At 32.5% G+C, this 101,833-nt stretch overlaps 9 protein-coding genes and 1 long non-coding RNA gene across 34 annotated transcripts; 4 read left to right on the forward strand and 6 right to left on the reverse strand.

Moving 5' to 3' along the window:
* Positions 1–34,392: 34,392 nt before the first annotated feature.
* Positions 34,393–36,187, forward strand: LOC146942273 (uncharacterized). Its single transcript, XR_015032644.1, has 2 exons — positions 34,393–34,608; positions 34,647–36,187. It is a non-coding gene; the product is annotated as an uncharacterized LOC146942273 (long non-coding RNA).
* Positions 36,188–40,977: 4,790 nt separating this feature from the next.
* On the reverse strand, positions 40,978–45,037 carry LOC146942274 (U-box domain-containing protein 52-like). The gene is made up of 8 exons (XM_085756213.1): positions 44,627–45,037; positions 44,185–44,267; positions 43,977–44,098; positions 43,688–43,882; positions 43,306–43,579; positions 43,045–43,146; positions 42,240–42,668; positions 40,978–41,882 (listed from the first exon to the last, which is right to left on the reverse strand). Exons 1-8 carry the CDS (start codon positions 44,784–44,786, stop codon positions 41,130–41,132), a joined length of 2,118 nt encoding a protein of 705 aa, XP_085612339.1. The 5' UTR covers positions 44,787–45,037; the 3' UTR covers positions 40,978–41,129.
* Positions 45,038–48,446: 3,409 nt separating this feature from the next.
* LOC146942275 (uncharacterized) lies at positions 48,447–52,183 on the reverse strand. Its single transcript, XM_085756214.1, has 6 exons — positions 52,004–52,183; positions 51,580–51,698; positions 51,213–51,495; positions 50,855–50,916; positions 50,258–50,339; positions 48,447–48,952 (listed from the first exon to the last, which is right to left on the reverse strand). Exons 1-6 carry the CDS (start codon positions 52,050–52,052, stop codon positions 48,858–48,860), a joined length of 690 nt encoding a protein of 229 aa, XP_085612340.1. The 5' UTR covers positions 52,053–52,183; the 3' UTR covers positions 48,447–48,857.
* A 2,116-nt stretch (positions 52,184–54,299) lies between these two features.
* Positions 54,300–62,275, forward strand: LOC146942276 (AGC (cAMP-dependent, cGMP-dependent and protein kinase C) kinase family protein). Its single transcript, XM_085756219.1, has 12 exons — positions 54,300–54,648; positions 56,173–56,347; positions 56,515–56,598; positions 56,837–57,078; positions 57,207–57,450; positions 58,210–58,289; positions 58,551–58,635; positions 58,851–58,982; positions 59,306–59,419; positions 60,085–60,132; positions 61,284–61,371; positions 61,766–62,275. Exons 1-12 carry the CDS (start codon positions 54,497–54,499, stop codon positions 61,855–61,857), a joined length of 1,536 nt encoding a protein of 511 aa, XP_085612345.1. The 5' UTR covers positions 54,300–54,496; the 3' UTR covers positions 61,858–62,275.
* A 1,589-nt stretch (positions 62,276–63,864) lies between these two features.
* LOC146942277 (protein phosphatase 2C 50-like) lies at positions 63,865–68,047 on the forward strand. Of its 3 annotated transcripts, none has more exons than XM_085756218.1 (5): positions 63,865–64,266; positions 64,510–65,722; positions 66,328–66,645; positions 66,736–66,841; positions 67,323–68,047. In XM_085756218.1, the coding sequence occupies exons 2-5, from the start codon at positions 64,850–64,852 to the stop codon at positions 67,655–67,657; spliced, it is 1,632 nt and encodes a 543-aa protein (XP_085612344.1). In that variant the 5' UTR covers positions 63,865–64,266; positions 64,510–64,849; the 3' UTR covers positions 67,658–68,047. The 3 variants fall into 3 exon arrangements, with proteins under 3 accessions (XP_085612344.1, XP_085612343.1, XP_085612342.1); XM_085756217.1 differs by having other exon boundaries at positions 63,865–64,173; XM_085756216.1 differs by having other exon boundaries at positions 63,865–63,964.
* Positions 68,048–69,746: 1,699 nt separating this feature from the next.
* On the reverse strand, positions 69,747–76,535 carry APM1 (aminopeptidase M1). Its single transcript, XM_085756215.1, has 19 exons — positions 76,271–76,535; positions 76,019–76,164; positions 75,203–75,305; positions 74,827–75,013; positions 74,638–74,731; positions 73,804–73,957; positions 73,567–73,671; positions 73,286–73,402; positions 72,846–72,959; positions 72,260–72,442; positions 71,862–72,153; positions 71,653–71,774; positions 71,474–71,571; positions 71,211–71,388; positions 71,014–71,128; positions 70,872–70,939; positions 70,682–70,756; positions 70,244–70,321; positions 69,747–70,104 (listed from the first exon to the last, which is right to left on the reverse strand). Exons 1-19 carry the CDS (start codon positions 76,484–76,486, stop codon positions 69,919–69,921), a joined length of 2,631 nt encoding a protein of 876 aa, XP_085612341.1. The 5' UTR covers positions 76,487–76,535; the 3' UTR covers positions 69,747–69,918.
* A 2,726-nt stretch (positions 76,536–79,261) lies between these two features.
* On the forward strand, positions 79,262–79,626 carry LOC146942279 (protein phosphatase). The gene is made up of 2 exons (XM_085756221.1): positions 79,262–79,443; positions 79,527–79,626. The coding sequence occupies exons 1-2, from the start codon at positions 79,355–79,357 to the stop codon at positions 79,624–79,626; spliced, it is 189 nt and encodes a 62-aa protein (XP_085612347.1). The 5' UTR covers positions 79,262–79,354.
* LOC146942280 (S-adenosyl-L-methionine-dependent methyltransferases superfamily protein) lies at positions 79,607–82,178 on the reverse strand. The gene is made up of 8 exons (XM_085756220.1): positions 81,920–82,178; positions 81,723–81,831; positions 80,859–81,083; positions 80,592–80,691; positions 80,405–80,515; positions 80,177–80,260; positions 79,976–80,034; positions 79,607–79,857 (listed from the first exon to the last, which is right to left on the reverse strand). Exons 1-8 carry the CDS (start codon positions 82,113–82,115, stop codon positions 79,665–79,667), a joined length of 1,077 nt encoding a protein of 358 aa, XP_085612346.1. The 5' UTR covers positions 82,116–82,178; the 3' UTR covers positions 79,607–79,664.
* A 3,711-nt stretch (positions 82,179–85,889) lies between these two features.
* On the reverse strand, positions 85,890–93,863 carry LOC146942281 (uncharacterized). Of its 23 annotated transcripts, none has more exons than XM_085756225.1 (14): positions 93,608–93,863; positions 92,803–92,950; positions 92,370–92,438; positions 91,697–91,740; positions 91,371–91,513; positions 91,050–91,181; positions 90,821–90,947; positions 90,120–90,188; positions 90,027–90,042; positions 89,319–89,477; positions 88,667–88,720; positions 88,085–88,588; positions 87,811–87,919; positions 85,890–86,413 (listed from the first exon to the last, which is right to left on the reverse strand). In XM_085756225.1, the coding sequence occupies exons 10-12, from the start codon at positions 89,327–89,329 to the stop codon at positions 88,306–88,308; spliced, it is 348 nt and encodes a 115-aa protein (XP_085612351.1). In that variant the 5' UTR covers positions 89,330–89,477; positions 90,027–90,042; positions 90,120–90,188; positions 90,821–90,947; positions 91,050–91,181; positions 91,371–91,513; positions 91,697–91,740; positions 92,370–92,438; positions 92,803–92,950; positions 93,608–93,863; the 3' UTR covers positions 85,890–86,413; positions 87,811–87,919; positions 88,085–88,305. The 23 variants fall into 23 exon arrangements, with proteins under 23 accessions (XP_085612351.1, XP_085612354.1, XP_085612359.1 ...); XM_085756228.1 differs by having other exon boundaries at positions 90,120–90,203; XM_085756233.1 differs by adding an exon at positions 93,038–93,101 and having other exon boundaries at positions 90,027–90,188; positions 91,050–91,107.
* Positions 93,864–98,141: 4,278 nt separating this feature from the next.
* LOC146942282 (putative WRKY transcription factor 51) lies at positions 98,142–99,364 on the reverse strand. The gene is made up of 3 exons (XM_085756246.1): positions 99,079–99,364; positions 98,553–98,697; positions 98,142–98,403 (listed from the first exon to the last, which is right to left on the reverse strand). Exons 1-3 carry the CDS (start codon positions 99,341–99,343, stop codon positions 98,280–98,282), a joined length of 534 nt encoding a protein of 177 aa, XP_085612372.1. The 5' UTR covers positions 99,344–99,364; the 3' UTR covers positions 98,142–98,279.
* Positions 99,365–101,833: the final 2,469 nt, after the last annotated feature.

Below are 101,833 nucleotides of genomic sequence, written 5' to 3' on the forward strand. Positions count from 1 at the left end.
TGTAAACAATTCATCCCAAAATCGCTATCACATCTTCATATATAATATTGAAATATTGTTCCTAATGTCGGATCGAAATATCTCTAAGCTTCTGATCGTCGAAGTTCAAGTTCATGGTTCATTCTTAGTTTAATTAGGTCATATCCAATGGTCAGAATAATTTTCTTTGATCATGTTTGTCATTTGGGTCAGTTTTGGTCGACAGACAAACGTACTTCCATGTTAACTAGGTTTCTGAAGGAATAGTTTGTCGGATCGAATTATCTTTAAGATTTCGATCGGTGAAATCCGAGTTCCTAGTTCTTCTTAGTTCAATTAAGTCATATCCAACAGTTGAAATGATTTTATTTGATAACGTTTGTCGTTTAGGTGAGTTTTTACATCTAAAAAGCATAGGACTATTTCTCACTGATACATATTTTTACATCTAAATTTATTCAATTATATCTAATTGAATGATCACAAATAATATAACTATGGGAGAGTTACAAAATCTTTCTCATTTATAAATTATACACGGGGTTAGTATTTATTATGAGAAATACAACTACTTTACGTAAAAACATAAAATTACACATCTTCAAGATTACTTCTTTTGTATAAATGATTTTCATACGTTTTTTGGTTTATCTTAATGTCATATTATAAAATTATTATTTTCAATCGTTATTCATTATTAATCATTATATCCTTTCAAAGAATGACTATAAAAAAATACAAGGTAACGTTACTCTCTAATTAATTAAACACCAACTAATATTGGTGTACAAATCATATATGGGACAACAATCGGTCGCATATTAATTAGTTAAATCGTCGTCATTTCTTTGCAAGATAATGCATTGCAACATTGGGTCTGAGGGAGAAAAATACTTCTATTTTATTAAAAAAAATCATCCATCGCTAGGATGGGGCGGGGATACCCTAACCTGTCGGAGACGGGGATGAGATTCAATTTCTTATCCCCGTTGGGTATGAGTAGGGTAGCGGGTTTGTATATGGTAGTAGGGTATGGGGACGAGGAAGGTAAAACTTGTCCCCACCCGCCCCATTGTCATGTCTAATTGTATCTTCTAAATAATATTGGGAGTAATTATAATTTGATATAAGAATCTTGCACGATATACATATTTATTGTTTATAAATTCACATAAAAATAAAAAAATGCTAACAAAAATTACAAATATTTTTCAATGATAGGGGCTTATTAACGTCCCCGTTATTATTATTGTGATTTAATTATTTGTAATATTTTCACATAATTTAAGTCTATCACTTTATAATATTTTTATTATTATCTTCATCTTTATCATTAATTTTTTTTCTTATTTTTCAATGTAAATAATATTGTAAACGCGTTTTGACGCATAAATAGCGATGTAAGGATCAGCCCGTGCGGAGCACGGGCCCGTGCTTAGCACGGGTCTGTTGCTAGTTAATATTATGAATGACACAACAAATGATTTTTTTTCCTTTTTTACTTTTGGTCCCTCCTTTAAAGTAAACTCATATGTAGGCATATACAATTTTTCAGAAAAGTTTATAATATTATAAGAATCTCTCCCCAAAAAATTAGAATTTTTAACAAAACATGACTTAAATATGAATTTTTACATGTATATGGTTGTTAAAAAATCATATTTAATTCATATATTTTTAAAAAGTTCTATTTTTTTAGAGAGATGTTTATTCTACACATTTACACACAATTTTATTAAAAAATACAAAGGTTAAATATGATTTTGCAAAAAAAAGGTTAATGAGTTGACTTAAATGTAGGAACCAAAAGTGGCAATTAAAATTTTATACGGACGAAAATTCAAAGGAAATTTTAGAGGAACTAAAACGAAAAGTTGATATATTTATAGGAATAAAAATTATATTTAACTCATCATTAAATTAGCTTGTAATTTAAATACAAATGAGAAAATACAACTATTTTCCTTGTAAAAACAACATGCAACTATTTTTTAAACACATTAAAATGAAAATAACATAATACAACTTTAATTAATACAACATAAAATTAAAAATACAAAAACTAAGGTACATAAAAACTCGGATTGAAAACAAAGATAAATTATGAACTCAAAAAGGTTGTTTAAATATGAAGGAAATGGGTATTCTACACTTCTTTCGGGAGAAAGAGCCAACGAAAAAAGGATAGCTACTAAATACGAAAAGCCGAAATTGACCTTTGCATTGAATATGTAAATATAATTGGTATAATACGTTACCCCACTAGAGCAGGTAATGCATTGGGTTAAAAAAAAACAAGTAATAGTATGTCTCCCACCATGCGAGACCTATTTGTGTTGCGCACCGTAACCGGCGCCATATACAAGGGTCAAAGAAGTCGAATTCATGACCACATGTTCAAAATATGAATTGTTCACCCTCTTACCACTTCAATTTGATATTTATATACTTATACTATTGAATTAGGCCAACATCTTTTTACTGTAAATATTTTAAAAATTGGGTTTCGCCAATATCATATCAGTGTCTATCTCTTTTTGTGAGAGATAAATACAAATGTGATATTGTTAAGATCCAATTTTTAAAAAGTGGTCACGTTTCTGAAAAAAATAGTTAAATTCAGGGAAAATACTTTTTTGTTAGGGGGAAAATACTTATATTTTCACATCATTTAAGCATATTATTCGGGCATACTCGCACAAAAATATAAATCACTTAATTATTTTAAAAACACATATCATTTAATTATTTTATTTTTCTACATTTTTTGAAATATGTGTGTGCCTAATTAGTTTGCTTAAATAGTTAGGACAGTTTTATCTATATTAGCATATTGAGACCACCTAATTAAGTAATTCCAAGGGCTAGATCGATGAAGATACTTGTTCAATGTTTTGCTTCAAAAAAAAAATATATATATCCTTGTTCGATGTTAATCACATATATTAATTGTAACCAAAAAAAATCACATATATTAATGGGGTTTTTTAATTAAGAAAAAGATATTGTAATGGTGGACTTTATTATTGGATGCAATTATATATAGCCAATCACATGCATGCTTATTAGGGGATTTTTGTCTAGGGGACTGCTGTGGTGAAGTTACTTTTGTGACTTTTTTGGAAAAGTCGCTTATGTGGCTTAACAGAAGAGCGCCACGTGGATGTCTTTTTAAATCGGTTAATTGGAAAAGCGATTTTAAAAAGCATTTGTTTTTGGAAAAAAGATATTTCTAATTTCTTTTTTATTTTTATTTTCATTTTTATCCCTTAGGATTGTGTTCCTGGCTCTGACACCAGATTTGATGTGGGGTTTTTTTCGGATTTTTCTCGAGCTTCTTTTAGAAGTTTCTCGATGTTATCTAAACCTTGAAAAGGTTGTAGAAGTATTTTTGCTCTTTTTCTTTGAATTTCTATTTTTTGGATAGAGTTGTTGACGGAATTTTCTTCAATTTCATTTTCTAGATCTTCAATTAGATCTATATGCGTTTTCATTAAAGATTGAGCTTTATATATTATTTGTTTGAATGTTATTAGATCATAATACCATTCTATATGTCACTTACTAGATGTTGCAACCTAGTTTTAAATAACCTTAGTTCTTCTTTTAATGTTAAACCAGGCATATTTATTGGTGAATTCGCCAACGGAGGTTTTCTTGTTCTAACATTTGTTCTGTTTTTATTTGTTTTAACATTTTTTCTATTTTTGTTAAACCTTGAAAGGGTTCTAAAAGCATTTTTGCTTTTTCTTGCTGAATACTTGTAAGAGTATTCAAATTTTCTATTTCTTCTAATAACTTAGAGATAGAATCTATATGGTAGAGTATTAGATCCTGTGCAGCAAAAAGAATTTGTTTTAACATAATTCTTTTATTTTGAAAATTTATTTCAGAAACTATTTCTTCTAGTTTTTTCTTATAGAGTTGTAACTCCGTTTTTAGATTTAATCCAGGCATTTTGACTTTTATATAGTCTTTGATTAATTTTATTAACCTGTATCGATAAAGTTTTTATAGAATCATGTAGATCTTTGAGCTCTTTCTCTCTGTTTATTTCGAAATCCTTCCTAGGAGGTTCGAATGAAGTATTATTTAAGGATGAGGCATCATCTTCAAATATATTTTGAGAACTTAATGATTTATTAAAATCTTTTAGATTAGGTGATGTTATTCGAAGGCTTTGGCTTTTAAGCAATGGTTTTTCTGTTTCTTCAAACAGATTCTTTTCTGCTTTTATTAAGGAAAAGCTATTTCTTGCGAAATTTTTATAGATTGGTGATTCTAGAGAAACTAATGGTTTAAACAACTCATCGATATGAATTGTATCTTTTCCTAAGAATTCTATGCTATGGTGTGAATTACTCATAGCATAATTAATTCTATAATAAATTGTAAAAGGATGATTACCTTCTTTCATGAATTTTGAATTTTCCATCTTATAATGAAAAACTATGGATCTATCTAGATCTATATCTTTTAGGGATAATCCTATTTGTAAATTTATATCAAATTTTATTTTTCCATCTTTAAGATTACATTTTCCTTTTGCAATCATTGCATGGTTCTTGTCTAAAATCCTAGAGTCTTCTAGGGCTATTTCTAAAGGTGAATTAATACCTTTCATGAAGGTACTTTTGATTAAGAATTGAATGGTTGATATATGAATATAACCAATTTTTCTTCTTTCGTTTTCGGAAAACGTTTCAAGTCTCTTTATGATTTGTTCTTTGTTTATAGTAGATATAGCTATTTTTCCATTAGTTGTTTCAATAGGAATTGCTTCTTCCCCTGTTACTATTCCAAATTTCTGAATATTTTTTCTTGAAAGAAATTCTCTCAATTTACTAAATTTTCTTTTAAAATTTTCTTCAGCAGTTAAAGACAAATCTGCTTCTTCTATTTTATTATCTATTATGCTATCAGCATAATAACTAGATGTTCCTTCAAAATATGAAATTTCAGTCATGTTTTATAATAATATGCAATAAATTCATACCTGATTATTTCTCCAGAAATATGGTTGATTTTTGCTTCAGCAATTTGATTTCTTCAGCAGTTTTTTCTGCTTGTGTTTGAGTTTTTCCCAACTCAGGGCGAATTCCTCCAGAGTATTACCTCAAGAATTCTCAGCTATAGTGCTTTACCACTATAGGACCACTAGTTCTTAAAACTAAGAGGCAAGCTCATATCAAACTGATATAACTTATATTGCTTCAATTCATGGTGGTTACAAATGAGCTTCGAGGCCCTTATTTATAGGATGAGAGACTCACAAGTTGGCCTTCATAGTTGGCACAACGTCTCTTTCCTTTACAGCACACGAAAAGAAATGACAAGACAGAAAGAAAAAGAAGACGTAGAAAAATATGTTACATAATTGCCTTAGAGATAAGGCTTATCTCTAAATGGGTCCCATGCCCACTAATTATCTACATTTTCTTCGTTGTTTGGTGATACGTCACTATCATACAACGATTCTTTGTCGGCCACGTTATTCATGTCTTTTGCACACCACTTGCATTGGTGTCCTTTGTATTTTTGAAAGTGTCGGCATCACTCCTGTTGAATTGGGTCGGGTAGATGGCCCAAGTCTGCTTCAAGCCCACTAAAGTTTTCTTCGAACTTTAGTATTTGCTGAAGGTGTTCTTCTCTAGCTTGTTTTCTTGAGTCGCTATAGACTAGAAAACTTTCTTTTGCTGTGATTACCCTGAAGTTAGGTAATTTTGATCCAAATCTGATGAGAGTATCATAGAATTTTTCCATTTGATGCAGAAAACATTCTGGTCTTGGATCTACATCTCTATCATCATTTGTTGGATATGAATGATTTGAAATGCCAATCTTGATTAAATGTCTGGCTTTAATAACTTTATCATCTTCAAACCATGGATAGGTTGAAGTAAAAGATAAAAAGAACTCTTTACCTTTTGCAAAGTTATTGTTGAATTTATAAGCGATATCGCATATATCTTTTGGAAGAAGTTCTAATTCATGGATCTTCTTTCCTGTATCTTCTTGAAGATACATTGTTTTAATCATTCCCCAATCATAGAATGATCTTACCAATTCCTTGCCTATGCCTGGAACTGTTACAGCTTTAACTTCTATCCCATTATTGCTAGGATAAAAACATTCTGCTTTTAATTCTTCTGAATAGTTGGTTAACCATCTCCAGTTTTTGTAGTAGTCTCCAATGGTGACTTCTTTAACGAACTGTCTTTCTCCATAGATAATTCTATCTACAGATATCTTCTTTTTAGTCTCCATTTTTGATGGTTGGACTATGTTATTGGCTGTTGCAACTTCTTTGTAAACAGCGTTGTAGGCTGTTTTTGCTTCTTCAAGAGTCATATAACCCTTGTATCTGACATTTTTACCATTTACATGTAACTTTGTGGTTTCCCAATTATGGTAGATACCTTTCATGGGTCCATCAAAAATTACATATGCTTGCTTTTTGCCAAGTTGACTATCAATTTTCTGGCTTGTTTGTTGATCAATGGATTCTTTTTCTTTTCCATTTTTTCTTTCATCTTCTTCAACTTTGTCAGCCCAAGATGTTTTAGGTAATTCTGCAAGGACAGTTGTTGGGTTTGTTGAAGATTCTTTTGTTGAATTCCATCCATTTGATGCTATTGACTCAATTGGAGTTTCTGATTCTTTTGGGATTGTGTATTTTACATAGTAATTGTACTTCCCAGAATCTTGTCCTAGTAGATCCCAGTTTTCAGTATTTTTGGATTCTGAAACTGTTGATGTTTCTTTTTTACATAGTTTTTCAAGGTTTTGAATTGTTAATATCATCTCCCCCTCTTCAGAAAGAAGAGTTTCTAGACGACTTTTTGCAGAGGTAATTTGCTCCTGCTTTTGCCTGAGAGAATTCTGTAATGTCTTTATAGCGGCTTCCATTCTCTTGTTAATGCATCTGCAAAGCAATTCTTTTCAGATTTTATATATTCAATATATGGGTGAAACGGCTGGAGTTTCATCTGCCATCTTACAAGTCTTCCATATTTATAATTGACGCGAAGGTCATATTTCCAAAATCCGGTTACATATTTGGAATCTGTTCTTAATAAAAATCTGGTTGGAATTAATTCCATTTGCCATTTTGTTAAAACTTTAACACAACTTAATGTTTCTAATTCATGAATTGGATACCTCGTTTCAGTATCTGTAAATGACCCTGAAACATATTTACAAAGTAAAAGATCTTCATCTTTTATCTTATTTTTAATATTTTCATAAGAATAATCAATCTTAGTATCTTTTGATACTAATTTTTCTGATAAATCAGATAGTTTGTCCAATTTCTCTTTCGAGCTACTAGACTTAGCGTACTGGGTTGCTCCAGTATCTTTCTTTCCTTGTTGATGGGTTACATCACCAACATAGTTTCCCGAATCATCAAGATTCAGTATTGCTTTACCATTAGGTAGAGCTCTCATACAACCTGCCCAGGTTGTTTTATCAGCATCAATCTCAACAATTAAAAAATCATTTTCTGTTGGATTGTATAAGCTGGGTAAAACTTTAATTTTTCTTTTAATAGTTTTTACAGTTAGAGTATCTTGATCAGTCCATGACCATGGAACTTTTTCAGATATCTTTTTCTGTAAAACCTTTCTTTCAGTTGCCAAATTTTTGAAAAATCCTTCATTGGCAATATAATTCAAACATCCTAAAAATCTTTGAATTTGTTTTCGGTCTTTCAATTCATCAGGGAAAGCTTGAATCTTTTCCTGAACATGTGGAGATAAATCGAGAGTGCCATTTTCTTTTAAAATAAGGCCTAAATACTCGATTTCTTTTTTGGCTAATTGTGATTTCTTTTTTGAAATAACAATTCCTTTTTCTGAAATTCTGTTTAAAACAGTTTCTACATCTTTAAGATGTTGTTCTTTAGTTCCTTTTGTAAAAACTAAAATGTCATCAATATATGCCAAACATATATGTTCTAATCCTCTACGAGCATTATCCATAAATCTTTGGTATATAGACGGTGCTTGTTTTAGTCCGAATGGAAGGACATTCCATTGATAGTGACCTTGTGGACATGAAAAAGCTATTAAAGGCTTAGTCTCTTCTGAAAGTCTAATTTGATAATATCCTGATTTTGCATCAAAAGATGAAAACCAATCACATCCTTTTATTTTCTGCAAAATATAATCTTTTCGTGGTAATTTATAAGAATCCCCGATTGTAGCATCATTGAGTTTCTTATAATTTATCACCATTCTAGCTTTTCCTCTTTTTATTTCATTGTGATTTGTCACATAAAAAGCGGGTGCTGAATGTGGACTTGCAGATGGAGTAATTAACTTCTTTTCTTGAAGTTCTTTTATATCTTTTTGAAATTCTAATTTATCTTGTACTGAATAAGGCATTTTATATTTTACATTAATCTCCTTATCGGGATCTCGTAATTTAATGGTAACAAGTTCATGATTTGTATTTTTCAGTTTATCCAAAGGATCTTCTGAACACAGTATCAAGTTTTTGTTCTATTTCTTCAAGATTTAAAAAGAATTTTCCTTCCTCCCAAATACTTTTTAGGTTTATAAGATTTTCAGAAATTAATTGAATAATTTCATTTCTAGTTATAATTTTTGTTGTTATAACTTTTGTCTTTTCTTTGGGGTTTGCTAAATTTTTCCAAAGCAAAGAAATAGTTTTGACATTTTGCACAAATGGTGCATATAACTTTAAAAAGTTATTTCCAATGATTAAGTCTAATCCTGAATCATGAAGATAAATTGTTGGTATGAAGAATTCATGACCTTCTATAGTAATTGAAATGTTTCTCAAAACAAACCATATTTGATGTTTTGACTTATCTGCAACAATTATTTCTTTGGGTTTTTCTAATTTTTCCCAATTTCTTGATATGTTTCGTTTTCCAAAACATAATGTTGCGCCTGTATCTAAATAGGCTAAAATTTCCTTCTTGCGAAGTTTTACTTTGATAAAGGTAGCACTAGGGTTTCCTTTACTCAAAATCTTGGTTTTTCTCATCTTCGGAATCCGTACAAAGTTCATAGAAACTTTGTTGCTCCCAATCAGAATCTGAATCTGATTCTACTGGTTCATAACCTATTCTATAGATCATGTTTAAAACTTGTTTCTTTTCTTTAGAAACTTTCTTTGGACATTCATTAGCATAGTGTCCTGTTTCATGGCATAGCCAACATGTACATGATTTTTTACCTTTAGGACAGGTTTTATTTTTTCTAGGGTACTCCCTTTTTCTTCTATAAAATATTTTATTCCTATGTTTCTTTTTATCATAGGAAAATCTTTTAAATTTCTTTCTTCTAGGATATTTTCTTTTTCTCCTATTTTTGTCACAACCATATGCTTCAATTTTTCCTTGGATTCTATCACAACACATTCCTATTTGTGCATCTCGTTTTGATTGTTTCTTTAGGCATTGTTCTTGCATCCAATTCCTAAGAATAGAAATTCTAGCTCCTAAAGTATTTTTAACCTTTCCTGAGGAAACTGCATTATTAAATTCGGTTTGAATTATTTGGGACATTGCCATGGGTAATTTTTGGTAAAATAATTCAACAACCTTTTCACTATCTCTGGTTTCTTTATTTAAGTCATAATATAATTGTGAAAATTCACAAATATAATTTTCTATGTAACAAGGATTGCATATGGATAAATTCATTATTCTCCATAATTTTTCAGTATTAAAGGCGATATTTGAATCTACCGTATCTTGCCATCCTTTGAATTCATTTAAAAGCCATTCAAAGACTTTATTGATCATTCCCATACTGTTTTCTGCAGTTTGTTCTTCTTCAGGTTTTTCAGCCAGAAATTTATATGCATTACCTTCTGTTCTACACAAAAGATAATTAAAAATCTGTTTTGGGTTTAGACCTTTTAAATCACTATCTAACTGTATTTGGATAGTATTTTTATTATACCAGTTTCTTATGGCTTGAACAAGATTGTCAACACAATCAATATTTAGAATTCCACTTCCATCATTTACACTATGTTTGGGAATATAATTCATAGGAATTCTTTGGTATTTAGCTTGGGAAAATTCTCTATGGAATTTTGTATTCCAATTATAAAAGGGTCCTCTTTTTGTTCCTGAGCTTTCACCCATTTCTAATTGTTCTATTTTAACGAAATTTCCATCGTCTTTTGAATCATCATCAGAACTAAAGTCGTAGACAAAATCTTCTAGATCTTTAGGTTCAGGTTCTTCCTTAATAGAATCTTTTTCACTTATGTCTAAAGTAGTCATAAGTTGGTCTAATTTTTCGAGTTGACACTCTATGTTTTCTTCTATACTCATTTTTTATAGTTAGTAAATAAAGTTTTTTCGATTTTTTCCTTATTCTCCCCCCCCCCCCTTTTTGAAGAGAAAGATGTTGTTTACAACAATTTTTTATCAGATAATTAATCATGCCAGTGATATTGTTTAACTGATGATTAAAAGAATGATATATATGAGGATATTTATGGTTCTCATTTTTGTTGTAACACGGAAAATCTCTTTCCATATTTATCCAAGTTTCACGGGGTCTTTCTAATCCTTGCTCATAATCTTTTGTGAATAAACTATTTTGTTTAAAGATTTGAGGTAAGATTTCAAGAAAAGAAATTTGTCTTTCAAATCTCTCATTTAGTTTCTTGGTTTCGTCAAGCAAGGCTTTGACTCTAGTTGTGAGTGTATTGTTTTCTTCACTCATTTTATACAGTTATCTAGCTAATTTTTTTAAGTTTATCCTTTAAATCTTTAGCTAATTCTTTATATTCATTATATAAAAAATGATCTTCAGTGTCTTGGCTTTCATAAAAATATTTTTGAAAAAAATAATCTGACTTTTGTTCACACCATCTAATTTGTGCTTTTACTAGTGTAATATCTTGATAATTTGGACATAAAATAAAGGGTTGTAAAATAAGCTTCACTGTTGGTCCTTTAATAAATTCCATTATTTTCTTTTAGACTTTTTAAGCCGGTTTTTGTACAAACTAATTAAAAATGTTTGACTTTTTTGAAAAAGTCATTTAGGTGACTGCACCGTAGAATTTCCTTTTTGTCTAATCAACCTATAAAAAGACAAAGTTTCTGCCAAATGAATGTTGAGTGTTGACTGTGTATTTGTTTATAAACTCATTTGATTAAAAAAGGACAATGTTGGTATTTGTCTTTTTCTCACGAACTTAACTAATTTTTATTCTGTTATAACATTTTTTTTAGGGTTAAATATGTTTTTGGTCCCTATAAATATACCAACTTTTCGTTTTAGTCCCTCTAAAATTTTTCTTCAACTTTTAGTCCTCCCAAAATTTTCTATCTTCACTTTTAGTCCCTCTTTTAAAGTAAACTCATAGGTAGAATTCATATTTTTGAATAAAATTTTGCAGAAAAATTTATAATATTATAAGAATCTCTCCCAAAAAAATTTAGAATTTTTTAACAAAACATGAATTTAATATGAATTTTTATATTTTTTATGTTTAAAAATTCATATTAAATTCATGTTTTGTTAAAAAATTCTAATTTTTTTTGGGAAATATTTTTACAATATTCTACACATTTCTGCACAATTTCATTAAAAAATACCAAAATTAACTTAAAAATAGGGACCAAAAGTAGTGATTGAAAATTTTATAGGGACTAAAAGTTGAAGGAAATTTTTTGAGGGACTAAAACGAAAAGTTGGTATATTTATAGGGACCAAAAACATATTTAACTCTTTTTTTTAAAACTACTTCAAGTTCTTTTCACTTAAAGCTTATCACCTCTCAAAAAGGAAAAAACTTAAAACTTATCATTTTTATTTGGGTTAAATATGTTTTTGGTCCCTATAAATATGTCAACTTTTCGTTTTAGTCCCTCTAAAATTTTCCTTCAACTTTTAGTCCCTATAAAATTTTCAATCTTCACTTTTGGTCCCTCTTTTAAAGTAAACTCATATGTAGAATTCATATTATTTAATAAAATTTTCCAGAAAAATTCAAAATATTATAAGAATCACTCCAAAAAAAATTCAGAATTTTTTAACAAAACATGAATTTAATATGAATTTTTATATGTTTTGAGGTTAAAAATTCAAATTTAATTTTTGTTTTGTTAAAAAATTCTAATTTTTTTTAGAATTTTTTTTTAGAATATTTTACACATTTCTGCACAATTTCATTAAAAAAATACAAAAATTAAATTAAAAAAGGGGACCAAAAGTAGTGATTGAAAATTTTATAGGGACTAAAAGTTGAAGAAAATTTTTAGAGGGACTAAAACGAAAAGTTGACATATTTATAGGGACCAAAAACATATTTAACCCTTTTTATTTCAATTTTAATTGAAAAAAATTAAATATTAATTAAATATATATTTTTGTCATTTTATAATGATGAACAAGTTCAACCACAAATTTTATCAAACCTTGCTAAATCAATTAATTAGTTTATCTACTTTTTTCATTTGAAAATACATGTCGCATTTTTTCAATGTGCACTATTCATATACTCCCTCCGTTTCAAAATGAGTGTCACTTTAGCAAAAAAAAATTGTTTCAAAATGAATGTCGCTTTACATTTCCAATACAACTTTAATTTTTTTTCTTCCAACTATACCCTCTCAAACTTTTCTCTCACACAATTTTCAATGCAACTTTAAGTATGTCTTTTTCTAATAAAGTAAGGACAGTTTAGTAAAAACACTGTATCCAATGATTATTTCATTCCATTTCTTAATCTGTGTGCCAAAGCCTAAAGCGACACTCATTTTGAAACGGAGGGAGTAATTTGTTTTTGCCATACTTTTTAACTAATATATATAAATACAAATGTCAGTGTGTAAGATGATGTTTGATTTGTCTCGATAAATATTTTTAAAATATTAATTTTTTATAACTTTTTTATTTTACATAATTAAATTTATTAACAGTCAAAATTGTACATTGACATGTATTAAGTAGTTGACTGCGACATATATTTAAAAAGGAGCGAGTATCAGTTATAAATAAGTTATCTGTTATAAACTAACACTTGCTTTGTTAATTCTTTCACGAGCTGAATAATAACTTGCTTAAGCCGAACACTTGTATAAGTCGCATGCCAGTCCAGATTGTGACTTACATCAAGTTCCTTGCAAAAGCCAGTAAGGAAAAATCTACCTTTGCTGAAATGCTGATGGCTCTCAATAGGATGTATAATTTTAGTAAATCCATATGCATTAATATGAATTTCGTCTCAAAAATTAAGTTCACCCGCGATCTTATTCTTATAATCTTATTATGCACTGCTTCCCTGTTCTTTCATTGTCATAAATTGTTGGTTGTCTTCTTAAAAAGTAATGATGATGATGATATATGATAATAATGTAATTATGAAATAGATTATTCCAAAGGTACAGATTCACAAGTCTAAGAAATACGACGATATACAGCATATATATGTACAGACAAGTTCGCTCATGACAAAATTAAAATCCAGAACAAACACAAGAACACAATTTAATTGCCAATACTTAACTAACTTGATGACATGCTTAGACAAAAGTCTTGATGAAATCAAGTTAATCGAATATGATCCTTTGATTATTCATGCACAATTCCTCTATAGAACACAACTCAGAATATTTGTTGAGAGAATTGAAAACTTTAAATAAGGTTTTCAAATATTAAATCAGGAAACCACTTGCGTGTACTTGTCCTTAATCCATCCGAAGCTCTTTCTCAAGGAGCTTTTGACCATGGAATACATATTTCTTGAAACCCTCTTCTTCCTTAAAGTTGGTTCGGAATCAACAAATCTTCGATACTTTGAAGAATAAGACACATTTTGCCAACTAGCATAAGTTTTTGTACTCTGAACGTCGTCCTCGACATTTATAGAAACCATCTTATCCCTTGAAGCTGGTTCAAGATCACTAAATGTCCAAGACCTTGAGGAAGACACATTTTGCCGACCTACATAAGCCTTTTTACTCTAAAAGTCATCCTCCATATTTCTGGAAACCCTCCTTTCCCTTGAAGCTGATTCAGGATCAACAAATCTCCAAGACTTTGAAGAGGACATATCTTGCCAACTTGAATAAACCTTTGTACTCCAAAAGTCGTTCTCCATATTTATGGAAACCCTCTTCACCTTCAAAGTCGGTTCAGGATGAGCAAACATATGAAGCATTGAGGAAGACCCATTTTGACCACCTGCATATGCCTTTGTACTATGAAAGTCGTCCTCCATATTTCCGGAAACCCTCTTCACCCTCAGAGCTGAATTAGGATCAACAAATCTCTGAGGCTTTGAGAAAGACACATTTTGCCAACCTGCATGAGCCATTGTGCTCTGAAAGTCATCCTTCATATTTCTAGAAACCCTCTTCACCCTCAAAGCTAGTTCAGGATCAGCAAACATATGAAGCATTGAGGAAGACACATTTTGTCCACCTGCATATGCCTTTGTACTCTGAAAGTCGTCCCCCATATTTTTTTAAACGCTCATTTCCCTCAAAGTTGGTTGAGGATCAACAAATCTCCGAGACTTTGAGGAAGATACATTTTCCCAACCTGCATAAGCCTTTGTACTATGAAAGTCTTTCTCAATATTTATGGAAACCCTTTTCACCCTCGAAGCCGGTTCAGGATCAGCAAACATACGAAACATTAAGGAAGACACGTTTTGTCCACCTGCATAGGCCTTTGTACTTTGAAAATCGTCCTCTATATTTTTAGAAACCCTCTTCATCCTCGAAGCTGAATTAGGATCAACAAATCTCTGAGGCTTTGACGAAGACACATTTTGCCAACCAGCATAAGTCTTTGTACTTTGAAAGTCATCCTCCATATTTCTGTAAACCCTCTTCTCTCTCGGAGTTGGGTTGGGATCAACAAGACTTCGAGACTTTGAGGAATAAGACACATTTTGCCAGCTTGCACAAGCTTTCATACTCTAAATGTCGTCCTCCATGAAAAATTAGGTAGGAAGAGATCGAAAAAGTTTTTGTCTTCCTCTAAACTTCAAGGCTTACACTTTTTTCGTATATGAAGGCTTGCACTTTTTTGATATAATTCGTGTACTAAAAATATGAAAATTTGAAGGATAGTGGTAAAGTTGGGTTAGTGGCGGGTGAGGGTGAACGCTTCCACCCGCTGGACTTGTGAATTTTGTTTCATATTTTTTTGTGCTGATCACCTGAAATTTAAGGGTTGAACCCACTGCACCAAACACCGCTGCTCACACAGAGAAAAGCTACAAGTTGCATCTGCAGCACACATTCTCTTTATTATACACACGGACGGTTATTTTTTATTTATTTTTGGTGAAAGTTCTTGGTTTTTTACGCGAAAGTGCGAGGCATTTGATATTGATAATCAATTTCAAAGTCTTCTATCTATTCTCTAGTCTATTCTCTAATTATAAAACTTAATGTCTACCAAAAATACAATCTTACCCCTTTTTAATTTTTTGACACATCATCAAAATTATATCATTTTGTGTCTTTTACTTTAACTTCCCCCCTATTTTTTTCTCTCTTAAAAACAAATTAAACAAACTCAATCGATAAAACACACTAATTAAATCTTCAATCGATAAAACACACTAATTAAATCTTTTTTAAAGAAAAAACAAACTTAATCTTAATTCCAATCAAAACAAATTTTCCTATAATTTAACTTTTAAATATCTAAAGAGTTAAAAAAAATTACAATCTTCTATTCTCTATTCTCTAATCATGAAACTTAATGTCTACCAAAAATACAATCTTACTCATTCTTAATCTTTTGACACATCATCAAAATTATATTCTTTTGTGTGTTTTGTTTCAACTTCCCCCTATTTTTCTCTTTTAAAAACAAATTCACTCAATAAAACACACTAACTTAATCTACAAACAAACTTAATCTTAATCCCAATCAGAACCAATTTTCTTATAATTCAACTTTTAAATATCTAAAGAGTTAAAAAAAACAAATACAATCTATTATCTTTTTTTTTTTTTTTATCAAATCTATTATCTTTCTCTAATTATGAAAGTTAATGATAAGTAAAAACACAACTTTGTCACATCTTAATATTTTGACACCTCAACTTAATTTATCATTTTGTGTCTTTCGTAACAAAATGTCTTTCGTAACAAAAGAACCTATTTAGTTGAAAGAGAACATAAATTTCGAAAGATTGATGTGATTTTGCAACAAAAAGTTTCTTTTATAATGATGTATCTTTTTTTTTTGTTGTGGCCGAGGTTTGAACCCCGAACCTTGCATATATTATGCACTATCCCTACCAACTGAGCTAAGCTCACGAGGACATACTGATGTATCTAAACAAACTACATTATATTATTATTTTTTAAAATGATTTTATTACCATAAACAAACACAAAATAGATTATGATATTTTATAAAAAATTTAAAAAATCACTAATTTATTGAATGTCAATATTATTTTTATTTTAATTCGTAACAAATAAGCCCTACGGGGTTTGCTATAACTTTAAAAAAAAAAAACTTTAAACAAGAAGATAATTTTATAACACAAAATCCATTTTATATAGTTGTATCCATGACAATTTTTTTCTTTTAAAGAAGTGATCGTTAAAGAAGTCCTCGCGCAAGCACACCATAAGTTAAATCAATTACCTTGCAGTTAAGTCAATTCTTTACCAATTGAGTCTACCTTCCTTTGTAATGCTACTATTAGTAATTTAGTATTAACTTATAAAAAAAAATTTAAAGACATGTTACCATATTTAAAAAAAAAACATGATAGCAAATATTAATACTAATAATATCATTCAATTCTCCTTTTAAATATTGTTGTTATTACTATTTCTATAATTATATGATTTTTCCGTATTGTTAATTTTTTTTCTTTGGCTTAAATGTCACTTTGGCCCTGTAACTAATTTTAAAGTTTAATTTAGTCCCATAACTTTAAAATTGGTCAATTTAACTCATGAACTTATTTTAAAATCTCAGTTTGGTCCCTTAATTTTAAAATAAGTCAAATTGAACTCTTAACTTGTGTAAGTTAGTGCAACTTGATCCTTTATCGTATAACCAGATTAAACTTTGTTAGTATCATTAACAAAAAAAAACACCATTAAATAGAAGCAAATTTATATGTAGTACAAACCTATGGAATATCATCTTTTAAAAAAGGAATAGGTGTAAAAATATGATGACACATTCAATTTCATTATTTTTAGAAAAGTAATAAAGACCGTTTAGTGGAAATTATATTGTTGTATATTGTATGATTATTTTTAGGGAAAATGATAATGAACATTTATTCCCTAAAATAATAATAATGGGTATTTAGGTGTCTTTATATTTTTTTTTTTTGTTAACCTTATGGTTCCTAAGAGAAGAGTTCAACCGTGACGTAACTAAAATTTGAGTTTTCCCAAAAAAAATCATTTGATGGAGTTCATAAACAACTTGAGCCAAAATAAGTGATTTTCATATTTATTTTTTTATATTACTATGATTACGATTTCAAAATCAATCAATTTTAATTTTTCAAGTTTGGAGAAGTGTTTTAAAAGAATTGTTTTTCCGTAGAAGTCAAGGATGGAACGAATATTGTGGAAAGAATTAAATATGGAGTCGTTTTTAAACCATTTGCGATTATAAGTTTTAATAATAGAATTGATGCTCCTTAAAAAAAAAGAATGAATACAAAGATATGGTGTTGAATAAAACATTAATATTTTTTTCTAAATTTTTTTAATAATTTAATAATCATTAATTAGAATATTATTTTTAATAATAGTATGAATTCATTTAAATATTTCATAAGGATGAAGGAAATAAAACTAAAAAAACCAAAAACATTATACACTAACGCAAGGTCTTGTTTTTGTTTTTTTATTTATACGCCCATTAATTAATTAACTTTGTCCACTCAAATATCTATTTGTTTTAATTATAAAATATTAGTTTTGTTATTGTCTGTTTTAAATAAATCAAAGGAGCCATAAAAACAATTTTTTTTTGTTATCTACAAAAGAAAATAGAAACATGAATAGAGATTCGGTCAAAAACAAAGAATATAGAAAAAAGCACCAAAAGAAAAATTTAAAAGAAAATATGAGTAGAAAATGAGTAGAAAATAGCAACATAAGAAATCACAATAAAAAGTAACATGTCATTAAGAAATAAACAAATAAAAGAAAAGAGAATGGGGTTGAAAACAATGATTTTTTTTGGGAGGAAGATGTAGATGAAAATAATGAAAAACAAATTGTCTCTATATATAGGAAAAAAAATCATGTCATTATCAATTTTAATTGGCTCATGAAAAGTAAATGAGTCATTGATCCATTTTGATTGGCTAACAAAAAGTAAATGATTCAATATCCATTTTGATTGGTTGACAGAAAAACATTAAATGAGATGAAGAGCAAGAAGATGCCACGTGTACTATCGCTTATAGAGGTATGCTTTTGTATTATATAAAGATAAAGATAATGATAATTAAGTAGTGAAAGAAGGAGGTTTTACTGGGACACAGAAAAAGAGCACAGATTAGGTGGGAGAAGACAAAGGTGTTACTTTTTATTTCTAACAAAATCTCAACCTTTAAATTGTTTTAATAGATCCAATGGTGTAAACTAAATGGTCCACAGGTGAGGGACTTAAAAAAAAATTTTAGTGGTGGGTTTTGAACACATGAACATGACCTAGAGACAATGCTAGCTTCCATTCATTCCGCTAGGCTATATCAGCTTACGTGATTTTTTTTTCACGCCGCTTCTATATATTATTTATTTACATGCAATATATATAAAAAAAAAAAAAAAAATTGGGCCTCCAAAATTTGGAGGCCCAGCTCAGTAGAGCTGTTTGCACCCCTTCAGGGCCGGCCCTGCTTGTATCTGACACTGAGTCTACTTCATGTAACATAACTAACTTCCTATGATTTTTTAGTTTTTAGGATGCAATAGAACTACCTTTCTATGAGTTTTTCTTTTGTAGGTAATCCAATGAAAAAATGACAATTGTTTACATATTTAGTCTAAGAAAAAAATTCATAAATATAAATTTTAATAAAAAAAACATTAATAAATACATTTCACCTATCAATAAAATAACAAAATATGATTAAGACAGTTATCTTCGATACTAACAAAACACTGAAAAATATTTTCATTAAGAAAAAAAAAACATTCAATTATATTTGATTGATAATCACAAAATAACAAAACATCATTCTTAAAAAAATAGATATATTTTGAAAATGTCTAATATTTTGAAAAATAGATATATGCCTTGTAATAAATATTTTGTAACTTTCTTGAAGTTATTTTTTCGAAAAAATAACTTCAAGAAAGTTACAAAATATTTATTACAAGGCATATATCTATTTTTCAAAATATTAGACATTTTCAAGATTGGTTTTTTCTAAAAATAATTTGCCTTTGTTTTTTATTTATTTTTTTCTTAGGCAAATGAAAAATTATATTAAATAAAAAGAAATAGATAAAGAGTCTGAGGGAATTAGACCTGACTCAGGTATAACACAAAACGGGGATACAACATAATAAATCAGACCAAGTAGATCGACCCAAATGTAACGTAACAAAAATTCACTAATCACGGGCGCAACCTAGCAAACTCGTATACGAGCGCGAAACCAAGTTACAAAAAAAAAAGTGAACCTTTGCGAAAAACAATTAATGGATCGACCGCCAACACAGTAAATTATACATTTGTACAATTTATACACGGGACTCATAACGACATCTTTATCAATAACGAAATATTTAATATTTTAAATATTTTTACATATAATTAAACTAACCTCCCTTAAGATCTTCTTAAATAACACAAACACCAGCTCTATTTTTTAACTAAATACTAATCTCCCTTTTTTTTTATTAAATTGACAAGCACTTCTCTTATAATATAACATGGTTTAAACTTTGTTAATTCCATTTATTTTGAGCAATTAACTTCTTCATACAAATATGAAACTCATTTAATTTTTGATCATTTTTCTTTCCATTTTTCAAGTAGGTAATTTTTCCCAACTTGTTGTTCCTGGGTGGTGGTTTAATTTTTAAATTCTAATGTAATAAAACGGATATATCGAAGATTATTTCCTTTTCAATGATCAACCACAATGTCCATTCACCAAAAAATATCTCATTTCTATATTCTCTTTTGATCTCTTCTGTAATTGTCGATCTTAGATTCTATTTAGTGGTAAAAACAAATGTTATTGTTTCTCCATTGCGAGAAAAACACTTCATTGAACTTATTTGTTAAAAGAGAAAGCTGATACAAACAAACCAAAATGACGGATTAAATTGTATATTTACAAAGTTATTGAAATGGATAAAATGAAGGGAGATTCATGTGTTTAGAAAATTAGAATGGGTCTCTGTGTTATTTAAGAAAATCTCAAAGGAAGTCAAAATAATTTTCCCTTATATCATTAACGTTGACTTTATCATTAGTTTTTTCTTATATTCTCAATTCATATAACATTGCAATGAGCTTTGATGCACAACCCCCACTTCGAATTAGCCCGTGCGGAGCACGGGTTAGTTGCTAGTTACTATTATTCAATAAAACGGCAAGAGGGAGAAGACTTAACCTGGATGGGCCTGCTTAATATACTTTGCCACCGAATTTTGTGGTACAATATATTTGAAACCCTTGAAAATTTATAGGATATTCCATAAACAAATTATAGGATAATAGGATATTGAATATGAAATTTGTAGTAGATTAAATATTTCACACTTGCTCCTCATCTTTAAGATTAAATATTTCACACTTGCTGCTCATCTTTAAGCTTAATGTTGATGCAGCAGGTCCGATAGAGGGTGATAAGTGGGGTATTGGTGTTGTGGTGAGATATAATGAAGGTGTTGCCGTTGGTGCTAGTTGCTGGCAAGCATTTTCATTACCAGATTCAGAGGTTGCAGAAGCTTTAGCTATGCAGAATGGTTTGAAATTTGCAAAAGACATGTCTTTTCTGAATCTTATAGCAGAATCAGACGCTTCTAATGTGATTTTAGCATTGAATGCTCACCAACAATCTCCCAACTATGTTGGCTCAATTATTCGAGATTGTATTAGTTTTAAGAGTAGTTTTCGTAGTTTAAATTTTTCACATATTAGGCGTGAAACCAACCAATCTGCTCATTATTTAGCAAAATATACTCTAAAGAATTTAGATTGCATATGGATTGAAGAAACTCCGCCTTGTATTTCTGCAGTCTTGGCATTTAATTTATTGTCAGACTTCCGTTAATAAAATTGTCTTTAACATAAAAAAAAAATAATGAATAATTGATTCCTTCAATCAATAATAATGCACCGACTCGGCACTCTAATATTTTCCACAGGGCCCACACAATTGATAAGTTTTGGGTTAGAAAGCTTTATTTATTTTTTTATTGAAAAATAAATTTAATTTAGTGATAACTAATTTTTTTATGTAAATGAAGTGGCGAAATATTATTTGAAACTCATACACAATTGTGCATGACGTTTCATACAACAATATAGACATAGATAGTTGAACTAGACCGTATAAATAATTTTTTATGTCAAATTTAATTATAAATATATAATATGGTAAATTAGTTATAAATGTTTGCCCAACATAGTTAGGCTATATGCTGACCAAAAAAAATATGAAGGCCTTGTTTTCTTCTTTTAAGATGAGTTAGATGAACCAGATCCAAAGATACCATGAATATCATTTTAAGAAGAGTTATAATACATTGATATCTATTTTGTGATAACTTTTTCAACAATCTAGAAACGCATACCCCTATTTCCTACACACAAAAAAAACGCATACCCCTATGACATATTGACAGGGCCGTTCATATGAAAAAGCTCGACTCTCATAGTTAAATAGGCCCCAGTAAAATAAAATCACATTTTTTTTAAAAAAAATCTAATCCTAAGAGGCAATTTAGGAGGCATAGAGGAAGACTAAAAAAAATGTAGAATCTAAAATTTAGGAGGCATTAGCAACATATACCAAAATTTGTCAACATTCAATGTCCAACATATAATAAAATTAGCAATTATATTTTTCAACATTCAACTTAACAAAAATTTCGACATTCAACATTCAACATATATTAGAACCATATATTTGCAACATTCAACAAAATTAGCAATTATACACTGAAATTTTAAAAAATAATTACTAATAAGCATTAAACAACGTATAACAAAATCTATGTAGTTAAGCTTCATTAAAAAATCAGAATCAGACGAACTTCTAAACATGAAACGAAATAAAAAATATTAAACTAAAGAGAGGTGTTGAGTGAGAAAAAGAAACTCAAATGCGTACCGAAGGAAGGAAGAAAAAAAAGGAACATATGTTTTTTTTATTTAAGCGAGGTGTGGGTATTAGACTATATTTTATTTTAGGCCCATGTATTTTGGAGGCCTGACTTGATTGAGCTATTTGCACTCCTCCAAGGTCTGGCCTGCATATTAACATGGTGTTTTGGAGCTTTTTTTCCTTTTACTTTTACAAAATGATAAGCTATATCTTTGGGTTCGTTAGAACTGCAAGTGCCAAAATTGTCAGTATTGTCATCAAGATTTGGTGTAATGATTTGGTGTCAGGATTGTTATTGAATTTCAATTGTTTTTGTATTACTAATTTAATGTTAATTTGTGTAGTGTTATATCAAGTTATGAATGTTGATGTTTTGTTGTTGACAATAAACGATAATTGTTGTTGAATAGTTGTGTTTGTTGAATGATGTTTATGACTAACAAGTGTTTAGATATGCCTTTTTGTGTTTTGATTTTGCATTCAACTAGAACTGATAGTTAATTAACTATCATAACGGTAGTTAATTGTCACTTGTGGTGTTTTCATCAGTTTAAGGTGCCTGAAAACATTTAGTAGATACCTCAAGAGCAATTACTGTGTAGTTGGGCCAAAGAAGACAAGTCATACATGTCCTCATTCACAAAATACGGGCCCTCTCGCCAATTTTGATCATGAGTGTTGTTTAAGTATAAGACTATTACTTTTTCCACCCTGTGCCCTTCTCACGCGCCCTGGAAAAATGACTAAATTACACTCCGGAATACATATTCCGGAATATTAACTTTCAGTTCGGATTACATATTATGGACTCATTCGAAGTATAAAAGGGTGTTCACTCCCCATTTTTACAGTTTCACTTTTCACTTACTTTTTCTCTCCCTTTAATCTCAAAATCCAAACTGCAAAAATCAAACCAAAATCGGTGAAATCTTGCTCAAACGGACCGCATTTGAATCCTTGAGGAACATCACATGGAAGGTTAGTTCAATTTATGTATGCATGCAAGTAATTTGTTTGGATTTTTTTCCTATGAACGGAAGCAATCCGGAATTCGTTTTCCGGACTGTATTGTTACATTCCGGAAAATAAATTCCGGAAACACCCGATATTGGGTTTGGCCGTCTGTTTTCTACTGCTCTGTGCTGATTTTGTTGTGTGCATGTCACAGCAGTTTCAACCTCTAATACTCGACGCGTAGGGGAGGCAGGGCATGCTTCCCGTAGGAGAGAGCGTCGCCAACGCTGGAGGAGGAAGGTGGTGCTCCTCCGAGGTGTCGGGGTGCTAGAGGGCGCCGTGCTGATGTCAAGCCTGATGTCGAGCATCAACCGGAGCAGTAATAGTATATGGACATGGAGCAGGAGTAACCTGATGTGGAATTGCATCATATGGAGGAGCAGGAGCTTGAGGAGGAGCTGCAGGCTGACGATGCAATGGAATATGCCGAGCCACAGCAAAGGTGAAAGAAGAAGGTGGTGGACCCTGAGCCACTAGATTACTATCCTAGTGGCCCACACGAGACTGACCTGCTGTGGAGGTACCATGTGCACGTGGTCAGGAAGGCGACTGATGGCGAGGTATTTATTAGTGTTAAACTCACTTACTTTATATCAGAAACTGCATGTTTATGTGATGTTAAATCTGCATATTTATTTATTGTATTTTCTGTTTGTGAAGCCATGAGTTTAAACTCACTTTATTAATTTTAATTATTTGCAGTGGCGTCCAAAATTAAAATGCATCAACAATGGAAAGAAGATAGATGCGATGCATGATAATGACACTAAACCTATCATGGCTGCACAGTGGTGGAAAAACAAATTGCATGACACCGACCTTGGTTGGCTTCAGGATACCAGCTACAGCCTGCTTGACCACGGTCTGATTTGTGCCTTTATGGAGAGGTGGCACGAGGAAACTTCCAGCTTCCACCTTCCTATTGGGGAGATGACAGTCACACTTGATGATGAGGCATGTTTGCTGCATCTCCCCATTGACGGCATGCTCATGTCCGCATATATTTGTTGTACATGGTGGGGATCACGATATTCAGTGACAAGAGCCATTGGGTTGTGGATGTTGTGTACCTGAAGTACTTTAGAGACCTTGAGATTGTTGTTGGTTTTTCATGGGGAGCTGCTGCACTAACTCACTTGTATAAGGAGCTCAACAATGCTGCATGTTGGAACACCAGTCAGGTGGCAGGATACCTGACTTTGTTGCAGGTATAAATTAAAAACTATGTTTTATTTTTTAAATTTAATTGAATATGGTTTGTATATATAAACTTGTGTTGTCTTTGGTGCAGGCTTGGGTGTTTCACCACTTCCCAGGTATGGGAAGCAAGGATGTCTGGGAAGGATATTTAGAGAATCAGTACCCACGCGCGATGTGTTTTTTACCACTGTCTGGTTTAGGTACATTAGACAACTACAGAACCCATCTGGATGCGCTAGATTTGACGAGGGTTGTCATGGCGCTATATGGAGCGCACCGTCAGGCAAGTCCATTTCAGCAGGTCAGCCTTTACTCTGGATGGCTGAGATTCAGAGAGCGCATGGTGAGATATCTGTCGGAGAGGGTGCTTCGTCAGTTTGGGTGGGTTCAGACCATACTGAGACATCCCCTTGAGAGTGCACCTACTGGTGTTAATTTGGCGGAGATCACAAACAGCTTTCAGCATGCACTGGATTATGCGCTGACACCTCAAATGTTGGGAGAGACTATAATTCATTATGTGGAGGCAGTAGATGGATACATCGAGTGGTTTTACCGGGTGTCTCATCCACGCATGATTCTTCCAGACATGCCAGTACCGGTGCCAAGGCCACCAGAGCGTAAGGTCCTTGATGCGCGAGCTGCTCAGGAGGATGGAGACCTTGCGTACTTACAGCTTAGCGGAAGGATGAGCCGCATTAGAGACCACATCTATGCTGTGATGAGAAGTGGTCTCGTACCGAAAGGGACTGAGTAATGACAACATTTGGAGGATGCGTTGAAAGAGGTGCATGATGGGAAAGTCTACCGTCGTCGGGGAGCTACTGAGGATGGCAGGGGTGGTGGCAGAGGTGGTGGCAGAGGTGTTGGGGGTGTAGTTATTAGGCGCTGATTGTATTTTATTTAATTTTAATGTTTGAATATTTTGGATAATTATGTTATGTACCTTTTGGATAATTATGTTTTATTAAAGTTTGAAAATTATATTCTGTTGTTATTTTTGATGTTATAATTTGATTTTTTGGTTTGCATATGGTCAAAGGCAAAAAACATTGACTGAATCTACTTTAAAACAGAGGCTCAGCCAAAACAGATGGCTTCTGCCTCTGTACTGATGCAGTCCGGATTTTATAATCCGGACAAGATTATCACTTTCCGGATTATACAATCTGGAACCATCGTTCACCACCCCCTTTTGTTGACTTTCAATGGGGTGATTTACACTTTTCGGTATATAATCCGAATCAATACATTCATAATTGGCATCATCATCCATCAGGGTGGATGAAGTGACAAAATACACGAATTTATCCGGAGTTAATATTCCGGAATGTGTTCGGATTCTGTTATCCGGACAAGAGGTATTTTGGAGGAAAAAAATAGGGCGCGCGAGGAAAGACACAGGGTGGGAAAAGTAATAGTCTAAGTATAATGCACGCCCTATATTTTCGGAAACCCACAAAAATTAATTATTACCTTCTGGTAGTGTATTTTATCCCAAAATTACTTTTGCCAGAATTCTTCTAGTAGTTAATGAGGGTGAATTGAGAATTTATCTTGCAAAATACGTAGTAGTTTTTAAGATCAACCATTTCATTCCTGCATAATATTTTCGGATGCAGTTTTAGTCCCTGAAACATATATTTTCGAATGATTTTTTCAAGCATATCTAAAAACTTTATAGAAAGTTCCTCTAAAATAAAGAGTTTAAAATTTGATTTATTAGATCCACATTTTTCTTACCTATATCTTAAACTTTTGTCGTTTAAAAAATGTATAGTTAATTTATTTTATGTTAAAAAATTCTATTTTTTTTAAAAGATTTTTTTATGATGTTTTGAATATTACTAAAAAAAATCATTCAAAGATTTAAAAGTTGAAGCTACATCCTGGAGCTACAACAGAGACCATTCGTGTATGTAGAGACTTGTGAAGCTCGGATATGTTATACATGTGCTAGTGCGATACGGATACATGGTAACGGAGCTAAATTTTTTGAATAGTGTACCCACTATATATATAATTTGTAGCATTAAATATACATTTCATTTCATTTTTAAAAGCAAAAATATACATCACAATTGTTCTCTACAATTTGTCATTTTTTAGAAATATTGCATGATTTTCTCATTTTCAATCTCAATAAAAACATTTCATTTTTGAAAGCAAAAATATTGCATGATTTGCTCAAAAAATTTCTCTCAATCTATAAATAACAAAACAATCATTCAATCATTAATCTCATGCGATTTCATGTCTTTTTTGCTTATAATAGTGATCGGAAGGAGTACATGGATATCCTAATCCTATACAGTTTAAAAAGAGACATGAAAGTTAAATATAATTTTATAATTAGACTAAAAAAATGAAAAGAATAAGAAAAAGAGTAAAAGACAGTATAAAAAGATAAGAATACGAAAATATCCTCAGCTTCTATAGCTTAGCTACTAGAGGTGGGGTATTGGTGCACCGTCATAGTGATCCAATATCGGCGTGCACAGTTCACACACACATACACAACAGCAAAAGATGTGAAATGTGTGACTCAAGCACATGGCTCCAAATTCTGTGGTAACATGCATGCATGCTTGGCAACGCCTAACTCTAACCCCACTCATTCACTATCTTTCTCTGATGTGATCACCAACCAAATAAAAAAATTAAAACTAAGATTTGTGCACATTCATTCATTCATTCATTCATTTGTGATAAGGGCTGAATCTGTCTTTGACTCACTTTGTTTTGTTTGCCACTTCCCAACACACTGGAATGCTGTTGTATTGTGCTAGTGACTTGGAGTATCGAATTCCAAAGGACGTGCCCATTTCACCATTTGTGTGTAAAGCTCTATTACTCTCTTATGAATCAATGCCATGCATCATCCCATGCTGCCCCACCACTACTTTTAATTCGAATCAATAGCCATTGTAACATTTCCCCAGCCACACAATGTGCGAACTGAATAGTATATGCCTAAATGATTAATGAAGCAATTATCAATAGAATATTCAACTCAAATATGGTTTGAAACTCGACAATTAATTCGTTGAATTTGATTAATGAACATAATGAGTTGAATTTAAGTTAAAAATTAAATTAGTTAATTAAATGTTGAACTTAAACCATACATAATTTGACTCGTTAAATTAACGTGTTGACTCAATTATATATGTCTGTGTTTTTGGAAATAGGATAAGACGCCATACACCACTTTGACGATTGATGAAGATTTTCTACTCACATCTAAATTGTGTTTTTGTACAATCCCCGTATTTTTTAATATTTATTTGAAAAAAATCACATTCCTACAAAATCATTAAAAAAAGATAGACCGGAAGTAAAAGAAAAGAAGGTAGTGTAGTCTCTCTACTTTGAGGTTCGCAAACATGTACATATTATTTTTGTTCCTTGTTATAAAAGACAGTCCACTTTTTAAATTCATTAATATATAATGGTAGATTGATAAACAAGTTTCTTATTATTTTTTGGTTTGTTGGATGCTTTCTAATACTCTTTGTACTCTTTTGTTTCTTGAGTGTATAATATATCTTTTGCCATTAAAAAAAAACATTGCGATTTCAACAACACTAGATATTGTTCTGTCCCAATTCAGATTAGGACTATTTAAATATCTGCATTTTAATTTGCCCAAAGTGTATAGATAAACATTGCAAGGAACGTGCTAATCCATAGATTTGAACAATTTCTTTACATTCCTTACAATCAAAAAGTGAAAGAGAAGATTGACAACGGTGCACCAAGGTGCTTATCATATTTTATTTTTTTGTTATAATGAGAGGATGTGGACTTTGCTTGTCCACAACATTTGGCGTCTCCTTCTCTCGTGTAGATATTCCAACGTACACACGGAGTTAAACGAGTCTTGGCATTATCCATCCTCTCTCCACACACTACCACACCAAATATGGTTAAATTGGAGAAACCTTATACGGTGTATATATATTCACGGCCTTTCCTTATAGGGGAAACATATAACATTAATATTTGTATGTTGTGATACCCCACTCTGCCACTTATATTGTTTTAATTCAACACTAATATCATAAGAAGTATATGCTATCTGTGTCTCTAAATACAAGCATTGTATATTTCATTCTAATTAAGAAAAATTGGCAATTTAGTTAATATCTCAATTTTATGGGTTAGGATCAAATGACACCATGGTGTCAAAATTAGTTTGACACCAAATCTTATCCATTTATTTCATTTAATCCAAAGGCTTAAAACTATCTCCAAATTAATTAACATACACCAAATACTCTCTATCACCTAATTAAGAAACATATCTATCATCATTAATTCATAATCAAACAATCCCTTCTTGTTTTTGGTAGATTCAAACCCTTTTTATTTTCCCTTAATTTTTTCTTTTGGCCATAAGCACAAACTCAAACTTTATAATTTTTATAATTTTTATAAAATCATGATAAATCTTAATTCAGTTTGTCAAAAAAATAAATAATCTTAACTCAGTTAAACATGAGACACGATGAGACCTCTAAAAAAAATTAGACCTATGAATGACAAAATAATCTAATTAGCATGAACAATTCAAGAATCATTAGTCGAGCTTGTTGGTTTTTTTTAATACAAATTAATTAATTATTAAAAAAATATGAGTATATGAGATTAAGACGAAGAAATATCATTGATGGTGATGATGACTCAAACAACCATAGGTATATGAGTTCTACCATTCATTTTATAAAAAAGTTTTTTTTTAAGGAATTTTATAAAAAAATTTAGAAAAGAAGTTTGAGTATGATTAAAGAAATCTGGAAAAATTCATAAATTTGGGGAAATAAAAAAGAGGAACAAATAAATTTGGGGAAATAAAAATGGAATGTTTGATTATAAATTAATGATGATAGATATGTTTCTTAATTAGGTGATAGAGAGTATTTGGTGTATGTTAATTAATTTGGTGATAGTTTTAAGCCTTTGGATTAAATGAAATGAATGGATAAGATTTGGTGTCAAACTAATTTTGACACCATGGTGTCATTTGATCCTAACCCCAATTTTATATACCAATAAGATACTATTTGTAAATGTATATAGTAAAATTTGACTTTTTATATTTCAAATTTTACTATACTCAATTTAGATAATATCTCAATTTTATATACTATTTGAAAAATTGGCAATTTAGATAATATCTCAATTTTACTATAAGGTTTTGATTTTTGTGTTTAAAAGAAGATTTGAGATGAACATAACATTAATTCATGATATTTGGAAATATATTTGTGTAGAATTTTTTCTGATTCAATGAAGATGATGAAGATTCAAAGAAAGAAGATGGAGATGATGAACATCTTCATCATATTTATGGATTTTTTTCATTTTTGATAAAAATATATTTTAAAAAAATAAAATTTTGTATTTTTTAATAAAAAAAATGAGAAAAAGGATGTATATGTGCTTTTATGAGAGATAAAAGACCTAAACGAAAGAAATAAAGATAAAGGACCAAAGTGTTACAGATAAATAAGATAAAGGACTTATAATGTAATCTTGTCTATAATTAAATAAAAATTAAAAGTATTAAAAGTTACCTAAAATTGATTTTTTTTTATAGAAAAAATTTACTCATTTATTTGACATTTAATGTTGCCAATGTATATTACATTTTGATTGGTTGATATCATGAGGGGGTAAATACCCTCTAAACAAGAGAGGGTAATCTAGAAAAAACCATACTATATACTATTTGTGGTATTCAATTTACTATATACATTTAATATCACATAATCTGTCTTAAAAGGTATTGCAACGATAATTAAACAAAGTAATATAAAAAAACACAAATGAATACACACTAACATAATCTAACGAACCCAATGTGGGGCATGAAACCAAATTACAAAAAAAAAAAAAAAGTGATATGTCAAGCCACTAGCCTAATCAAACCAGAGACGAATTTGAATAACTTCAAATCCATCTTTTTAGAGATGAGGTATGAACCAATCGTCAACACGGACAAATCCACGGACCAACTCTCCCTGCACAAACACAACAAGCATCACAACCCTTTCGAGCATAACGAACTATGTCCACGACGAAGAGACATCCGAACCGCATCCAGACGAATCAACACAGCGACGCGTCGAGTATTTTAAACACGAGAAGCACGATGTCGTGACCAGAAAAGCAACAACACCATCTTTTTTTAAAACGGATCTGAAATTGGACTGTTAGCTTTTAAATATTGATATTAAATATAAATAAAAAAGTTCTTAAGAGTTGTATGATTAGAATACAAAATGAATAAGTTACTAAGTTGACATGCATGGTTCAATAAAATTCACAAAATACTTTTGGATGGAGTTTTCCATTAAAGCCGCTCTAAGAATTCGAAGGACATAATGTGCCTAAAACTCAAAACACGTATCTGCTGATAATTCCTTCTAACATTAACGCTAATGATTTTACTTAACGTCAGTAATGTTCTTACTTTATTTTTTAAAGAAGAAATGTTCTTACTTGGATAAGGCATATATACTTCAATAAAAATTTGATAGTGTTGAGCACTCTTGCGAATTAGCTCTTTAATAATGCGACAATTCGCTTCTTCAAAAAAATAATGCGACAATTCGTTCCTTTCTATCATTCCCTCTTGTAAATTAAATTAATCAAAGGAAGGGGACCTGCCATTATGGTTCCATGTGTTGGCCTTCAATTTGATCTGGCAGCATATTATGTGCAAAAACAAGGGCACCATGGATATTCCCTTAATATGATGATACGAAATTTAATTAGTTTTCGACACGATATCTTAGAACAAGAATTTTCATTCTTATTCTTATGTAAATTTTATTATTGACTCTCTCTCATTCATAAAAAAGTAGTGATAGAATTTATTGTTTTTTTTTTTTGAGAGAATAGAATTTATTGTTATCTATACAAAGTATGAATATTTTTCAAAAAACAACATGTCTTAAACAAGTTATCATTAGACACGATTCAGAGCAGGATATTATTTGATAGTGGGAAATTAAACATGTTATGTTCATGTTTTTGTTGCTTCAAAAAAATGTTTATGTTTTTGCTGTTCCTTTGAACAATTCAACTATTGATTGAAATAAATCCAGAACAATTCAAATATTAGTTGCTCATGTATATAATTGCGAAAGTTTCTTGATGCCTTGATTAAAAAAAAAAAAAAAAAAGGTTTCTTGGGCCCAAAAGTTAATACTTCTAAGCTAAAGCAAGGCATTGTAGAACAAATCAATCCGTATTTTATTTGAATCCATTCAAATTTGGATTCAATTTGAGCAAATTTGTGAACTAGATTTATAAATGTTTCAATTTTGTTAATATAGTTTAAGACTTTTATTTAATCTATAAGTGTTTTAATTAAATTCAAGTGTTAAAATTTTGAATTGTAGAATTATTTAATTTATAAGTGTTTTAATTAAATTCAAGTGTTAAAATTTTGAATTGTAGAATTTAGTGCAACGTACTGTTGAAATTTTCATGGAATAGCATGTAATTTATCGAATTACCAAAAGCAATGTCTCCTTACATAAATCGGATACCGAACATTATTCATAATATGGATGGGAATGAGTCGAATGACTTATCCCTGACTCTATTAGTGAACTCTCTTTCTAGGGATTCTGAAAAAATCTTCTACAAGAGGTTTTCAATGGAGGTTGACTTTCTTACCTATTAAGTTTAAAGGGCTGAGTTTGTACTTGACAATATAGGCTTCATCGTACACTTTTGTGGCTTCGAGGCCCAATCTTGGGTGTTATAAAATCATATTTAGATAAAGGGTTATGCTAACAAGTGCACTTGTTAAGGAAGTCAAAAATAGTAAGTTTACATGAAATTCAACAATATTTTAATTTTTAAAAAAAATCAAATTTATCATTTTTTACCATTTTCCAATGCAATATTTCTCTTTATATCTTCTTAATCAATACCCTAAGAGCATTCTTTAGCATTTTCCTTAGAGAAATTGTGGGAAAAATTGTATGGACTTTGATTTTGACAATGCTCTAGATGGTCTCTGTCGTACGATTCAAAATTTTGACATTAGCATTACTAGCAAGGACATCGTCCCTCCTAAAACACAACATGTTTTGGCGAGTGTCGTTTTTAATAAAAATGTTCAAGATATGAAAGTGAAGCTTCACATAACCACAAAATAGAAAACATTTAGAAGTGTATATTTTTTGAGAAAATATAGGTGTTGACCCAACAAAACTCAATGAAAAATTAGATCAAGTGGGATAATAAATTTGACCAAGTGGTTGGGGCCTAATGGAGAAGATTTTCGCTCAAGCCATTTTATTCCGAACTCAAGGATTAACTTTTACGTTTTGTCAAAAAGAAAATGGATTAACATTTACGTTATCAAACAAAAATCTTCTATAACATGTGGGGTTCTTTTCCTGCTGCCTATATATAGTAATCATGATAACTGCTTAAATTTTGGAAAATCTATAATTTGGAAATCAATATCTTTACTTATTTGGGTAAGGCCTTATTGGGTTAAGGCCTTGTGTCCTCCTTTTCTTTGTAAAAGTATATTATTATTTTTTGAGGTAATTATTAATATTATTATTATAATTTATGATCATTTTATCCAGAAGATATACACATTAAATACATTATAGACTTGTTTTCGTGTTTTTTTTTGGTTAAGTAGCTTGTCGCTAGAGCTCCCACATTTTAAACGTGGAGAAATGAGGTGTCAAAGGTTCGAACCCCTGCCCCTGCATATATTATGCAACGTCCCTACCAACTGAGTTAAACTCACGAGGACAAACTTGTTTTCATACATGTTTTTTGGTGGTGTCCGGGGTTCGAACCGCAGACCTTGCATATATTATGCATTATCTTTACCAACTGAGTTAAGCTTACGGGGACTAACTTGTTTTCATACATGTGAAAATGGTAAAAATGTGATTATAATTAAAAACAAAGGTATTCTTGTAAAAAAAAAAGGAATTATACAGTACTCCTTTTATACCAAAATAATTGTAGTTTTAGCATATAAATATGCTACAATATAAGTCTCGTTTTGTTTTTTTCAATGTGGTGTTAATTTTATTTTCTTATGATTCTACTCCTAAATAAATATTGTCTGCACCAATATCTAATCATTATATTTTATACTATGCTTATATGAAAATTACTAACAATCAATATTTTACTATACATTTTTTTTTACTATACTTTTATGTAATAATTCATGATAATAATTTGCAATCGTGCTACATAATTCTTGAAACATACCTAAAACAGATGATTCTTATGATCTTGACGGTGACATTATATTTGAATAATTAAAAGTCGTTAGAGAGGTTTTAACAGTTTAATCAAAATAAAGTTATATGATATTGAATTCTATAAAGACAATTAATTATTTTCCTAATGCATGCACGACGTATAGAATAATATTAAATATTCATGTTACTGTTGCATCTGCTAGAATAAGTTTTTCTAAATGAAAATTTTTACAATATTATGTTTTATCTAATGTGTCACAAAATAGATAGATTAAATAGTCTTCTTTGATTTCTCTTTGTAAAAAATAGTCTTCCTTTTATTTTCTCTTTTAAATCAAAACACAAAGAATGCCTCGAAATTGCACAATAATATAGCAAGGCAAACAAAATCTTCTTTTTAATTTATATTGAAAATACTTTTTTAAGAATCATTAATGATTTTGCTAAAAAATGTAGGAAAAATGATCTTCAATTTTATTATTTTGCGCGCTCTCAAAGTTACAAGACAGCCATGAGTGAGATATATCAAAGCATGATTGTTGCTTTTTGGCCCTCTATTTGCTCTTTATCTTGAAAAACAACCTTCGAAAGTTATCTTCTAATTAACGCTTTTAAAAACACAAAAAATATCATTCGAAAGTTACATCTCAAACGACTTACGCATTTGTGGAGCCAAAAGAGCAACAATCTCAAAGGATCAGAGGGTTTATATTTGCTTGAGAATCACAAGATGTGTTGGTAACAATGAATAAATGAGTCTATTACCGGGTTAATTGCATTTGGGCGGAGAGATTGTAAAGATAAAGTTTTCCACGCTTATTTTTTATGCTTTCTCTTTTTCTCCTCTGTAAAATATTTATATTATCAAATAATGGCCAGTGGAAGATAAACCCACATTTATTCCTTACATAGATAAATGCAAGCAAATTCTTTTTGGGCTCTATATAAACCCTTCCACACCCTTCATCTCTTCACACATCTCAAAGTTCTCCTTTGTTACATATAGAGGAAACAAGGACTAATTAACTTGTTGTCTCCCCCCATCACCTTATCTTCCATAACATTTCAGAAATGAGGGTTACCTAGCTAGTCCGATCCAAATATATCCATATCAAATTTCATTATCTCTATAGAGATTAATTAAGGGTAAGGGTGGTGACAGAAGAGAGTGAGCACACATGGTGTTTTCTTGCACGATGTTGTTTCATGCTTGAAGCTATATGTGCTTACTCTCTATCTGTCACCCCACCACCATCTCTCTCACTCTTGTTCGTTTTCTGTTTTCATACCTATTTCTCTGTACTTTTTGTTGCTTTGATCTGTCCCTTCAAAAAAATAACTTTTCAAAAGAAAATTAGTTCTTTTATCGTTTTCCCTTTTTAATGGTTGGACTAACCCTAGATTTCAACTTGTGGCTTCACTACTTTAAGGCAATAATGCATCATATTTCACAGGTATGTGCTTTTTTAGATTGTCTATGTTCCTGTATATATTGATTCTTCTTAGCTCTTAGCATGCTACCTAGACCCTAGCAGTTAATTACTTCATCGAGGCCATAATATAGAATGTGTATTTGGTCAACTTTTTCTACTATTCAGACATTCAGTTAAGTTTTTTTTTTTTTTTTTTTTTTTTTTACGTTTTTAGTTAAGAGTCTTAGCACAAATTAATTAATTAAATTATCTGGAAACATCTATAGTTTGTCTTTGATCCACACTGCCAAGAAACATGGTTTGTTTTATTATATTTTATTGTTTGAGAGTGTATATACACCACCCATCTAGAGATAAGAGAGTAACCAATTGGATCATTTGTCGGTTATGAAAAATCTTATCCTTAGGGCTTTGAGTTTTCACTGTTAAGAAGAAAATTGATCACCAAATTAAGCGACTTTGAGCACTTTTATCCTCCTTCAGATCTGGATTTCATTTTGATTTCAATTATCAAGCCCTTAATTTTTTTACATTATTTTGTTACTTTTTTTTTTTATTGCTAATACAGCCAATCTGTTTTACAGAGAGTAAATAAATGTTTTTATGTTTATTTTTTGTGTTTAGGTGATATTAAACGAAATAGATCTATATTATACAGATCTTCGTCAAATCAAATTAGCATTATGAGAATGGGAAAGTGTACAACCTTCCCTATGCTTGCGTGTATAATTTTGGTTGTTGTTGTCGGTTGTATTCTTCTAGACTTTTGTTATTTTCTCTTGTTGCATTTTACTTTAAACCTTGTAATATATATATTAGAATTAGAATACCATTTGTACTCAGTTTCTTTCTATAGGAGTATTTGATTTGTCGTTAAAGAAAATAGCATTATAAGAATGATACCAGCTGTGTAGGGTTTGTTTATTTTGAATTTTGATTCAGAATGAAAGTGAAAAAGAAAATAGAGAAATTTCATAGTTATTTTGAGGTGTACTATCATGCAAATTGTCAATGTTAACTTCTCTCTTGTTGTTTCTTTCCTATCACTTTCATCAAATTAATTTAATGCGTTTCTGTTTATTAATTTTGATTTATAATTAACAGATATAATTTTTTTTGTCAAAAATTAACAGATTTGTTTTTATACTAGCTCCTTGGAAGAAAAATTAAATGATTATTTTTCATCAAAAAGAACTCAAACACTCACCAAAAAGATGTTTAACAAATAGAACTAATGTACCATTAAAAGAAAAAAGACTGTAAAAGCAATGTCCATTGTTGCAATCTTTTTTTTTTTAAGGAAAAAAATATTGCTATCTGATAAGGCGAAGTAAAGTGGTACTCCAACTTCGCTTGTTAAAAAATAAGGGTACTCCAATTCATTAATTTCATGTATATTATCTAGATGAACAAATTTTTAGACATGTTCACAACTAATTTTTTCATGCTTTACATGAACAAATTATAAGCAGAAATTGTTGTAAAATTAAATTCTATTTGGCCCAATATGAAGTTGAACAATATTCCTTATTTTTTTGCATAAGCAAAATTAATCGATACTTCAATCCATTACATTTAAAATTTCAACATGCATGCAAACACCCTAATGGGTTGCAAGTCCAATCGGAGTACAAATACTAGCATTTCTCCCCTCCCTACAAATAAATCATCCCCCGTGGTAAAAATGTTCCTTGTATTGTTTGTTGTTTGGTTTTGATAAATTTTCTGGTAAAAAATTATCTGATCTAAAGATTAAAATAACACATGGATTTTATTAAATGTAGTTTGGATTGGATGGATTTATTCAGATTTAATTAACCAATCTGTAATTATATATTAATATTTTCTTTTGTCAAAATTTTTATTTTTAATATTTTCTAAGTCAAATATCATAAACATGTATAACATACATCCGAGACTTAGCTCACCTAAAAAGACAATTCAAAATTTGAACACTTTAATATATAAAAAAAAAAAAAAAAGAATATCTAAAGATAGGGGCTGACTAATATTGGTCCAGTCTGATGGTGGACCTTCATATTTTTAGTAAATTTTAATATAAAATTATTTTTATTTTTCATTTTTTATTATAAAAAGAAAGTAAAGTTCTGCCTTTGGACTATTTTTTAGATCATATTAGATTACATCCAATTAAATTTGGTTACGAGTGATTTTCAGTTTTTTTAGATCGGTTTGCAGTTTTTATTTGGATGTATGGACATACCTCTTTTTTTTTTTTTTGAAAGAATGTATGGACATACCTATTTGCTACTACATTCATCCCTAAATATAGAACCCCTTATGTGAATCATGGGAATTAAGAAAGTTGTTTGTGATATTAAATTTGTTAATAAAATTGATATCGCTTTTACAAGTTTGTCCTTCAAGAGAGAGAATTAGTAAATGTTTACATTAGAATATTTATTATAAATTGCATAAAAAGATGTAACTTAATATTAGGGGTAAGTTAGTAAAGAAATAATTAAAACATTTTTTACTAAAAGAAGCGATATATTTATTTGTTCAAATTGGTAGAGTGCGTCATGAACAAACACAAATTCAACATCATTAAAAATGAAATGATGAATATGCCAACAAATTCAAAACATCTAAGTTAACAACATAAATGATTAAAAATCTATAAATAATATGACAAAATTAAAATGATCGGAATGCACAAGCCTTCCAAATATCATGTTGACGACCTTGTCTTTTATTAAGACCCTCCACTTTCTGTCTAAATTCTTCCTTCTTCTTCATTTGTGGAGAGTAATTCATCATCCTGTCCCCAAAGATCCCCTCCCACCAGAAGAAAACAATGGAGTACTGCATTAATTAATAATTAGATGCACTATATAAGCATGCAAAGGCTACCACAAATTTCGCAGGTGCTATTTCCATGAAATCTTACATCTGTATATTAATTTAAATGGATAGAATTTTACTCTCTTGAGTCACTGAAAGATTTTCACATAAAGTTACTATATATGTATTTTTTTAAGGATAAAGTTACTATATACTTAAAATACAGTACTGAGCTGTACTGATTTCAAATAATAAACTGCATATAGAACTTGACCATGTCTACTAAAGGTTCCTTTCTATGTTTTCTATGACAATTGAATAATTAACAAATGGAACATAAGAGTTCAACTTGATCAGCGTGTTTGATTCAATAGCTAGGGTGGTCCTTGTTTGTTTTAGAGGCTTATGATGGATATGTATAGAAGAAGTAGGGTTAGGTTCCACAAATAGTTAAACTGTTTCATTGACTGATCAATAGACAAATTTCACAATCAACAAAACATGCTCCTAAGTCCTGCTAAAAGCAAAATAAATATATTAAAAAGCATATTTTTTTGTATGACCAAGTAATCATCTGCTGGAAAGATTAATATTTTAAGTCGGATAAAATCACAAATGGTCTACAAAACTCTCATTTAAGAGTTTTAACCATGAGAGTTCATTATAAAATTGACCCAAATTAAAATAAAAAACCAACTTAATAAATTGAGAACTACAAAAAATGATTATTGTATGTGTTTGGATGTTCTTTTGTGAAAACTGTTTAAATTATATTGAAGTTCAAATTTCTTTTTCAAAACGAAATCAACAACATTCTTGAATTTTAATACTTGTAATTTTTTTCCTGTTAATATGATATTTTGTAATAATATATTACTTAGTTGAGATAAGATTTTCATACTTGTTGCATATTACTTAATATGAAATTTTTTTAAGAATTAAAAAGTCAAAGAAATTTTTAAAAAAATATAATAAAAAGTGAAAATATTTATAGTACATAAGGTTATATTTTTATTTAATTTAATTTTAATAAGCAAAAGGATATGATTTGAGTAAAGACAAAAACGGGTACATATATGTAGCATCAAACCGTTGGCAAGATGGGCCGACATAACTCCTGCTCGAAAACAAGATAAGAATACCTATTTTTATCTTTGTTGTATGCAAAGAATAAAGAATAGAGACAATTAATTGGAAACGGGAAATCACGCAGAAAATATATATAATAAGGTACACATTTGTCCATAGCTAATGGAGTAGCTAGCTGTTCAAGAATAGTGTGTTCCACTCTTCTTCATACATATATGTCTGTGAAGTGGAGACTTTTGTTTGCGATCCCTGTCATCATAGATAGATGTCTCTTGACTTCCAACCTTTGTTTGATTCCCTCGTACAAATTATTTGCATCTATAGCTCTCTGATGATGGGAGACATTAAGCAAAAACATTAGAGCTTAGATCGTAATGTTTAGCTTTTTAAATAGTACAATTTGAGTAAAATTACAATATCTAATTTAATGTTTGACTTGATTCTTTCTGGGAGTAACAAAGGCTTGAATGAGGAAAATATACAAAGACCCTAGCAACCATGGTTACACATTAATTTCTAATATAATTATGTGCAAAATTATAAATTAGCTAAATAAATCTGAAGTGATCACAAATACAACGAAAGTGTGGAAATGAGAGATACACGGATACATTAAAAGACAAATAAAACTAACATATTTCCATGTGATTATTAATCCTTTACATTACTTTATTATTAAAAAAAGAAAGGAGGTAAAAAAATGGTGGGAAAAAAACAGCCAACATATTACTGGACATGTGACACAATCGGTGATGCAAAAAAGACCACTTGAATTTGATGGAGTTTCCACTTTGTCTCCATAGGTAATTGTAGCTAACAAAGCCAGTCCAATGAAACCAGCTTTTGAAATCAAAGAAAACAGGTTTTTTTTTTTCGTGAGTCCAAAGCTCTTGTTATCACCTATTTGAATTTTGAAATGAACTTTGCCAAGTTAATATTGTGATTCAGAAACTATAAAAAATTTGTAAGGTGAGTTTTGAATGAGTTTTTTCTTGAAGCTTTTGCTTTAAAAATCCTAGATGCTTTTCTTGATGACGAGGTTTAGCCTAGTAAGTAATACTACTCTTTGTTTCTACTAAAATTTTGAAGTTTATAAATTAAAAATTATGTTTTCATTCTGAAGAATTAGAAAATTAGTTAATTTATGAATATATCAAATAAATTTGTCTTTGTGAAATTAATTGAAGTCAACGACACTCGTTCGGGTAAAAATTTAAATTATTATTCTCTTAATTAAATGATGATATCTCTGTGAGCTTTACTCAGTTGGTAGGGATATTGCATATTATATGCAGGGGCTGGTGTTCGAACCTCAAACACTTTACTTCTTCATATTTAAAAGGTACTCGTTTCTTTTTAAATTATACCATACTTTTGACAGTATAATTCATCTTTGACTGTATGGATTTTGCTCTCATGGTTATATACTTTATGTTGATCTAGTTGTACTTTGCTTGAGAAGCAGGGTTTCTGATCCTCCTTTATATTTGAAGTTCCATCAGGTAATTGAGCTATGATAATTGACAACACCATCAGAGTATCATAGTTTACCATCAGAGTATCATAAAAGTGCTTATGAATAAGTTATGTTTATAACAAAATATAAAATAAAGTCAAATTATTTTCATAAGTCATCATGGAGCGCTTATAATTAAAAAGAAGTTGAAAAACAATCTCACGTGTGTTTATGTCAGTAGATAAGCTTAAATAAGTCAATACAACCAAGTATGTACAAAATACCTGCTTCATATGCCATGTTATGCACTTCACAATTTACATCCTTTTCGATTTTCATATTTGGTTTTCTGAATTCCTTTCTTCGTACTATGTCTGAATTCTACAAAACAATCATATCCATATTATTTTATTTAAAAACAAAATAGCTACTATTATAGAAAACTATGCATTGAGATTGGCTCTCACATATTGAAAATACATTGATAAATCTGAATAGTGTCGATTTTATTTTCAATACTCTACATGATGAGTAAGTCAACATAAAAATCTAGCTGATCCTACCGACGGCCTTCAAGAATTGATTTCAGGTAGGCATAGGAGGACGTAGCGAATGGCTATTGTTCTTAGTATCAGTAAAAACTTGATTATCATTACATCCAAGGCCTCTTAATCTATTAAGCTCGGGAAGCACAACTGATGCAAGATTTGGTCTATCTTTCTTGCAGAGTTCTGCACAATTCAATGCTAATTTTGCAAACGATAGAGCCTCTTCAACTGGCCAATCAGTCACCGCAGAATCAAGAATCTCCGAAAACTGGTCCTTTTCAATTGCCCTTTTAACATGATGAGCAAGTCCCATAGGAGGCCTGGCTGTGATTATCTGCAGTAGCATTATCCCTAATGAATATATATCTGATTTTGGTGTTAACATTCCTGTTTGTTGATACTCAGGATCAATATAACAAAATGTTCCAGCAGCTGAAGTCATGTAATATTGTGTCACACTGTCAGCTACAGAAGGAGGAACTAATCTTGCGAGACCGACATCAGCGACTTTACTCACGTAATTTTTGTCTAACAAAATGTTTGATGGTTTAAGGTCTCGATGCACGATTGGCTCTGGCTTTGTTTGGTGAAGGAAAAGAAGTGCAGTTGCAATCTCAGCTGCTATTTTGAACCTTTTTTGCCATGATAGAGGCTTGGTGTTATTTTTCCGAAATAATCTATCTTCTAAGGTACCGTTTTCCATGTACTCATACACCAAACAACAATGCTCAGGACATGCTCCGAGGAGGAGGACCATATTTGGATGTCTAATACTGCTTAATACCTCAACCTGTGCATGTAAGGAGGAAAAAGTATATTGTCATAATTGTGTAAACATATTCTTGTCGTAAGTTTAAGAAGTGGAAAAAGGTAAACAAACGTTGTCAATCGCAGATAGCAGAAAATAGCAATTTGTTCAAACTCCACTACATAACAATGCTATAGCGTGCTGCTACTATTTGACGACATTTTACACTAAATAACATATCCTGAAATAATAGCGATTTGTTCAAATTTCGCTAAGTTATAGTGCCACCACTATAGACGTTATATTAAAAAAGGGAAAATTTGCATTATTAAATGGTTAATATTTAATAATCCTTTCATATTTAGGGTACAAAGAAAAAATGTTGATACATATGATTACCTCTTGGTTGAATTGCTTCCTGCCTTGAGCAGCTTCAGGATTTAAGAGTTTGACTGCAACTGGTGTGTGATGAAGGTGACCTTTATACACAGGTCCATATCCACCTTCACCTAGTTTCTTTGATGGTGAGAATCTCTCGGTAGCAACTTCAATCTCCATCATAGTGTATTTTCTATATCGATTATCATTTTGAGCCAATGCATTCAATACTTTATCCCTCTCTTCTGCCTCTTTCCTAGCCTTCATCTCTGCCTCCTTTCTTCTTTGTGCCTCCTGTTCAGCCTTCCTCTTGGCTTCCTCTGCTGCTTCCAATGCAGCTTTGGCTTTAGCCTTCTCCCTTTCTGCAATTGCAAGAGCGGCCTCCTGAGATAACCTAACTTCAACAACCTTTCGTTCCTCTTCCTCTTTCCATCTACGAATTTGTTCTGCCTGTTAACAAGAAAAATGATTGTTTTACATCAAAAATTTTGATGTCGAATACAATGTCATTTGCTTTTTGTATTTATTTTTCAAATCTGTGCAAGTTGAAGACGATGTAAAGTAAGAGATATATAAAGATAAAAACATATGGTTTCACATACAGTGTTTGTATTTTGATGTTCATACAACACACCTGTTTATCACACGTTTTAGAGTCGTTTCATAATTTTCATTTGACAAACTTAAGAGTTCATTCTTTCCTACCATCACTTAATTTGAAGCATCATGATCAATAATGAAACTTATTTATGATTTTTATATTTGCTTAGTATTTTGTTTAGTAATTGTTACTAGCACTTTGTTCCTATTGCATAATTCACATCACCTGATTTTTTGCTGATATTGCTTGTTTGCAAGCTGAGCTGTACATGTCCATAGTTTGCTTCAATTCAAGCCTCAATCTTTTCATCTCAGCTTCAAGTTCTTTCTGTAATGAATTAAACATTCAATTGTCAAATTCTTCATTACTTTTTTTAACTGTCTTCATTTGGTCAAAGAATGTTTCTTGTTCTACAAGAAAGACAATTCAATTTAAAATCCAATATAACACTTGGCCATCAGAAACTTATCTTTCTTTTCCACTTACCGAGGTTTGGGCGGTTGGATGTGTCCCAAAGGAATCTATTAGATCCAATTCATGCTTGTTTACATCGACAATTGGCCCGAGTGCTGCAATTTCTCTTTCGTCCATTGATGCCCAATGTCGTCCACGACCACCAGGTAGATCAATTTTGTCCATTGATTGATTACTTCCTGCACTCCTCGGCCTGTCACGTGCCGGTCCTTTTACCGTACTCATGCTATCAAAAGACCTTGATTCTGATCCTTCATTAGTGCCACTAGTTCTAGGTAGTATTGACCTGTTAATACAAGAAAATTAAACAAGTTGCATCAACAATCTTTTTTTAATTTCATCTTAGCAAAAGACATTCATAAGTTTCTAATAATAAGTTTCAAATTTTTAGCACCTCATTCCACTTTCAAGTTCAGGGGATACTTGAACACCTAATTGTTTTGTTGGAATAATCTGGTTTCCTATTTCTCGTACCGCTGGTCGAGTTGATACAATCTTCAATTTGGAAATTATGTATACAGAGCAATAATCTGGTGCTGATTTGATTATGCTTGTTGGTATATCTTGAGAGGCTTTAAATTTTTTTAGACTGTCACAAGATTATGAAACATTAATGATCATTAGATAATGAATAATAACAATGTATATATAATAACACAACTTCACAAGAGATAGAATCAGACCTTGGCATAAGGTTCTTAGTTGATGCACCAATAACAAGACTATGTACGAGATTTCTGTTTGCAAAATCTAATAGTCCTTTCACAACATCATGATCATCAACTACAACTTCTTTCATAGTGACCTGAATTGGCCAAAATCAACCCCATTCAATAAAAATTCATTTATGGATATATTTCAATGAAAAATAATTTAAAATAAATTACTTACCAATTTACTCGGACACAATGCCCGTAATTTATTGAAAATTTGAGCTACTTCGTCTTCATCTGGTGGATAAACATTTGTGCCCTCTGCGTTTAACAATGTAACCATCTCTCAGTTTTATCTTGTAACCTCAACAAACGCAATTCAAATCATTGTGGTATGGTGTTGTAAAATGATCACTATAATGCAATTTAATTAATAATAATTCTCCCTTTCCCCATTTTTTTTAAACAATGTAACCATACCAATAGAAAAAAACATAGATCAAATCAATCAATCAATCAATCACTAACAACATATATTTAAGCTAAGCAATAAGTAATGATTCTCTTACGTAGTCTCAATGAATTTTAGACAAAATATATCAACTTTTTTTGTTTATCAACTATATTTCGTTACAAAGGAGTATGTATTGATGATGTAATTATGGTAAAAGGATACCTACGGTTAAGTAAATTTTTGTTTTTAACATGGACAGCAATAATGATAGGATTATCGATACATCTAATTGCCCAACGAAAAGCATATGCACTGTTCTTGTCTTTGTCAACAGCCACCATTGTTACATTTTGTTGTGGAGGACCAGATGGCTCTTGAAGAGACATATTGATACAATGTTGTTATTGTTGTTGACGTTAGATTGAGGGCCACCGGTACCGTCGGTTGCCGGTGGCAACTCTTTCTGGAGAAAACAAGAGAGGAACGAGGAAAGGAAGAAAATGAAGATGGGACCAAACAGAAACCCCATGGGGACATGAAAATTGATGAAAACTAAAACAAAGACAACTAACGTTTCTAATGTGTCGTGTTCTATACCGTTGGTTTTTTTAGTTTGAATTTAATTTAGACATTTCTCGTTGTGACCAAACCTTGATGGCCCCAAATAAACCTTACCAACTACTACCCTTGGATTTCACTTTTGCAAAGACTTATCTGTTCTACGGTGTCTCTTTTAAAAACAAATTGAGAAATAACGAATTGTACAATTAGACCCCATGGAACGCTCTCTTTTTTAAGGCTAAAATTTACGTGTACGTGTTAGGTTTTTTTATGGTAACAAACTTAAACAAAATTACAGATTTGAATAAATTATAGGTAGTTCAATTAAAAACAACTTAAAAAATGCACATAAATCTTATCATTTTTCTAATTGTAACTAGATATTTGACTTGTGATGTATGGAAGACAAGCTAAAGAATTGTTTCTAAAGTATAAATAAATAAAAAAATAGTAATTGATATTTTAGGAATTTTTCTTTAGAGGTTTTTAGGAAAAAATATAGTAATTGATATTATCGAATAATCAAAGTACGTACATATAGATTACAAAATCTCACTCTGCTCATAAAATATATTTATTGTTGGGTTTGTAAACATATGTTGGCTACATTTTATTAAAACAATAGTTATAGCAAGATGTCAAACAAGATGTCTTGTTCCGTTTACTTGAATATTTATTTTAAACGTGAAGATTTTATGAATATTCTCTGAAGATTTAATTCACGTAAAGAGTTGACCAAGAAGCGTGTTTCTAGAAGCAGAGATAGGCGGTTTATACTTAGCTTAATCCTTAAGAATGTTGTTGCAACATTTAAGGAAACATCTGATTTGCTTCAGAACATCTTGTGCTGAAATCTCGTGATTCAGCTGATGATTAGCTGAATTTGTGCATCAAGTTCATTTCGCATCAGGCTATATAAAGGAAGGCTTAAGACCTAATTGCTCTCTGAAGCCGTCATTTGCAAAAGAGTCATTTAGGGTTTTAGTCTGTTCTTTGTTATTTGTGAGCCACTCTTGTATCACGTTGATGCATTTGGCTGGACTTTATAGTTGAGTTGCAATTCCTAGAAATCACTCAAAGCTTTTAAGCACTAGTTGATTCTTAGGATTAGGAGATTGTCTCCATCTTGTTATTATTAAAAGGACGATCACTGGATCTGTGATTAAGAGGAAGTGGACGGATGTTCTTATATCTAGGACTAGGGAGAGTCTTTGGTAGAAATTGCACAGGTAGTGATTAAGTGAGAAGTTAGTAGACCGAGGGTTTTTATGTATGCTTTGAATTGATACTACTTAGTGAATTTCCTTTCTGGCTTGGTAGCCCCCAGACGTAAGTGAAGTTGCACCGAACTGGGTCAACAAACAACTTGTGTCTTTTTATTTCTTGTCCATTTCTTTTGTTCAAATTAATAAAGTTATAACGAAGTCTTGACATTGTTCTTGACATCACACTTGTCGTGACATCGTGTTTAACATCTTTACTGCGTGCCAGAATTTCATTTATATCTATATATATATATATATATATATATATATATATATATATTAAAAGAGAATACACTCTTTTTTTTTTACTGGGACTTTTATAGGTCAATTTTACCCTCCACTTTGCTATTAAATAATAGTTTGATTTAATAAAACATGTAACCGTTTCTCCTAAAAAAGAAAAAAAAAACACAAAAATATAATGGACAGCATCTATAACAATATTATAACAATACATCATAACAATATGTAAAGGGGATTTTGGGCTGGATTTTCATTATTCTAATTACCCTTAAATAAATTTGTCTGTAACAATGTTAATATTGTTGGTGATATTGAAAAATAAAAGAAATTATATTATATTTATCATATTATTGGTAAAAGATAAACATAATTGTTACAATTGAAAAGTCACAAACACTTATACATATAATTTTAATCATAATCATAATTTCATAAAAAAAATCTGATAGACGAGCCTAGCATGAAAAAAAGAGTTATTTATATTGTGAGCTTAAAAGAGTTTATCGCTTGGAATATAGATATAATTTTTTTTACAATTATATAAAATAAATTTAATCTAACCTAAAAAAATAATACGTTTGTAATAATTTTAAGAGAAAGTCTTCTGCGATCATAAGACTTAGACACATCATTCAAGCACTCACAAAAATAAGAAAAAAGATAGAAGGAGAACAAATTAAATTATGTGTATTTTTTAATAACTAAAGGATGTGTAATTTTTTTGTATGTAAGCTCAAATAATTTTTATTGGAAGTTGCGAGTCTAGTTTTAAACAACAAAATGTACCATGCACATTTGTGAAAGTTTCATTATGTAACACCAAATGACAACAAACTTCTATTAAAATATTAAAAGAAAAAACATGTTTTTAATATAAGAAATCAAATTATTTAATATATAGTATTTTTTTTATTTAATTTAATATTCCCTTGATGGAAAACAACAACAATCAAATCTTATTTCATTAACTACATAAATCAAACATCGTCATAACTTTATATCATATATCAATATGTGAATCGAAAAAACAAGTTATCTGAAACTTCTGGCTAAAACCTAATTAGGCTCACCCTGTACCTAACATATTTTTACACCTCGATATAGAGGTGGAAAATACAATTTTCATCTAAAATGTTTACTCAATTTTTCAAATTCTTAACACGTCCAAATTGGTCGATCCAAACAAATTTTTTCTTGCAACAATTCTCATAAACACAATATACAATACATAGATGAAGGGTAGAGGAGATAAGTACATTTTGCAAGCAGACTATCTTTGTACACCCCAACCAGGTGTGCATATTTTGCTTTGATTGAACATCTTTTCTATTAAGAAATTGGTCGTTTCATCTCCAAACGCATACATCTATAGTTTCAGACTTTCAGTACGATGATGTTTTGGCAACATACACAAAGACCAACAAAGTTCACATTGAAGAGGATAAACTCACTTGGGATTGAAGATTTTGGTTTGTGAAAACATAGAAGATAAAAAAAATTCAAGGTTCACATCATACTTGTCAATAAATCTACTGGTTTTTGTTCTAACTTGGATCATTACGTAGGAGAAAAAACACCACTATGGTATTCCTCTGCATATAACAGTTTTTAGTTAAGTAAGATTAATCCATGAGTGCTGAAGAACAAAGATCTTGAATTAAAATTTGTTGCAAATTCTAGAACTGTGTTAAAAAATCTGAGCAAACATTTTACACATTGAGATTGGTCAATTCAAAAGTGTAAAAAACCAGAAAATTTTGAAGTTTACTATAAGATGTTAGACTTATAATCTTCTAGATTGTGTGATCCAGAGTGAATCAAAATTCACTTTTGAAGGACCATTGCGGCCACTGACCACCAATATGCAGGTTGCAGGGTCCATTAACCTCTAACATAAATTCTAGTTACTGTGAGGAATTAATCTTCACAGTTGTGTCCAAAAATACCTTGAATTAATCTTTCAAAAAAAATTAAAACACGAGCACTAAAGAATTTATATAGCTCTACCAAAACAACAATTGAACGTGTGTTGCCGTATTGCCTGTGGTATCTAATGTCAAATATGATGCCTGAATACACATTAAAATAACAACTGAACATTTTATTTTATAATACACAACTCCCTGCTGCTTGAGGAAGAAAGGGCGGCAAACTCCTACTGCTGTGGGATTTATGACGGATCAAAACTCAATGGTACAAAGCCACAGCCTAATTTCCCAAGATCATGAAATTTCTAACAAAAAAACTCTACATTTAACAGCCAGGCCTCGCCTAAAATTTTGAATCCAAAAGCAAATTCTCCATCAGATAGAGTTCATCTGAGTAGCATCAAACTTCGCAACAAAGAAATACAATACCAGTCAGCATGAGTCTGTCATATTAATATGCTTATTGTCCATCATCAGTTGGTGGGCGGAAAGGAAAGTGCGCAAACTTGATTTTTAAGGTTGGTGAATCGGGCTTTTTATCATCAAACTTGTAGCCTGCATAAAGTTACACATGAATATGTATTTTCCACACATTCATAACATGACTACGCATCTACTGATTTAAATTTGGCTTACATAACATTTTTGTCTCTCTAAATATACCATTTTTTTTTATTTTACCAATATATTATTCAAAAACATCCCTTGGTATATCTTTGTTAGATGTATTGGTCTTGCTGTTAAATTCCCTGTTAAGTAGTGACACCTGACAAGTAGCCCTATCAACTTGCAGTCGACACATGCCCAAAATTTATCCCATTTGTCAGTCAATATACCAATTCAATCACTTCTCCCCGTCTCTCCTCTCCCAACCATGTCCCTCTTCCCCTCCCCTACTCCCCCAACCCTCACTCAATCTTACCCGGTCTCTCATACGAAGGAAACACTACATCATAAAGGAAACACTTTCAGTTAATAACAAACCCGAAAGTATCACTATGTTATTGCAACAAAAAAAAAGACTACAATAGCAGCTTTTATTCACCCTCTCAATGTGTCCAGAACCGGTTCTGTAGCACTTCTGAGTTCATGTCCAGAAACAAATTGTTTTAGTAACTGATTGCAGATCAGTATTGCAGTTTATGTACAGGACTGAAATCTCATGGGAAACACATTTTGCCATGTTTGCATATTTAGTACACGATTTTCTTATCTAAGGTAATAAAATACTATAGCCCATTAATAAACAGTAACACTATAAAAGTGATAGATTATTGAAATGAAAGTGCCAAAATCAAGTGGTGGATCTTATTATCTCACGTTTAAACACGCATGAACAAAAAGTTTTGGACGATGGGAGTAGGGGTGGCGGGAGTAAGGAAGGGGATGAGGCCAGAGCCTAGGGTTGGCGGAGAGCGGAGAGAGTAAGATGATGCATCGCATATCACTTGACATGTGGGATGTTTTGACAGGTGGCAAGAACAAGTTCCCATTTCAGGTTACACATCAGCATATCTACAATACAAGTTGCTAGAACTTAGATTCTTAAAGAGTTAAATCATCAGAATAATAAGATTATCTATTTGTTAGGAGACTTCTTAAGTTAGTACCATATCGAGTTTGATTTGTACCGGTTGTATTGCAGTGGTACTTAGAAACTGGTAAACATAAGTGTCAGTGTGGTCTATAGTTTGATACACATCTATCACAATCAGATCTCACATTATTTGGAGGTCTTCTATATTTCCTAATTTTCAGACAAATCCCTATGATGTACCAGTGATTAGATCTATTTTCCTGATGACCTTGTGGGTAGACATCAAACTCAATTATATTGACAAAAAAAGAAGAAGCGTTTACCTTGCAGAGCTTCCATGGCAGTGAGAGCACATTTGGGTTCAGTAAACTCCACAAAACAAAAAATCATAGCCTTGTCCCCACTCTGCAGCAGGGTTGGTGGTTTAAACAACAATTAAATATCCATAGTAAAAAGGGCAACCCGGTGCACTGAAGCTCCCGCATACGCAGGGTCCGGGAAGGGGTCCCACCATTTGGTGTATTGTACGCAGCCTTACCCTGTTTTTACACAAGAGGCTGTTTCCAGGACTTGAACCCGTGACCTTACAGTCACATGACAACAACTTTACCAGTTGCGCCAAGGTTACCCCTCAATTAAATATCCATAGTAAATCCAGCAAAATGAAATGGTGTATATAAACATTCTACGTTAAACATGTTTAATAATATTAGCAAATTTATTACTAGAGGAATGGCAAAACAGGCGTGGAAGCAATATTACGTTGCTTAAAAACACACAATAATCAGATCAAATCTCATATATATTCATTATTTCTTTTCTTTTCCAGAGAAAACTATAATAGTGTTAGATGGATTGTACAATATTGGAATTTTCCAAAATAATCAGCATGAAATGAAATTCTTAATCAACACACTTACTCGTCTTGGCTCCTTGTGAACAACCTTGATATCTTTATAGCCAATAAAGGGACGGAAAAGATCTATGGGGATAGGTCAAGGATTCATATATCAACAGAACATTAAAATACACTTAATGTTATTTAGACACCAAGTATTTTCATTTCCATAAACTGTTAAAAAGCAAATTATCGTGCATACAGTTTTTGCTTAAGTTGAAATAAAAAACAGTTAAATAGGATTCATTCAGTAAAAACTAAAATTCCTACAAAATTTAAAATTTGAAAACAATTTCTTCCTATACATTATTATCCACACTTGAAAATAAAAAACAGATATACCAAAGCATACAAGCAGACATATAAGTGGCAAAGGATACGCCCTACTTCCCTTCTAGTGCAGTCTTTTGGAAGCCCACCCACAAACAAAATGTTTGATTCCGCAGCTGAAACTGGTAGGGCATCGTAATTGCTTTTAGAGATTGATCTTTCATTATTTGCAATTGGATCAGGAACACCTGGATTAACGCCCGACAGAGTATCTCTCTTTGCACTTAAATCTACATCTTCAATAGGATTATAACTTGTCGCGTTATGTTCGGAGTGAACTCTAGATCCCCTTGTATCATCAACACCATATGGCTCCATCCGAAACAAACTCACCTGCAGATGGTCGACATGAATAGCCAAAAAACTAAAAAATCTACAATTCCATTTAAAAACAATCAACAGTGATTAAAAGTTTACATCTTTATTCAGGTAATCTGATCCATAACCCGGAAAATCAGTGGATTTAGGAAGAGGAGAAGCCAATGACGGTGCCTCGGATGGAATGTAACCTGCATAACTACTTCTGGCAAAACTTGCTGTCACAACCAGAAAGAAACAGTCCAAACATGAGTTTTGTGATCATTTGAAAGGCAATAAACATAATGTTACAACTATCGGCTAATATAACTTCGAATAAATCATAATTTAGTCCTTCAACTATCACTCTCTCATCAATTTAGTCTCTAAACTATATAAATATAATAAGTGTTCCTAAAGTGTATAAAGTCCGTCAATTTAGTCTCTGTTATTAAGATGTTGGGGACTATATTAACGGAATTTGGATGAGAGTGATTAAGATTAATAAGAATTAAGGAGAGAAAAAATAGAGAAGAGGGAATACCTCCGTCAGAAGGTGCGGGGGTTGGGTAAGGATAGTAGGGATCCGCCATCTACGGCCGTATTGGTCTCCCGCCGGTAACACTCACAGAATCGCTAACTGCTCTGATTTGATGCAGGTTATCACCCCCCGTCTGGTGTAGTGCAATTAGGGTTTGTTTTTCTTTTGGTTTGATTAAAAGGATTAATACTATTGGGTACGAAAATAAGTTGCACGAAAAATAACGGTTGCATTAGGTTCTGTTTTTTCTTTTTTTCCTTTTCTAGAAAGAGTGAGTGAGTATAGGTGCGTGAAGATGTTATTGCAATCAATTACCCTTTGAGGTGTACTACTACTATGGATTTGAAGGGCTATGTTGTGGATTAAATACGTAATATTGTGAATGTTGGTCATTGTGTAGTCTGGGTGTAATGTCAAATGAGCATGGGTCATTGTATTACCGTCTAGATATAGTGAAAAATAAGTAAGGATTTTCATATCCTTGTAAACGGTTGTGTGTAAAGAGGTTAATTCATGAGAGTTGGATTCGATTTAGAACATGGAATCTATGCACTCTTATGGGAAAATCTATGGAAATAGTGGACAGTATGACTAGTGGGATGATTAATTTTATTTGCCTACAACGAACTAAGTGGGTAGTTGAGAAGCATCCCTGATAATTATGGGTAATGACAGGGCGGTTAAATCAGACAACATACCTATTGAAGTGTGGAAAAGTCTTAGAGATAGAGGCATTGGGTGACTCACCGGATCTTTAACGAAATTATGAGCATAAAGCAAATGTCGGAACAAGTAAAGGGATATTTGGTTGATGAAGTGGGTAAATATTTCATTTCTAAAGGTTCATCATTTGTTATATCTTAATATTCAATCTGATGCCTAGCCAAGTGTTTTATTATGGATTTCCCGGATTCACAAAAAAAAATACTCAGAATTTAAGAACTTTACATTCCCGAGGAACTTTTGATTGCGAAATAACACTGGGGAATGAAGACCCCATAAATGTATATTTATGTATTCTACATTAAACCCATGTCTATTTAAAACTTTTTTGACTTGATGTCTCCCAATATTTTGGTGGACAACATTGTCAACATTTTCGTCCAATTAACTATGGTTATATTTTAAGGAACTATTATTAGAATTTGAATCCTCCTAACGGGTTGCTTCATTAACCAAGTTATGATTCACGCATTGGTTAGTGTTACTTTCATCATGTGCTCAAAATACATTAGTTATTCAATCCATTTGTCTGATCAACACCTAACAAGATGCAATGATATATTCAATCGTTAGATTGAAGACAATGGTTATTTGACTGGTAATCTTATTCATTAATTCATGATCACTATCATCCATTTGATGTCCGTAAGACATTGCAGAGTGGTTTGATAATAGAAAGATTAACATGATTTTCTATATACACATGTACACAATCGTCATGACTAGTTTCTACACGGTTTAATCAAACATGTCTTTCATCGAAAATGATTCTTAAAGATTATTTCCCACAATGGAAGGAAACATATAATAGTGGTAATCCATATAGATATATTGCAGCGTTTTTCGTTTAAATTGATGAATTTGCCACAAAACTATATCCAACTCGACTAAAAACAAGAATCGAAGGTGATTTCTCTTAAATTCCAAAGGTTGAATATGGTTTACATGATTTTTTTTTTTTTTTAATAATGAAATTACAAACTTTTTTTTTTTTTGAAAGAAGAATGAAATTACAAACTTATCACTAGCATTTCTCATTAAAAAAGTAAGCAAAAATGGGCGATAGTGGGACAACTCAGATCCAGAAGTATACGGCGATTAACGTACTAAACCCAAGCAGAAAGCATTGGAACTGAATACAATACAACCAACACCAATGAAACATGCACTGTATTTGTAACAAGGAAACGTCGAGAGTGTAAAACACGACCCAATCAACACCCATCTAATTGTGGGCCTTACCTCGTTGTTTTCATGTACTACTAAATTGACAGCGACGCTTTCTCCTACCACACCGCATTTTCTTTCGCACTCTCATTCTAGGCGCGTACGCGCGTTATCCGTAATCACACTTTCCCATAAAAATACTGTTCGCCACGTTTCCCTACCCACCACCCACCATAATTCACTGCACCACCTCATCAGATTCTGCCACGTGCGCAAAAACCTAAAGACTATATTACGTGGCTGTTGATTATGTCTGTAATGTTGCGTTAGCATTGGATACTACCGTTGTTGGATTGTGGCATCATATCCTCGTTGTTGCAATAAATAAGTGTTCCAGGTTGTTTTTTTTAGAGAGAGAAAATTGTAACACTGTGTTCTTTTTGTAGAGAGAGAAAGCATAAGAAGAATCATATTTACAGGTTAGATTTATAGATTTTTATATAGATATACAAATAGATACACATACAAGTACACATTATTCTCTCTCTCACTCACACTCAACACACAACACTTCAGAGAGAGAGAGAGAGAGAGAGAGAGAGAGAGATGGACGATCTTCAGGAGGAGGGAGAAAATGGAGGAGGAGAAGAAGAGGTGCTTGGTTCAAGCTTGACTATGGAGAAAGTAGCAGCTGCTAAGAAATTTATTGAGAATCATTACAGGGCACAGATGAAAAATATTCAAGATCGGAAAGAGAGGTAAAAAAAAAAAATCAATTTTATTTTTTTCCTTTTAATATTTTGATTTAATTAGCAAATTATAAACCCGTGTTTTTACTGAATCGAGTACAATGTAAACTTTGACATAGATCTCACAGTTTAATCACTGTATTTAGGTTTCATAGTTGGATAACTGACAATTTCTCGATTTAGCTAAACCTAGTAAGGATTTGTTAGGTTTAATTAATGATTTATATTTTCTGTATTTGGAAGTTATGATTCTTGTGTTGAAGTAAATGCTTCAAGTACTGTAGTTGCAGTAGTAGAGTACTTGAAAAATTGACCTGGTCATCACAGTACGGAAGCTGGTAATTTGTAGTTTAGTAAATGCTATTTCGAAAGTTGTTACTTGATTCTTGTCTTAAAAAATTGCACAGTGTAACTTGCTACATTTGTACCACTGATAAATTTTTGTGGAACCGTAAATTTGTAAATAAATTCATTACCTACTCTTGTTTTAGTTAGATTCTTTGAATGGAGCATTTGGGGGGGTTGGGGGTGGGGTAACCATCTTTGTCATCACAATTTGGTTACTTGACTATAGTGGCAAAGTAAGATTATAAAAAATATTGGACCAGGTTAGATTGCATTACTTAAAATCTTATTCCTGGAAATCTTATTCCTAGGAATATACTAGGAATGTAGTTTCATACTACTTTGAAACAAACAAGCCCTAAAAGTTATAACTTATAAAACACATCAGAACTTCTATGTCATTATTAACTGCAGTTTCTATCATTCTTTTAGACTTTCTATGTAGTATACCTTATTATATATAATGTGTCAAAATTTCAAAATAGCGGCCATCTCACTGTCAGCTAGTGCACTATAGCGTATTTGGGATTGGCCACTCATTCCTATATCCGGATCGGCAACACTATTCATTTCTATCATGGTTGTCTTTCCACTTTCATGCCATTGGCAAGTATAGCAAACAGCAGCACAAGCACCAGATTTGTTAATTTGTCGGAAAGAGCTAAATGAACAGACTAAAACGGAATGACAACATTGATGCAGTTAATAGACATGTATACTAAATAGGGATGAATATGTCTAAGCTTACTTAGAATCATAAACAGAGATAATGATGTGTTCATTCCACAGATTGAACATCCCTTTTTCTATTAGTAATATTTGAAGTTACTACTTCAGAATTACCCATATGCTATGAATGGAAAATATTATACTTATCCATTTCTTGTATGGGACGGTATCCTCAGTATAACATATTCTTTTGTAACAACTAACGGGGTATTCATCACCTTGTTTTAATAGACATTATGGTTTGGTCTAATTTGATCAGGGTGAAACAACCCAACACATGTTCTTTATTTTGTGCGCTTCACCGGAAAAGAAAATTAAATATGCGAAGCTTTTTATTGAACCATCTGCTAGAAGCCATGCTTATGCACTTTCCTGAAACAGTATCTAGTCTGATGCAGACGTTTTACTTGAGCTTTGGAACTTCTGATTCTCACAGATTATTTTGGTTTTGTTTTGTAGGCGTTGGGTATTGGAAAGAAAATTAGCTACTTCGGATGTGCCAACTGAAGAACGGCTCAACCTCATCAAAGATTTAGAGAGGAAGGAAACTGAATATATGCGATTGAAAAGACATAAGATTTGTGTTAATGATTTTGATCTCTTGACCATCATTGGAAGGGGGGCTTTTGGGGAGGTCAGAACAGACTCTCGCGTGTTTATTTTGTGCATGAAATAATTCATGCTGGACATGCATTGATGAATCATTATTTTTTGTTTTTTGGAAATAGAAAATCTCCGAGCATCCTATACCATATAAAGGTTATTTCTGATATTACTATCTGCCAACTCATTCAATTACAGGTTAGACTGTGTCGGGAAAAGAAATCTGGAAATATCTATGCCATGAAAAAGCTGAAGAAATCTGAAATGCTCAGGAGAGGCCAGGTGAGATATATATAAACATGCTGGAACAAAATTTTGAAATTACCAGTGGATGCAAATGTAGGCTGGAATTTAGGATTGTAGTACTTTCAAGTTCAATGTTATGGCTGAAATCAGTTTATTCTAGACACATTAACAGCTTATACTGTCTCTGTCTAGGATGGATCATCATGTCATTGGATGTCTTGAAGAATGCTTAGTTGCTATTTTGCTTACAATATAGATCATTTTGTTCCTACAGGTAGAACATGTTAGAGCTGAGAGGAACTTACTGGCCGAAGTCGCCAGTCATTGCATTGTGAAACTTTACTACTCATTTCAAGATACTGAATACTTGTATTTAATTATGGAGTATCTGCCCGGGGGTGACATCATGACTCTGCTTATGAGGGAAGACACGTTAAGTGAGAACGTGGCTAGATTTTACATGGCACAGAGTGTTCTGGCCATAGAGTCTATTCATAAGCACAATTACATTCACAGGTTTAGTTTGGCTCTGCCTATGCAAGTTTTTGGCTTATTTATTTATTTTTTTATAATTGATGATGGTTTATTGGATGGCGTGGGCCATTTTAACGTGCTAAACAGCTACATTATTTTTCATCTTTCAGAGATATTAAACCCGATAACTTACTTCTGGATAAAAATGGTCATATGAAGCTCTCTGATTTTGGCCTCTGTAAGCCTATCGATTGCATTACCTTGCCTACACTGCATGAAAATCAGACCATGGATGATGAAACTTTGGCAGAGCCCATGGATATCGATAGCTGTGTTCCTGATGCGGACAATCGGAAAAGCTGGAGAAGCCCGCGTGAGCAGCTTCAGCATTGGCAGATGAATAGGAGGAAGCTGGTATGCTGTCAAATTTACCAATACATTATTGTAGAGATCGGTATAAAAACATGTTGTCAATCATGTTTCTAAACATAATTGGGCTCATTCTTAAAATATGTCTTAATTCATCAGTCCAAAAAAATGCGTATTTGCTTCAGAACCCAACTACTTTCTTCCAGCCCTCATTTCTGAATGCAAGCTATTATTAATTGTTGCTTAAACCCAAAAATAAATTTTCACAAAGATGGTCTGAGCTTTCATTAACATGTATCTGACTATCTGTCTGGTTTCATGATCTGGCTTTGCACTCTGCTACATAGATCAAACCTAAATTGACAGTGTTATACGATTCCTTTTCTTTAAGTTGAATGATGCTAAAGTATACAGATATAGGATCAAAACCTTTCTTTTGGGGAGAGGGAGATTACGAAATGATTCAGTGTACTTTAATGAAAATAGTCCTTCTTTGAAGGGTTCAAACATTTGTATTGTGAATGTAGGAAATTTGAAAAAAATTTAAAGTAATTCTATCTCTATATGCATTCTTGTAGTAGCACATAATATAGAACAGGATAGTGTAACTTGGACTACAGTACTACAAATCTATTTTGGATGAAACCTTCGTCCAGATCATACATTCTTTTGTATCCATTGCACGCAAGTAATGCTTCTCAGTGGCATCGTCATACAATTTTGCTGCACTTGTTTATATGCTAATATGGCTGTTAAGATAAGAAGGCCTTTCAGTTCACAGAGTTCCTTGTTTCTTGTTGCAAGGCATTTTCAACAGTAGGGACGCCAGATTACATTGCTCCTGAAGTACTTTTGAAAAAAGGATATGGGATGGAATGTGATTGGTTAGTTCTTACCTTATGCTTTAGGCATTTTGATATATCAGTCATGAAGGCTCAATTCATTCAATTTTATTTAATTTAATTTGCATGCTGAAGTTCTGCTTAGTCTGGATTAATACTTTTGACTGCACATTTGAAATTTGTACTTATTTTTTGTGAAAGAAAATTGTTCAACTATTAGTTTGCTTGATAAGTTTTATAATAAATCTATTATCTCCCTTTTTGTATTATTACATTTGACACGTTCTTATTTTATATGGACAGGTGGTCACTGGGAGCGATCATGTATGAAATGCTGGTCGGTTACCCTCCATTTTACTCTGATGATCCAATAACCACATGCAGAAAGGTAGCATCTTTAATTCCTTTAATGTTTCTTCATTAAAATAATCAAGAAGTGTTCTTGCATCTCATTTTTTTTGTAGTCTAAGCTGATGGTGACTTATGATTACTTCTATTGCCTTTTATATCCATAACCATATTATTTGAATCCATTCTAGTTATGTTTCCCAGAGTCAGTGTTCAGACTTTTTTTTGTTGACCCTAAATTCACCATGCTGTCAGATTGTTCATTGGAGAAACCATTTAAGATTTCCAGAAGATCCCCATGTAACACATGAGGCCAAGGATCTAATCTACAGATTGCTGTGTGATGTTGATCACAGGTTAGGTACCCGAGGGGCACAAGAAATCAAGGTGAGATGTTCATCTTATTATTACTTTCTGCGGTATTCTTGCGTAAACATTCATTTTGATTGAAATAATACCGAGAGATACAGCAACATAATATAGGAGCCAAAATAAAATAAAGTTGACTCTAGAATCTTATCAAATATCAGAAATGATATTGAGACAGATTTGATATCATCCTTATTAATTACAAAGGATAAAAGGAAATAAGTAAATAGGAATTACAGAGAAAGAAATAGGAAAGGGAATTGGATATTTGGAGACCTAAACCAGGGTCATATTGTGACAATCTTTTCATCGTCTACTTATATACATTTTATATACTCCAGGCTCATCCATGGTTCAAGGGTGTCGAGTGGGATAAACTATATGAAACGGAGGCAGCATTTAAACCACAAGTCAATGGGGAACTGGATACCCAAAACTTTATGAAGTTTGATGAGGTATAAATATGAAATCACCACCTTTTTTATCTACCCCCATTGTTTTCCCTTCTATGTATCATTTTGCTATATGAGTTTTCTTGATATTATGGTTTTCCCTTGTTAATTTTAGAGTTCAATATATTTGAAGTACCCTATAAAATGCCCATTTTTTTATTTAAGTCCCTATAAAATATTTTTTATCAATTTTTAGTCCTTATCTTTTATAAAATCAGGTGCTTTATAGTCATTTCCTTTTATAAAACTGGGTGTTTTTAGTTCCTGGAGGGACTAAAAGCATCAGTATTTTTATAGAAGTTAGGGACTAAAAATGTTAAAAACTATACATACTAATGAAAGGCCCGTAACTTTATAGAGATTAAAAACATATCTAATCCTTCTAGATATTTCTCGGCTATATATATTTGTAAATTTTATTACTTTTTGTGGCCCATACAGAATTTTAAATACAATAAATGGAGATTTCACCCTCCTTTTTATCCAGCTCTTTTATGCATTGGCAATCCTGTGGGCAGTTAGAATCTTGGATATTTTTTCTTGTTTAATCTTCATTCTTTTTTAATGGCATTTATTATTTAGTATGAAGACCCTTGATTTTGTTGTGTGATAAGCTGTTGAACCTAAGGCATGAGACTCTCTCATTGCTTTCTTTTGTGAATTTGTAGGTAGAACCACCAGATGCGGCAAGAGCTGGATCCGGATCTTCAAGAAAGGTACACTTGTACTGGTTCGCGTGCCATTATCATTTTTTTTTTTCATTTAAATCTCTCACTGTGAAATTGTAAATGTGAAGACACAAGAAAATGTTTTAAGGTTATCTCAAATTATAGTGTTTGTTTGTAAGACATTATGGTGTTGTTTTATTCCTATAACCAACATTCATACTTAGATGTTGTGTTTTTTTAAGACATCATTGTGTTACTCGTAAGACATTGTGGTGTTTTTTATCGTGGCCAGTTTGGTTATATCTTGATATGCGATACTTCTTCAAAACATAGTTTTGATAAGTGATAACATGTAAAGATTGTTGTTTGATTGATGTAACTGACCAGATCTAGTGGGAGAAGGCTTTGCTTGTTATTATATGTTGTATATGAAAACAATAAAATGACATATGTCGCTGCAATAGATTTTACTAACTAAGCTATTCTTTCTGCTTCCTGAGATTTATTTACTTTCCTTTGTGTACAATGGCTAAGAAGTTAATTAATTTTTAACCTTTTAAAAATTAGGTGGGTTGTTTTCAATTAACTTTGTTTACTTATATCGTGTCCAAGGTGATAATAATGACAATTTATATTTATATATGTTGAAAAGTGAATCCGGCTGCTTGTACCAAGGCTTTATCTATGTTGCGCCAGCCTATGAATTGCTTATTTTGACTTTACCAAAAGCTGGGAAACATAGAGCAATTTATTTTGAATTGCTCACCTTTCTTACTATTGATGAAGACAAATGCATGGTTGTTGAGCCTTCTTGTTTTTTTTGAATAACTTTCTTTTCCACTTTTGGTCTTAAATTGAACGATTCTTCCCAGTTTGTTTATTTTTCCATCTTTGGTTCATTGATGTTGGTTACACAACGGAAGGTTAATTCCCTCTCTGGTGAAGGTGGAATTTGATCCTAGGTCCATACAGTCACTACAAAATACTTTACTAGTTGATTCAGTTGATGCCTTCTCAGTTTGTTTTGCCCTTGGGCTTTGCTGTATGATTTGTGAACATAACTTACAAGAGTCGGAAGTCTTCTAAATTTATTTAATTATTTTGTTTGAGGATATAATATCTGTTGTTTATATCATTTGTTTCTATAGTTAGCAAAGTGGTGTATTTTTCGTTTTTTAACTTTCATCACATTCATGCAGATGCTTCTAACTCCCAAAGATCTAAACTTTGTTGGTTACACTTACAAGAACTTCGATGCTGTTAAAGAAGGTCTTCGTCAATCTTTGAGTAAGTAATGTGTCAACTTTTCATTTCTTGCATATGATTACAGAGTTGCGAATCTAGTTATAGCATACTGTAGCTATAAGAACAGTTCCTCAGTTATTTTCATGCAAGCAGTCATCATCGTTTTATTCTTTCATGAACTTGTGCATTTAAAAGTTAAACTGAATTTTTGTAATAATTTCATACCTGTCTTGAGCTTGCTGAGTCAAAGTAGTTGTAGTGTTTCTGAATAATACAATGGCATATGGATCAGAATAATTCTGCAGGATGAAATTTTAGTTTGGAAACACTAAATTGGGTGCTGACATGAAATAAATTGAATAGAAAATTAAATAGGAGCTAGACAAACTCAACAGTTATCAACGTTGAACATATTGATCATTTAACAATTTTGCAGGTGAGTCCATGCAAGATTATGCTTCCAAACGAACAGCCGATGAAACAGGCTTGCAAATGCTTGCGTCGTCTGGAGATCCTATGCTACCATAACATAAAGTTCATGCAAACTGAAACCCGTCGTGTAGAGTTTTTGAGTGCTAGTTTTGGCTTTAAATATTTAGCCAAAAACATCCGTTAGAGTACTTCAATTCCCATGCAATTTGCAAGAACAATGTTGTACAGCAAGTAGTTGAACAGTGTGTGTGTATTTGAACTGAGTGATCCTGTGCTGCCCAGGTTGGCTGTGGAAGACTTGCCTTCTCTAGTGGCAGTTGCTGGTTAAATGTTAGTTATGGACTAATTATTAAGGAGCTACAAAGCATCCTGGTAACATTATGTGATGTGTACATTATTGGAACATTGCAAAAAATTTAACTATAATAGAAAGACTGCTTGAGGATGGATTATGACTATTGTGCATATTTTGAGTGCAATTGGTGATTCCACCCTAGCTGTGTTCACTGGTTAATGCTTGAATGAAATTTTTTTTTTATATTTATGAATTTACCATGATTGTGTTCACTGGTTAATGCTTGATTGTGTATTTTTACATATTTGAGCAGATAAGGGAGAGTCGAACAATCACCCTCTCTTATGTTCCATCAATCCAAACAAAGTCTTGTAGTTGTCTTAGCTTCACTAGAAAACACTTAGAATAGTCTCACATTCCTTTAACAAACACAGGCTCAGAGGTTTTCTTTTATAGGCAAACAAACCTATGCCAATTCATTGGCAATATCATACATAATACAATGTGGGATAAAAACTTACTAAAAAAAAAAAAATTGGTATCTGGCCTAAGAACTAACTAATCCGAGAGGCTCAATCCCACCGTCCACTAGCGGATGCCCCATTTAAAGCAAAAACAGAGCTCTGTATGGCTATCGAAATTGGTATAAGGGGGAACCGAACTTGAGACGTCGAGAGAAACTCACTCTAAAATCTCATGCCTAACACATAAAATCAAAATATTTAGAACTAACGACAAAATTATTGTGAAAACATGTCGCTCAACAACAGTCAATTATAATTTGGGTATGATATGGCATGGCTGATAATAAAGACAAATAATCACAATTGCAACTGATGATGATTCTCTATTGCCTTTAAAATATCTTCGGCGTTAGTTTTTAACCATCAATCGTTTTCTTAACCTCAGTACATGGTGGAGTCTCGCTGCACACAACCACGTTAATCTAAGATGTTCATGTAACTGTTCATGTAACTTGTAATTTTTCTAAAAAAAACTGGAACAAGTTAACTTTGGGAATTTTTCATGTTAAGTGGCATATTTTCTTTCAGTTAGATATATACCTTTCTTTGTATGCATCAAATAGTCCATAGAAGAAGAGCAAAATGAATAATTATATTGTTACATAAAAATGAAAACACATAAATTTATTTACGTTTTTTTTTTTCTACCATGATAGTGATACAAAGATTTTACCATCGTTTAACAATGATTAATATTTATTGAAAAATCTGTGAAATACATGAGATGAATTCTAACTTTTCAACCAAATAACTTTTTTCTTGTTTATTTGTACAGTTTTACATATATTATTCCTTTTACACATTTGTGTTTACTTTTACTTTTTCATCACTTGATATATTTCATCTCTCCCTTTCTTTTTTCCTTTTATATATGTTTTCACTTTTGATTACTCTCACAAACTTTTCTAAGAAACAAAGGAAGAAGGAGAAAATAAAAGAAGTGGTGTCCATAGATTAGATTAGATACTACAATTTATACGCTTGATGTTGACATTATTAGTGATGATATGTCAATGTAAATAGCAGTATTAGGGATAGATAACATAACATAATATAATGCACTGTTGCGTTGCATATGATTATGATTCCATTTAGAGTAAATAGAGAAATTTATTTTAAAAAAAAAAATAATCAGGGACGATTGGAAATAGATGGATGGGTGGAGATGCTTTAACATGATCGACACCTGTCCAACCCATTCTTGCCAAATTTTCTCTCCCTTTCTCTTTTCAACCCATTTTCCCTTCATTAAAAAGTTTCTTTTTTTATTACTTTTTTTTTTTTGTCATTTTTCTCTCTCTTTCTTCTTCTTCTTCTTCTTCTCCTCCAATTCCCTTTGTTTCCGGTGCTTCTAACTCTCAACAACACCCACTCACCCACCCAGGTATTAATTACCATATCATATAATATATCATATGGAATATTAAAAGTACATCAAAGCTATTATTTTTGTTTTTTTGTTTATTTAATAATGTTTAGAAAATTAAGGAAAACGCATATGTTGTGTTTTTTGTTAATCAAAATAATGGGTCTCAGTCAGGTGTAAAATTCAGTGACAATAAATAAGTGAAGATAAATAAGAAGCAAAATTAGGTAATGAAATAGTTTTTCTTTCTTGAATTTCCTTTCATTCATTGAATAATTGTTATCACTGGACAAGACAAATATGTGTTACCTCAGATCCAGGTAACTGGTGGTCTTATGTGAAAAAAAATATGTTTTAATTTTTTATTTTTTTTCATTTATTAGAGGCTTCTCCTTGATTTGATTTGATTTGATTTGATTTGATTCCTGAGACTTTACTTCTTCTGGATTTCTTTTTCATGACCCTTTTTTGTTCCTTCTTTCTTGATTTTGTGTTTAATGAATGTTGGTCTCTATAATTGTTTTAGGATTTAATCATTTTCTTGTGCAATCTTTTTTATACAGATAAACATTTGTTTCTTTCAAGTGTCAACTTTCAAGCCTCTATAATTGAGGCAAATAGGCAGATAAGAAGAATATACTAGTGTCTGGAAAGGTTCTAAGTTAGATGCGTCGATAAATGGAAGTTTCGATCTGTTGTTGGTGGCAAGATCTGATTTTCACTTTCATCGCCTTTTAACTAGCCTATGCTTTGGATAATTGAATTTGCTTCCTCCTTTAGTTTTATCTTAGACATGGAATATCTTTACATTCTCGGATCATTTTCAATCAGAAAATATGAGTAACTGTTTAATATCAGAATGGTGGGAGTGTAATTTTTTGTATTACCTAGACAAGGATTTTGATGGAGGAAATGTCAGTTGCAGTGCCATTAATAGCTGGTAATTCAGTGTGTGATAATCCAACCATAGCTACTCACATGGATGTTTCGGCAATTAAGATGATGGCCAATGCAGAGCTGATATCAAATGCTATAACTACGATATCCGCTGATACTACTTTTATTGGTTCTGATGAGGATCATATTGGTGACAATCTGGACGACGAAGTTGGTGTTTCAGCAGTCGTTCCACCTTTGCATGGGAGAGAAGGGGAAATTCTTTTGTTGAATATGATATCTCAAAGTAGCGATGAACTTTTAGTCCCAGAAGTTGATGAGGATGATTCATTATCATTGGAAGGGGATCCAATTATTTATAGCACTCTATCAGTAACTAGCGAGAATGGTAGTGTTTGTGGAGATGAATTCTTCAGCGCTGAAGATAATTTGTATTTTAGGGCAAAGAGTTCGATGGACATAGATAAGAACATATCTTCTGTCGAAATTGTTGCTAGGGCTGCTGTTTTCGACAAGTCCAATGTGGAGGCAGATATTATGAGTGAACCCCTTGCTGTAGCATTGAGCCTTGGAGATGAAACAGGAGTTAGATCCGTACCGTTGCCTACTACAGTTCTTCATCAACTGCCTCTTAAAAAAGGGGTGAGTGGAACAGTTGGTCGGAGTGTTTTTGAATTGGATTGTACCCCACTTTGGGGATTTACATCTTTATGTGGAAAGAGACCTGAGATGGAAGATGCTGTTGCGATTGCACCTCGGATGTTGAAAATTCCTATTCAAATGCTAAATGGTAACAGCAAATATGATGGAATGAACAAGGATTTTAGTGAGCAGACAATTCATTTCTTTGGAGTCTATGATGGCCATGGTGGCTCTCAGGTAAAGTTTTATTTTATTTTTAGAGTCTGGTTGGATTGGCTTGTTTGAGCTTATCTGGTGTCATAATTACTTTTGAGTCTGTTTAAGGGAGCTTATAAAGACAGTTTACGATATGCCCATGACTTGTTTTTAACTTATTTCCACAAGCTCTGTTGGATTGCTTATGGAAACGATTTGACTTTATTTTACTCCCTCAAAAACCAAAAAACATCAAAATCAATGCAGTTATAAATTGTTGCAACTTTTGAATATTTATACAAATATACCCTCATGGAAAATTTTGAAGCATTAAATGCAATAAATAAGGGAGAGAAAGGTCTTTTAAGCAATAATTACGTTTTAGAAGTTGCGACATTTTCTTATAAATATGACCAAAAAAATTTCTAAATTTGTGTTTATGATAAGGGACCGGAGGTAGTATCTTTTGTTATAGAAGTAGCTTATACATTAGCACTTATATGTTAAGTGCTTATGTTTTAAGCTCTTTGTTTTAAGCTCTTAATTACGCTGTTTATCTAAACAGTGCTTACATGTGACCCTTGTATCCAATGGTTTGCATTTTTTTGTTGGTACCTTTTAACATTGAGCTTGCTTTTCTTTTTTAGGTTGCAAATTATTGTCGAGATCGTATGCATTTGGCCTTAATTGAGGAGATAGAATTGTTCAAGAAAGGTCTAATAATTGGAAGTACCAAGGATGATTGTCGAGATTTATGGAAAAAAGCTTTCACTAATTGTTTTTCAAAAGTTGACGATGAAGTTGGGGGAAAAGTTAACGGTGATCCTGTTGCACCAGAAACTGTTGGTTCCACTGCCGTTGTAGCTATTGTTTGTTCATCCCATATCATTGTTTCAAATTGTGGTGATTCGAGAGCGGTTCTATGTCGTGGAAAAGAACCGATGCCTTTATCTGAGGATCATAAAGTAAGCAACCTTCAGTAATAGTTTTGCACGTTCTTTGAAAAAGAGTTTTACTGATTCGAAAGAAATTGATTTTTGATTTTGATATGGTAGCCAAATCGAGATGATGAATATGCAAGAATCGAGGCAGCTGGTGGCAAGGTGATACAGTGGAACGGTCATCGTGTATTTGGGGTTCTTGCAATGTCAAGGTCTATTGGTATGTACTTAATCCTCATTTTAATTGTATTTTCAATGGCGATAGTTACAAGGACTTCATTTTCATTACATATGTATCCATCTTAGTTTATGAGTGGTTAGAAAATGTGGCCATCGGTTGCATTGTTTATATATTTGATGGAAATGGTGTCGGTATCACGATTTTGAAAATTACTACCTTTGGAGTATTTTCATGTCATTGTGATGTATATCACTTATTTACACAAGTCATAATTCTTCGAAGTTTCAGTTCAGAATAGTTTATTTTTATCAGGATTAAGAGTTCAGTTAGATATTTATATCTTACCAATGCATTGGCTTAGCTTATAAAATGTTTTTCACCATTATATGACCATAAAGCTAGAATGCCTAATTGTGACTTCCAATGTTCTCGTCTTTTTTACTTCGCCTAAGCTTAAATAAATTACTAATTTCTTAATTTCAACTAAAATGCTTCTGCTTATCATTGTTGTGACTTTCAGGTGATAGATATTTGAAGCCATCAATTATTCCCGAACCAGAAATTACATTCATCCCTCGCGCAAAAGATGATGAATGTCTCATTTTGGCTAGTGATGGCTTGTGGGATGTCATGACAAATGAAGAGGCATGCGACTTAGCTCGTAGGCGCATACTTCTTTGGCACAAGAAAAATGGCTCAGAGCTGTCCTTAGTAAGGGGAGAGGGAATCGATCTTGCCGCACAGGCAGCTGCAGAGTACCTATCAAACCGTGCTTTGCAGAAAGGAAGCAAAGATAACATCACTGTCGTCGTAGTAGATTTGAAAGCTCAGCGAAAATTTAAGACTAAAACATGACTGTTTAATGAATTGCACTTGGGTGTTTGAATATATAAAAGCTGAACTCAATCGATTATAGTTTGGCTCAGTAATTTTTCATCTGGGCACATGGATCGAGCACCCTGCACTAAATGACAAATTCCCCTTTCATTAGAACTCTCAATTGATGAAGAGTTTCATTGTACACTGCTGCATTGGGGTTATGTTAGTAAGTCTTTGCTGCTTATTGTAGATATAGGATTATGTGCCTTTTACATGTGTCGCCATGTCGGTGACTCATAGTCAGCATATTGTATTTGTTTTTATGCCTCCTAGAGAACAAAGACTCTGCTAGGTATTTACTTCTCACAGTTTTCGTCTGTGCTGTTTATAAAAAGGTGGTAGCAATTTGGCATTGGAGTTTTCAAATGTGATTTTCAGTCATAATCTTGTTGTGCCGCACAATTTTTAAGTAAACTCATATCATTGTGTTTTTTTGGATATATGAACGCAAGAACACATGTTTTAGCCAACTTCTGCAGTGGATTAATATCACTGGCCATGACTTTGAATCCGAGATTGTAATGTTATGGAGGATGGTTGTGGCCAAAGGTTTTTTGTAAATGGACTTGTGGTTATTGTTGGTTTTCCACTAAGTTCTGAGAGTGACTTGTAGTTATATGAACAGAAATGTGGCATATCAAAAGCAGGTGAACCTTGTTGCATTCTTTCTTAAAAATATCCTTTGGACTGAAAGATAACTTAGATATTTTCTTTACCAAAATCTCAAAAATTCAGCAAGTTTGTGGTGCAGCTATATTTTTCGCAAGGCTTTTTATTAAGTTTTTATGTGGTCATGACTGATGACTCCATAAACATCCAAGAATGTTGCTGTTTTGATTCTGATTGCCGCAACCATGACAAGATAAAAAGGTCCTACGTGTCTGGCTCTGGCTGTCTGATGCTTTCATGTTTTGCAATAGAATAAAGTGGATGAAAATGACATGTGAACTGTCATGACAAGAGTTGTCATTAAACTCTGCTACTTTATTGTTGCATCAATTAAAAAAGATAACCATAATATGGATTTTGGTCTTTAATTCGTTTCTATAAATAAATAATTTAAACTTGCCGGGGTAAAATGTATACTTTGCCACAATGATGCTATTTTGCTGGCAGAGGGAGTTGAAACTATGACCTCGACAATTTAACACTTAAGCTCCTCTCCTAAACCATCATGTCACCTTATCACTCAATGATAAGGACAATTCTGGTGGGTGAGCTATGGATTTGGACAATTCTAATTCGGAAACTTAGACAAATTGAAACTCAAAATAATTGCAGATGGGAAAGTGAGTGTTGTGAATCTCCTTTTCATTCTCTTCAATTTGAACAGCAACAAGAATGAGACATGTCCTTTTCTTCATGGAATAATTTGCAATATTGAAATACAAGCATTATAACATTTCAATGGGTATTACAGTTATAAATGATAACCGTTTGCATTATTCTGAAGTGACCCATCCACCATAGAACTGGCTATCATATCATATCATGTTCTACTGAATAAATTCTATTCGTTTTTTTTTTTTGACGAAATTCTATTTGTTTATTTAACAGTTGGCTAATTGCAACTGCCTTAAAAGTGCTATAACGTTTTAATATTCAGTTGTACTATAATTCAAAGTTTACAAACAACAAAATTCTCTCATTTTCAAACACATCGTTTTGTCACTTCATGATTTTCGCTAACCTTAAGATTCTAGGAAGGAATGTTAATGATGAGCTTCAAAACATGCAGTACAAGTTCTGGTGTGTCAAAATGGGAGTTGTCTATAGCCCATTTCAAGATGGTGCTCGTGAGAGTGCAAGCGAATGGACACACATGAGGTGTCATTATCTTTCAGAATTATAAAATTAGGCACTTATCCCCGTGAACTTAGCTCACTTGGTAGGGATATTGCATATTATATGCAGGGACCGGGGTTCGAACCCTGGACACCCCACTTCTTCACATTAAAAATGTGTGAGCTCTAGCCACCAGACACTTCTTCACATTAAAAATGTGTGAGCTCTAGCCACCATGCTACTTGACCAAAAATAAATAAATTTAAATAAAATTAGGCACTTGTATAACAAGCAAAATTCGAACATGTGATATATATTTAACCATGATCATAGAATAGCAAGGCTTTCAAACGACACAGTCTGCCTCGGAAAGGCACTGAATGGGAAAAGTCACAAGGTCACAAACATTATTATTATATGAAACTACTCTTCAAGTAAGGGGGCAGCAGGGCCTAGTAATTTCTGTATGCCAACTCCTTTACAGCGTCAGCAAGACTCTTTTCATTCTGAACACTCTGAACCCAGTTTGCATTTATATTAACCCGCTCAAGGCTCTGCCTCAAAGTTCTAGCAATGGCGGGCATAGGATGGCTGGCAAAGAACTCCTCTACTTCCTTCGCCTTCTCAAGGGAAGCAAACTGTACCAACAGAAAACAGAGGAAAAAAATGGAATTATTATTGAGCATTCTGTTACTATAACCCAATATTCCAGAATGAGGGGAAGCTTGCTAAGAAAACCAATGGAAAATGCGCATAGAGATGGTGCAGGAGACAAACCGGTGAGACAACTCTACTGACAAAGCGGGTTATTAAAAATCCAGAACCATAAGTTTTTACGATCTGTGCCCAGTTTTCCTGTATAATATTGAAGTGTAAGAAGATAGAAATGAAAAACGGTTAACAGAAAATAAACATCAAAATCTACATCAGTTTTTGTCTTCAAAATCAAAGCCCGGAGTAAATCTTAGCATGCTCTCTAGGCTTAGAGATAAACTATCACACATGAGAGGCAGTCTTGGAAAAGAATTTAATAAAGTATTCAAACTCCAGTTTTACGATCAAGTTTTCTCCAAATAGCAACAACAAAACGAAACTTTGTCCAGTGATCAATTTCCTAAACCTCAAAGGAATCTAATATTGATAAAATTAAAACAAAAATATAGTACACTTCATTTCTATTCAGCAACTACTGTAGTACTGTGATGTGTTATATACCTTAAGCCATGCCCAAGCCACATCTCTTCCTTCCCGATTGACAGCAAGTCCAAAAACAGCATCCTGACTTCGAACCTTGTCCACGGATAACATCATATCAATCACCAAACTAATAATAATAATATGCAAACTTTTGTATGTCATTATGTTTGTGTATTATGTGTTCAAATAATATATGAAAACAAGATACCTCTGAAGATAACATAAAGTTAAGAACTTCAAGAATTAGATCTGGATCGGATGAATAAGCCAGTGAGCCTACACGCATAGAAAGTATTAGTATGCAGACTTAGAAATACCATGTCATGGTCTCATTGAAGATAATTCATTACCCAGAATACGTGTTTTCTCCTGACTTAGGTCAGTTTCTCTGTATACTTTCAGAAGGGATTCATAACCCGATCGGTTAGATTTGGTTGCCCGTTTCATTACAGCCACATAAACTGCCTGCCAACATTTACAATAATCATCAAAATAAAAATTCATAAGATTCTGAGCATTCAAAATTTCAAATGATGCAGCAGCAAACCCTTCTTATATCAGGTGGAAGAAGTGGAGTATTTCTGTCTGCTAAGAATGCCTGGAATCTCTTGCTTGCTTCATCCAGTGTCAGATCATGTCCAAATTCAGCAAGGGAGGTCAAAATTTCTCCTCTCAACAACGCATCATCATGACTTTCTCCTGGTTTAGGATCCCAACCAAGCCTCCTGCAAGGCAATATAAACAGGAATGTTACAGCAGATATACTCTAATTCCTAAAAAGATTATTAACTGCAATATAAACCAACTTACTCCGCAGAGTACTGGAAAACTTTAAAAAAGAATAGTTTGAAATAATCTAGTAAGTCTGGAACTGCATCAGCTGCAATATGTTGAACTTTATGACTTACCTGTAAAATAAAAGTATTGAAATTAGATCTCCAATAAATAACCTATGTAACTAATGAGCAATATTGGGATGATAGCATTACAGTAAGCAGGTTAGACACAACAGTATAATCATCTTCCTCCCTATAAGCTCCCATCAAGTTAATCAAGGAGGTTAATGATTCTTTGCGAGCCATACAAAGTGCATACGAATCATCCAAAATTCCTGTCAAAGTAGTAGCTCACAAGTTATCAGTCTTTTCCTCTTCTACCATTAGAAAAAATTAAATTGTCAAGAGATTATCTAATTTACCAAACCGGTCAGATGGAGATAATAATCGTTTCTCTACAGCAGATCTAAGTTTAGCTGCAAGCAGCTCATCATATTTCACCCTGTAGAAACCAGCCTGATCGACATTAAGCTTAATCCAAGAATTTGCACTCTTGTCTTCAGCAATCTCGGAACCCAGCAACTCTTTAACATCACGTGTCTCGGATTTCGTTTCCAAGAGGAAATTCTTGCGGACATCATATGAGCCAAAGCATAATGTTATTGGGATAATCCAATGGCCTTCCCCTTGAGCACCACTTGACAAGAATTGTGACTGCCAATAAACATACAAGGATCACAAGTTACAATACATATAATGGCTTTTCTCTATGAAAATAATCACAACAAGGAACTAATAAAAAGGTTGGATGCAACGGTACCTGATCAAACTCTAACTTCTGATTATTGACTTTAACAGATACAACAGGATATCCTTGCTGCTTTGTCCACGAGGTCATTAACTTATTCACAGGTTCACCAGATCCTTCTTCAAGTGCAGCCCATAGATCCTCAGTCTTGGCATTTGAACAAGCATGCCTTTTTATATATGAAGCTAGTGATTTCTGGTTAGACAGAAAAGCAGTGTGTACAATTTAATCACAAAAAGTGAAATATATAACTCGGCCATATTTGCCTCATAAAAAAAAACTCAGCCGTATTCTAGTTAATACGTAATTTAATACTATACACATATTCTGAAACGTACATCTTAAAACTTTTTATGCCCTATTAAAAAGTACATCTGCCTATGAGTCATTGAATAAATAAATAGTGCCTTGTTAACTACACTGTGCAAGTGTAAAATCATAGTTGAGAGAAAACTCTAAAAACTGCCAATAATAGTTTATTTATGCATGATTCATTATCCCTGTATGAGCAGTTCACCGTGGGTTCTCTTCTCATTCCATAAAATTTGGCATTGAAAGTACAGTTTTTTATGGAAGTGGTAAGAGGCCAAGTACCAACCTGAAAGATTTCAGCACCAAGATAGCTTTGCAGCATCCTAATAACAGATGCACCTTTTCTATAACTTATTGCGTCAAATATCTCATCAATCTCGCGAGCATGATTTATCTCCACCTGCAAAAATAATTTACAAAGATTAAAATAGACGATATAATGATAAGATAACTTATTAACTTTCAATTTGTTTATCTCCTTTAATTTATTTTTTTCTTATATAAGCTATAAATTCCTGTATGAAAAAAGAAAAACAAAAGACTGGGGGGACATAACCTAACCCAATAAAATGAAAAATTTGTATACAATTGATATTATATAACCATTGGTATAAAGAATTATATTGCATAACAAATTAATCTGCATAAAACTCCAGATCAGAAAAAATGCGCCAAATCCCTTACAGGGGCAAACTGAATCCATGAAAAACTAAAACTAAACATTACCTCGATTGGATGGGATTCTGCAAGCCCATCAAGCTTAAGACCCTCAGTGGATTCATTAAGAAATTGAGCCCATATTTTCCACTCAGGAAACAAGCCATCAACTGCTAAATAACTCACCTGACCACACCAAAAGAAGATGTAAGGCCGAAAGAAAACTACCACTTAGTTATAGATAAAATATAAAAAACTTAAAATGTGTATTCCAAAATAAATAAATTAAACAGCACAAAATAAACAAGACTCTGTAGTTAGCAATATGATATGTGAGTCAAACAACTTACCCATGTTGCAAAACCCTCATTCAGCCATAAATGTGTCCACCACTCCATTGTAACAAGATTGCCAAACCATTGATGTGCTAGTTCATGGGCTACAACAACAGCAACCTTAACAGCAACCAAAGAATGTAAGAAATATTTTCTTTCCTCCGGTTAGTAATAAAACATACTAGTTTTGAGATTGAGATTGGGGAACTAATGCCACCAAGACTAAAACAGTTTTATGAAAAAGAAAACTACCCTCTGTTTGTTGGCAGCAGCAGAATGCTGATCATCATAGAGTAAAGCAGTCTCCCGATATGTAACCAACCCATAATTCTCCATGGCTCCAGCAGCAAAATCAGGAATTGCAATCATATCCAATTTTGGCAAGGTGTAGGGAGTGTCAAAGTAACTGTTGATAATCAGTTAGTTGACTAACGAGTGAAAGATTATGCAAGATGAAATGAACATTAACATATATAACCCACTCATCTTGCCAATGCAAACCTAATATACGAAGGATGGCAATGTGATATGGTAGTAGAAAGAATATATATAAAAACCACAGATAGTTTTGATAAAATATAAAAAGAAGGTTTACTTGATAAGGGTTTTCCCATTAATATTAGGGCTGTTCATCTTTAGTGGTGGAGGGTTGTAATTTGGAAACCAACCATACCAAACAAGGATTTAATGTGCCATAAACTTGTAATGAGATGATATAAAACCAAACAGTCCCTCGAAACCAACATGGTAGAGTGACGTCCAAGTCCAAGGTTCCCCTCATTAAAGTGAATTGCAATGTAAGATCAAATTAATTCTGATTGCCAATAATTAAAAGAGGAAGTATTTTTGTTGGTAATAATATTTGTACCACTCTTTAAGCATCTCTTATCTGCATGTTGTGGATATGTTACTATGTCTTGTATCAATTTTTCTCTCCTTGAGACTCCAAAAAATTTAAAATTTATTATATGTTTTGCCGCAACAAGGTGGATTAATGGAATGGGATTGGAAATAAATAAAGTCCATAATTTTTTATGAAAAATTTCCTGCCTGAGAAAAAAGGGATTGTAATAGACCCATACTTACTCCTTGTATAGTCCCAAAGTTTTGACAGCAACATCAAGTGCAAATTTCCCCTGGTTTGCCTTACCAACTTGACAATACACTCGGACTTTGACCCCTGTAGAGATGTTGAATTTAAATAAGAAGAAAAACATAAGTCAGTACTGATAATAATGTCAATACCTAAAATGTGCATAGCAAACATGATTTTACCATCGGGGGTATGATCTTCCACATAATCAAACAAACCAACAACGACAGCAACCAAATATGTAGACATTATTGGTGATTCTTGATATGAAACTGTTTTGATATTTTTATCTATTTTTTCTTCAGCAATTGGCATGTTGGAGAGAGCAACAAGGTCCGAAGGGACATCCAATGTGATCTTGAAAGTGGCCTGCAATATTAACCACGGTGAATAATGGGCCCAACCTCGAGGCATTCATCATTAGTTAGAATGTTATGGCCTTACCACCAAAGCCATGAACCAAAAGGAAGCTTATTATTTGAATATTTTCTCGTGTCTACTCTTGTGTGTGCTAAACAAAAGGTTCGTTGAAAAGGGAAAAGAGGGGAATAGAAAAACCTTGCAAGCAGGCTCATCCCAACAAGGAAAGCATCGCCTGGCATCAGCTGGTTCAAACTGTGTAACTGCCATATTCTTCTTCTCACCATTATGCTCATATTTGCTGCATATACATACCCATATGATACATAGTAACCAATAGGACTCTCAAACAAACAATTTAGAAACCGGTTAAATAAAATATGTTTTAAATTCCTGTAAAATAAATTCCGGTCCTACATAAATTCTTTTCAATTTTACTCCCTAATTTGAAAACTTTTAAGTGATTTTAGTCCCTTTAGAGACTAATAAATAATCCCTGTAAAAGCAAAATAGGAAATAAAATTGAACAAAGTTTACCCACGTAATAAACTTGAAGAGTTGTAATTTTCACTTAAAAGAAAATGAGAAGGGGGAGTTCTTTTTACAAACGTGAACTTCGTCTCCGGAGGAGACAATGCTAAGCTCTTACCACAGAGTTTGATGAGACTCTTTGGGAGAACTTATGACATTTGTCATAAGCTTTTTCAGGTTATATTTGTAAGTTCTCCAAGATAGCTTATAGCATATACAAAAAATAACTTATTTAAGCTTATGTAAGCTTATACATAATTGCTTATTCCCAATATAAATAGCTTATGTAAGCTTATACATAATTGCTTATCATGATAAGCACTTACGAATGCTATAAGCTGCAGATAAGCTCTTTATCGAAAGAGAGCCTTAATCCTCTAAAAATCAATGGTAAAAAACAGAAAAAAGTAATCAAACGTAGCAATCCAGAAAATTATTTAGCTTTGGAATTCGAACATTGAAATCAAGCAAAAAAACAGTTACCTTCTGTAAAAACCTTTCATTCTATCATTCAGTATTCCTTCAAACTGAATAGCCAATACACCCAATCCGGTAGGTATTTTCTCAGAAAACTCCAACACCAAAATCTCATCATCTTCAAATAATTCAACTTTTGAAGGTTTAAAAACCTACAGAAACATTCATCGATTATAAATCCGAAACAAACAAAAAACACAAAACAAACAAAAAACACAAAACAAACAAAAAACACAAGTAGCGATTGAAAGTAAGTACCTTAGAGGAATCATGATTAGTGAAAGAAACGGCGTCGTTAGCGACGGTGAGTTCAGCAGCATTGAGAACGATGAAATTGGTAGTGGTGACGATGTTAAGGTTAACGGATACAGAACCAGAGAAACGACATTCGACGAGGTCTGGTTTGAGTCGAATGTCGTAACGGTTTGGAACAGCGAATTTGGGAAGACGAGGTTGTCCTTTGAATTGATCCATTTTCTTATGCGACAGATTCACACCGCTTTGTTAAAATTGATATCGATCCAAACAAAGAAAACCGAAGCTGCTCTTTAAATAGATTACTTCACTTTCACATGTACTTATCACCGGATACATACGACGTTTTTGGCACTTTCGTCTTTATCTTTTTTTTTTTTTTTCTTCTCACGGTCTAATCTTTATGTTATAAAATGACAATATCTTGTCATTTTTTATGAGATTTTTTAATGAAATTTGATTTTCTAGGCTTTGTATGATGAAGATTTGTGTTTGTCTTATCACTGGATACATACGACGTTTTTGGCACTTTCGTCTTTATCTTTTTTTTTCTTCTCACGATCTAATCTTTATGTTATAAAATGACAATATCTTGTCATTTTTTATGAGATTTTTCAATGAAATTTGATTTTCTAGGCTTGTATGATGAAGATTTGTGTTTGTCTATGAGTTTGATGATTTTTTTTTTTTTTGCTTTTGATTATTTTTTTCATAAAAAGGGATACTTATGTTGTTGTTTTAAAATGCAATATATAATTGGTAACGGTAAAAAAAAGAACAAGTGATAATCCATAGTAGACAAAATAAAACACTTCATAAAATGTATAAAATCTGAAAATATTATAAAAGAAAATTCAGCAATAGCAGTCGAGTTTGCATGGAAATTAGGGTAGCCGAGTTTGCATGAAAATTAGGATATTCTGTTTGTAAACGTATTAAATAAGTGTACAACAACTTATCAAAAAAAAATCTACAGAAACAATAGATATATACAAACGATGACACAACAGGATAGGAATGTGAAAGCTCACCAGTGAGGAGAAATATTAGCGATTGCTACATTTTAGAGGGAATTTGTTAGGTTAAATTGGTGCGTTGCATTTTAGATAGAATTTGTTAGGTTAAATTGCTGCTAACTTAATGCAGCATTTTAGAGGGAAATTATTAGGTTAAGTTGTTGCAGACCTAATAAAATTAATAAATAAGGATAAGGATGTAATTTTGGCACTCTTATTTTCATTTTTCTTAAGTTTTGCTATCCATATTTTAAAATACAACTTTTTTTTTCTCCCCCTGTTCAATTTTTTCTAACTTTTGATCTTCATTCTATTTTAGGATCAATTTTGGTGAGATATCTAAGTCGCCAATGACGATGCAGAGCACATATTGACATATTGAATTTATTGATACGTCAACACGTGCTCTGCCAAGTCATTAATGACTTTGACATGTAATCAAAGTTGACTCCAAAATGGTGTGTGATATCAAAAGTAATATAAAATTGAAAGTGCATAAAGCAACAAATTTATAACATCTATGTTAATAGCATAAAGCAACAAAGTATGTAAGCATACAAATATAACTATATTCACTTGTCTATAATACACATGCCTCCGAATTTGTAATGTCGACGACACCAGAGTCATTAATTGAATGAGCACTGGATCGAAGTTGATATGACAATTTGAACCGAACAACACCATAACAGGACATGAAAACAAAATCACGCACAAATAAGGACAGAAAAGCAAAACAACGTCACGTTAAAATGACAAAATCACAAAAGAAAAAGCTAAATATATATGAAAATCACTTATTTAAATAAAAATGAAGGAGAAAAAATAATATTGAGGGGTGGTTTTATGTCAAAAAGTGACCATAAATCACCCATCTTTGATCGACATAGGAGAATAAAAATTATAAAATAGGGTTGTAGATGACGGCTAGCAGGAGAGATATCTAATTTTTAATCTTATATAATGCAATAATTCAATTTATATTATCAATATTCATATGTTTTGAACATAATCAATATTTTTTTTTTGATATGAATGATAAAAAAATTACATATTGCATTTTGGATATCTTAAATTGTTTCAAATTAAATCGCACATATTTGAATCAGATAAGTTTTTTTTAGAATAATCATTCAAATCGAACCATATTATTTGTTTGTGAATTGTGACATATAACTGTGTAAATGTCGTGATCTGACGCACTCATTTGAAAATAAATGTATAAAATTGACGAGGGCGCACGCTTACTTGGCTTTTAAATTATTTTCCATTAATTTTTCACCAACTTTTTTTATTAATTAACAATTTATTTAAGAAAAACATATTAAAACCAAATTAAAGTGGGGAAAACACTTAAAATCAAATGAAAATCAAATCTTCATCCTCAAAAGAAAAGTGGAGGAGGTGCTGCCTCATTTGAGAGTGTTGGAACAACAACTTTTAGTGGGAGGAGCGACAAACGAGGAAGAGGAGGTGGCGAAGCAAACGATGGTGGCAAAGTAGTTGGATGGCTTTGACGGTGGTGATGGAGGGTTAGACCATGGAGTAAAAATACATAAAATAAGTAAAATAAAAAACATTTATAACTTAAAATAACCCTTTTTCTTTGAATAGTGAAAATAAATAATATTTTAAAGAAAAAGATATAGTAATAATATTTGAGTGCTTCTTTTTTCAAAGAAAATATCTTAGAATTTATAGTTAAACTTTAAAAAATGTAAAAATAGTGTTTTCAATTCAAAATTTTATATATATTTTTATTTTTACTAACTAGTGTCATAAAAGTATTAATTAGTTTGACCCATTTAAACATACTATTTTTTTTAAGGACGATCTATTTAAATAATTAAAAGGTCATTCTAACTTGCATCAAAAACATTTGTTAAAAAAATTCAAAAAAAAAAAAAGAATTAATTAGGTTTTATTTAAAAAAATAGTTTTTAAAATTTTAATGCACATGATTTTGAAGATAAAATTTTTCTGCTTCTGACGTTGACATTGCGTACGAATTTTGTATGTTCCACAATCAGACGCAGTTGCTTCGTCTTCGTCCTCGTCCTCGTCCTCGTCCATGAGAGAGAAGAGAGGTTCTAAGCCGCCTTCACCATCAACCTCTCCCTGTGCTCTTCTTAGAGACGCATACCACAATTGCTTCCACAGGTTTCATTCTATTCTATTCTATTCTTTCTTTCTCCATTCTTTCCCTCTTTTTCCCTTAAACCCTAATTTCATTATTTCTGAAGGTGGTATACTGAGAAATTCGTCAAGGGTCAATATGACAAACAAGAATGTGTCTCCGAATGGCAAAAATACAAAGCTTGCCTTTCTCTCTTTAAATCCTGACTCAATTCTCAAATCAAGAGAATAATGGTTTTGGTTCTTTATTTCTTTTTGAAAAGAAAGTGTGCAACCATCCATTCTTCACCATTATTGTATCCAAATAGTTCTGCTACAGCTATGAAAAACGTTCTCCAGTAGACAGTCCATTTGGTAGCTGAATCTTTGCCATATGTTGATTCCATAATTGGCTTGATGGAAGTCTTGTTCTTATCCATTCTTTTGAGCCACTCTTCACTGCAAAATAAATTCGCTTTTGATTCAGTAATACAGTTCAAACTTACTTCGTTACCAAATAGTAAACTATGGATAGAATATGACTTATGACTTATCCAACAATTCAGCATATTCCAACCTGGTTTGTGCGTAGTGTTTCCCATTTACCAGCCAATGGTTGACAACAGTAACATCATCCTTCACACATCACCAAAGAATTCAATTACAAGTGAGCAGAATCATGACGAAATATAAAGGCTTTACACAACAAAATTATCGGTACTGCTGCAATACTATTGGGAAATAAAGAGCTAGTACGATCTACATAATTCAAGCTTACTTGGAAATAAAGAAGTAGATTTGCTGCAGGCATAGTTCCTCCGGTAAAGAAGTATCTTGTAATCCAATCATCTTCATTTTTGTCCTACATGTATAAGTAGCAAGTAACAGTAAGTAAATGATTAGTATATTTGAGAACTCAATTAGTCTTATTAGGTATTGGCTAATATCAAGAGCGAAAACAGCTAACAAACTGAGATAGTCAACTAAGGCATTATATGAAGTTTACCTCAAAGTGGTAGGCAAATGCTTTGTGGCAGAAATGATGAACGAATAAAAGGCCATCCACTTTCATCCAGTTGGATATCTTCTTGAGAAGATCTTTATAGTTCTTCATATGCTGTGTCATGGTTAAAACTGAATCAAATTTAATAAAAAAAAGCTTCAAAGCAGATTATTTACCCACAAAATCTAACCTCAAACATTTCTATGGAAAATATTCTGTCATAAGAAGCTTCCATTTCAAATGTACTAATGTCTGCAACAATGATATCCACATTTTGCAGCTGCAGCTCCCTGACAAGGGGGCAGTGAAAAAAAGTGATTTTGATTATCATAATATGTATGATTTGCAAGACAAGTATTGGTGCCATGCAAGAAGAGCTGTTTGTTCAATTAAATAATTGTAAACTATATGACATGCACAATGGTTGAAGCAAATTATACAATATCAAGAAATATACCGGCATTTCTCCTCAATAAAAGCTTTTTGAGTCGTGGAATTGCAGATTCCTGTAACCCTGGAACTACTGTAATTCTTGGCAATGTATAAAGTCAGTGACCCCCAACCGCATCCGACATCAAGAACTGTATGACCATCTTTCAGGTTTGATCTCTCGCAATACAGTTTCAACATTTCTTCTTCAGCCTCTTCCAATGTCTTTGAGGCAGAAGAGAAATAACACGAACTGCACCAGTTCATACAAATATGAACATTACATAAATCATAAGGTTGTGCACGTATTTTACTATTTTATTTGTGCAAATCTTTTATATTACCAACAAACTGCATCCATGAAACAATCATTTTACATCGTATTAAGGATTTGTTTATAAAGAATCTTTACACTTCTAAGTTCTATCTACTTTAGCCTTTACCCTACCACCATATTCGTTAAAGATAGTCCGTTTGACTTGATTTATTTGAGTTTATCCACGGACAAAAACACCTGTGAGACTATTAGGCAGAACTTATGAAAATAACCTATGACATGTCCATAAACCGTTTTCAGCTTATTGTATAAGCTCTACATGATAACTTATGAAATCAGTATATAACTTATATGAAAAAAATTTAACTTTATTTTATCCCTTGTATAGAAATAACTTATACAAAAGCAAGTATGATAAGAGCTTATGTTAGAAATGATTAATTAAATTGTTTATCCAAACACGGTCTTAGTAATATACTTGCTTTACCCAATGCAGTTAAGCTATACACAAAGGCTACTTAAACATACCTACCATTCATTCATCCCACACACCCTTGATGAATCAGTTCTTAGATATGTTTCATAATAAAAATAAAAATAAAAGCTTAAAAATACCTGTATTTGAGGTTGTTTCCAAGAACCAGCTTAAAGAAAGAGGTAGGTAATTCGTAATGTTGAGATTTTGGGACATCAGTACTGACAGCAATAGGCATCTCTTGTAAAGCTGAAAGAGTATCATATCATATCAAACATTTATCAGTATACATTAAAACAAGAGCATGTTCTATATATAACAAAATCGGAGAAAGTACAGTGAGCAAATTGGAGAAGATCAGAAAGCTGAAGTTCAGAAGAAGGCTTGTAAGAAGAACGAAGGCGAGTTGACAAAAGCAAACGTGTGAGTCTCCTGATGACGGCATCAGGGAGCAAATTGCGTTCGAGTGAACCAAGCATCAGCTTCACGGTGGTGTTGTAAGGCAGCTGCATCATCTCTTCCATCTTTTCCATCAACTACCACACCACACTTCTTGACTTCTGTGACTTGTTCTGTTCTTGTGGTAACCAATAAACAAAGACACACACGTACGTTGTGGTAGTCTTGTTTTCGGAACACCTTATCTTTTTACTTTTTTTATTTATTACTCCCTCCGTTTCAAAATGAGTGTCGTTTTAGGTGTTTACACACATATTAAGAAATGCAATGATTAAGAGAAAGAGAATGGTTATTTTACCAAATTATCCTTATTAACTATAGGTTAGTTTTAAAAGTAATACTTTGGAAGTAGTGTGCAGAGTATTAATTGGAGGGTACAATTGAAAAGAAAAAATTATTATTGCATTGGAAACTGAAAGCGACACTCATTTTGAAACAAATTTTTTTGGCTAAAGCGACACTCATTTTAAAACGGAGGGAGTATTATTTCCATTTGGGTTTTCTTTCCTTTTTTCATGGTAATAGTCATCTTGATCTCTCTAACGAGTATGTATAATAGTTCCTCAACGTATCGAAATTTTAAAATAATTTTTAATTGTACGCTTCGTTAGTCATGATAGTCATTGATATTAAAATAATCCATTAATATATCAGTCATTCAATATATCCACTTATTATCATATAAATCTTTATAAGTAATTTTGTTTATTATCACTTGAGTCCTTATAAAAAGAGTTACTGTGAGTATTAAAATATTATTTTAGCGTTAGAGACTAACTTGATTAACATAGTGCTCAAACAATGACTTCTTTGAAATTTTGACACACAATTGTGACTTTTTTTTTATTAACATTTCTCCTCGTAACAAACTATGTTTGCCTATTTTTAAAAAAAGTAGTTACAAACCCGTGCTTCGCACGGGGTGGATTGCTTTTTTTTCCGGATAATTTCGTTGGCAAACACATATTTGTTAATACGCTTAAAAGTAAACTGATTCGAAATTTAGATATTACATGTATATAAATATAAAAAACCATGATCCATAACATATCAAATCTTAGATAGGTCTACCATAAACGAAACCATTGCAAAAAAATTGTTCCAAATAAAAAATGAGCAAATGAACAAATATTGCACAAATATTATAAATCTTTATCAAAATATTAATGAAAGTTTGGTTTTCATTGGAACTATTTCACTACAATTTACTCCAGTTACAGTAGCCATTATAAGGCAATATTTTTGTAGCCAGAAAGGATGTGCTCTATACTCAATGAGGTCAGCTGAGTTTTGTGGGATCTGCAAAGAAAGAATCAATTGATATTAATATATTATATAAAGGGGAAAGTGATGTCGTAACCGAAGAACTGGTTATTTCTATATATTGTGACTTATTTGATATAAAGTTAAACTTGCACAGTATTGTAAAATCAGGGATCGCAGAAAAATATTGAACAATGTGTGCTATTGATCCACAACTTCTGGCAAATCATAACCCAATTATTAAAATCTAAGAAATATAATATGCCTAATACATACTAATACATGTTTATCTATAAAAGAAACATATATCTGACCTGTGAAAAGAACAAAACATTATTCTGCACAAAGGTCTCGTTACATTCGGATTTCTAGCCTTCTAAAAGTAATTTTGAAAAGAGATTAAAGTCAATGGTTTTCCTCACACAAAGTAGTGAACTTTCTAACGCGCATCATAATTTAGCTAAACTTTTTATCAAAAGCAAGCACAACAGAATTGACAAAAAAGAATAATTGTAAGCAAAAATAAAATCAAATGCTACTTACAAATATCAAACTTACATGGGGATAGAAGGATGCTGATAAGTGGAGTCCAAACTTGCATGGTGTCCAAACTGACATGATAAGTGGAGTCCAAACTGATAAGTGGATCCTTCTTTAGGGGGGCCAAAAGTTACACCATGCCAGTTTGGACTCCACTTATCAGCATACTTCTATCCCCATGCCAGTTTACACCATCAGAGACTGAAAAATTGTCATAAAATCAGCTAATCAAAAGAGGGTCAAAAGTTAGGGGGTCAAAATATCCATTTTTTTATAGGGGGCTAAAATCGCAACTTTTTGAAACATAGGGGGTGAAAAATGCATTTAAGCCAAGAAAAAAATGAGCAAATTAAGGGATATTGCACAAACATTAGAAATATTTATCAAAATATTTATCAAAGCTTTACCAAGTCTTGATTCATGAAATAGTTAAAAGTTTAGGGAATTAAAGGAAAGAGCAGAATAGAAGTATTGCACACGGATGATCAAGTTTAGGGAAAATGAAAACTTCATAAATGCGAAAAGAAAGCAAACCGCACAATTCCTAGCTATATACTCCATCCGGTCTCAAATGTAAGAAACAAAAAAATAATGCACACATATTAAGAAAGTGGATTGACCACATTTAAGTCATTATAAAAAGTGATATTTTTTCAATTTTACCCTTATCTTGGAGTTGTAAAGACATTAATGATGAAGTTGGTTTAATGAGGGTAAACTTGGAATTGTTGCATTTAATAGGTTCATTTTACTATACTTTTTCTTATATTTGAGACCCACCAATTTTATTTTTTTGTTTCTTACATTTGAGACCGGAGGAAGTATTATAAATGAATAATCGCTTGAACTTTAAGTTTCCAATATTGCGAAAGACATGTCTTGAAAACTTTTTATTCCTAGCATCTTTCTAAAAGATTTACCAAAGCATTATAAAGCTTTGTTGTACAAAAAGAGCATGTCTTATTTTGATCAACAGATTAGGTGACATTGTCTTATTTTGAGCATCTCTCCTTTAGAGCAAATTTTCTAAAAAATGTGTTTTTGAAATCATTTGTTATATGTTTGAATGAGTTATATTTAAAAAAAAATTGTTTATTGCTAAAACTTATTAGTATTTGAACTTGAGTCGCAACTAAAACGTTAAACTGTCAAATTCACAGGCTTATAAACGAAAAAGGAGAGAATAGCAAGTAAAATACATTTTCTAATTAGACTTCAACGTAAAGAAATATAAGCATCCTTCACACTTGAGCAAATTAATTGACAAAACATAAACATTCGCAACATCATGACTTAATTATCGATTTTGAAAACATGAACATAGTGGCTGAAAGGTCCATCAAAAAGCTTGATGATGCTAAAAAAATTGAAATCTAGGTGAAATAAAATCAGCGTGAGTTAACTTATGCTGGGTTCGATGTGATTTTTCAGCGTGACTTAAGTCACGCAGCGAGAGGTAAGTTACGATGGTTTAACACATGCGTGATTTAACTCACGCAAGGGTATTTTCGGAAGTTTAGTTAGGAGTGAGCAGGACTTGTTAGGAGAAAAGCATTAAAATATATTCGACTGACACGTTAACTATGTTGCCCGATGATATTAGAAATTTTACTCTCCTAAAATTGAAAGAGTGACATCTTATCTTATTACAGAAGTGGAGAAAACAATTAAATCTTATCTTATTACAGAAGTGGAGAAAACAATTTTTAATTTTTCACATCGCTTATAAACAAAAAAGGAGAGAATAGCAAGTAAAATACATTTTTTAATTAGAATTCAACGTAAAGAAATAGAAGTATCCTTCACACTTGAACAAAATAATTAACAACACATAAACATTCGGAGTGGCAGTGGCTTCAAATTTCTTCGGTTTCTTCCTATGTGATTCGCGACCACTTTATTCAGTTTAGTTGTTTGGCGGGCATGTTACGATCATCTTATTCATTCTTGAAGGTTATTTGGTTTGCATGTGTGGGTTATTTGGATGAGTGACCAAGATTTTTTCCAATGCTTACATAACTCATAACCTCAACAAATATTACGAATTTCCTGGAGAACAATCAAATATTTCTAAAGCACTCTAATCTATTACAAAGATCTAATCCATTAAACACAATTACTATTACAAAGATCTAGTCCATTAAACACATAACTCTTCATGGTTTTCTACATTTGATAGTTTCATGTCAAATTGGTAGAGCAAAGTTGATAGTGTGACTCAATATATATATATATATATATATATATATATATATATATATATATATATATATATATATATATATATATATATATATATATATATATATATATATATATATATATTCTACTTCCCACATCCAGATGTTGGAAAAAAGATGAACCGGAAGTGTGTTTAGTTCAATGCATAATGAACCCGTTCAAGAAGCTGAACAACTTGGTTGACAGAAAATTGTGGTAGGAGTGGCTTCAAACTTGCTTTTACCGCATCAAGTGGTTCCAAAGACAAGATGTTATTTTGCTGCATATTTGTCAGCTCCAGAAACTGTGTCAACATGTCCCCGTCAAGTATTTTTGGTGCTCCAACCTTCTATAAATACATATAAGTCCTTATCTTTTTACTTTAGTTTTGGATGTACTGACGGAACACATCCAAGAGTTAGCACCGAGATGTATGCTTTTTGCAGATGATGTAGTCTTGCTTGGTGAGTCGAGGGAGGAGTTAAACGGGAGGCTAGAGACTTGGAGGCAAGCCTTAGAAGCGTACGGTTTCCGCCTGAGTAGAAACAAGACGGAATATATGGAATGTAACTTCAGTAAAAGGAGAAGTGGGTCTACCTTAGAGGTGAAAGTTGGAGATCATATCATACCCCAAGTTACACGGTTTAGATATCTTGGGTCCATAGTACAAAATGACGGAGAAATAGAAGCTGATGTACATCATCGTATTCAAGCTGGGTGGTTGAAATGGAGAAGAGCCTCAGGTGTTTTGTGCGATAAGAAAGTACCACTTAAGCTGAAAGGAAAGTTCTATCGGACAGCAGTCAGACCGGCAATGTTGTATGGTACGGAGTGTTGGGCGGTTAAGAGCCAACACGAGAGTAAAGTAAGCGTAGCGGAGATGAGGATGTTGCGTTGGATGAGTGGTAAGACTAGACATGATAGGATTAGGAATGACATCATTAGAGAGAGAGTGGGGGTAGCACCTATAGTAGAAAAGTTGGTAGAAAATAGGCTTAGATGGTTTGGACATGTAGAGAGAAGACCGTAGACGCCGTGGTAAGAAGAGTAGATCAAATGGAGGAGAGTCAGGTTAAAAGAGGTAGAGGAAGACCTAAGAAAACTATTAGAGAAACCATTAGAAAAGATTTAGAGGTCAATGAGTTGGATCCAAATATGGTCTTTGATAGAACATTATGGCGGCATTTGATCCATGTAGCCGACCCCACTTAGTGGGATAAGGCGTTGTTGTTGTTGTTGTTGTTGTTGATGCAATATCGTTTAATCAATCAATCTGCATTTCTGAACAATGAATTCAATTAAAAAAGGAAAAAGATGAAAATGAATTATGATAAGAAATAAAAGCCATGGCCTTCCCCTTCTGAAATGCTTTCAGTATTTTTTAGAAAAGTTCAAAAAAATATTAAACTTGTAATCATATTCCATTCACCATATGAGCAACATGCAAAGAAGTAAGATACTGGAGTTGCGTAAAAACGTGAATAGCAAAGAAAATAGGAACAGCTTCCATAAAATGAACTAAAAAGTTAAAGTAGGATTTCAAAATTATTACAAATTTTACACAACTGATAAAAATTTGAGGTAGAAAGATGTCACATTGTAGGGGAAACGTACCAACATTGAATAATAAACTTGTAATCAAGTAATTAAAGTAGTGAAACTTTTAACAATACTTTTAATAAATATCATCAGTATTGAAAAACATTGAATGTCAAATTTGGACTAAATTCACTTCATAGTTCTTACTGGATTTTCACAGCTGCGAAACTCATTATGATCATTTCCAAGAACAGGTGCAGTCAAATGATGGACAGCAAGTCTTGCCTGCACAGCTTCTAAGAGCTCATATTCCTCTCTACAAAAGAAAAATTGGTTCTATCAAACATGTCAAAATGCAAACCCTATCCAAAAGGACTGGGGTATTATCCTAGCACTGAACACATTATATGTCAAGCGCACACGTCTAAATATTGAAACAGAACAATATGGTTCTGTGGGGAAAAAAACCGTTGACATTTACCTTCCTGAAACAAAGCAAATGCACAGTACATGAAATGGCACACACTAATAGTTTGAAAGTGAACTGGTTTTTTATTCATTAAAATGTTTAGAAGTCAGTCAATGTCCGTTGAGCTCTTTACCTCCCTCACTCCCATGGTCTAGATTTTGGAAATCGGCTAGGCATAGCCATAATTTTAAGACAATCAACACAATTTTCGTATCAAAATATTTATGGAAGCCTTAATCCATGCATAGATGCACCAATTTTCTTTGGTATTGCCCAAAGTATTCATCAACAGCAACTACATCTTCATTTTCAGGATGTAAAGCGTGCAAGTTTAGTATCCTATCATTAACCGATGAACTTGATTCATCGCCAGTAATACCCAAGTCAGAAACAATCTCTGCATGGATTTCATGGCATGCAAGGATAAACATTGCAGCTGTATCGGGTAGCTGAGCCTCACGAAGAGCTGCCAATGCTTCTTGTAGTGCACCAGCGGCAACATACAAAATCAGAGCCCTGCATTGGGTCATTTGAGTTAAAATGGAGTGAATAGTGGTAGAGTTAAGATAAAAAGGATAAATTAAACAGTGGTACCTCCAGATACCATGTTCGCTGTGCATGACATATCCAGCCCATCTTTGCAACACTCTGCAAGAATACAAAATGTAGGAAGATCTCCTCGTCAAGATAGTGTACAATTCAAATAACCTTTTCATTCATATAAATGCAGATATTAATCATCTTGGAAATTCATTTCAAAATTATTATGTAGAACGGAAAATGGTTCAAGATAATTGGCCACGTGCATTATGTTGCTAACCAAAAAGGAAAATTCGGCTTGATTAATATAAAAATATGGAACAAAGTATAGGCAGAGAAGGTGACACACATGAAGATCCTTTAACCCAGTCGAAAACATAACTATCATAATAATGTTTCTAACAACACAAACTCTTGGATTGATGATTTACATCAAGCATTCAAATACTTATAATTACACATTATCTAAAATGATTCTTAAAGGTTATAATATGTTTCGCTAAAGAACAACTTTGAACACCAAAAGCATACCAAAAGGATCAAAATATTATCAAAATGGTTGACTAACCAAGTGATAAACTGGAGTAGGTTCAAATTTGAAATTTAGTATAAAAACATATTTAATGTTTCTAACAACACACACAACACACGCTTTTGGATTAGTATTGCCAGTCAAAATTTCCCGTTCCAGTCTAACGATATTTACCCTTTTGACATGTAAGGCCTCCTCTTTGCTAGTTTAAGCCTTAGTCTCAAGAAGCTTGTCAATCATGTCAGCAGCTTCTTGAACGGTGGTGATGGTCTGGGCACTTTCTTCTTCCACACTAATGCCAAATTCCACCTCAAGTCCCATCACAATCTCAACCTGCACAATTTGAAATGTAAATGAAATGTAAATCTAAATAATCGAGCAAAAGATCGTAAAATGTAAACCAAACACTATTCTGATTTTCCTGCTATGAATCAAATAATCACATATAGCATGCCATTTGATCATATAGCTCAAGCAGTAACTATTTGCAACTGGACACAGAATACAGAAAATAATGACGAACCATGCTAAGAAAGAGCAACAGAAATTAAATCAACAGGACATGAGAGAGTAAGGCCATAGCCTTCAAATTAGTCTATAAATAGAAGATTAGCCAACTACTATAAAATATAATAGTAGTTGGGACATAGAAATTCTTTCTATTTTACATATGTATGCAGGAATGAAATTACTATCATTTCAATAAACCATTTTCTTTGATCTTCGTCAATAACTTTTTCCACTCTTAATTAATGGAAGCATACTTATAATATTCTTATTTGAGAAGACCCGTACTATTTTTTTTATGAAAGAAGACCCAAACTACTCAAGTCAAATATCAAACAATTTGATGTATCTTATTAGAAGTCACAAACATTATACCTCCATCCACATCTGACTGCAAGGTTTGAAAGAAAAAGAAAGTCAGGAGCTGTACTTAGGAAGGATGTATAGTTACAGAAATTGCAAGATCACCTTAACAGGGAGTGAAGTGCCCCATTGATCCATATAACCTATAACTTGTCCATCTTTGATCATATCACCCTGCAGATTTTAAAACTGTAAACATAAAATTGAGTTTATGCAAAAAATACGACAAACCTGGCAAACATTTGAAGAATAAAAAAGGGCAACCCGGTGCACTGATACGCAGGGTCCGGGAAGGGGTCCCACCATTGGGTGTATTGTACGCAGCCTTACCCTGTTTTTACACAAGAGGCTGTTTCCAAGGACTTGAACCCGTGACCTTACAGTCACATGACAACATACAACGTAAAATTACCCTAGTGGAAATATATACATCAACCTATATCAGAGTACTCAAGATAAAATATATAATTCTGCCACAATCCTTTTTTTTTAATTAATTTGATTAAAAAAGTCGGCATATGCATGTTACCCTAGATGAAGATTGGCAAAGCATAATTGCTTCTTTGCTCCTTAAATAAGATCAAAACATATAAAGCTTGGGTGATAACATCTATAAACACTTTAAAATAATGGCTTCTCGTATACGTTCGTACAGGTAGAAATGTCAAATCTTTTATAACTTTCTCCTCTAACGTTTCAACAAACACGTATGAACTTATAATGACTTTTTTCATAACTTAAGAAGCATAGACATATTTTAATTGGCAAACAGCATAAACTGCACACTAATCCAAATTGGGTCATACCTGTTGATTGTTAAGCAGAGCCTGCTGTGAGAGCTGCAGTTGCTGAGGATAAAGAGCTCGATTAGTCCCTTAGCTGCACCTAATGCAATTTTCATTCTAGTTGACCATGGTAATGTAGCAGAGTATCCTGCTTGAATCACAACAAAGAAAATAAGAAATCAGACCTTACAGCATGATTAATATATGTATATAATATAGTATTGGTAAAAATAAAGTAAATGCAACATACTTCTGAACAATTGATTCTCCAAGCTCCCTCTTGTCATGTACTCATACACCAAAAGCCTCTGCTCCTCCTCACAACAGTATCCAATTAGGCAACAATGAAGAACACATTCAGTTAAACCTCATTGAAGCAATCCTAAAAGTTCAGATACTATGAAGTTACCAAAGCAGCTGAGAAAATCAGATACTAAATTTTACTCTTCCAATTTACATTTCAATTATCAACTAAATGCATCACTTGATCCATCATATATTGCTACTGGAAATTGAAAAACACAAACACCGGAAACACTAAAAAGAGATTACAAATATTGAAACACTTGACCTTCATGGATATATATTTTTGCTTCTTCAAGAGGAAACTCTATTAGCTTCAAACACTGTATCTTTGCTTCCGGTTATTGTTCTTTTCCACAAGAATATGTTGTCTTCCTCAGGAAAAGCAGATATACCAGAATCACCACTCATCTGACAGTCCAATCACAAAAATGCAAAACATTAATATCTAGGTTTTCAACTGATCCACACTATTAGTTAAACACATGTTTGGATTCACAATGTGCCACTGTAATTTTGGCAAAAACTTTGAACCTCAACAAAATAAAGAAACAATAATGATAGTCACCAAAAAAATGAAACATTGGTACTGACCTGCACTTTTATATCATAGTTCCAATCTCACTGAACCATCAATCCTACAAACTTCAAAACCCTTATTCAGTAAAATATTAATCCATTATATTGGGCACTTTAGTCCACTTACTAAAAATTCAAATCTGATATCATGATATATAGCGTAGTTCATCCAAATAAATTGTGCATTTGAACAAAACATGACTGTGAGTGGTTTCAATAGTGTATTTCAAATCAATGGTGAAGGTTGTTTAAAAGTTACTATTTAGTAAAGATCAAATGTGAACCGATTGATCTTAAATCTCACTGAACCATCAATCCTGCAAACTTCAAAACCCTTATTCAGTAAAATATTAATCCATTATATTGGGCACTTTAGTCCACTTACTAAAAAAATTCAAGTCTGATATCATGATATAGCGTAGTTCATCCAAATAAATTGCGCATTTGAACAAAACATGACTGTGAGTGGTTTCAATAGTGTATTTCAAATCAATGGTGAAGGTTGTTTAAAAGTTACTATTTAGTAAAGATCAAATTCAAATGTGAACCGATTGATCTTAAATCTCTAATATCAATGTCCATATATTTAAGGATCTAAAAATAGTAATCAACCCAATTAATTATAACAACTAAATTAACTATGCAATGAAAATTAAGGATAATTTAGTGAAATTTTAGGAAAACTCACATCATAAGCCTCATTGATCAAGTAAAACTGCGCCCCACAATCTCTTCCTTTGCACTCATCTGGATGGTACTGAAACACAAACAAAACCCAAATATTCATCAAGAAAAACCTAAAACAAATCCAATTACGATGCCACATTTTTATATCTATTTAGAAAATGTGCAACTGCAGCCTATAAAAACAGATCAATCAAACTCAACAATCAAAACAAAAGCATCAGTTAGTGCTTTCATTCATTTCTGTACATTGCACCTACAAAAGCATCAGTCATTCACTTATGGTGTTCAAGTTAAATGGCAACCATCTTATATTCCTAGTCATACTTTCTATTCACGCAGTTCAATAATAGACATCAACTATGGTTTTTGAGCCGGCAGCGCTACTTAGCCTAATTGTTTACATCAAAACATGACAGTAGAATTTGTATGCTCACCAAATCATCAATAGTAGAATATATCACACACCCCTTGTCTCTAGCAAGCAGAAGCAGAAAAAAAAATCCCAGCTTTACAATGTATTTAGCTTTTAGCTTCTTCACTTGCTATAACCAATCCTTGTATGCACTTTACATTTTAGATAACCTGCAGAAATGACAATAAATGCCTTACCACAAATTTACAATTGCAGATAAGCTGAGCATTTAAAACCTCTGGAAAATGAACTCTTACCCAATAACATAGTCAGAAATCCAAGCCACCCAAACCACCTCTATCATAGGATCACTATCTACAACTACTTGTCAACAAAATTTAGTTTGTATAATCTGCCTACTCAAATCTTTTTCAGTTTACATTGAACTATTATCAATAGTGTATTTCATAAACCCATTTTAATCTTCATCAAATCTAACAAACAACTGAACCTCAATAAGAACACCCAATTCAAAATTTAAGCTACAAATTTTTAATTTCATCAAATCTGACAAACAAACCAAAAAAACATATGAAACCCATAAAACCAAATTCATATTCAAATCAACACCGATAATACAAAATCATCCAAAAACAAACAACAAAACAAACTTTCACCGACCCACTAAACCAATTCTCAATTTTTTCCACCGATCAAAACTCAATAATCAAAACCCAGCACAAAATTTCAAAAAAAATCACAAATCAAACAAAAACCCAAACAAATTTGATATGAAACATACCGATTCAAAGAGAGACATTTCTGATATGAAAATGGATCGATCAACAGGGAAGAGGAAAAAGATTTGAGTTTTAATGCATGCATACCACTCCAAAGCACTCAACTAAAAGGATTGTGAACTTGCATGTTGATAATCTTGTTGGAAAAGGGAAGTTTTGGTGAAGATTGTAAAAGAAAGGGAAAGGGACGACAATGAGAGAGGGGAGGGAGTCTGATTTGTTGTGGGGAATCCAATCCCACCGCCGGCGAATTCTTCTCCGGTACTCCCTCCCACCGCCGGCGACTTCTTCTCCGGCACTCCTCCCTCCCTCTCTCTCCCTCGACCCCCTCTTTCTCTCGTTCACGTTTCTCTGTCTCTTTTCTCTTTTCTCTTACCAACATGCCTGTTGATTTTACCAAAATGTCCTTCTCTCAAATTACAGGATTACCAAAATGCCCCTCAGAAGGGCAAAATGGTAATTTCCACGGATATTATTTTTCATATTTAGTTTAGTAGAGTATTGCAAGCCTATGAGGATCAATTTTGATTTAAATTTCTAGAAAATATTTCGTTATTTTTCATTTCCTAAAATAATAAAAAAATTACTATGTTTTTAGCATATAATAGAGCTTAGTTTAAGGTTGCATAAAAAAAAATTTAAGCACTCTTCCAATCAAAGAAATCACATCACAAGTTTTGGCAAGTCTTCAAAGAAATCACATCATGTTGTGATTTCCGAACTCAAATTTCACACCAATACAAACTATGATGTGTGGAGCAAGTATCAATGGCAACCAACAACCAAAATTAACCACAAGCAACAACAACAATATAAACCTAGTCTATAAACCAAGTGCATAGCAAAACCACAATCCAACCAAGGAATAAACAAGATAAAGAGAGTAAAGGAAAAATAACAACAATAAGAAATGTTCACCCAGTTCGGTCCAACTTGACCTACTCTGGGGGAGAGATTGATCTCTCCAATCCACTATCAATGAGTTCTTACAAAGAGATACAAATGGGTTACAAGAAATTAGCTTCAACAAGCTCACAAAGAACAACCCTAATTTCTACCCATTTTCCCAATCTCACCAATGAACAAGACACTCATGAATTTTCACTCTTCCAAGGTGTTTACAATTGTTTCCCAACACTAGAATCTAACCCCCAAAAGAGAACCAACCCTTAGCCTTTGATTTCACTAAGGATCTTCTCTTTTGGTTTCACAAGACTCACCCATGTTGCTTACAAAAGACTCTTCACTCATGTGTTTCCCAACCCCATGAATCTTCCCCAAAAGGCACCAACCCTTTTCCCAAGAGCCCCCTCTTTTGGTTCTCCAAGATTCACATCTTGAAGCTTTGAACCTCACCCAAAGACCCTCAACCTTTAGTATCTAAAACCCTAAAAGTTCCCTCCTTTGGTTTCCATGAGATTCACCAAGCTTACCCAACAAAATGGGTCAAAGAATGCTTATAATGTGTTTCAGATCTGTCAAAATCGTGTCACGTTTGTCCAAATCGTGCCACGATTGATACGTACGACCCAAGGTACGACCAACCTTATCCTGAAAACGTGCCCAGCAAGCCGAAAATCGTGTCACGTTTTCCCAAAATCGTGTCACGTTTTCCCTCCAAGACAAACATGCATTCGGCCCTCAGAAATCGTGACACGGTTGCCAAATCGTGTCACGTTTCTTCACTTTTCCAAATCTTCAATTTTTGAGTCATAACACAACATTCTCCACCTTGACTCTAAAATGATGATGATGCCACTTTAACCATCGACCACCATTCTCCTTAACCATGCCTTGAACTATTCCTCAAGACACAACACCAATCAAGTCCAAATCCCCGCTTGAACCTTGATCCACACACCGACCTCCACTTGCATCCAACCATCCTTGATAGTTCCACAAGCTTCCAAGTCTGATTCTTCACCTTGCATCCAACTACACTTTGTAGTTCCACAAGATTTCACCTTTACCTCTTCAAACCTCGGAATGCCTTCCGCCCTCTTGAAGTTCCTTGCATCCAACTACACTAGGATTTTTAGGTAGTTCCACAAGTCTACACCATAACCTCTTCGGCCCCCGGAGTGATCAAATCCGTCCTCCCAAAGATTCACTTGCCTCCAATTACCATTGGCCTTTTCCGGTAATTCCACAAGCCATGCCAAACATTCTTCAAACCCCGGAATGCCTTCCGTCCTCATGAAGAATTCACATGCTCACAACTAGAGCATAACACCCAAGGCCTCCATAGTCGTACCATTCCCGGTGTCATCAACTCCACCTCAAGTTGAGCTTTCTCTACCTCAACTTCCAAATGCGTACTCACACTATGCTTCCACCTTGCCACTCCACCTCAAAGGTTGATCGCGAGTATTCTTCACACCGCCTCTCCAAGCCGAACTTGATAATTGGGAACACACACATCACCGCCATGATACTACCATCATGACCTCCTCTCTTCACACTTTTCCTTCTTCGATTGTGCTAGGATGACCGGCTTCGAAACCTCAACCTTCAATGCTTCCATACACTTCAGTTGAACCATGCTTGCTTCCATCTCCAAGATGTAACCTTTGGTACCCATGGTGCACACTTGACAAACTTCTCCCCTTGCCCCACGGTGGGCGCCAATTGTTGTGATTTCCGAACTCAAATTTCACACCAATACAAACTATGATGTGTGGAGCAAGTATCAATGGCAACCAACAACCAAAATTAACCACAAGCAACAACAACAATATAAACCTAGTCTATAAACCAAGTGCATAGCAAAACCACAATCCAACCAAGGAATAAACAAGATAAAGAGAGTAAAGGAAAAATAACAACAATAAGAAATGTTCACCCAGTTCGGTCCAACTTGACCTACTCTGGGGGAGAGATTGATCTCTCCAATCCACTATCAATGAGTTCTTACAAAGAGATACAAATGGGTTACAAGAAATTAGCTTCAACAAGCTCACAAAGAACAACCCTAATTTCTACCCATTTTCCCAATCTCACCAATGAACAAGACACTCATGAATTTTCACTCTTCCAAGGTGTTTACAATTGTTTCCCAACACTAGAATCTAACCCCCAAAAGAGAACCAACCCTTAGCCTTTGATTTCACTAAGGATCTTCTCTTTTGGTTTCACAAGACTCACCCATGTTGCTTACAAAAGACTCTTCACTCATGTGTTTCCCAACCCCATGAATCTTCCCCAAAAGGCACCAACCCTTTTCCCAAGAGCCCCCTCTTTTGGTTCTCCAAGATTCACATCTTGAAGCTTTGAACCTCACCCAAAGACCCTCAACCTTTAGTATCTAAAACCCTAAAAGTTCCCTCCTTTGGTTTCCATGAGATTCACCAAGCTTACCCAACAAAATGGGTCAAAGAATGCTTATAATGTGTTTCAGATCTGTCAAAATCGTGTCACGTTTGTCCAAATCGTGCCACGATTGATACGTACGACCCAAGGTACGACCAACCTTATCCTGAAAACGTGCCCAGCAAGCCGAAAATCGTGTCACGTTTTCCCAAAATCGTGTCACGTTTTCCCTCCAAGACAAACATGCATTCGGCCCTCAGAAATCGTGACACGGTTGCCAAATCGTGTCACGTTTCTTCACTTTTCCAAATCTTCAATTTTTGAGTCATAACACAACACATCACAAACAAGATTATTGTTGATTGACTATACCTAGTAAACGAAGCTCTCTTCCAAACAATAGTTCTTTCATTGAAGCATGGGGTATATCAATGACTATTCAATCAAGATGAGAGGATCCAAATTTAAGTTCAATATTTTAAAATTAAAATGTGCATTTTTTCTATCATTCCATCAAAAGATCAAATGGCCGCCAATGTCTCCAAATACATGAATGTTGAATTCTTTGACTATATTAATAGAGATTCATGTTCTTTCCAAAAAAAAAAAAATAAATAGAGATTCATGTTTAAAACTTACATTTGATTAATTTTTAGCTCAAATTCATTCCCAGAATATAGATGCCATGATCTAACTTAGGGACATAAAGAAAAAATAGAGAATGAGAGAACTTCTAAGAAAACTTGTTTTTGCTTGATAAATTAACAACATGTAATAAACACAAGTGGTGTTTCCTAAAAAAAAAAAACACAAGTGGTGTATTCCCCTTTAATAATCATAGTCAAAAGTGGTAAACCTGGTTCTGCATATTATTAACATGATCATAAACCAACCAAAATCCGATCTTTGGTTTTTCTTTTTGTAGAAACAAGAAACGGTCTTCATATTCTACGTGAGAATTTACCAACTCTTAACACCCATGCCTCATAACACTAGGCAACGTAGTTAAGGTAAAGTCAAATGCATCTAAAGGTCCTTTAAATTTTTCGTTTTTCCCAAAGTGGTTCTTTAAGTTTCAAAAGTCCCAAACAAGTCCTTTTAGTTTTTGAATCGTTTCAAACAAGTCCTTGAACTCATCTTTGATACCAAATCTGGCTCCTAACACCTACTTAAAATTAGTCATCTTTTTAGGCATGACAAATGGTGGATAATGCTCTTTGTTGCTAATCATCTGAATCATCACCATCATCCTCTAAAATGAGTTGTTTGAAACGATTCAAAAACTAAAAGGACTTGTTTGGGACTTTTGAAACTTAAAGGACTTGTTTGGGACTTTTGAAACTTAAAGGACCATGGGAAAAACGAAAAACTTAAAAGACTTTTAGATGCATTTGACCTTAAGGTAAATAGTGGTAGCTAGTTTTGGTCCATGAAGATGCCAAAACTTGATCTAGTGAAAACTTGGATGAGTATGTGTGCCTTCGTAGGTTGTTATTACATAACTTGGATCGTCCACATCTCTCTCAACTCTCTTTTTCACTTGGCATCCATCCACTGAACACCTATAGTAGTTCCTGTAAACAAATTTGGAAATTCTCAACTAACATAAATACATAATATATAAGAGATGGTTCATGTTAGAAACAATCTAAAATAAATTCTAAAACAGAGATCTTACTTATACTTAGACTTAAACTATATCATATTCACATGTAGATGTTACCTTGGATTGGGGCTGTTTTTCACCATCTTCTTTCCGTACTTCCTCCACCTGAACCCATCATCCAGAATTTCAACCTCTGACTTGGTTTTGAATGCAACTTTATGATCTCTAATTTCCTTCTTCTCACCTTTATTGCTGACACCTCCTATAAATATGACACAAACCAATGACATAGAAGATATTTTTTTGAAGGAATGACATAGAAGATATAGACATAGAAAGAAATTAAATTTATGAGGAGTTAATTAAGCATGCTACTTATATTAGTTGTTCAACCACTGAGTTGCTTATAAAAAGTGGCTACAAACATCTCAATTTATTTCTCAGTTTTATTTTGATACACTAGTCACGACTACATAAAAAGTTTTACCTTGTCAACAAATCATATGTGTGCGACTTTATAAATGAGTATGATTAAAATCAAACATTTTTCATGATTTTACATTGATTTTCATTGTAAACAAATTTACGCCGACGTGTATATGAATTAATTTAAAATACAATTTAATTTAGGAACTTGGCTTACTACTAGAAGACCCCTCAATTTGGCTTCCACTTCCTCCAAAATCACCTACTAATTCATTAGCTTGTTGAATGTCACGGTTCAGGACATGTTCAGAAACAAATGGCTCAGTATCATCATCTGGCCATATATCATCATCAAATTTCAAGTACTCAGAGAGTTCCAAAGGCCACTGGTTGGTGAAATCGCTGTCAGGTGAATTTGGTGATATTGGATTTTTATCTGTCATAATTTTTTTGTTATTGGTACCATTATGAAAAGAAATCATTGAACGTGGTGTGTGTGTGTGTGTGTGTGTATATATATATATATATATATATATATATATATATATATATATATATATATAAAACTCCATTGGCTTTGTTTAATGATATATATGCAGCTTCATCGTAACCTTCCTAGGAACTATGTTAGGAAACTTCGATGGGTCTGATAAATAAAATTAGTGGCAAAAAGTATGATATTTAGATAGAGCAACCTGAGGGTGGGGCATGCATGGGAATGACTAATGACTAATGGAAGACTTTCAAGTGATTTTAATATTGTAGCAAACGTTCAATTCTACCTGACCACTTGACCTATATAAAAAACTTTTCAGCGTATGTATATAGTTATTAAAATAAATCTTAGTTGGTACATATTTTATATTTAAATTCTTTGTTAGACATCCGTCCAATCATGTTTCATCATGTAAACTATTTTTAAAGATATTTCAAGAATAAATATAACAAATTGTGACATGAGTTGATAAATGATTAATGCACATTGTATAATCAAATAAATTTTTGGGAAATGTTAACCAGTGGTCCAGGGCACTAGTTAAAGAATTATAAAAAGAAATATATTTTTAGAAATTATGTATTTTACTTTTTGAAAGTTGAAAAAAAAATGTTATTTTTAATGTTAACTTTGTCATTTCTTTTCATTTTTAGTTGGTTAACCAGTGCCCCCAAGAGCACAGGCTAACATGATCCTAACTTTTTTTATTCAAACAAATTAAATTGTATAACTAATCAAGCTTTAAAAAAAATTATAAGCTAAGTCTGCAGACTATTTTTTCAATCTATATTATATATAAAGATAAAGATTCAAAACGTAGTTGTTGGATAATACTTCATCCGATTACATTTATAAGCAAAAAACAATTTTTTAAGTACATTGAATAATTAATGTATTTGACCTATAAATGTGATCAGATACATTAACTATTCATTGTATCTAAAAAGTTGTTTTTTGCTTATAAATGTGACCGGAAGAAGTATATAAGTACATATTTTCTCTCTAAGTTTTGAGATTTTCTCTTAAATTCATAAACTAACTATATGATTGGTAATATGATTTTTAAAGTTGATTTGAATTCTATGTTTAAATGTTAATGGGGGCAGCGAGTCTCGTGGTTAGACTTAGACAAACCCCATCACAATTGAGAATTGTAAGTCGGGTGATGGTGATTTCCGGACTGACCGAGTTCCTTCCAACCACAAGTTTTCATTTATTGCATTTTTTTTAGGGGTTTTGTTGCCATATTATGAATTTTTTGTTTGTCTGCCCTATATTGAAAAGCAAATTCCAAATCTGCCCTACATGAAAAAGAAAGTCCAAAACTGCCCTACTTTTTCTCTTTCTCTTTATTCCCCGTAAAACAGGTTTGGGGGGTGTCATTCCCAGCAATTTCGTTTTGGGGGAAGGCCCTGTTTTTTTGTCTTATTATGTTATTCCCCGCAAAACAGGTTTGGGGGGTGTCATTCCCAGCAATTTCATTTTGGGGGGAAGATCCTGTTTTTTTGTCTTATTATGTTATTCCCCGCAAAACAGGTTTGGGGGTGTCTTTCCCAGCAATTTCATTTTGCGGGGAATAAAGAGAGAGAGAAAAAGTAGGGCAATTTTGGACTTTCTTTTTCATGTAGGGCAGATTTGAAATTTGCTTTTCAATACAGGGCAGACAAAAAAAAAATTCACCATATTATAAGTATTTAAAATGATATAAGAGAGATTCCTTCAAAAAAAATGATATGAGAGAGATCAAATTACATTTTTTTTAAGGATCATATTACACTTAAAGGGTATACTAACATCTAAGCGGATAAATATTTTTTAAAATCAACTGTTGAATTCTAAACTACAATCATATATATTAGTTTATCAAAGATTTGTAACGAGAGCAAGTCTTAAATAGTCACAAATATTTTTTTTAAAAGAATAGTCACAAACATTTGAACACGTCATTTAAGCGCATACGCAAATATACATATCAATTAATTATTTTAAAAATAAATATTTTTCAAATTCTATGTATTCTTAAATATGTGTGTGCTCAAATAAAGTGTTTAAATACTTATGACAAACCAAATATTTTCCTCTTTACTAATGTAAAGTATAAACACTTTAAGATTGATCCGGAGAATTCATATATAAAAATAATTTATTGTCTATAATTTTTTTTAGATCATGTATGTGATCGCTCTCTATGATAGTTTAAGAAAACAACTTGTATTTTACCCATAAATAATTTTAGGGTCAAGCTAACTATGTATCCGGGGCACTAGTTAAGGAAAACAAAAGTATAAAATTTTGCATTACAAAGAGCATTCTTTACACTTTTAAAGATTTGACTCTATAAATTGCAAGAAATTTTTACCATTAGTCTCCTTAACTAGGTAGCATTTTCCATAATTTTATTCGATTTTATCTTCGGTCATAGAAAATAACCTATATCAAAGTAAGCTCTCTATGATAAACATTTTTTTTTCAAGTA

This window comes from Medicago sativa, chromosome 3 (genome assembly GCF_051527215.1).
Source record: "Medicago sativa cultivar Bolivia chromosome 3, Bolivia_mono, whole genome shotgun sequence".
NCBI lineage: Eukaryota > Viridiplantae > Streptophyta > Magnoliopsida > Fabales > Fabaceae > Medicago > Medicago sativa.

Excerpts from the sequence above, each read along its gene's own strand:
- LOC146942282 (XM_085756246.1), bottom strand. The coding sequence starts at position 99,343 with ATGATTTCTTTTCATAATGGTACCAATAACAAAAAAATTATGACAGAT. Across the intron at positions 98,698-99,078 it reads AATTGAGGGGTCTTCTAGTA|GAGGTGTCAGCAATAAAGGT; the intron begins GTAAGCCAAGTT and ends TCATATTTATAG. Across the intron at positions 98,404-98,552 it reads AAAAACAGCCCCAATCCAAG|GAACTACTATAGGTGTTCAG; the intron begins GTAACATCTACA and ends ATTTGTTTACAG.
- LOC146942275 (XM_085756214.1), bottom strand. The coding sequence starts at position 52,052 with ATGGCGGATCCCTACTATCCTTACCCAACCCCCGCACCTTCTGACGGA. Across the intron at positions 51,699-52,003 it reads CCCCGCACCTTCTGACGGAG|CAAGTTTTGCCAGAAGTAGT; the intron begins GTATTCCCTCTT and ends TGGTTGTGACAG. Across the intron at positions 50,340-50,854 it reads TTCACAAGGAGCCAAGACGA|AGTGGGGACAAGGCTATGAT; the intron begins GTAAGTGTGTTG and ends ACCCTGCTGCAG.
- LOC146942276 (XM_085756219.1), top strand. The coding sequence starts at position 54,497 with ATGGACGATCTTCAGGAGGAGGGAGAAAATGGAGGAGGAGAAGAAGAG. Across the intron at positions 58,636-58,850 it reads CAATAACCACATGCAGAAAG|ATTGTTCATTGGAGAAACCA; the intron begins GTAGCATCTTTA and ends CCATGCTGTCAG. Across the intron at positions 61,372-61,765 it reads AGGTCTTCGTCAATCTTTGA|GTGAGTCCATGCAAGATTAT; the intron begins GTAAGTAATGTG and ends ACAATTTTGCAG.
- LOC146942279 (XM_085756221.1), top strand. The coding sequence starts at position 79,355 with ATGAGAGAGAAGAGAGGTTCTAAGCCGCCTTCACCATCAACCTCTCCC. Across the intron at positions 79,444-79,526 it reads TACCACAATTGCTTCCACAG|GTGGTATACTGAGAAATTCG; the intron begins GTTTCATTCTAT and ends TTATTTCTGAAG.
- LOC146942281 (XM_085756245.1), bottom strand. Across the intron at positions 88,589-88,666 it reads AGCGAACATGGTATCTGGAG|GGCTCTGATTTTGTATGTTG; the intron begins GTACCACTGTTT and ends GACCCAATGCAG.
- LOC146942280 (XM_085756220.1), bottom strand. The coding sequence starts at position 82,115 with ATGGAAAAGATGGAAGAGATGATGCAGCTGCCTTACAACACCACCGTG. Across the intron at positions 81,832-81,919 it reads TCTTCTCCAATTTGCTCACT|CTTTACAAGAGATGCCTATT; the intron begins GTACTTTCTCCG and ends ATACTCTTTCAG. Across the intron at positions 80,516-80,591 it reads TTTCCATAGAAATGTTTGAG|CATATGAAGAACTATAAAGA; the intron begins GTTAGATTTTGT and ends ACCATGACACAG.
- APM1 (XM_085756215.1), bottom strand. The coding sequence starts at position 76,486 with ATGGATCAATTCAAAGGACAACCTCGTCTTCCCAAATTCGCTGTTCCA. Across the intron at positions 76,165-76,270 it reads CTAATCATGATTCCTCTAAG|GTTTTTAAACCTTCAAAAGT; the intron begins GTACTTACTTTC and ends ATGTTTCTGTAG. Across the intron at positions 70,322-70,681 it reads TGGCTTGGGCATGGCTTAAG|GAAAACTGGGCACAGATCGT; the intron begins GTATATAACACA and ends AATATTATACAG.
- LOC146942277 (XM_085756218.1), top strand. The coding sequence starts at position 64,850 with ATGGAGGAAATGTCAGTTGCAGTGCCATTAATAGCTGGTAATTCAGTG. Across the intron at positions 65,723-66,327 it reads ATGGCCATGGTGGCTCTCAG|GTTGCAAATTATTGTCGAGA; the intron begins GTAAAGTTTTAT and ends TTTCTTTTTTAG. Across the intron at positions 66,646-66,735 it reads CTTTATCTGAGGATCATAAA|CCAAATCGAGATGATGAATA; the intron begins GTAAGCAACCTT and ends TTGATATGGTAG.
- LOC146942274 (XM_085756213.1), bottom strand. The coding sequence starts at position 44,786 with ATGTCTCTTCAAGAGCCATCTGGTCCTCCACAACAAAATGTAACAATG. Across the intron at positions 42,669-43,044 it reads CAATATCAGCAAAAAATCAG|GCAGAACAAATTCGTAGATG; the intron begins GTGATGTGAATT and ends TCTTGTTAACAG. Across the intron at positions 41,883-42,239 it reads GGAAGCAATTCAACCAAGAG|GTTGAGGTATTAAGCAGTAT; the intron begins GTAATCATATGT and ends TTACATGCACAG.